Consider the following 129,325-nt stretch of genomic DNA (forward strand, 5'->3'; position numbering starts at 1 on the left):
CGGATGGTTGTTTGCGAAGTGAGTTGGTGCGTCGGCAGAGAAATAATCACCTAACTGGGCTCGAACCCACGACCCTGAGATTAAGAGTCTCATGCTCTACCGACTGAGCTAGCCAGGTACCCCTAATATTGTTTTTGACTTTTTCGAATATCGTACATCCCCGTTTCTTCTGCAAATATGGTGATCAGTGAGTGTTGTTGATGGATCCTGTGGTGCAATCTGTTAGCGTGTTGTACTATACAGCAGATACAGCAATTATATGACAAGGTTATGAGTTCAAGTCCCACCAGGAGCAAGTATTCTTCTTGAAGCCTCTGCCTGTCTATTTCTTGTCCAGAAATGAGCATTTACTCAATCCATTTAGGAGTACAATTCATCTGTAATAGGGATGTCATTGAGATGACAGGTCAGTGCAGGCAAGATAGAATTCAAATTCTTAGCCTTCTGTATCACCAGCTATGCAGGTGGCAAGCCTCCTCAAAATTCCAAGCGGATGGTTTTTGCGAAGTGAGTTGGTGCTTCGGCAGAGAAAATAATCACCTAACGTGGGGCTCGAACCCACGACCCTGAGATTAAGAGTCTCATGCTCTACCGACTGAGCTAGCCAGGTACCTCAATAGTTTTTTTGACTTTTTTCGAATATCGTACATCCAAGTTTCTGCAAAATATGGTGATCAGTGAGTGTTGTTGATGGATCCTGTGGTGCAATCTGTTCGCGTGTTGTACTTATACAGCAGAATACAGCAATTAGATGACAAGTTATGAGTTCAAGCCCCACCAGGAGCAAGTATTCTTCTTGAAGCCTCTGCCTGTCTATTTCTTGTCAAGAAAGGAGCATTTACTCAATCCATTTAGAGTACAATTCATCTGTAATAGGGATGTCATTGAGATGACAGGTCAGAGTGCAGGCAAGATAGAATTCAAATTCTTAGCCTTCTGTATCACCAGCTATGCAGGGTGGCAAGCCTGCTCGAAATTCCAAGCGGATGGTTGTTTGCGAAGTGAGTTGGTGCTTCGGCAGAGAAAATAATCACCTAACGTGGGGCTCGAACCCACGACCCTGAGATTAAGAGTCTCATGCTCTACCGACTGAGCTAACCAGCCAGTACCTATATTATTTTGACTTTTTCGAATATCGTACATCCAGTTTCTGCAAATATGGTGATCAGTGAGTGTTGTTGATGGATCCTGTGGTGCAATCTGTTAGCGTGTTGTACTTATACAGCAGAATACAGCAATTAGATGACAAGGTTATGAGTTCAAGCCCACCAGGAGCAAGTATTCTTCTTGAAGCCTCTGCCTGTCTATTTCTTGTCAAGAAAAGGAGCATTTACTCAATCCATTTAGGAGTACAATTCATCTGTAATAGGGATGTCATTGAGATGACAGGTCAGAGTGCAGGCAGAGATAGAATTCAAATCTTAGCCTTCTGTATCACCAGCTATGCAGGGTGGCAAGCCTCCTCGAAATTCCAAGCGGATGGTTTTTTGCGAAGTGAGTTGGTGCTTCGGCAGAGAAAATATCACCTAACGTGGGGCTCGAACCCACGACCCTGAGATTAAGAGTCTCATGCTCTACCGACTGAGCTAGCCAGGTACCTCAATATTTTTTGACTTTTCGAATATCGTACATCCCAGTTTCTGCAAAATATGGTGATCAGTGAGTGTTGTTGATGGATCCTGTGGTGCAATCTGTTAGCGTGTTGTACTTATACAGCAGAATACAGCAATTAGATGACAAGGTTATGAGTTCAAGCCCCACCAGGAGCAAGTATTCTTCTTGAAGCCTCTGCCTGTCTATTTCTTGTCAAAAAGGAGCATTTACTCAATCCATTTAGGAGTACAATTCATCTGTAATAGGGATGTCATTGAGATGACAGGTCAGAGTGCAGGCAGAGATAGAATTCAAATTCTTAGCCTTCTGTATCACCAGCTATGCAGGGTGGCAAGCCTCCTCGAAAATTCCAAGCGGATGGTTGTTTGCGAAGTGAGTTGTGGTTTCTTCGGCAGAGAAAATAATCACCTAACGTGGGCTCGAACCCACGACCCTGAGATTAAGACTCATGCTCTACCGACTGAGCTAGCCAGGTACCTCAATAGTATTTTTGACTTTTTCGAATATCGTACATCCCAGTTTCTGCAAAATATGGTGATCAGTGAGTGTTGTTGATGGATCCTGTGGTGCAATCTGTTAGCGTGTTGTACTTATACAGCAGAATACAGCAATTAGATGACAAGGTTATGAGTTCAAGCCCCACCAGGAGCAAGTATTCTTCTTGAAGCCTCTGCCTGTCTATTTCTTGTCAAGAAAAGAGCATTTACTCAATCCATTTAGGAGTACAATTCATCTGTAATAGGGATGTCATTGAGATGACAGGTCAGAGTGCAGGCAGAGATAGAATTCAAATTCTTAGCCTTCTGTATCACCAGCTATGCAGGGTGGCAAGCCTCTCAAAATCCAAGCGGATGGTTGTTTGCGAAGTGAGTTGGTGCTTCGGCAGAGAAAATAATCACCTAACGTGGGGCTCGAACCCACGACCCTGAGATTAAGAGTCTCATGCTCTACCGACTGAGCTAGCCAGGTACCTCAATATATTTTTGACCTTTTCGAATATCGTACATCCAGTTTCTGATAAATATGGTGATCAGTGAGTGTTGTTGATGGATCCTGTGGTGCAATCTGTTAGCGTTGTACTTATACAGCAGAATACAGCAATTAGATGACAAGGTTATGAGTTCAAGCCCCACCAGGAGCAAGTATTCTTCTTGAAGCCTCTGCCTGTCTATTTCTTGTCAAAAAGGAGCATTTACTCAATCCATTTAGGAGTAAATTAATCTGTAATAGGGATGTCATTGAGATGACCCCCCAGAGAGAGAAAATTAGATGACAGTCAGAGTGCAGGCAGAGATAGATTCAAATTCCTTAGCCTTCTGTATCAACCAGAAAGGGCTCGCAACGTTGAGATTTTTGATTTGGGATGTCGATATCGTACATCCGTTTCTTTCCTTCTTTCAAAATATGGTGATCAGTGAGTGTTGTTGATGGATCCTGTGGTGCAATCTGTTAGCGTGTTGTACTTATACAGCAGAATACAGCAATTAGATGACAAGGTTATGAGTTCAAGCCCCACCAGGAGCAAGTATTCTTCTTGAAGCCTCTGCCTGTCTATTTCTTGTCAAGAAAAGGAGCATTTACTCAATCCATTTAGGAGTACAATTCATCTGTAATAGGGATGTCATTGAGATGACAGTGCAGCAGCAGAGTGCAGGCAGAGATAGAATTTCAAATTCTTAGCCTTCTGTATCACCAGCTATGCAGGGTGGCAAGCCTCCTCAAAATTCCAAGCGGATGGTTGTTTGCGAAGTGAGTTTGTTCTCGGCAGAGAAAATAATCACCTAACGTGGGGCTCGAACCCACGACCCTGAGATTAAGAGTCTCATGCTCTACCGACTGAGCTAGCCAGTACCTCAATATTTTTTGAGACTTTTTCGAATATCGTACATCCCAGTTTCTTCTGCAAAATATGGTGATCAGTGAGTGTTGTTGATGGATCCTGTGGTGCAATCTGTTAGCGTGTTGTACTTATACAGCAGAATACAGCAATTAGATGACAAGGTTATGAGTTCAAGCCCCACCAGGAGCAAGTATTCTTCTTGAAGCCTCTGCCTGTCTATTTCTTGTCAAGAAAGGAGAATTTACTCAATCCATTTAGGAGTACAATTAATCTGTAATAGGGATGTCATTGAGATGACAGGTCAGAGTGCAGGCAGAGATAGAATTCAAATTCTTAGCCTTCTGTATCACCAGCTATGCAGGTGGCAAGCTCCTCAAATTCCAAGCGGATGGTTGTTTGCGAAGTGAGTTGGTGCTTCGGCAGAGAAAATAATCACCTAACGTGGGGCTCGAACCCACGACCCTGAGATTAAGAGTCTCATGCTCTACCGACTGAGCTAGCCAGGTACCTCATATTGTTTTGACTTGGTTCGAATATCGTACATCCCAGTTTCTTGCAAAATATGGTGATCAGTGAGTGTTGTTGATGGATCCTGTGGTGCAATCTGTTAGCGTGTTGTACTTATACGCAGAATCAGCAATTAGATGACAAGGTTATGAGTTCAAGCCCCACCAGGAGCAAGTATTCTTCTTGAAGCCTCTGCCTGTCTATTTCTTGTCAAGAAAGGAGCATTTCAACTTTGGCAACCATTTTGGATGTAATACAATTAATCCTTCTAATATGGAATGTCAATTCAGATGACAGTTCAGAGTGTGCAGGGCAGAGATAGAATTCCACATTCTTTCTTTAGCCTTCTGTAGCACTCAGAATGAGTGGCAGTGGTGATTTTTGACTTGTTCGAATATCGTACATCCCAGTTTCTGCAAAATATGTGATCAGTGAGTGTTGTTGAGGGATCCTGTGGTGGCAATCTGTTCGCAGTGTTGTACTATACAGCAGTAATACAGCATGTAGATGACAAGGTTATGAGTTCAAAGCCCCACCAGAGCCATTATTCTTCTTGAGCCTCTGCCTTGTCTATTTTCCTTTCTTGTCCAAAAAGAGCTTTACTCACTCCTTTAAGAGTACACTTAATCTGTAATAGGATTTATTGATTGACAGGTCAGATTTCAGGCCAGCAGATAGATTTAATTCTTAGCCTTCAGTATCACACCAGCTAGGCAGGTGTTTAAGCATATCAAAATTCCATCGGATGGTTGTTTGCAAGTGAGTTGTGCTTCTGCAGAGAAATAATTCCCCAACGTGGGGCTCGAACCCACGACCCTGAGGATTAAGAGTCTCAATGCTCTACCGACTGAGCTAGCCAGGTACCCAATATTATTTTTGAACTTTTTCGAATATCGTACATATCCAGTAGTTTCTGCAAAATATGGTGATCAGTGAGTGTTTGTTTTATGGATCCTGTGGTGCAATCCTGTTAGCGTGTTGTACTTATACAGCAGAATACAGCAATTAGATGACAAGGTTATGAGTTCAAGTCCCACCAGGAGCAAGTATTCTTCTTGAAGCCTCTGCCTGTCTATTTCTTGTCAGAAAAGAGCATTTACTCAATCCATTTAGGAGTACAATTAATTCTGTAATAGGGGATGTCATTGAGATGAAGGTCAGAGTGCAGGCAGAGATAGAATTCAAATTTTAGCCTTCTGTATCACCAGCTATGCAGGGTGGCAAGCCTCTCGAAATTCCAAGCGGATGGTTGTTTGCGAAGTGAGTTGGTGCGTCGGCAGAGAAAATAATCACCCTAAGTGGGGCTCGAACCCACGACCCTGAGATTAAGAGTCTCATGCTCTAAAGACTTGAGCTAGCAGGTACCTCATAGTGATTTTGACTTGGTTCGAATATCGTACATTCCCAGTTTTCTGCAAAATATGGTGATAAGTGAGTGTTGTTGATGGATGCTGTGGTGCATCTGTTAGCGTGTTGTACTTATAGAGCAGTATACAGCAATTAGATGACAAGGTTATGAGTTCAAGCCCCACCAGGAGCAAGTATTCTTCTTGAAGCCTCTGCCTGTCTATTTCTTGTCAAGAAAAGGAGCATTTACTCAATCCATTTAGGAGTACAATTCATCTGTAATAGGGATGTCATTGAGATGACAGGTCAGAGTGCAGGCAGAGATAGAATTCAAATTCTTAGCCTTCTGTATCACCAGCTATGCAGGGTGGCAAGCCTCCTCAAAATTCCAAGCGGATGGTTGTTTGCGAAGTGAGTTGGTGCTTCGGCAGAGAAAATAATCACCCTAACGTGGGGCTCGAACCCACGACCCTGAGATTAAGAGTCTCATGCTCTACCGACTGAGCTAGCCAGGTACCTCAATATATTTTTGACTTTTTCGAATATCGTACATCCCAGTTTCTGCAAAATATGGTGATCAGTGAGTGTTGTTGATGGATCCTGTGGTGCAATCTGTTAGCGTGTTGTACTTATACAGCAGAATACAGCAATTAGATGACAAGGTTATGAGTTCAAGCCCCACCAGGAGCAAGTATTCTTCTTGAAGCCTCTGCCTGTCTATTTCTTGTCCAGAAAAGGAGCATTTACTCAATCCATTTAGGAGTACAATTAATCTGTAATAGGGATGTCATTGAGATGACAGGTCAGAGTGCAGGCAGAGATAGAATTAAATTCTTAGCCTTCTGTATCACCAGCTATGCAGGGTGGCAAGCCTGCCTCGAAATTCCAAGCGGATGGTTGTTTGCGAAGTGAGTTGGTGCTTCGGCAGAGAAAATAATCACCTAACGTGGGGCTCGAACCCACGACCCTGAGATTAAGAGTCTCATGCTCTACCGACTGAGCTAGCCAGGTACCTCAATAGTGATTTTGACTTGGTTCGAATATCGTACATCCCAGTTTCTGCAAAATATGGTGATCAGTGAGTGTTGTTGATGGATCCTGTGGTGCAATCTGTTAGCGTGTTGTACTTATACAGCAGAATACAGCAATTAGATGACAAGGTTATGAGTTCAAGCCCCACCAGGAGCAAGTATTCTTCTTGAAGCCTCTGCCTGTCTATTTCTTGTCAAGAAAAGGAGCATTTACTCAATCCATTTAGGAGTACAATTCATCTGTAATAGGGATGTCATTGAGATGACAGGTCAGAGTGCAGGCAGAGATAGAATTCAAATTCTTAGCCTTCTGTATCACCAGCTATGCAGGGTGGCAAGCCTGCCTCGAAATTCCAAGCGGATGGTTGTTTGCGAAGTGAGTTGGTGCTTCGGCAGAGAAAATAATCACCTAACGTGGGGCTCGAACCCACGACCCTGAGATTAAGAGTCTCATGCTCTACCGACTGAGCTAGCCAGGTACCTCAATAGTGATTTTGACTTGGTTCGAATATCGTACATCCCAGTTTCTGCAAAATATGGTGATCAGTGAGTGTTGTTGATGGATCCTGTGGTGCAATCTGTTAGCGTGTTGTACTTATACAGCAGAATACAGCAATTAGATGACAAGGTTATGAGTTCAAGCCCCACCAGGAGCAAGTATTCTTCTTGAAGCCTCTGCCTGTCTATTTCTTGTCAAGAAAAGGAGCATTTACTCAATCCATTTAGGAGTACAATTAATCTGTAATAGGGATGTCATTGAGATGACAGGTCAGAGTGCAGGCAGAGATAGAATTCAAATTCTTAGCCTTCTGTATCACCAGCTATGCAGGGTGGCAAGCCTCCTCAAAATTCCAAGCGGATGGTTGTTTGCGAAGTGAGTTGGTGCTTCGGCAGAGAAAATAATCACCTAACGTGGGGCTCGAACCCACGACCCTGAGATTAAGAGTCTCATGCTCTACCGACTGAGCTAGCCAGGTACCTCAATAGTGATTTTGACTTGGTTCGAATATCGTACATCCCAGTTTCTGCAAAATATGGTGATCAGTGAGTGTTGTTGATGGATCCTGTGGTGCAATCTGTTAGCGTGTTGTACTTATACAGCAGAATACAGCAATTAGATGACAAGGTTATGAGTTCAAGCCCCACCAGGAGCAAGTATTCTTCTTGAAGCCTCTGCCTGTCTATTTCTTGTCAAGAAAAGGAGCATTTACTCAATCCATTTAGGAGTACAATTCATCTGTAATAGGGATGTCATTGAGATGACAGGTCAGAGTGCAGGCAGAGATAGAATTCAAATTCTTAGCCTTCTGTATCACCAGCTATGCAGGGTGGCAAGCCTCCTCAAAATTCCAAGCGGATGGTTGTTTGCGAAGTGAGTTGGTGCTTCGGCAGAGAAAATAATCACCTAACGTGGGGCTCGAACCCACGACCCTGAGATTAAGAGTCTCATGCTCTACCGACTGAGCTAGCCAGGTACCTCAATAGTGATTTTGACTTGGTTCGAATATCGTACATCCCAGTTTCTGCAAAATATGGTGATCAGTGAGTGTTGTTGATGGATCCTGTGGTGCAATCTGTTAGCGTGTTGTACTTATACAGCAGAATACAGCAATTAGATGACAAGGTTATGAGTTCAAGCCCCACCAGGAGCAAGTATTCTTCTTGAAGCCTCTGCCTGTCTATTTCTTGTCAAGAAAAGGAGCATTTACTCAATCCATTTAGGAGTACAATTAATCTGTAATAGGGATGTCATTGAGATGACAGGTCAGAGTGCAGGCAGAGATAGAATTCAAATTCTTAGCCTTCTGTATCACCAGCTATGCAGGGTGGCAAGCCTGCTCGAAATTCCAAGCGGATGGTTGTTTGCGAAGTGAGTTGGTGCTTCGGCAGAGAAAATAATCACCTAACGTGGGGCTCGAACCCACGACCCTGAGATTAAGAGTCTCATGCTCTACCGACTGAGCTAGCCAGGTACCTCAATAGTGATTTTGACTTGGTTCGAATATCGTACATCCCAGTTTCTGCAAAATATGGTGATCAGTGAGTGTTGTTGATGGATCCTGTGGTGCAATCTGTTAGCGTGTTGTACTTATACAGCAGAATACAGCAATTAGATGACAAGGTTATGAGTTCAAGCCCCACCAGGAGCAAGTATTCTTCTTGAAGCCTCTGCCTGTCTATTTCTTGTCAAGAAAAGGAGCATTTACTCAATCCATTTAGGAGTACAATTCATCTGTAATAGGGATGTCATTGAGATGACAGGTCAGAGTGCAGGCAGAGATAGAATTCAAATTCTTAGCCTTCTGTATCACCAGCTATGCAGGGTGGCAAGCCTCCTCAAAATTCCAAGCGGATGGTTGTTTGCGAAGTGAGTTGGTGCTTCGGCAGAGAAAATAATCACCTAACGTGGGGCTCGAACCCACGACCCTGAGATTAAGAGTCTCATGCTCTACCGACTGAGCTAGCCAGGTACCTCAATAGTGATTTTGACTTGGTTCGAATATCGTACATCCCAGTTTCTGCAAAATATGGTGATCAGTGAGTGTTGTTGATGGATCCTGTGGTGCAATCTGTTAGCGTGTTGTACTTATACAGCAGAATACAGCAATTAGATGACAAGGTTATGAGTTCAAGCCCCACCAGGAGCAAGTATTCTTCTTGAAGCCTCTGCCTGTCTATTTCTTGTCAAGAAAAGGAGCATTTACTCAATCCATTTAGGAGTACAATTCATCTGTAATAGGGATGTCATTGAGATGACAGGTCAGAGTGCAGGCAGAGATAGAATTCAAATTCTTAGCCTTCTGTATCACCAGCTATGCAGGGTGGCAAGCCTCCTCGAAATTCCAAGCGGATGGTTGTTTGCGAAGTGAGTTGGTGCTTCGGCAGAGAAAATAATCACCTAACGTGGGGCTCGAACCCACGACCCTGAGATTAAGAGTCTCATGCTCTACCGACTGAGCTAGCCAGGTACCTCAATAGTGATTTTGACTTGGTTCGAATATCGTACATCCCAGTTTCTGCAAAATATGGTGATCAGTGAGTGTTGTTGATGGATCCTGTGGTGCAATCTGTTAGCGTGTTGTACTTATACAGCAGAATACAGCAATTAGATGACAAGGTTATGAGTTCAAGCCCCACCAGGAGCAAGTATTCTTCTTGAAGCCTCTGCCTGTCTATTTCTTGTCAAGAAAAGGAGCATTTACTCAATCCATTTAGGAGTACAATTCATCTGTAATAGGGATGTCATTGAGATGACAGGTCAGAGTGCAGGCAGAGATAGAATTCAAATTCTTAGCCTTCTGTATCACCAGCTATGCAGGGTGGCAAGCCTGCCTCGAAATTCCAAGCGGATGGTTGTTTGCGAAGTGAGTTGGTGCTTCGGCAGAGAAAATAATCACCTAACGTGGGGCTCGAACCCACGACCCTGAGATTAAGAGTCTCATGCTCTACCGACTGAGCTAGCCAGGTACCTCAATAGTGATTTTGACTTGGTTCGAATATCGTACATCCCAGTTTCTGCAAAATATGGTGATCAGTGAGTGTTGTTGATGGATCCTGTGGTGCAATCTGTTAGCGTGTTGTACTTATACAGCAGAATACAGCAATTAGATGACAAGGTTATGAGTTCAAGCCCCACCAGGAGCAAGTATTCTTCTTGAAGCCTCTGCCTGTCTATTTCTTGTCAAGAAAAGGAGCATTTACTCAATCCATTTAGGAGTACAATTCATCTGTAATAGGGATGTCATTGAGATGACAGGTCAGAGTGCAGGCAGAGATAGAATTCAAATTCTTAGCCTTCTGTATCACCAGCTATGCAGGGTGGCAAGCCTCCTCAAAATTCCAAGCGGATGGTTGTTTGCGAAGTGAGTTGGTGCTTCGGCAGAGAAAATAATCACCTAACGTGGGGCTCGAACCCACGACCCTGAGATTAAGAGTCTCATGCTCTACCGACTGAGCTAGCCAGGTACCTCAATAGTGATTTTGACTTGGTTCGAATATCGTACATCCCAGTTTCTGCAAAATATGGTGATCAGTGAGTGTTGTTGATGGATCCTGTGGTGCAATCTGTTAGCGTGTTGTACTTATACAGCAGAATACAGCAATTAGATGACAAGGTTATGAGTTCAAGCCCCACCAGGAGCAAGTATTCTTCTTGAAGCCTCTGCCTGTCTATTTCTTGTCAAGAAAAGGAGCATTTACTCAATCCATTTAGGAGTACAATTCATCTGTAATAGGGATGTCATTGAGATGACAGGTCAGAGTGCAGGCAGAGATAGAATTCAAATTCTTAGCCTTCTGTATCACCAGCTATGCAGGGTGGCAAGCCTGCTCGAAATTCCAAGCGGATGGTTGTTTGCGAAGTGAGTTGGTGCTTCGGCAGAGAAAATAATCACCTAACGTGGGGCTCGAACCCACGACCCTGAGATTAAGAGTCTCATGCTCTACCGACTGAGCTAGCCAGGTACCTCAATATTATTTTTGACTTGTTTCGAATATCGTACATCCCAGTTTCTGCAAAATATGGTGATCAGTGAGTGTTGTTGATGGATCCTGTGGTGCAATCTGTTAGCGTGTTGTACTTATACAGCAGAATACAGCAATTAGATGACAAGGTTATGAGTTCAAGCCCCACCAGGAGCAAGTATTCTTCTTGAAGCCTCTGCCTGTCTATTTCTTGTCAAGAAAAGGAGCATTTACTCAATCCATTTAGGAGTACAATTCATCTGTAATAGGGATGTCATTGAGATGACAGGTCAGAGTGCAGGCAGAGATAGAATTCAAATTCTTAGCCTTCTGTATCACCAGCTATGCAGGGTGGCAAGCCTCCTCGAAATTCCAAGCGGATGGTTGTTTGCGAAGTGAGTTGGTGCTTCGGCAGAGAAAATAATCACCTAACGTGGGGCTCGAACCCACGACCCTGAGATTAAGAGTCTCATGCTCTACCGACTGAGCTAGCCAGGTACCTCAATAGTGATTTTGACTTGGTTCGAATATCGTACATCCCAGTTTCTGCAAAATATGGTGATCAGTGAGTGTTGTTGATGGATCCTGTGGTGCAATCTGTTAGCGTGTTGTACTTATACAGCAGAATACAGCAATTAGATGACAAGGTTATGAGTTCAAGCCCCACCAGGAGCAAGTATTCTTCTTGAAGCCTCTGCCTGTCTATTTCTTGTCAAGAAAAGGAGCATTTACTCAATCCATTTAGGAGTACAATTCATCTGTAATAGGGATGTCATTGAGATGACAGGTCAGAGTGCAGGCAGAGATAGAATTCAAATTCTTAGCCTTCTGTATCACCAGCTATGCAGGGTGGCAAGCCTCCTCAAAATTCCAAGCGGATGGTTGTTTGCGAAGTGAGTTGGTGCTTCGGCAGAGAAAATAATCACCTAACGTGGGGCTCGAACCCACGACCCTGAGATTAAGAGTCTCATGCTCTACCGACTGAGCTAGCCAGGTACCTCAATAGTGATTTTGACTTGGTTCGAATATCGTACATCCCAGTTTCTGCAAAATATGGTGATCAGTGAGTGTTGTTGATGGATCCTGTGGTGCAATCTGTTAGCGTGTTGTACTTATACAGCAGAATACAGCAATTAGATGACAAGGTTATGAGTTCAAGCCCCACCAGGAGCAAGTATTCTTCTTGAAGCCTCTGCCTGTCTATTTCTTGTCAAGAAAAGGAGCATTTACTCAATCCATTTAGGAGTACAATTCATCTGTAATAGGGATGTCATTGAGATGACAGGTCAGAGTGCAGGCAGAGATAGAATTCAAATTCTTAGCCTTCTGTATCACCAGCTATGCAGGGTGGCAAGGCCTGCTCGAAATTCCAATCGGATGGTTGTTTGCGAAGTGAGTTGGTGCTTCGGCAGAGAAAATAATCACCTAACGTGGGGCTCGAACCCACGACCCTGAGATTAAGAGTCTCATGCTCTACCGACTGAGCTAGCCAGGTACCTCAATAGTGATTTTGACTTGGTTCGAATATCGTACATCCCAGTTTCTGCAAAATATGGTGATCAGTGAGTGTTGTTGATGGATCCTGTGGTGCAATCTGTTAGCGTGTTGTACTTATACAGCAGAATACAGCAATTAGATGACAAGGTTATGAGTTCAAGCCCCACCAGGAGCAAGTATTCTTCTTGAAGCCTCTGCCTGTCTATTTCTTGTCAAGAAAAGGAGCATTTACTCAATCCATTTAGGAGTACAATTCATCTGTAATAGGGATGTCATTGAGATGACAGGTCAGAGTGCAGGCAGAGATAGAATTCAAATTCTTAGCCTTCTGTATCACCAGCTATGCAGGGTGGCAAGCCTCCTCAAAATTCCAAGCGGATGGTTGTTTGCGAAGTGAGTTGGTGCTTCGGCAGAGAAAATAATCACCTAACGTGGGGCTCGAACCCACGACCCTGAGATTAAGAGTCTCATGCTCTACCGACTGAGCTAGCCAGGTACCTCAATAGTGATTTTGACTTGGTTCGAATATCGTACATCCCAGTTTCTGCAAAATATGGTGATCAGTGAGTGTTGTTGATGGATCCTGTGGTGCAATCTGTTAGCGTGTTGTACTTATACAGCAGAATACAGCAATTAGATGACAAGGTTATGAGTTCAAGCCCCACCAGGAGCAAGTATTCTTCTTGAAGCCTCTGCCTGTCTATTTCTTGTCAAGAAAAGGAGCATTTACTCAATCCATTTAGGAGTACAATTCATCTGTAATAGGGATGTCATTGAGATGACAGGTCAGAGTGCAGGCAGAGATAGAATTCAAATTCTTAGCCTTCTGTATCACCAGCTATGCAGGGTGGCAAGCCTCCTCAAAATTCCAAGCGGATGGTTGTTTGCGAAGTGAGTTGGTGCTTCGGCAGAGAAAATAATCACCTAACGTGGGGCTCGAACCCACGACCCTGAGATTAAGAGTCTCATGCTCTACCGACTGAGCTAGCCAGGTACCTCAATAGTGATTTTGACTTGGTTCGAATATCGTACATCCCAGTTTCTGCAAAATATGGTGATCAGTGAGTGTTGTTGATGGATCCTGTGGTGCAATCTGTTAGCGTGTTGTACTTATACAGCAGAATACAGCAATTAGATGACAAGGTTATGAGTTCAAGCCCCACCAGGAGCAAGTATTCTTCTTGAAGCCTCTGCCTGTCTATTTCTTGTCAAGAAAAGGAGCATTTACTCAATCCATTTAGGAGTACAATTCATCTGTAATAGGGATGTCATTGAGATGACAGGTCAGAGTGCAGGCAGAGATAGAATTCAAATTCTTAGCCTTCTGTATCACCAGCTATGCAGGGTGGCAAGCCTCCTCAAAATTCCAAGCGGATGGTTGTTTGCGAAGTGAGTCTGTGCTTCGGCAGAGAAAATAATCACCTAACGTGGGGCTCGAACCCACGACCCTGAGATTAAGAGTCTCATGCTCTACCGACTGAGCTAGCCAGGTACCTCAATAGTGATTTTGACTTGGTTCGAATATCGTACATCCAGTTTCTGCAAAATATGGTGATCAGTGAGTGTTGTTGATGGATCCTGTGGTGCAATCTGTTAGCGTGTTGTACTTATACAGCAGAATACAGCAATTAGATGACAAGGTTATGAGTTCAAGCCCCACCAGGAGCAAGTATTCTTCTTGAAGCCTCTGCCTGTCTATTTCTTGTCAAGAAAAGGAGCATTTACTCAATCCATTTAGGAGTACAATTAATCTGTAATAGGGATGTCATTGAGATGACAGGTCAGAGTGCAGGCAGAGATAGAATTCAAATTCTTAGCCTTCTGTATCACCAGCTATGCAGGGTGGCAAGCCTCCTCGAAATTCCAAGCGGATGGTTGTTTGCGAAGTGAGTTGGTGCTTCGGCAGAGAAAATAATCACCTAACGTGGGGCTCGAACCCACGACCCTGAGATTAAGAGTCTCATGCTCTACCGACTGAGCTAGCCAGGTACCTCAATAGTGATTTTGACTTGGTTCGAATATCGTACATCCCAGTTTCTGCAAAATATGGTGATCAGTGAGTGTTGTTGATGGATCCTGTGGTGCAATCTGTTAGCGTGTTGTACTTATACAGCAGAATACAGCAATTAGATGACAAGGTTATGAGTTCAAGCCCCACCAGGAGCAAGTATTCTTCTTGAAGCCTCTGCCTGTCTATTTCTTGTCAAGAAAAGGAGCATTTACTCAATCCATTTAGGAGTACAATTCATCTGTAATAGGGATGTCATTGAGATGACAGGTCAGAGTGCAGGCAGAGATAGAATTCAAATTCTTAGCCTTCTGTATCACCAGCTATGCAGGGTGGCAAGCCTCCTCAAAATTCCAAGCGGATGGTTGTTTGCGAAGTGAGTTGGTGCTTCGGCAGAGAAAATAATCACCTAACGTGGGGCTCGAACCCACGACCCTGAGATTAAGAGTCTCATGCTCTACCGACTGAGCTAGCCAGGTACCTCAATAGTGATTTTGACTTGGTTCGAATATCGTACATCCCAGTTTCTGCAAAATATGGTGATCAGTGAGTGTTGTTGATGGATCCTGTGGTGCAATCTGTTAGCGTGTTGTACTTATACAGCAGAATACAGCAATTAGATGACAAGGTTATGAGTTCAAGCCCCACCAGGAGCAAGTATTCTTCTTGAAGCCTCTGCCTGTCTATTTCTTGTCAAGAAAAGGAGCATTTACTCAATCCATTTAGGAGTACAATTCATCTGTAATAGGGATGTCATTGAGATGACAGGTCAGAGTGCAGGCAGAGATAGAATTCAAATTCTTAGCCTTCTGTATCACCAGCTATGCAGGGTGGCAAGCCTGCCTCGAAATTCCAAGCGGATGGTTGTTTGCGAAGTGAGTTGGTGCTTCGGCAGAGAAAATAATCACCTAACGTGGGGCTCGAACCCACGACCCTGAGATTAAGAGTCTCATGCTCTACCGACTGAGCTAGCCAGGTACCTCAATAGTGATTTTGACTTGGTTCGAATATCGTACATCCCAGTTTCTGCAAAATATGGTGATCAGTGAGTGTTGTTGATGGATCCTGTGGTGCAATCTGTTAGCGTGTTGTACTTATACAGCAGAATACAGCAATTAGATGACAAGGTTATGAGTTCAAGCCCCACCAGGAGCAAGTATTCTTCTTGAAGCCTCTGCCTGTCTATTTCTTGTCAAGAAAAGGAGCATTTACTCAATCCATTTAGGAGTACAATTCATCTGTAATAGGGATGTCATTGAGATGACAGGTCAGAGTGCAGGCAGAGATAGAATTCAAATTCTTAGCCTTCTGTATCACCAGCTATGCAGGGTGGCAAGCCTCCTCAAATTCCAAGCGGATGGTTGTTTGCGAAGTGAGTTGGTGCTTCGGCAGAGAAAATAATCACCTAACGTGGGGCTCGAACCCACGACCCTGAGATTAAGAGTCTCATGCTCTACCGACTGAGCTAGCCAGGTACCTCAATAGTGATTTTGACTTGTTTCGAATATCGTACATCCCAGTTTCTGCAAAATATGGTGATCAGTGAGTGTTGTTGATGGATCCTGTGGTGCAATCTGTTAGCGTGTTGTACTTATACAGCAGAATACAGCAATTAGATGACAAGGTTATGAGTTCAAGCCCCACCAGGAGCAAGTATTCTTCTTGAAGCCTCTGCCTGTCTATTTCTTGTCAAGAAAAGGAGCATTTACTCAATCCATTTAGGAGTACAATTCATCTGTAATAGGGATGTCATTGAGATGACAGGTCAGAGTGCAGGCAGAGATAGAATTCAAATTCTTAGCCTTCTGTATCACCAGCTATGCAGGGTGGCAAGCCTCCTCAAAATTCCAAGCGGATGGTTGTTTGCGAAGTGAGTTGGTGCTTCGGCAGAGAAAATAATCACCTAACGTGGGGCTCGAACCCACGACCCTGAGATTAAGAGTCTCATGCTCTACCGACTGAGCTAGCCAGGTACCTCAATATATTTTTGACTTTTTCGAATATCGTACATCCCAGTTTCTGCAAAATATGGTGATCAGTGAGTGTTGTTGATGGATCCTGTGGTGCAATCTGTTAGCGTGTTGTACTTATACAGCAGAATACAGCAATTAGATGACAAGGTTATGAGTTCAAGTCCCACCAGGAGCAAGTATTCTTCTTGAAGCCTCTGCCTGTCTATTTCTTGTCAAGAAAAGGAGCATTTACTCAATCCATTTAGGAGTACAATTCATCTGTAATAGGGATGTCATTGAGATGACAGGTCAGAGTGCAGGCAGAGATAGAATTCAAATTCTTAGCCTTCTGTATCACCAGCTATGCAGGGTGGCAAGCCTCCTCAAAATTCCAAGCGGATGGTTGTTTGCGAAGTGAGTTGGTGCTTCGGCAGAGAAAATAATCACCTAACGTGGGGCTCGAACCCACGACCCTGAGATTAAGAGTCTCATGCTCTACCGACTGAGCTAGCCAGGTACCTCAATATTATTTTTGACTTTTTCGAATATCGTACATCCAGTTTCTGCAAAATATGGTGATCAGTGAGTGTTGTTGATGGATCCTGTGGTGCAATCTGTTAGCGTGTTGTACTTATACAGCAGAATACAGCAATTAGATGACAAGGTTATGAGTTCAAGCCCCACCAGGAGCAAGTATTCTTCTTGAAGCCTCTGCCTGTCTATTTCTTGTCAAGAAAAGGAGCATTTACTCAATCCATTTAGGAGTACAATTCATCTGTAATAGGGATGTCATTGAGATGACAGGTCAGAGTGCAGGCAGAGATAGAATTCAAATTCTTAGCCTTCTGTATCACCAGCTATGCAGGGTGGCAAGCCTCCTCAAAATTCCAAGCGGATGGTTGTTTGCGAAGTGAGTTGGTGCTTCGGCAGAGAAAATAATCACCTAACGTGGGGCTCGAACCCACGACCCTGAGATTAAGAGTCTCATGCTCTACCGACTGAGCTAGCCAGGTACCTCAATATTATTTTTGACTTTTTCGAATATCGTACATCCAAGTTTCTGCAAAATATGGTGATCAGTGAGTGTTGTTGATGGATCCTGTGGTGCAATCTGTTAGCGTGTTGTACTTATACAGCAGAATACAGCAATTAGATGACAAGGTTATGAGTTCAAGCCCCACCAGGAGCAAGTATTCTTCTTGAAGCCTCTGCCTGTCTATTTCTTGTCAAGAAAAGGAGCATTTACTCAATCCATTTAGGAGTACAATTCATCTGTAATAGGGATGTCATTGAGATGACAGGTCAGAGTGCAGGCAGAGATAGAATTCAAATTCTTAGCCTTCTGTATCACCAGCTATGCAGGGTGGCAAGCCTGCTCGAAATTCCAAGCGGATGGTTGTTTGCGAAGTGAGTTGGTGCTTCGGCAGAGAAAATAATCACCTAACGTGGGGCTCGAACCCACGACCCTGAGATTAAGAGTCTCATGCTCTACCGACTGAGCTAGCCAGGTACCTCAATATTATTTTTGACTTTTTCGAATATCGTACATCCAGTTTCTGCAAAATATGGTGATCAGTGAGTGTTGTTGATGGATCCTGTGGTGCAATCTGTTAGCGTGTTGTACTTATACAGCAGAATACAGCAATTAGATGACAAGGTTATGAGTTCAAGCCCCACCAGGAGCAAGTATTCTTCTTGAAGCCTCTGCCTGTCTATTTCTTGTCAAGAAAAGGAGAATTTACTCAATCCATTTAGGAGTACAATTCATCTGTAATAGGGATGTCATTGAGATGACAGGTCAGAGTGCAGGCAGAGATAGAATTCAAATTCTTAGCCTTCTGTATCACCAGCTATGCAGGGTGGCAAGCCTCCTCAAAATTCCAAGCGGATGGTTGTTTGCGAAGTGAGTTGGTGCTTCGGCAGAGAAAATAATCACCTAACGTGGGGCTCGAACCCACGACCCTGAGATTAAGAGTCTCATGCTCTACCGACTGAGCTAGCCAGGTACCTCTATATTATTTTGACTTTTTCGAAAATAGTACATTCCAGTTTCTGATAAATATGGTGATCAGTGAGTGTTGTTGATGGATCCTGTGGTGCAATCTGTTAGCGTGTTGTACTTATACAGCAGAATACAGCAATTAGATGACAAGGTTATGAGTTCAAGCCCCACCAGGAGCAAGTATTCTTCTTGAAGCCTCTGCCTGTCTATTTCTTGTCAAGAAAAGGAGCATTTACTCAATCCATTTAGGAGTACAATTCATCTGTAATAGGGATGTCATTGAGATGACAGGTCAGAGTGCAGGCAGAGATAGAATTCAAATTCTTAGCCTTCTGTATCACCAGCTATGCAGGGTGGCAAGACTCCTCAAAATTCCAAGCGGATGGTTGTTTGCGAAGTGAGTTGGTGTTTCGGCAGAGAAAATAATCACCTAACGTGGGGCTCGAACCCACGACCCTGAGATTAAGAGTCTCATGCTCTACCGACTGAGCTAGCCAGGTACCTCTATATTATTTTGACTTTTTCGAAATAGTACATTCCAGTTTCTGATAAATATGGTGATCAGTGAGTGTTGTTGATGGATCCTGTGGTGCAATCTGTTAGCGTGTTGTACTTATACAGCAGAATACAGCAATTAGATGACAAGGTTATGAGTTCAAGCCCCACCAGGAGCAAGTATTCTTCTTGAAGCCTCTGCCTGTCTATTTCTTGTCAAGAAAAGGAGCATTTACTCAATCCATTTAGGAGTACAATTAATCTGTAATAGGGATGTCATTGAGATGACAGGTCAGAGTGCAGGCAGAGATAGAATTCAAATTCTTAGCCTTCTGTATCACCAGCTATGCAGGGTGGCAAGACTCCTCAAAATTCCAAGCGGATGGTTGTTTGCGAAGTGAGTTGGTGTTTCGGCAGAGAAAATAATCACCTAACGTGGGGCTCGAACCCACGACCCTGAGATTAAGAGTCTCATGCTCTACCGACTGAGCTAGCCAGGTACCTCTATATTATTTTTGACTTTTTCGAAAATAGTACATTCCAGTTTCTGATAAATATGGTGATCAGTGAGTGTTGTTGATGGATCCTGTGGTGCAATCTGTTAGCGTGTTGTACTTATACAGCAGAATACAGCAATTAGATGACAAGGTTATGAGTTCAAGCCCCACCAGGAGCAAGTATTCTTCTTGAAGCCTCTGCCTGTCTATTTCTTGTCAAGAAAAGGAGCATTTACTCAATCCATTTAGGAGTACAATTCATCTGTAATAGGGATGTCATTGAGATGACAGGTCAGAGTGCAGGCAGAGATAGAATTCAAATTCTTAGCCTTCTGTATCACCAGCTATGCAGGGTGGCAAGCCTGCTCGAAATTCCAAGCGGATGGTTGTTTGCGAAGTGAGTTGGTGTTTCGGCAGAGAAAATAATCACCTAACGTGGGGCTCGAACCCACGACCCTGAGATTAAGAGTCTCATGCTCTACCGACTGAGCTAGCCAGGTACCTCTATATTATTTTGACTTTTTCGAAAATAGTACATTCCAGTTTCTGATAAATATGGTGATCAGTGAGTGTTGTTGATGGATCCTGTGGTGCAATCTGTTAGCGTGTTGTACTTATACAGCAGAATACAGCAATTAGATGACAAGGTTATGAGTTCAAGCCCCACCAGGAGCAAGTATTCTTCTTGAAGCCTCTGCCTGTCTATTTCTTGTCAAGAAAAGGAGCATTTACTCAATCCATTTAGGAGTACAATTCATCTGTAATAGGGATGTCATTGAGATGACAGGTCAGAGTGCAGGCAGAGATAGAATTCAAATTCTTAGCCTTCTGTATCACCAGCTATGCAGGGTGGCAAGACTCCTCAAAATTCCAAGCAGATGGTTGTTTGCGAAGTGAGTTGGTGTTTCGGCAGAGAAAATAATCACCTAACGTGGGGCTCGAACCCACGACCCTGAGATTAAGAGTCTCATGCTCTACCGACTGAGCTAGCCAGGTACCTCTATATTATTTTTGACTTTTTCGAAAATAGTACATTCCAGTTTCTGATAAATATGGTGATCAGTGAGTGTTGTTGATGGATCTGTGGTGCAATCTGTTAGCGTGTTGTACTTATACAGCAGAATACAGCAATTAGATGACAAGGTTATGAGTTCAAGCCCCACCAGGAGCAAGTATTCTTCTTGAAGCCTCTGCCTGTCTATTTCTTGTCAAGAAAAGGAGCATTTACTCAATCCATTTAGGAGTACAATTCATCTGTAATAGGGATGTCATTGAGATGACAGGTCAGAGTGCAGGCAGAGATAGAATTCAAATTCTTAGCCTTCTGTATCACCAGCTATGCAGGGTGGCAAGACTCCTCAAAATTCCAAGCGATGGTTGTTTGCGAAGTGAGTTGGTGTTTCGGCAGAGAAAATAATCACCTAACGTGGGGCTCGAACCCACGACCCTGAGATTAAGAGTCTCATGCTCTACCGACTGAGCTAGCCAGGTACCTCTATATTATTTTTGACTTTTTCGAAAATAGTACATTCCAGTTTCTGATAAATATGGTGATCAGTGAGTGTTGTTGATGGATCCTGTGGTGCAATCTGTTAGCGTGTTGTACTTATACAGCAGAATACAGCAATTAGATGACAAGGTTATGAGTTCAAGCCCCACCAGGAGCAAGTATTCTTCTTGAAGCCTCTGCCTGTCTATTTCTTGTCAAGAAAAGGAGCATTTACTCAATCCATTTAGGAGTACAATTCATCTGTAATAGGGATGTCATTGAGATGACAGGTCAGAGTGCAGGCAGAGATAGAATTCAAATTCTTAGCCTTCTGTATCACCAGCTATGCAGGGTGGCAAGACTCCTCAAAATTCCAAGCGATGGTTGTTTGCGAAGTGAGTTGGTGTTTCGGCAGAGAAAATAATCACCTAACGTGGGGCTCGAACCCACGACCCTGAGATTAAGAGTCTCATGCTCTACCGACTGAGCTAGCCAGGTACCTCTATATTATTTTGACTTTTTCGAAAATAGTACATTCCAGTTTCTGATAAATATGGTGATCAGTGAGTGTTGTTGATGGATGCTGTGGTGCAATCTGTTAGCGTGTTGTACTTATACAGCAGAATACAGCAATTAGATGACAAGGTTATGAGTTCAAGCCCCACCAGGAGCAAGTATTCTTCTTGAAGCCTCTGCCTGTCTATTTCTTGTCAAGAAAAGGAGCATTTACTCAATCCATTTAGGAGTACAATTCATCTGTAATAGGGATGTCATTGAGATGACAGGTCAGAGTGCAGGCAGAGATAGAATTCAAATTCTTAGCCTTCTGTATCACCAGCTATGCAGGGTGGCAAGACTCCTCAAAATTCCAAGCGATGGTTGTTTGCGAAGTGAGTTGGTGTTTCGGCAGAGAAAATAATCACCTAACGTGGGGCTCGAACCCACGACCCTGAGATTAAGAGTCTCATGCTCTACCGACTGAGCTAGCCAGGTACCTCTATATTATTTTGACTTTTTCGAAAATAGTACATTCCAGTTTCTGATAAATATGGTGATCAGTGAGTGTTGTTGATGGATGCTGTGGTGCAATCTGTTAGCGTGTTGTACTTATACAGCAGAATACAGCAATTAGATGACAAGGTTATGAGTTCAAGCCCCACCAGGAGCAAGTATTCTTCTTGAAGCCTCTGCCTGTCTATTTCTTGTCAAGAAAAGGAGCATTTACTCAATCCATTTAGGAGTACAATTCATCTGTAATAGGGATGTCATTGAGATGACAGGTCAGAGTGCAGGCAGAGATAGAATTCAAATTCTTAGCCTTCTGTATCACCAGCTATGCAGGGTGGCAAGACTCCTCAAAATTCCAAGCGATGGTTGTTTGCGAAGTGAGTTGGTGTTTCGGCAGAGAAAATAATCACCTAACGTGGGGCTCGAACCCACGACCCTGAGATTAAGAGTCTCATGCTCTACCGACTGAGCTAGCCAGGTACCTCTATATTATTTTTGACTTTTTCGAAAATAGTACATTCCAGTTTCTGATAAATATGGTGATCAGTGAGTGTTGTTGATGGATCCTGTGGTGCAATCTGTTAGCGTGTTGTACTTATACAGCAGAATACAGCAATTAGATGACAAGGTTATGAGTTCAAGCCCCACCAGGAGCAAGTATTCTTCTTGAAGCCTCTGCCTGTCTATTTCTTGTCAAGAAAAGGAGCATTTACTCAATCCATTTAGGAGTACAATTCATCTGTAATAGGGATGTCATTGAGATGACAGGTCAGAGTGCAGGCAGAGATAGAATTCAAATTCTTAGCCTTCTGTATCACCAGCTATGCAGGGTGGCAAGACTCCTCAAAATTCCAAGCAGATGGTTGTTTGCGAAGTGAGTTGGTGTTTCGGCAGAGAAAATAATCACCTAACGTGGGGCTCGAACCCACGACCCTGAGATTAAGAGTCTCATGCTCTACCGACTGAGCTAGCCAGGTACCTCTATATTATTTTGACTTTTTCGAAAATAGTACATTCCAGTTTCTGATAAATATGGTGATCAGTGAGTGTTGTTGATGGATGCTGTGGTGCAATCTGTTAGCGTGTTGTACTTATACAGCAGAATACAGCAATTAGATGACAAGGTTATGAGTTCAAGCCCCACCAGGAGCAAGTATTCTTCTTGAAGCCTCTGCCTGTCTATTTCTTGTCAAGAAAAGGAGCATTTACTCAATCCATTTAGGAGTACAATTCATCTGTAATAGGGATGTCATTGAGATGACAGGTCAGAGTGCAGGCAGAGATAGAATTCAAATTCTTAGCCTTCTGTATCACCAGCTATGCAGGGTGGCAAGACTCCTCAAAATTCCAAGCGGATGGTTGTTTGCGAAGTGAGTTGGTGTTTCGGCAGAGAAAATAATCACCTAACGTGGGGCTCGAACCCACGACCCTGAGATTAAGAGTCTCATGCTCTACCGACTGAGCTAGCCAGGTACCTCTATATTATTTTTGACTTTTTCGAAAATAGTACATTCCAGTTTCTGATAAATATGGTGATCAGTGAGTGTTGTTGATGGATCCTGTGGTGCAATCTGTTAGCGTGTTGTACTTATACAGCAGAATACAGCAATTAGATGACAAGGTTATGAGTTCAAGCCCCACCAGGAGCAAGTATTCTTCTTGAAGCCTCTGCCTGTCTATTTCTTGTCAAGAAAAGGAGCATTTACTCAATCCATTTAGGAGTACAATTCATCTGTAATAGGGATGTCATTGAGATGACAGGTCAGAGTGCAGGCAGAGATAGAATTCAAATTCTTAGCCTTCTGTATCACCAGCTATGCAGGGTGGCAAGACTCCTCAAAATTCCAAGCGATGGTTGTTTGCGAAGTGAGTTGGTGTTTCGGCAGAGAAAATAATCACCTAACGTGGGGCTCGAACCCACGACCCTGAGATTAAGAGTCTCATGCTCTACCGACTGAGCTAGCCAGGTACCTCTATATTATTTTTGACTTTTTCGAAAATAGTACATTCCAGTTTCTGATAAATATGGTGATCAGTGAGTGTTGTTGATGGATGCTGTGGTGCAATCTGTTAGCGTGTTGTACTTATACAGCAGAATACAGCAATTAGATGACAAGGTTATGAGTTCAAGCCCCACCAGGAGCAAGTATTCTTCTTGAAGCCTCTGCCTGTCTATTTCTTGTCAAGAAAAGGAGCATTTACTCAATCCATTTAGGAGTACAATTCATCTGTAATAGGGATGTCATTGAGATGACAGGTCAGAGTGCAGGCAGAGATAGAATTCAAATTCTTAGCCTTCTGTATCACCAGCTATGCAGGGTGGCAAGCCTGCTCGAAATTCCAAGCGGATGGTTGTTTGCGAAGTGAGTTGGTGTTTCGGCAGAGAAAATAATCACCTAACGTGGGGCTCGAACCCACGACCCTGAGATTAAGAGTCTCATGCTCTACCGACTGAGCTAGCCAGGTATCTCTATATTATTTTTGACTTTTTCGAAAATAGTACATTCCAGTTTCTGATAAATATGGTGATCAGTGAGTGTTGTTGATGGATCCTGTGGTGCAATCTGTTAGCGTGTTGTACTTATACAGCAGAATACAGCAATTAGATGACAAGGTTATGAGTTCAAGCCCCACCAGGAGCAAGTATTCTTCTTGAAGCCTCTGCCTGTCTATTTCTTGTCAAGAAAAGGAGCATTTACTCAATCCATTTAGGAGTACAATTCATCTGTAATAGGGATGTCATTGAGATGACAGGTCAGAGTGCAGGCAGAGATAGAATTCAAATTCTTAGCCTTCTGTATCACCAGCTATGCAGGGTGGCAAGACTCCTCAAAATTCCAAGCCGATGGTTGTTTGCGAAGTGAGTTGGTGTTTCGGCAGAGAAAATAATCACCTAACGTGGGGCTCGAACACACAACCCTGAGATTAAGAGTCTCATGCTCTACCGACTGAGCTAGCAAGGTACCTCTATATTATTTTTGACTTTTTCGAAAATAGTACATTCCAGTTTCTGATAAATATGGTGATCAGTGAGTGTTGTTGATGGATCATGTGGTGCAATCTGTTAGCGTGTTGTACTTATACAGCAGAATACAGCAATTAGATGACAAGGTTATGAGTTCAAGCCCCACCAGGAGCAAGTATTCTTCTTGAAGCCTCTGCCTGTCTATTTCTTGTCAAGAAAAGGAGCATTTACTCAATCCATTTAGGAGTACAATTCATCTGTAATGGGGATGTCATTGAGATGACAGGTCAGAGTGCAGGCAGAGATAGAATTCAAATTCTTAGCCTTCTGTATCACCAGCTATGCAGGGTGGCAAGCCTGCTCGAAATTCCAAGCGGATGGTTGTTTGCGAAGTGAGTTGGTGTTTCGGCAGAGAAAATAATCACCTAACGTGGGGCTCGAACCCACGACCCTGAGATTAAGAGTCTCATGCTCTACCGACTGAGCTAGCCAGGTACCTCTATATTATTATTGACCTTTTCGAAAATAGTACATTCCAGTTTCTGATAAATATGGTGATCAGTGAGTGTTGTTGATGGATGCTGTGGTGCAATCTGTTAGCGTGTTGTACTTATACAGCAGTATACAGCAATTAGATGACAAGGTTATGAGTTCAAGCCCCACCAGGAGCAAGTATTCTTCTTGAAGCCTCTGCCTGTCTATTTCTTGTCAAGAAAAGGAGCATTTACTCAATCCATTTAGGAGTACAATTCATCTGTAATAGGGATGTCATTGAGATGACAGGTCAGAGTGCAGGCAGAGATAGAATTCAAATTATTAGCCTTCTGTATCACCAGCTATGCAGGGTGGCAAGACTCCTCAAAATTCCAAGCAGATGGTTGTTTGCGAAGTGAGTTGGTGTTTCGGCAGAGAAAATAATCACCTAACGTGGGGCTCGAACCCACGACCCTGAGATTAAGAGTCTCATGCTCTACCGACTGAGCTAGCCAGGTATCTCTATATTATTTTTGACTTTTTCGAAAATAGTACATTCCAGTTTCTGATAAATATGGTGATCAGTGAGTGTTGTTGATGGATCCTGTGGTGCAATCTGTTAGCGTGTTGTACTTATACAGCAGAATACAGCAATTAGATGACAAGGTTATGAGTTCAAGCCCCACCAGGAGCAAGTATTCTTCTTGAAGTCTCTGCCTGTCTATTTCTTGTCAAGAAAAGGAGAATTTACTCAATCCATTTAGGAGTACAATTAATCTGTAATAGGGATGTCATTGAGATGACAGGTCAGAGTGCAGGCAGAGATAGAATTCAAATTCTTAGCCTTCTGTATCACCAGCTATGCAGGGTGGCAAGACTCCTCAAAATTCCAAGCCGATGGTTGTTTGCGAAGTGAGTTGGTGTTTCGGCAGAGAAAATAATCACCTAACGTGGGGCTCGAACACACAACCCTGAGATTAAGAGTCTCATGCTCTACCGACTGAGCTAGCAAGGTACCTCTATATTATTTTTGACTTTTTCGAAAATAGTACATTCCAGTTTCTGATAAATATGGTGATCAGTGAGTGTTGTTGATGGATCATGTGGTGCAATCTGTTAGCGTGTTGTACTTATACAGCAGAATACAGCAATTAGATGACAAGGTTATGAGTTCAAGCCCCACCAGGAGCAAGTATTCTTCTTGAAGCCTCTGCCTGTCTATTTCTTGTCAAGAAAAGGAGCATTTACTCAATCCATTTAGGAGTACAATTCATCTGTAATAGGGATGTCATTGAGATGACAGGTCAGAGTGCAGGCAGAGATAGAATTCAAATTCTTAGCCTTCTGTATCACCAGCTATGCAGGGTGGCAAGACTCCTCAAAATTCCAAGCGGATGGTTGTTTGCGAAGTGAGTTGGTGTTTCGGCAGAGAAAATAATCACCTAACGTGGGGCTCGAACCCACGACCCTGAGATTAAGAGTCTCATGCTCTACCGACTGAGCTAGCCAGGTACCTCTATATTATTTTGACTTTTTCGAAAATAGTACATTCCAGTTTCTGATAAATATGGTGATCAGTGAGTGTTGTTGATGGATGCTGTGGTGCAATCTGTTAGCGTGTTGTACTTATACAGCAGAATACAGCAATTAGATGACAAGGTTATGAGTTCAAGCCCCACCAGGAGCAAGTATTCTTCTTGAAGCCTCTGCCTGTCTATTTCTTGTCAAGAAAAGGAGCATTTACTCAATCCATTTAGGAGTACAATTCATCTGTAATAGGGATGTCATTGAGATGACAGGTCAGAGTGCAGGCAGAGATAGAATTCAAATTCTTAGCCTTCTGTATCACCAGCTATGCAGGGTGGCAAGACTCCTCAAAATTCCAAGCAGATGGTTGTTTGCGAAGTGAGTTGGTGTTTCGGCAGAGAAAATAATCACCTAACGTGGGGCTCGAACCCACGACCCTGAGATTAAGAGTCTCATGCTCTACCGACTGAGCTAGCCAGGTATCCTCTATATTATTTTTGACTTTTTCGAAAATAGTACATTCCAGTTTCTGATAAATATGGTGATCAGTGAGTGTTGTTGATGGATCCTGTGGTGCAATCTGTTAGCGTGTTGTACTTATACAGCAGAATACAGCAATTAGATGACAAGGTTATGAGTTCAAGCCCCACCAGGAGCAAGTATTCTTCTTGAAGCCTCTGCCTGTCTATTTCTTGTCAAGAAAAGGAGCATTTACTCAATCCATTTAGGAGTACAATTCATCTGTAATAGGGATGTCATTGAGATGACAGGTCAGAGTGCAGGCAGAGATAGAATTCAAATTCTTAGCCTTCTGTATCACCAGCTATGCAGGGTGGCAAGACTCCTCAAAATTCCAAGCAGATGGTTGTTTGCGAAGTGAGTTGGTGTTTCGGCAGAGAAAATAATCACCTAACGTGGGGCTCGAACCCACGACCCTGAGATTAAGAGTCTCATGCTCTACCGACTGAGCTAGCCAGGTACCTCTATATTATTTTTGACTTTTTCGAAAATAGTACATTCCAGTTTCTGATAAATATGGTGATCAGTGAGTGTTGTTGATGGATCATGTGGTGCAATCTGTTAGCGTGTTGTACTTATACAGCAGAATACAGCAATTAGATGACAAGGTTATGAGTTCAAGCCCCACCAGGAGCAAGTATTCTTCTTGAAGCCTCTGCCTGTCTATTTCTTGTCAAGAAAAGGAGCATTTACTCAATCCATTTAGGAGTACAATTCATCTGTAATAGGGATGTCATTGAGATGACAGGTCAGAGTGCAGGCAGAGATAGAATTCAAATTCTTAGCCTTCTGTATCACCAGCTATGCAGGGTGGCAAGCCTGCTCGAAATTCCAAGCGGATGGTTGTTTGCGAAGTGAGTTGGTGTTTCGGCAGAGAAAATAATCACCTAACGTGGGGCTCGAACCCACGACCCTGAGATTAAGAGTCTCATGCTCTACCGACTGAGCTAGCCAGGTACCTCTATATTATTTTGACTTTTTCGAAAATAGTACATTCCAGTTTCTGATAAATATGGTGATCAGTGAGTGTTGTTGATGGATGCTGTGGTGCAATCTGTTAGCGTGTTGTACTTATACAGCAGAATACAGCAATTAGATGACAAGGTTATGAGTTCAAGCCCCACCAGGAGCAAGTATTCTTCTTGAAGCCTCTGCCTGTCTATTTCTTGTCAAGAAAAGGAGCATTTACTCAATCCATTTAGGAGTACAATTCATCTGTAATAGGGATGTCATTGAGATGACAGGTCAGAGTGCAGGCAGAGATAGAATTCAAATTCTTAGCCTTCTGTATCACCAGCTATGCAGGGTGGCAAGACTCCTCAAAATTCCAAGCAGATGGTTGTTTGCGAAGTGAGTTGGTGTTTCGGCAGAGAAAATAATCACCTAACGTGGGGCTCGAACCCACGACCCTGAGATTAAGAGTCTCATGCTCTACCGACTGAGCTAGCCAGGTACCTCTATATTATTTTTGACTTTTTCGAAAATAGTACATTCCAGTTTCTGATAAATATGGTGATCAGTGAGTGTTGTTGATGGATCATGTGGTGCAATCTGTTAGCGTGTTGTACTTATACAGCAGAATACAGCAATTAGATGACAAGGTTATGAGTTCAAGCCCCACCAGGAGCAAGTATTCTTCTTGAAGCCTCTGCCTGTCTATTTCTTGTCAAGAAAAGGAGCATTTACTCAATCCATTTAGGAGTACAATTCATCTGTAATAGGGATGTCATTGAGATGACAGGTCAGAGTGCAGGCAGAGATAGAATTCAAATTCTTAGCCTTCTGTATCACCAGCTATGCAGGGTGGCAAGACTCCTCAAAATTCCAAGCAGATGGTTGTTTGCGAAGTGAGTTGGTGTTTCGGCAGAGAAAATAATCACCTAACGTGGGGCTCGAACCCACGACCCTGAGATTAAGAGTCTCATGCTCTACCGACTGAGCTAGCCAGGTACCTCTATATTATTATTGACTTTTTCGAAAATAGTACATTCCAGTTTCTGATAAATATGGTGATCAGTGAGTGTTGTTGATGGATGCTGTGGTGCAATCTGTTAGCGTGTTGTACTTATACAGCAGTATACAGCAATTAGATGACAAGGTTATGAGTTCAAGCCCCACCAGGAGCAAGTATTCTTCTTGAAGCCTCTGCCTGTCTATTTCTTGTCAAGAAAAGGAGCATTTACTCAATCCATTTAGGAGTACAATTCATCTGTAATAGGGATGTCATTGAGATGACAGGTCAGAGTGCAGGCAGAGATAGAATTCAAATTATTAGCCTTCTGTATCACCAGCTATGCAGGGTGGCAAGACTCCTCAAAATTCCAAGCAGATGGTTGTTTGCGAAGTGAGTTGGTGTTTCGGCAGAGAAAATAATCACCTAACGTGGGGCTCGAACCCACGACCCTGAGATTAAGAGTCTCATGCTCTACCGACTGAGCTAGCCAGGTATCTCTATATTATTTTTGACTTTTTCGAAAATAGTACATTCCAGTTTCTGATAAATATGGTGATCAGTGAGTGTTGTTGATGGATCCTGTGGTGCAATCTGTTAGCGTGTTGTACTTATACAGCAGAATACAGCAATTAGATGACAAGGTTATGAGTTCAAGCCCCACCAGGAGCAAGTATTCTTCTTGAAGTCTCTGCCTGTCTATTTCTTGTCAAGAAAAGGAGAATTTACTCAAAACATTTAGGAGTACAATTAATCTGTAATAGGGATGTCATTGAGATGACAGGTCAGAGTGCAGGCAGAGATAGAATTCAAATTCTTAGCCTTCTGTATCACCAGCTATGCAGGGTGGCAAGACTCCTCAAAATTCCAAGCCGATGGTTGTTTGCGAAGTGAGTTGGTGTTTCGGCAGAGAAAATAATCACCTAACGTGGGGCTCGAACACACAACCCTGAGATTAAGAGTCTCATGCTCTACCGACTGAGCTAGCAAGGTACCTCTATATTATTTTTGACTTTTTCGAAAATAGTACATTCCAGTTTCTGATAAATATGGTGATCAGTGAGTGTTGTTGATGGATCATGTGGTGCAATCTGTTAGCGTGTTGTACTTATACAGCAGAATACAGCAATTAGATGACAAGGTTATGAGTTCAAGCCCCACCAGGAGCAAGTATTCTTCTTGAAGCCTCTGCCTGTCTATTTCTTGTCAAGAAAAGGAGCATTTACTCAATCCATTTAGGAGTACAATTCATCTGTAATGGGGATGTCATTGAGATGACAGGTCAGAGTGCAGGCAGAGATAGAATTCAAATTCTTAGCCTTCTGTATCACCAGCTATGCAGGGTGGCAAGCCTGCTCGAAATTCCAAGCGGATGGTTGTTTGCGAAGTGAGTTGGTGTTTCGGCAGAGAAAATAATCACCTAACGTGGGGCTCGAACCCACGACCCTGAGATTAAGAGTCTCATGCTCTACCGACTGAGCTAGCCAGGTACCTCTATATTATTATTGACTTTTTCGAAAATAGTACATTCCAGTTTCTGATAAATATGGTGATCAGTGAGTGTTGTTGATGGATGCTGTGGTGCAATCTGTTAGCGTGTTGTACTTATACAGCAGTATACAGCAATTAGATGACAAGGTTATGAGTTCAAGCCCCACCAGGAGCAAGTATTCTTCTTGAAGCCTCTGCCTGTCTATTTCTTGTCAAGAAAAGGAGCATTTACTCAATCCATTTAGGAGTACAATTCATCTGTAATAGGGATGTCATTGAGATGACAGGTCAGAGTGCAGGCAGAGATAGAATTCAAATTATTAGCCTTCTGTATCACCAGCTATGCAGGGTGGCAAGACTCCTCAAAATTCCAAGCAGATGGTTGTTTGCGAAGTGAGTTGGTGTTTCGGCAGAGAAAATAATCACCTAACGTGGGGCTCGAACCCACGACCCTGAGATTAAGAGTCTCATGCTCTACCGACTGAGCTAGCCAGGTATCTCTATATTATTTTTGACTTTTTCGAAAATAGTACATTCCAGTTTCTGATAAATATGGTGATCAGTGAGTGTTGTTGATGGATCCTGTGGTGCAATCTGTTAGCGTGTTGTACTTATACAGCAGAATACAGCAATTAGATGACAAGGTTATGAGTTCAAGCCCCACCAGGAGCAAGTATTCTTCTTGAAGTCTCTGCCTGTCTATTTCTTGTCAAGAAAAGGAGAATTTACTCAAACCATTTAGGAGTACAATTAATCTGTAATAGGGATGTCATTGAGATGACAGGTCAGAGTGCAGGCAGAGATAGAATTCAAATTCTTAGCCTTCTGTATCACCAGCTATGCAGGGTGGCAAGACTCCTCAAAATTCCAAGCCGATGGTTGTTTGCGAAGTGAGTTGGTGTTTCGGCAGAGAAAATAATCACCTAACGTGGGGCTCGAACACACGACCCTGAGATTAAGAGTCTCATGCTCTACCGACTGAGCTAGCCAGGTACCTCTATATTATTTTTGACTTTTTCGAAAATAGTACATTCCAGTTTCTGATAAATATGGTGATCAGTGAGTGTTGTTGATGGATCATGTGGTGCAATCTGTTAGCGTGTTGTACTTATACAGCAGAATACAGCAATTAGATGACAAGGTTATGAGTTCAAGCCCCACCAGGAGCAAGTATTCTTCTTGAAGCCTCTGCCTGTCTATTTCTTGTCAAGAAAAGGAGCATTTACTCAATCCATTTAGGAGTACAATTCATCTGTAATGGGGATGTCATTGAGATGACAGGTCAGAGTGCAGGCAGAGATAGAATTCAAATTCTTAGCCTTCTGTATCACCAGCTATGCAGGGTGGCAAGCCTGCTCGAAATTCCAAGCGGATGGTTGTTTGCGAAGTGAGTTGGTGTTTCGGCAGAGAAAATAATCACCTAACGTGGGGCTCGAACCCACGACCCTGAGATTAAGAGTCTCATGCTCTACCGACTGAGCTAGCCAGGTACCTCTATATTATTTTGACTTTTTCGAAAATAGTACATTCCAGTTTCTGATAAATATGGTGATCAGTGAGTGTTGTTGATGGATGCTGTGGTGCAATCTGTTAGCGTGTTGTACTTATACAGCAGAATACAGCAATTAGATGACAAGGTTATGAGTTCAAGCCCCACCAGGAGCAAGTATTCTTCTTGAAGCCTCTGCCTGTCTATTTCTTGTCAAGAAAAGGAGCATTTACTCAATCCATTTAGGAGTACAATTCATCTGTAATAGGGATGTCATTGAGATGACAGGTCAGAGTGCAGGCAGAGATAGAATTCAAATTCTTAGCCTTCTGTATCACCAGCTATGCAGGGTGGCAAGACTCCTCAAAATTCCAAGCGATGGTTGTTTGCGAAGTGAGTTGGTGTTTCGGCAGAGAAAATAATCACCTAACGTGGGGCTCGAACCCACGACCCTGAGATTAAGAGTCTCATGCTCTACCGACTGAGCTAGCCAGGTACCTCTATATTATTTTTGACTTTTTCGAAAATAGTACATTCCAGTTTCTGATAAATATGGTGATCAGTGAGTGTTGTTGATGGATCCTGTGGTGCAATCTGTTAGCGTGTTGTACTTATACAGCAGAATACAGCAATTAGATGACAAGGTTATGAGTTCAAGCCCCACCAGGAGCAAGTATTCTTCTTGAAGCCTCTGCCTGTCTATTTCTTGTCAAGAAAAGGAGCATTTACTCAATCCATTTAGGAGTACAATTCATCTGTAATAGGGATGTCATTGAGATGACAGGTCAGAGTGCAGGCAGAGATAGAATTCAAATTCTTAGCCTTCTGTATCACCAGCTATGCAGGGTGGCAAGACTCCTCAAAATTCCAAGCGATGGTTGTTTGCGAAGTGAGTTGGTGTTTCGGCAGAGAAAATAATCACCTAACGTGGGGCTCGAACCCACGACCCTGAGATTAAGAGTCTCATGCTCTACCGACTGAGCTAGCCAGGTACCTCTATATTATTTTTGACTTTTTCGAAAATAGTACATTCCAGTTTCTGATAAATATGGTGATCAGTGAGTGTTGTTGATGGATCCTGTGGTGCAATCTGTTAGCGTGTTGTACTTATACAGCAGAATACAGCAATTAGATGACAAGGTTATGAGTTCAAGCCCCACCAGGAGCAAGTATTCTTCTTGAAGCCTCTGCCTGTCTATTTCTTGTCAAGAAAAGGAGCATTTACTCAATCCATTTAGGAGTACAATTCATCTGTAATAGGGATGTCATTGAGATGACAGGTCAGAGTGCAGGCAGAGATAGAATTCAAATTCTTAGCCTTCTGTATCACCAGCTATGCAGGGTGGCAAGCCTGCCTCGAAATTCCAAGCGGATGGTTGTTTGCGAAGTGAGTTGGTGTTTCGGCAGAGAAAATAATCACCTAACGTGGGGCTCGAACCCACGACCCTGAGATTAAGAGTCTCATGCTCTACCGACTGAGCTAGCCAGGTACCTCTATATTATTTTTGACTTTTTCGAAAATAGTACATTCCAGTTTCTGATAAATATGGTGATCAGTGAGTGTTGTTGATGGATGCTGTGGTGCAATCTGTTAGCGTGTTGTACTTATACAGCAGAATACAGCAATTAGATGACAAGGTTATGAGTTCAAGCCCCACCAGGAGCAAGTATTCTTCTTGAAGCCTCTGCCTGTCTATTTCTTGTCAAGAAAAGGAGCATTTACTCAATCCATTTAGGAGTACAATTCATCTGTAATAGGGATGTCATTGAGATGACAGGTCAGAGTGCAGGCAGAGATAGAATTCAAATTCTTAGCCTTCTGTATCACCAGCTATGCAGGGTGGCAAGCCTCCTCGAAATTCCAAGCGGATGGTTGTTTGCGAAGTGAGTTGGTGTTTCGGCAGAGAAAATAATCACCTAACGTGGGGCTCGAACCCACGACCCTGAGATTAAGAGTCTCATGCTCTACCGACTGAGCTAGCCAGGTACCTCTATATTATTTTGACTTTTTCGAAAATAGTACATTCCAGTTTCTGATAAATATGGTGATCAGTGAGTGTTGTTGATGGATCCTGTGGTGCAATCTGTTAGCGTGTTGTACTTATACAGCAGAATACAGCAATTAGATGACAAGGTTATGAGTTCAAGCCCCACCAGGAGCAAGTATTCTTCTTGAAGCCTCTGCCTGTCTATTTCTTGTCAAGAAAAGGAGCATTTACTCAATCCATTTAGGAGTACAATTCATCTGTAATAGGGATGTCATTGAGATGACAGGTCAGAGTGCAGGCAGAGATAGAATTCAAATTCTTAGCCTTCTGTATCACCAGCTATGCAGGGTGGCAAGCCTCCTCAAAATTCCAAGCGGATGGTTGTTTGCGAAGTGAGTTGGTGTTTCGGCAGAGAAAATAATCACCTAACGTGGGGCTCGAACCCACGACCCTGAGATTAAGAGTCTCATGCTCTACCGACTGAGCTAGCCAGGTACCTCTATATTATTTTTGACTTTTTCGAAAATAGTACATTCCAGTTTCTGATAAATATGGTGATCAGTGAGTGTTGTTGATGGATCCTGTGGTGCAATCTGTTAGCGTGTTGTACTTATACAGCAGAATACAGCAATTAGATGACAAGGTTATGAGTTCAAGCCCCACCAGGAGCAAGTATTCTTCTTGAAGCCTCTGCCTGTCTATTTCTTGTCAAGAAAAGGAGCATTTACTCAATCCATTTAGGAGTACAATTCATCTGTAATAGGGATGTCATTGAGATGACAGGTCAGAGTGCAGGCAGAGATAGAATTCAAATTCTTAGCCTTCTGTATCACCAGCTATGCAGGGTGGCAAGCCTCCTCAAAATTCCAAGCGGATGGTTGTTTGCGAAGTGAGTTGGTGCTTCGGCAGAGAAAATAATCACCTAACGTGGGGCTCGAACCCACGACCCTGAGATTAAGAGTCTCATGCTCTACCGACTGAGCTAGCCAGGTACCTCTATATTATTTTTGACTTTTTCGAATATCGTACATTCCAGTTTCTGCATAAATATGGTGATCAGTGAGTGTTGTTGATGGATCTGTGGTGCAATCTGTTAGCGTGTTGTACTTATACAGCAGAATACAGCAATTAGATGACAAGGTTATGAGTTCAAGCCCCACCAGGAGCAAGTATTCTTCTTGAAGCCTCTGCCTGTCTATTTCTTGTCAAGAAAAGGAGCATTTACTCAATCCATTTAGGAGTACAATTCATCTGTAATAGGGATGTCATTGAGATGACAGGTCAGAGTGCAGGCAGAGATAGAATTCAAATTCTTAGCCTTCTGTATCACCAGCTATGCAGGGTGGCAAGCCTGCCTCGAAATTCCAAGCGGATGGTTGTTTGCGAAGTGAGTTGGTGTTTCGGCAGAGAAAATAATCACCTAACGTGGGGCTCGAACCCACGACCCTGAGATTAAGAGTCTCATGCTCTACCGACTGAGCTAGCCAGGTACCTCTATATTATTTTTGACTTTTTCGAAATAGTACATTCCAGTTTCTGATAAATATGGTGATCAGTGAGTGTTGTTGATGGATCCTGTGGTGCAATCTGTTAGCGTGTTGTACTTATACAGCAGAATACAGCAATTAGATGACAAGGTTATGAGTTCAAGCCCCACCAGGAGCAAGTATTCTTCTTGAAGCCTCTGCCTGTCTATTTCTTGTCAAGAAAAGGAGCATTTACTCAATCCATTTAGGAGTACAATTCATCTGTAATAGGGATGTCATTGAGATGACAGGTCAGAGTGCAGGCAGAGATAGAATTCAAATTCTTAGCCTTCTGTATCACCAGCTATGCAGGGTGGCAAGCCTCCTCAAAATTCCAAGCGGATGGTTGTTTGCGAAGTGAGTTGGTGTTTCGGCAGAGAAAATAATCACCTAACGTGGGGCTCGAACCCACGACCCTGAGATTAAGAGTCTCATGCTCTACCGACTGAGCTAGCCAGGTACCTGAATATATTTTTGACTTTTTCGAATATCGTACATCCAAGTTTCTGCAAAATATGGTGATCAGTGAGTGTTGTTGATGGATCATGTGGTGCAATCTGTTAGCGTGTTGTACTTATACAGCAGAATACAGCAATTAGATGACAAGGTTATGAGTTCAAGCCCCACCAGGAGCAAGTATTCTTCTTGAAGCCTCTGCCTGTCTATTTCTTGTCAAGAAAAGGAGCATTTACTCAATCCATTAGGAGTACAATTAATCTGTAATAGGGATGTCATTGAGATGACAGGTCAGAGTGCAGGCAGAGATAGAATTCAAATTCTTAGCCTTCTGTATCACCAGCTATGCAGGGTGGCAAGCCTCCTCAAAATTCCAAGCGGATGGTTGTTTGCGAAGTGAGTTGGTGCTTCGGCAGAGAAAATAATCACCTAACGTGGGGCTCGAACCCACGACCCTGAGATTAAGAGTCTCATGCTCTACCGACTGAGCTAGCCAGGTACCTCAATATTATTTTTGACTTTTTCGAATATCGTACATCCAAGTTTCTGCAAAATATGGTGATCAGTGAGTGTTGTTGATGGATCCTGTGGTGCAATCTGTTAGCGTGTTGTACTTATACAGCAGAATACAGCAATTAGATGACAAGGTTATGAGTTCAAGCCCCACCAGGAGCAAGTATTCTTCTTGAAGCCTCTGCCTGTCTATTTCTTGTCAAGAAAAGGAGCATTTACTCAATCCATTTAGGAGTACAATTCATCTGTAATAGGGGATGTCATTGAGATGACAGGTCAGAGTGCAGGCAGAGATAGAATTCAAATTCTTAGCCTTCTGTATCACCAGCTATGCAGGGTGGCAAGCCTGCTCGAAATTCCAAGCGGATGGTTGTTTGCGAAGTGAGTTGGTGCTTCGGCAGAGAAAATAATCACCTAACGTGGGGCTCGAACCCACGACCCTGAGATTAAGAGTCTCATGCTCTACCGACTGAGCTAGCCAGGTACCTCAATATTATTTTGACTTTTTCGAATATCGTACATCCAGTTTCTGCAAAATATGGTGATCAGTGAGTGTTGTTGATGGATCCTGTGGTGCAATCTGTTAGCGTGTTGTACTTATACAGCAGAATACAGCAATTAGATGACAAGGTTATGAGTTCAAGCCCCACCAGGAGCAAGTATTCTTCTTGAAGCCTCTGCCTGTCTATTTCTTGTCAAGAAAAGGAGAATTTACTCAATCCATTTAGGAGTACAATTAATCTGTAATAGGGATGTCATTGAGATGACAGGTCAGAGTGCAGGCAGAGATAGAATTCAAATTCTTAGCCTTCTGTATCACCAGCTATGCAGGGTGGCAAGCCTCCTCAAAATTCCAAGCGGATGGTTGTTTGCGAAGTGAGTTGGTGCTTCGGCAGAGAAAATAATCACCTAACGTGGGGCTCGAACCCACGACCCTGAGATTAAGAGTCTCATGCTCTACCGACTGAGCTAGCCAGGTACCTCAATATTATTTTTGACTTTTTCGAATATCGTACATCCCAGTTTCTGCAAAATATGGTGATCAGTGAGTGTTGTTGATGGATCCTGTGGTGCAATCTGTTAGCGTGTTGTACTTATACAGCAGAATACAGCAATTAGATGACAAGGTTATGAGTTCAAGCCCCACCAGGAGCAAGTATTCTTCTTGAAGCCTCTGCCTGTCTATTTCTTGTCAAGAAAAGGAGCATTTACTCAATCCATTTAGGAGTACAATTCATCTGTAATAGGGATGTCATTGAGATGACAGGTCAGAGTGCAGGCAGAGATAGAATTCAAATTCTTAGCCTTCTGTATCACCAGCTATGCAGGGTGGCAAGCCTGCTCGAAATTCCAAGCGGATGGTTGTTTGCGAAGTGAGTTGGTGCTTCGGCAGAGAAAATAATCACCTAACGTGGGGCTCGAACCCACGACCCTGAGATTAAGAGTCTCATGCTCTACCGACTGAGCTAGCCAGGTACCTCAATAGTGATTTTGACTTTTTCGAATATCGTACATCCAGTTTCTGCAAAATATGGTGATCAGTGAGTGTTGTTGATGGATCCTGTGGTGCAATCTGTTAGCGTGTTGTACTTATACAGCAGAATACAGCAATTAGATGACAAGGTTATGAGTTCAAGCCCCACCAGGAGCAAGTATTCTTCTTGAAGCCTCTGCCTGTCTATTTCTTGTCAAGAAAAGGAGCATTTACTCAATCCATTTAGGAGTACAATTCATCTGTAATAGGGATGTCATTGAGATGACAGGTCAGAGTGCAGGCAGAGATAGAATTCAAATTCTTAGCCTTCTGTATCACCAGCTATGCAGGGTGGCAAGCCTGCCTCGAAATTCCAAGCGGATGGTTGTTTGCGAAGTGAGTTGGTGCTTTCGGCAGAGAAAATAATCACCTAACGTGGGGCTCGAACCCACGACCCTGAGATTAAGAGTCTCATGCTCTACCGACTGAGCTAGCCAGGTACCTCAATATTATTTTTGACTTTTTCGAATATCGTACATCCAGTTTCTGCAAAATATGGTGATCAGTGAGTGTTGTTGATGGATCCTGTGGTGCAATCTGTTAGCGTGTTGTACTTATACAGCAGAATACAGCAATTAGATGACAAGGTTATGAGTTCAAGCCCCACCAGGAGCAAGTATTCTTCTTGAAGCCTCTGCCTGTCTATTTCTTGTCAAGAAAAGGAGCATTTACTCAATCCATTTAGGAGTACAATTAATCTGTAATAGGGATGTCATTGAGATGACAGGTCAGAGTGCAGGCAGAGATAGAATTCAAATTCTTAGCCTTCTGTATCACCAGCTATGCAGGGTGGCAAGCCTCCTCAAAATTCCAAGCGGATGGTTGTTTGCGAAGTGAGTTGGTGCTTCGGCAGAGAAAATAATCACCTAACGTGGGGCTCGAACCCACGACCCTGAGATTAAGAGTCTCATGCTCTACCGACTGAGCTAGCCAGGTACCTCAATATATTTTTGACTTTTTCGAATATCGTACATCCAAGTTTCTGCAAAATATGGTGATCAGTGAGTGTTGTTGATGGATCCTGTGGTGCAATCTGTTAGCGTGTTGTACTTATACAGCAGTATACAGCAATTAGATGACAAGGTTATGAGTTCAAGCCCCACCAGGAGCAAGTATTCTTCTTGAAGCCTCTGCCTGTCTATTTCTTGTCAAGAAAAGGAGCATTTACTCAATCCATTTAGGAGTACAATTCATCTGTAATAGGGATGTCATTGAGATGACAGGTCAGAGTGCAGGCAGAGATAGAATTCAAATTCTTAGCCTTCTGTATCACCAGCTATGCAGGGTGGCAAGCCTGCCTCGAAATTCCAAGCGGATGGTTGTTTGCGAAGTGAGTTGGTGCTTCGGCAGAGAAAATAATCACCTAACGTGGGGCTCGAACCCACGACCCTGAGATTAAGAGTCTCATGCTCTACCGACTGAGCTAGCCAGGTACCTCAATATTATTTTTGACTTTTTCGAATATCGTACATCCCAGTTTCTGCAAAATATGGTGATCAGTGAGTGTTGTTGATGGATCCTGTGGTGCAATCTGTTAGCGTGTTGTACTTATACAGCAGAATACAGCAATTAGATGACAAGGTTATGAGTTCAAGCCCCACCAGGAGCAAGTATTCTTCTTGAAGCCTCTGCCTGTCTATTTCTTGTCAAGAAAAGGAGCATTTACTCAATCCATTTAGGAGTACAATTCATCTGTAATAGGGATGTCATTGAGATGACAGGTCAGAGTGCAGGCAGAGATAGAATTCAAATTCTTAGCCTTCTGTATCACCAGCTATGCAGGGTGGCAAGCCTGCTCGAAATTCCAAGCGGATGGTTGTTTGCGAAGTGAGTTGGTGCTTCGGCAGAGAAAATAATCACCTAACGTGGGGCTCGAACCCACGACCCTGAGATTAAGAGTCTCATGCTCTACCGACTGAGCTAGCCAGGTACCTCAATATATTTTTGACTTTTTCGAATATCGTACATCCCAGTTTCTGCAAAATATGGTGATCAGTGAGTGTTGTTGATGGATCCTGTGGTGCAATCTGTTAGCGTGTTGTACTTATACAGCAGAATACAGCAATTAGATGACAAGGTTATGAGTTCAAGCCCCACCAGGAGCAAGTATTCTTCTTGAAGCCTCTGCCTGTCTATTTCTTGTCAAGAAAAGGAGAATTTACTCAATCCATTTAGGAGTACAATTAATCTGTAATAGGGATGTCATTGAGATGACAGGTCAGAGTGCAGGCAGAGATAGAATTCAAATTCTTAGCCTTCTGTATCACCAGCTATGCAGGGTGGCAAGCCTCCTCAAAATTCCAAGCGGATGGTTGTTTGCGAAGTGAGTTGGTGCTTCGGCAGAGAAAATAATCACCTAACGTGGGGCTCGAACCCACGACCCTGAGATTAAGAGTCTCATGCTCTACCGACTGAGCTAGCCAGGTACCTCAATATATTTTTGACTTTTTCGAATATCGTACATCCAGTTTCTGCAAAATATGGTGATCAGTGAGTGTTGTTGATGGATCCTGTGGTGCAATCTGTTAGCGTGTTGTACTTATACAGCAGTATACAGCAATTAGATGACAAGGTTATGAGTTCAAGCCCCACCAGGAGCAAGTATTCTTATTGAAGCCTCTGCCTGTCTATTTCTTGTCAAGAAAAGGAGAATTTACTCAATCCATTTAGGAGTACAATTAATCTGTAATAGGGATGTCATTGAGATGACAGGTCAGAGTGCAGGCAGAGATAGAATTCAAATTCTTAGCCTTCTGTATCACCAGCTATGCAGGGTGGCAAGCCTCCTCAAAATTCCAAGCGGATGGTTGTTTGCGAAGTGAGTTGGTGCTTCGGCAGAGAAAATAATCACCTAACGTGGGGCTCGAACCCACGACCCTGAGATTAAGAGTCTCATGCTCTACCGACTGAGCTAGCCAGGTACCTCAATATATTTTTGACTTTTTCGAATATCGTACATCCAAGTTTCTGCAAAATATGGTGATCAGTGAGTGTTGTTGATGGATCCTGTGGTGCAATCTGTTAGCGTGTTGTACTTATACAGCAGTATACAGCAATTAGATGACAAGGTTATGAGTTCAAGCCCCACCAGGAGCAAGTATTCTTATTGAAGCCTCTGCCTGTCTATTTCTTGTCAAGAAAAGGAGCATTTACTCAATCCATTTAGGAGTACAATTAATCTGTAATAGGGATGTCATTGAGATGACAGGTCAGAGTGCAGGCAGAGATAGAATTCAAATTCTTAGCCTTCTGTATCACCAGCTATGCAGGGTGGCAAGCCTCCTCAAAATTCCAAGCGGATGGTTGTTTGCGAAGTGAGTTGGTGCTTCGGCAGAGAAAATAATCACCTAACGTGGGGCTCGAACCCACGACCCTGAGATTAAGAGTCTCATGCTCTACCGACTGAGCTAGCCAGGTACCTGAATATCTTTTTGACTTTTTCGAATATCGTACATCCAAGTTTCTGCAAAATATGGTGATCAGTGAGTGTTGTTGATGGATCCTGTGGTGCAATCTGTTCGCGTGTTGTACTTATACAGCAGAATACAGCAATTAGATGACAAGGTTATGAGTTCAAGCCCCACCAGGAGCAAGTATTCTTATTGAAGCCTCTGCCTGTCTATTTCTTGTCAAGAAAAGGAGAATTTACTCAATCCATTTAGGAGTACAATTAATCTGTAATAGGGATGTCATTGAGATGACAGGTCAGAGTGCAGGCAGAGATAGAATTCAAATTCTTAGCCTTCTGTATCACCAGCTATGCAGGGTGGCAAGCCTCCTCGAAATTCCAAGCGGATGGTTGTTTGCGAAGTGAGTTGGTGCTTCGGCAGAGAAAATAATCACCTAACGTGGGGCTCGAACCCACGACCCTGAGATTAAGAGTCTCATGCTCTACCGACTGAGCTAGCCAGGTACCTGAATATCTTTTTGACTTTTTCGAATATCGTACATCCAAGTTTCTGCAAAATATGGTGATCAGTGAGTGTTGTTGATGGATCCTGTGGTGCAATCTGTTCGCGTGTTGTACTTATACAGCAGTAATACAGCAATTAGATGACAAGGTTATGAGTTCAAGCCCCACCAGGAGCAAGTATTCTTCTTGAAGCCTCTGCCTGTCTATTTCTTGTCAAGAAAAGGAGCATTTACTCAATCCATTTAGGAGTACAATTCATCTGTAATAGGGATGTCATTGAGATGACAGGTCAGAGTGCAGGCAGAGATAGAATTCAAATTCTTAGCCTTCTGTATCACCAGCTATGCAGGGTGGCAAGCCTGCCTCAAAATTCCAAGCGGATGGTTGTTTGCGAAGTGAGTTGGTGCTTCGGCAGAGAAAATAATCACCTAACGTGGGGCTCGAACCCACGACCCTGAGATTAAGAGTCTCATGCTCTACCGACTGAGCTAGCCAGGTACCTGAATATATTTTTGGACTTTTTCGAATATCGTACATCCAAGTTTCTGCAAAATATGGTGATCAGTGAGTGTTGTTGATGGATCCTGTGGTGCAATCTGTTCGCGTGTTGTACTTATACAGCAGTATACAGCAATTAGATGACAAGGTTATGAGTTCAAGCCCCACCAGGAGCAAGTATTCTTATTGAAGCCTCTGCCTGTCTATTTCTTGTCAAGAAAAGGAGAATTTACTCAATCCATTTAGGAGTACAATTAATCTGTAATATGGATGTCATTGAGATGACAGGTCAGAGTGCAGGCAGAGATAGAATTCAAATTCTTAGCCTTCTGTATCACCAGCTATGCAGGGTGGCAAGCCTCCTCGAAATTCCAAGCGAATGGTTGTTTGCGAAGTGAGTCTGTGTTTCGGCAGAGAAAATAATCACCTAACGTGGGGCTCGAACCCACGACCCTGAGATTAAGAGTCTCATGCTCTACCGACTGAGCTAGCCAGGTACCTGAATATATTTTTGGACTTTTTCGAATATCGTACATCCAAGTTTCTGCAAAATATGGTGATCAGTGAGTGTTGTTGATGGATCCTGTGGTGCAATCTGTTAGCGTGTTGTACTTATACAGCAGTATACAGCAATTAGATGACAAGGTTATGAGTTCAAGCCCCACCAGGAGCAAGTATTCTTATTGAAGCCTCTGCCTGTCTATTTCTTGTCAAGAAAAGGAGAATTTACTCAATCCATTTAGGAGTACAATTAATCTGTAATAGGGATGTCATTGAGATGACAGGTCAGAGTGCAGGCAGAGATAGAATTCAAATTCTTAGCCTTCTGTATCACCAGCTATGCAGGGTGGCAAGCCTCCTCAAAATTCCAAGCGGAATGGTTGTTTGCGAAGTGAGTTGGTGCTTCGGCAGAGAAAATAATCACCTAACGTGGGGCTCGAACCCACGACCCTGAGATTAAGAGTCTCATGCTCTACCGACTGAGCTAGCCAGGTACCTCAATATTTTTTTGACTTTTTCGAATATCGTACATCCCAGTTTCTGCAAAATATGGTGATCAGTGAGTGTTGTTGATGGATCCTGTGGTGCAATCTGTTAGCGTGTTGTACTTATACAGCAGTATACAGCAATTAGATGACAAGGTTATGAGTTCAAGCCCCACCAGGAGCAAGTATTCTTATTGAAGCCTCTGCCTGTCTATTTCTTGTCAAGAAAAGGAGAATTTACTCAATCCATTTAGGAGTACAATTCATCTGTAATAGGGATGTCATTGAGATGACAGGTCAGAGTGCAGGCAGAGATAGAATTCAAATTCTTAGCCTTCTGTATCACCAGCTATGCAGGGTGGCAAGCCTCCTCAAAATTCCAAGCGGATGGTTGTTTGCGAAGTGAGTTGGTGCTTCGGCAGAGAAAATAATCACCTAACGTGGGGCTCGAACCCACGACCCTGAGATTAAGAGTCTCATGCTCTACCGACTGAGCTAGCCAGGTACCTCAATATTGTTTTTGACTTTTTCGAATATCGTACATCCCAGTTTCTGCAAAATATGGTGATCAGTGAGTGTTGTTGATGGATCCTGTGGTGCAATCTGTTAGCGTGTTGTACTTATACAGCAGAATACAGCAATTAGATGACAAGGTTATGAGTTCAAGCCCCACCAGGAGCAAGTATTCTTCTTGAAGCCTCTGCCTGTCTATTTCTTGTCAAGAAAAGGAGCATTTACTCAATCCATTTAGGAGTACAATTCATCTGTAATAGGGATGTCATTGAGATGACAGGTCAGAGTGCAGGCAGAGATAGAATTCAAATTCTTAGCCTTCTGTATCACCAGCTATGCAGGGTGGCAAGCCTCCTCAAAATTCCAAGCGGATGGTTGTTTGCGAAGTGAGTTGGTGCTTCGGCAGAGAAAATAATCACCTAACGTGGGGCTCGAACCCACGACCCTGAGATTAAGAGTCTCATGCTCTACCGACTGAGCTAGCCAGGTACCTCAATATTGTTTTTGACTTTTTCGAATATCGTACATCCCAGTTTCTGCAAAATATGGTGATCAGTGAGTGTTGTTGATGGATCCTGTGGTGCAATCTGTTAGCGTGTTGTACTTATACAGCAGAATACAGCAATTAGATGACAAGGTTATGAGTTCAAGCCCCACCAGGAGCAAGTATTCTTCTTGAAGCCTCTGCCTGTCTATTTCTTGTCAAGAAAAGGAGCATTTACTCAATCCATTTAGGAGTACAATTCATCTGTAATAGGGATGTCATTGAGATGACAGGTCAGAGTGCAGGCAGAGATAGAATTCAAATTCTTAGCCTTCTGTATCACCAGCTATGCAGGGTGGCAAGCCTCCTCGAAATTCCAAGCGGATGGTTGTTTGCGAAGTGAGTTGGTGCTTCGGCAGAGAAAATAATCACCTAACGTGGGGCTCGAACCCACGACCCTGAGATTAAGAGTCTCATGCTCTACCGACTGAGCTAGCCAGGTACCTCAATATTTTTTTGACTTTTTCGAATATCGTACATCCCAGTTTCTGCAAAATATGGTGATCAGTGAGTGTTGTTGATGGATCCTGTGGTGCAATCTGTTCGCGTGTTGTACTTATACAGCAGAATACAGCAATTAGATGACAAGGTTATGAGTTCAAGCCCCACCAGGAGCAAGTATTCTTATTGAAGCCTCTGCCTGTCTATTTCTTGTCAAGAAAAGGAGAATTTACTCAATCCATTTAGGAGTACAATTAATCTGTAATAGGGATGTCATTGAGATGACAGGTCAGAGTGCAGGCAGAGATAGAATTCAAATTCTTAGCCTTCTGTATCACCAGCTATGCAGGGTGGCAAGCCTCCTCAAAATTCCAAGCGGATGGTTGTTTGCGAAGTGAGTTGGTGCTTCGGCAGAGAAAATAATCACCTAACGTGGGGCTCGAACCCACGACCCTGAGATTAAGAGTCTCATGCTCTACCGACTGAGCTAGCCAGGTACCTGAATATATTTTTTGACTTTTTCGAATATCGTACATCCAAGTTTCTGCAAAATATGGTGATCAGTGAGTGTTGTTGATGGATCCTGTGGTGCAATCTGTTCGCGTGTTGTACTTATACAGCAGAATACAGCAATTAGATGACAAGGTTATGAGTTCAAGCCCCACCAGGAGCAAGTATTCTTATTGAAGCCTCTGCCTGTCTATTTCTTGTCAAGAAAAGGAGAATTTACTCAATCCATTTAGGAGTACAATTAATCTGTAATAGGGATGTCATTGAGATGACAGGTCAGAGTGCAGGCAGAGATAGAATTCAAATTCTTAGCCTTCTGTATCACCAGCTATGCAGGGTGGCAAGCCTCCTCAAAATTCCAAGCGGAATGGTTGTTTGCGAAGTGAGTTGGTGCTTCGGCAGAGAAAATAATCACCTAACGTGGGGCTCGAACCCACGACCCTGAGATTAAGAGTCTCATGCTCTACCGACTGAGCTAGCCAGGTACCTGAATATCTTTTTTGACTTTTTCGAATATCGTACATCCAAGTTTCTGCAAAATATGGTGATCAGTGAGTGTTGTTGATGGATCCTGTGGTGCAATCTGTTCGCGTGTTGTACTTATACAGCAGAATACAGCAATTAGATGACAAGGTTATGAGTTCAAGCCCCACCAGGAGCAAGTATTCTTATTGAAGCCTCTGCCTGTCTATTTCTTGTCAAGAAAAGGAGAATTTACTCAATCCATTTAGGAGTACAATTAATCTGTAATAGGGATGTCATTGAGATGACAGGTCAGAGTGCAGGCAGAGATAGAATTCAAATTCTTAGCCTTCTGTATCACCAGCTATGCAGGGTGGCAAGCCTCCTCGAAATTCCAAGCGGATGGTTGTTTGCGAAGTGAGTTGGTGCTTCGGCAGAGAAAATAATCACCTAACGTGGGGCTCGAACCCACGACCCTGAGATTAAGAGTCTCATGCTCTACCGACTGAGCTAGCCAGGTACCTCAATATTTTTTTGACTTTTTCGAATATCGTACATCCCAGTTTCTGCAAAATATGGTGATCAGTGAGTGTTGTTGATGGATCCTGTGGTGCAATCTGTTAGCGTGTTGTACTTATACAGCAGAATACAGCAATTAGATGACAAGGTTATGAGTTCAAGCCCCACCAGGAGCAAGTATTCTTCTTGAAGCCTCTGCCTGTCTATTTCTTGTCAAGAAAAGGAGCATTTACTCAATCCATTTAGGAGTACAATTCATCTGTAATAGGGATGTCATTGAGATGACAGGTCAGAGTGCAGGCAGAGATAGAATTCAAATTCTTAGCCTTCTGTATCACCAGCTATGCAGGGTGGCAAGCCTCCTCAAAATTCCAAGCGGATGGATGTTTGCGAAGTGAGTTGGTGCTTCGGCAGAGAAAATAATCACCTAACGTGGGGCTCGAACCCACGACCCTGAGATTAAGAGTCTCATGCTCTACCGACTGAGCTAGCCAGGTACCTCAATAGTGATTTTGACTTGGTTCGAATATCGTACCTCCCAGTTACTGCAAAATATGGTGATCAGTGAGTGTTGTTGATGGATCCTGTGGTGCAATCTGTTAGCGTGTTGTACTTATACAGCAGAATACAGCAATTAGATGACAAGGTTATGAGTTCAAGCCCCACCAGGAGCAAGTATTCTTATTGAAGCCTCTGCCTGTCTATTTCTTGTCAAGAAAAGGAGCATTTACTCAATCCATTTAGGAGTACAATTAATCTGTAATATGGATGTCATTGAGATGACAGGTCAGAGTGCAGGCAGAGATAGAATTCAAATTCTTAGCCTTCTGTATCACCAGAAGGGTGGCAAGTGGTGATTTTGATTTGGTTCGAATATCGTACATCCCAGTTTCTGCAAAATATGGTGATCAGTGAGTGTTGTTGATGGATCCTGTGGTGCAATCTGTTCGCGTGTTGTACTTATACAGCAGTATACAGCAATTAGATGACAAGGTTATGAGTTCAAGCCCCACCAGGAGCAAGTATTCTTCTTGAAGCCTCTGCCTGTCTATTTCTTGTCAAGAAAAGGAGCATTTACTCAATCCATTTAGGAGTACAATTCATCTGTAATAGGGATGTCATTGAGATGACAGGTCAGAGTGCAGGCATGTCATTGAGATGACAGGTCAGAGTGCAGGCAGAGATAGAATTCAAATTCTTAGCCTTCTGTATCACCAGCTATGCAGGGTGGGAAGCCTCCTCAAAATTCCAAGCGGATGGTTGTTTGCGAAGTGAGTTGGTGCTTCAAATGAGAAAATGTTCACCTAACGTGGGGCTCGAACCCACGACCCTGAGATTAAGAGTCTCATGCTCTACCGACTGAGCTAGCCAGGTACCTCAATATTGTTTTAGACTTTTTCGAATATCGTACATCCCAGTTTCTGCAAAATATGGTGATCAGTGAGTGTTGTTGATGGATCCTGTGGTGCAATCTGTTAGCGTCTTGTACTTATACAGCAGAATACAGCAATTAGATGACAAGGTTATGAGTTCAAGCCCCACCAGGAGCAAGTATTCTTATTGAAGCCTCTGCCTGTCTATTTCTTGTCAAGAAAAGGAGAATTTACTCAATCCATTTAGGAGTAGAATTAATCTGTAATAGGGATGTCATTGAGATGACAGGTCAGAGTGCAGGCAGAGATAGAATTCAAATTCTTAGCCTTCTGTATCACCAGCTATGCAGGGTGGCAAGCCTCCTCAAAATTCAAAGCGGATGGATGTTTGCGAAGTGAGTTGGTGCTTCGGCAGAGAAAATAATCACCTAACGTGGGGCTCGAACCCACGACCCTGAGATTAAGAGTCTCATGCTCTACCGACTGAGCTAGCCAGGTACCTCAATATTGTTTTTGACTTTTTCGAATATCGTACATCCCAGTTTCTGCAAAATATGGTGATCAGTGAGTGTTGTTGATGGATCCTGTGGTGCAATCTGTTCGAGTGTTGTACTTATACAGCAGAATACAGCAATTAGATGACAAGGTTATGAGTTCAAGCCCCACCAGGAGCAAGTATTCTTCTTGAAGCCTCTGCCTGTCTATTTCTTGTCAAGAAAAGGAGCATTTACTCAATCCATTTAGGAGTAGAATTAATCTGTAATAGGGATGTCATTGAGATGACAGGTCAGAGTGCAGGCAGAGATAGAATTCAAATTCTTAGCCTTCTGTATCACCAGCTATGCAGGGTGGCAAGCCTCCTCAAAATTCAAAGCGGATGGATGTTTGCGAAGTGAGTTGGTGCTTCGGCAGAGAAAATAATCACCTAACGTGGGGCTCGAACCCACGACCCTGAGATTAAGAGTCTCATGCTCTACCGACTGAGCTAGCCAGGTACCTCAATATTGTTTTTGACTTTTTCGAATATCGTACATCCCAGTTTCTGCAAAATATGGTGATCAGTGAGTGTTGTTGATGGATCCTGTGGTGCAATCTGTTCGAGTGTTGTACTTATACAGCAGAATACAGCAATTAGATGACAAGGTTATGAGTTCAAGCCCCACCAGGAGCAAGTATTCTTCTTGAAGCCTCTGCCTGTCTATTTCTTGTCAAGAAAAGGAGCATTTACTCAATCCATTTAGGAGTACAATTCATCTGTAATAGGGATGTCATTGAGATGACAGGTCAGAGTGCAGGCAGAGATAGAATTCAAATTCTTAGCCTTCTGTATCACCAGCTATGCAGGGTGGGAAGCCTCCTCAAAATTCCAAGCGGATGGTTGTTTGCGAAGTGAGTTGGTGCTTCAAATGAGAAAATTTTCACCTAACGTGAGGCTCGAACCCACGACCCTGAGATTAAGAGTCTCATGCTCTACCGACTGAGCTAGCCAGGTACCTCAATATTGTTTTAGACTTTTTCGAATATCGTACATCCCAGTTTCTGCAAAATATGGTGATCAGTGAGTGTTGTTGATGGATCCTGTGGTGCAATCTGTTCGAGTGTTGTACTTATACAGCAGAATACAGCAATTAGATGACAAGGTTATGAGTTCAAGCCCCACCAGGAGCAAGTATTCTTCTTGAAGCCTCTGCCTGTCTATTTCTTGTCAAGAAAAGGAGCATTTACTCAATCCATTTAGGAGTACAATTCATCTGTAATTGGGATGTCATTGAGATGACAGGTCAGAGTGCAGGCAGAGATAGAATTCAAATTCTTAGCCTTCTGTATCACCAGCTATGCAGGGTGGGAAGCCTCCTCAAAATTCCAAGCGGATGGTTGTTTGCGAAGTGAGTTGGTGCTTCAAATGAGAAAATTTTCACCTAACGTGAGGCTCGAACCCACGACCCTGAGATTAAGAGTCTCATGCTCTACCGACTGAGCTAGCCAGGTACCTCAATATTGTTTTAGACTTTTTCGAATATCGTACATCCCAGTTTCTGCAAAATATGGTGATCAGTGAGTGTTGTTGATGGATCCTGTGGTGCAATCTGTTAGCGTCTTGTACTTATACAGCAGAATACAGCAATTAGATGACAAGGTTATGAGTTCAAGCCCCACCAGGAGCAAGTATTCTTATTGAAGCCTCTGCCTGTCCTATTTCTTGTCAAGAAAAGGAGAATTTACTCAATCCATTTAGGAGTAGCAATTAATCTGTAATAGGGATGTCATTGAGATGACAGGTCAGAGTGCAGGCAGAGATAGAATTCAAATTCTTAGCCTTCTGTATCACCAGCTATGCAGGGTGGCAAGCCTCCTCAAAATTCAAAGCGGATGGATGTTTGCGAAGTGAGTTGGTGCTTCGGCAGAGAAAATAATCACCTAACGTGGGGCTCGAACCCACGACCCTGAGATTAAGAGTCTCATGCTCTACCGACTGAGCTAGCCAGGTACCTCAATATTGTTTTTGACTTTTTCGAATATCGTACATCCCAGTTTCTGCAAAATATGGTGATCAGTGAGTGTTGTTGATGGATCCTGTGGTGCAATCTGTTCGAGTGTTGTACTTATACAGCAGAATACAGCAATTAGATGACAAGGTTATGAGTTCAAGCCCCACCAGGAGCAAGTATTCTTATTGAAGCCTCTGCCTGTCTATTTCTTGTCAAGAAAAGGAGCATTTACTCAATCCATTTAGGAGTACAATTAATCTGTAATAGGGATGTCATTGAGATGACAGGTCAGAGTGCAGGCAGAGATAGAATTCAAATTCTTAGCCTTCTGTATCACCAGCTATGCAGGGTGGCAAGCCTCCTCAAAATTCAAAGCGGATGGATGTTTGCGAAGTGAGTTGGTGCTTCGGCAGAGAAAATAATCACCTAACGTGGGGCTCGAACCCACGACCCTGAGATTAAGAGTCTCATGCTCTACCGACTGAGCTAGCCAGGTACCTCAATATTGTTTTTGACTTTTTCGAATATCGTACATCCCAGTTTCTGCAAAATATGGTGATCAGTGAGTGTTGTTGATGGATCCTGTGGTGCAATCTGTTCGAGTGTTGTACTTATACAGCAGAATACAGCAATTAGATGACAAGGTTATGAGTTCAAGCCCCACCAGGAGCAAGTATTCTTATTGAAGCCTCTGCCTGTCTATTTCTTGTCAAGAAAAGGAGCATTTACTCAATCCATTTAGGAGTACAATTCATCTGTAATAGGGATGTCATTGAGATGACAGGTCAGAGTGCAGGCAGAGATAGAATTCAAATTCTTAGCCTTCTGTATCACCAGCTATGCAGGGTGGGAAGCCTCCTCAAAATTCCAAGCGGATGGTTGTTTGCGAAGTGAGTTGGTGCTTCAAATGAGAAAATTTCACCTAACGTGGGGCTCGAACCCACGACCCTGAGATTAAGAGTCTCATGCTCTACCGACTGAGCTAGCCAGGTACCTCAATATTGTTTTAGACTTTTTCGAATATCGTACATCCCAGTTTCTGCAAAATATGGTGATCAGTGAGTGTTGTTGATGGATCCTGTGGTGCAATCTGTTCGAGTGTTGTACTTATACAGCAGAATACAGCAATTAGATGACAAGGTTATGAGTTCAAGCCCCACCAGGAGCAAGTATTCTTATTGAAGCCTCTGCCTGTCTATTTCTTGTCAAGAAAAGGAGCATTTACTCAATCCATTTAGGAGTACAATTAATCTGTAATAGGGATGTCATTGAGATGACAGGTCAGAGTGCAGGCAGAGATAGAATTCAAATTCTTAGCCTTCTGTATCACCAGCTATGCAGGGTGGCGAAGCCTCCTCAAAATTCAAAGCGGATGGATGTTTGCGAAGTGAGTTGGTGCTTCGGCAGAGAAAATACTCACCTAACGTGGGGCTCGAACCCACGACCCTGAGATTAAGAGTCTCATGCTCTACCGACTGAGCTAGCCAGGTACCTCAATATCTGTTTTGACTTTTTCGAATATCGTACATCCAAGTTTCTGCAAAATATGGTGATCAGTGAGTGTTGTTGATGGATTCTGTGGTGCAATCTGTTAGAGTGTTGTACTTATACAGCAGAATACAGCAATTAGATGACAAGGTTATGAGTTCAAGCCCCACCAGGAGCAAGTATTCTTATTGAAGCCTCTGCCTGTCTATTTCTTGTCAAGAAAGTAGCATTTACTCAATCCATTTAGGAGTACAATTCATCAGTAATAGGGATGTCATTGAGATGACAGGTCAGAGTGCAGGCAGAGATAGAATTCAAATTCTTAGCCTTCAGTAATCACCAGCTATGCAGGGTGGCAAGCCTGCCTCGAAATTCAAAGCGGATGGATGTTTGCGAAGTGAGTTGGTGCTTCGGCAGAGAAAATAATCACCTAACGTGGGGCTCGAACCCACGACCCTGAGATTAAGAGTCTCATGCTCTACAGACTGAGCTAGCCAGGAACCTCAATATTGTTTTTGACTTTTTCGAATATCGTACATCCCAGTTTCTGCAAAATATGGTTATCAGTGAGTGTTGTTGATGGATCCTGTGGTGCAATCTGTTAGCGTGTTGTACTTATACAGCAGAATACAGCGAATTAGATGACAAGGTTATGAGTTCAAGTCCCCACCAGGAGCAAGTATTCTTCTTGAAGCCTCTGCCTGTCTATTTCTTGTCCAGAAATGAGCATTTACTCAACTCCATTTAGGAGTTACAATTCATCGGTACTAGGGATGTCATTGAGATGACAGGTCAGAGTGCAGGCAGAGATAGAATTCAAATTCTTAGCCTTCTGTATCACCAGCTATGAAGGGTGCTCGAAATTCCAAGCGGATGGTTGTTTGCGTAGTGAGTTGGTGCTTCGGCAGAGAAAATAATCACCTAACGTGGGCTTGAACCTACAATCCTGAGATTTAAGAGTCTCATGCTCTACAGACTGAGCTAGCAAGGTACCTCAATAGTGATTTTGACTTGGTTCGAATATCGTACATCCCAGTTTCTGCAAAATATGGTGATCAGTGAGTGTTGTTGATGGATTCTGTGGTTGCAATTGTTAGCGTGTTGTACTTATACAGCAAGTATACAGCCAATTAGATGCCAAGGGTTATGAGTTCAAGTCCCACCAGGAGCAAGTATTCTTCTTGAAGCCTCTGCCTGTCTATTTCTTGTCCAGAAAATGAGCATTTAACTCAATCCATTTAGGAGTACAATTAATCTGTAATAGGGATTGTCGTTGAGATGACAGGTCAGAGTGCAGGCAGAGATAGAATTCAATTCTTAGCCTTCTGTATCACCAGCTATGCAGGGTGTAACCCTGCTCGAAATTCCAAGGGGATGGTTGTTTGCGAAGTGAGTTGGTGCTTCGGCAGAGAAAATATTCACCTAACCGTGGGGCTCGAACCCACAACCCCTGAGATTAAGAGTCTCATGCTCGACAGGTACCTGATTTGGTCTGAATATCGTACAGCTCGTTTCTGCAAAATATGATGATCAGGGTGATTTTTGTTAATGGATCCTGTGGTGCAATTGTAACCAATATGAAATGGCTAGTTAGCGGTGGTGTGCGCTAATAGCGTAACAATTGGTGACGTCACTTGCTCTGAGACCTTGAAGTAGTGGTTCCCCTTGCTCTGCAAGGGCCGAGGCTTTTAGGGAGCAATGGGTAACGATGCTTTGAGGGTGACTGTTGATGTGTGCAGAGGGTCCCTGATTCATACCCGGGTAGGGGTGAGGGGACGGATTAAATTTATACTGTTACATTGATGCTGTTGACCCGGATCACTGGTTGATAGAACCATCACCTACCCTCCAGTATTTATAGTTCTGGGACTGAGTACTGATAGAACCATCACCTACCCTACAGTATTTATAGTTCTGGGGACTGAGTACTGATAGAACCATCACCTACCCTACAGTATTTATAGTTCTGGGACTGAGTACTGATAGAACCATCACTACCCTACAGTATGTATAGTTCTGGGACTGAGTACTGATAGAACCATCACCTACCCTCCAGTATTTAAGTACTGGGACTGAGTACTGATAGAACCATCACCTACCCTCCAGTATTTATAGTTCTGGGACTGAGTACTGATAGAACCATCACCTACCCTACAGTATTTATAGTTCTGGGACTGAGTACTGATAGAACCATCACCTACCCTACAGTATTTATAGTACTGGGACTGAAGTACTGATAGAACCATCACCTACCTACAGTATTTATAGTTTGGACTGAGGACCTGAGTACTGATAGAACCATCACCTACCCTACAGTATTTATAGTACTGGGACTGAGTACTGATAGAACCATCACCTACCCTACAGTATTTATAGTTCTGGGACTGAGTACTGATAGAACCATCACCTACCCTCCAGTATTTATAGTACTGGGACTGAGTACTGATAGAACCATCACCTACCCTACAGTATTTATAGATCTGGGACTGAGTACTGATAGAACCATCACCTACCCTACAGTATGTATAGTTCTGGGACTGAGTAGTGATAGAACCAACTGGGTTCCTGACTGACTGACTGACTGAAACCATAGACTGACTGGGTTCCTGACTGACTGGCTGACTGACTGGGTTCCTGACTGACTGACTGAAACAATAGATTGACTGTCTGTCCTGATGTCACGTTATTATTAACATTATGATAATAACAGTATGATCAAAACAGTATGATCTCTGCTCCAATGGGAGTCTGGGTGGAGGATCCCCCCTGACCATCAGACCAATTAAATCTGATCTCCACCAGGTCTGACCCCTCCGCCCATGAATATTCAGGAGGCAGAATGCAAATGAAACCACCGCGGACACACATTCGTGCACAACACACACGCACGCACGCACACACACACACACACACAAAAAAAAGAGGTTGGGGGAGAACAAAGGAAGGAGGGACGTAGCCTCTCTCCTCCTCTCATCTCCACTCCTCTCCTTTCCTCTCCTTTCCTCTCCTCAGCCCCTTCCCTCCTGTCTTCCCTCTGCCTCCTCCCCCCTCTCCTCCTCTCTTCTCTTCTCCTTTCCTCTCCTCTCCTCTCTTCTCCTTTCCTCTCCTCTCCTCTCCTTTCCTCTCCTCAGCCCCTTCCCTCCTGTCTTCCTTCTGCCTCCTCCTCCCTCTCCTCTCCTTTCCTCTCCTTTCCTCTCCTCAGCCCCTTCCCTCCTGTCTTCCCTCTGCCTCCTCCTCCCTCTCCTCTCCTCCTCTCATCTCCTTTCCTCTCCTTTCCTCTCCTCAGCCCCTTCCCTCTTGTCTTCCCTCTGCCTCCTCCTCCCTTTCCTCTCCTTTCCTCTCCTCAGCCCTTCCCTCCTGTCTTCCCTCTGCCTCCTCCTCCCTCTCCTCTCCTCCTCTCCTCTCCTTTCCTCTACTCTCCTCTCCTCAGCCCCTTCCCTCCTGTCTTCCCTCTGCCTCCTCCCCACTCCTCCCCCTCCTCTACTCTCCTCTCCTTTCCTCACTTCTGAAGGAGAACCAACACGGATGGCATCAGATCTAACACCATCACACTGAGAGGACAGAGGTTGAGTCTGAAATGATACCCTATCTCCTTTCTAGAGCATTATGGCGCCCTTCCTTTATAGAGCACTGTGGGCCCTTCCTTTGTAGAGCACTGTGGGCCCTTCCTTTGTAGAGCACTGTGGGCCCTTCCTTTATAGAGCACTGTGGGCCCTTCCTTCATAGAGCACTGTGGGCCCTTCCTTCATAGAGCACTGTGGGCCCTTCCTTTATAGAGCACTGTGGGCCCTTCCTTCATAGAGCACTGTGGGCCCTTCCTTCATAGAGCACTGTGGGCCCTTCCTTTATAGAGCACTGTGGGCCCTTCCTTCATAGAGCACTGTGGGCCCTTCCTTTATAGAGCACTATGGGCCCTTCCTTTATAGAGCACTATGGGCCCTTCCTTTATAGAGCACTGTGGGCTCTTCCTTTATAGAGCACTGTGGGCCCTTCCTTTATAGAGCACTGTGGGCCCTTCCTTTATAGAGCACTGTGGACCCTTCCTTTATAGAGCACTGTGGCACCCTTCCTTTATAGAGCACTGTGGGCCCTTCCTTCATAGAGCACTGTGGGCCCTTCCTTCATAGAGCACTATGGCGCCCTTCCTTTATAGAGCACTGTGGCACCCTTCCTTTATAGAGCACTGTGGGCCCTTCCTTTCTAGAGCACTGTGGGCCCTTCCTTTATAGAGCACTATGGGCCCTTCCTTTCTAGAGCACTGTGGGCCCTTCCTTTCTAGAGCACTGTGGGCCCTTCCTTTCTAGAGCACTGTGGGCCCTTCCTTTCTAGTTCACCGTGGGCCCTTCCTTTGTAGAGCACTGTGGGCCCTTCCTTTGTAGAGCACTGTGGGCCCTTCCTTTCTAGAGCACTGTGGGTCCTTCCTTTCTAGAGCACTGTGGGCCCTTCCTTTCTAGAGCACTGTGGGCCCTTCCTTTCTAGAGCACTGTGGGCCCTTCCTTTCTAGAGCACTGTGGGCCCTTCCTTTCTAGAGCACTGTGGGCCCTTCCTTTCTAGTGGAAATTACTTTAGAAGCATAAAAAAAAACTCAAATACACTACAAGTTTGCATTTCCTGCTGTGCACCACAACACATCAGGAGGGCCATAATCTGTGAATAAAAACACTCAGAGCCTGTAAAGTACACCGAGTCTCCCATTTAAAAAACCCCAGAAAGGAGAGTAGAGAAGAGGATGTGTGCCGGTATGTGTGCCGGTATGAAGCATTTCAGTAAATAGTTGCGCTCTGGAAACAGCTTCTCCTCCTCAGGGCAGAGACCCCATCAATATTAGATGAAGCAAGGGAACACCCTACAGACAGGAGACTGGTGAAACTGGCCAGAGACCCCGTCGTCAGACAGGAGACTGGTGAAACTGTCCAGAGACCCCGTTGTCAGAAAGGAGACTGGTGAAACTGTCCAGAGACCCCGTCGTCAGACAGGAGACTGGTGAAACTGGCCAGAGACCCCGTCGTCAGACAGGAGACTGGTGAAACTGGCCAGAGAACCCGTCGTCAGAGGAACACCCTACAGACAGGAGACTGGTGAAACTGGCCAGAGACCCCGTCGTCAGACAGGAGACTGGTGAAACTGGCCAGAGACCCTGTCGTCAGACAGGAGACTGGTGAAACTGGCCAGAGACCCTGTCGTCAGACAGGAGACTGGTAAAACTGGCCAGAGACCCTGTCGTCAGACAGGAGACTGGTGAAACTGGCCAGAAACCTCATCGTCAGAGGAACACCCTACAGACAGGAGACTGGTGAAACTGGCCAGAGACCCCATCGTCAGAGGAACACCCTACAGACAGGAGACTGGTGAAACTGGCCAGAGACCCCGTCGTCAGACAGGAGACTGGTGAAACTGGCCAGAGACCCTGTCGTCAGACAGGAGACTGGTAAAACTGGCCAGAGACCCTGTCGTCAGACAGGAGACTGGTGAAACTGGCCAGAAACCTCATCGTCAGAGGAACACCCTACAGACAGGAGACTGGTGAAACTGGCCAGAGACCCCGTCGTCAGACAGGAGACTGGTGAAACTGGCCAGAGACCCCATCGTCAGACAGGAGACTGACAGGAGACTGGTGAAACTGGCCAGAGACCCCGTCGTCAGACAGGAGACTGGTGAAACTGGCCAGAGACCCCGTCGTCAGACATGAGACTGCTGAAACTGGCCAGAGACCCCGTCGTCAGACAGGAGACTGGTGAAACTGGCCAGAGACCCCATCATCAGACAGGAGACTGGTGAAACTGGCCAGAGACCCCGTCGTCAGACAGGAGACTGGTGAAACTGGCCAGAGACCCCGTCGTCAGAGGAACACCCTACAGACAGGAGACTGGTGAAACTGGCCAGAGTCCCCGTCGTCAGACAGGAGACTGGTAAAACTGGCCAGAGACCCCGTCGTCAGACAGGAGACTGGTGAAACTGGCCAGAGACCCCGTCGTCAGACAGGAGACTGGTGAAACTGACCAGAGACCCCGTCGTCAGACAGGAGACTGGTGAAACTGGCCAGAGACCCCATCGTCAGACAGGAGACTGGTGAAACTGGCCAGAGACCCCGTCGTCAGAGGAACACCCTACAGACAGGAGACTGGTGAAACTGGCCAGAGACCCCGTCGTCAGACAGGAGACTGGTGAAACTGGCCAGAGACCCCGTCGTCAGACAGGAGACTGGTGAAACTGGCCAGAGACCCCGTCGTCAGACAGGAGACTGGTGAAACTGGCCAGAGACCCCGTCGTCAGAGAGGAGACTTGTGAAACTGGCCAGAGACCCGTCGTCAGACAGGAGACTGGTGAAACTGGCCAGAGACCCCGTCGTCAGAGGAACACCCTACAGACAGGAGACTGGTGAAACTGGCCAGAGACCCCGTCGTCAGACAGGAGACTGGTGAAACTGGCCAGAGACCCCGTCGTCAGACAGGAGACTGGTGAAACTGGCCAGAGACCCCGTCGTCAGAGGAACACCCTACAGACAGGAGACTGGTGAAACTGGCCAGAGTCCCCGTCGTCAGACAGGAGACTGGTAAAACTGGCCAGAGACCCCGTCGTCAGAGGAACACCCTACAGACAGGAGACTGGTGAAACTGGCCAGAGTCCCCGTCGTCAGACAGGAGACTGGTAAAACTGGCCAGAGACCCCGTCGTCAGACAGGAGACTGGTGAAACTGGCCAGAGACCCCGTCGTCAGACAGGAGACTGGTGATGAACTGACCAGAGACCCCGTCGTCAGACAGGAGACTGGTGAAACTGGCCAGAGACCCCATCGTCAGACAGGAGACTGGTGAAACTGGCCAGAGACCCCGTCGTCAGAGGAACACCCTACAGACAGGGAGACTGGTGAAACTGGCCAGAGACCCCGTCGTCAGACAGGAGACTGGTGAAACTGGCCAGAGACCCCGTCGTCAGACAGGAGACTGGTGAAACTGGCCAGAGACCCCGTCGTCAGACAGGAGACTGGTGAAACTGGCCAGAGACCCCGTCGTCAGAGAGGAGACTTGTGAAACTGGCCAGAGACCCCGTCGTCAGACAGGAGACTGGTGAAACTGGCCAGAGACCCCGTCGTCAGAGGAACACCCTACAGACAGGGACTGGTGAAACTGGCCAGAGACCCCGTCGTCAGACAGGAGACTGGTGAAACTGGCCAGAGACCCCGTCGTCAGACAGGAGACTGGTGAAACTGGCCAGAGACCCCGTCGTCAGAGGAACACCCTACAGACAGGAGACTGGTGAAAACTGGCCAGAGTCCCGTCGTCAGACAGGAGACTGGTAAAACTGGCCAGAGACCCCGTGTCAGACAGGAGACTGGGTGAAATGGCCAGAGACCCCATCGTCAGACAGGAGACTGGTGAAACTGACAGAGACCCCGTCGTCAGACAGGAGACTGGTGAAACTGGCCAGAGACCCCCTCGTCAGGGAACACCCTACAGACGGAGACTGGGTGATGAAACTGGCCAGAGACCCCGTCGTCAGACAGGAGACTGGTGAAACTGGCCAGAGACCCCGTCGTCAGACAGGAGACTGGTGAAACTGGCCAGAGACCCCGTCGTCAGAAGGAGACTGGGTGAAACTGGCCAGAGACCCCGTCGTCAGAGAGGAGACTTGTGAAACTGGCAGAGGACCCGTCGTCAGACAGGAGACTGGTGAAACTGGCAGAGGGACCCGTCGTCAGAGGAACACCCTACAGACAGGAGACTGGTGAAACTGGCCAGAGACCCCGTCGTCAGACAGGAGACTGTGTGAAACTGGCCAGAGACCCCGTCGTCAGACAGGAGACTGGTGACACTGGCCAGAGACCCCGTCGTCAGACAGGAGCTGGGAGAACTGTGAACTGGCAGAGACCCCCGTCGTCAGACAGGAGTCTGGTGAAACTGGCCAGAGACTCCGTCGTCAGACAGGAGACTGGTGAAACTGGCCAGAGACCGTCGTCAGACAGGAGACTGGTGAAACTGACCAGAGACTCCGTCGTCAGAAAGGAGACTGTGATGAAAACTGGCCAGAGACCCCGTCGTCAGACGGAGACTGGTGTGAAACTGGCCAGAGACCCGTCGTCAGACAGGAGACTGGTGAAACTGGCCAGAGACCCGTCGTCAGAGGAAACCACCCAGACAGGAGACTGTTGAAACTGGCCAGAGACCCCGTCGTCAGAGGAAACACCCTACAGACAGGAGACTGTGAGAACTGGCCAGAGACCCGTCGTCAGACAGGAGACGGAGATGTACTGGCCGAGGACCCGTCGTCAGAGGAACACCCTACAGACAGGAGACTGTGAAACTGGCCAGAGACCCCGTCGTCAGGAAGGAGATGGTGTGAACCTGGCCAGAGAACCCTTGTCAGACAGGAGACTGGTGAACTGGCAGAGACCCGTCGTCAGACAGGAGACTGGTGAAACTGGCCAGAGACCCCGTCGTCAGACAGAGGCGGGAGAACTGAGTGAAATGGTGAACTGGCAGACCCCGTCGTCAGACAGGAGATGGTGAAACTGGCCAGAGACCCTGTCGTCAGAGGAACACCCTACAGACAGGAGACTGGTGAAACTGGCCAGAGAACCGTCGTCAGAGGAACTAACCCCACAGACAGGAGACTGGTGAAACTGGCCAGAGACCCCGTCGTCAGANAACCCACGACCTGAGATTAAGAGTCTCATGTCTAGACCGACTGAGCTAGCCAGTACCTGAATATCTTTTTGACTTTTTTCGAATATCGTACATCCAAGTTCTGCCAAAATATGGTGGATCAGTGAGTGTGTTGATGGATCCTGTGTGCAATCTGTTCAGCGTGTTGTACTTATACAGCAGAATACAGCAATTAGATGACAAGGTTATGAGTTCAAGCCCCACCAGGAGCAAGTATTCTTCTGAAGCCTCTGCCTGTCTATTTCTTGTCAAGAAAAGGAGCATTTACTCAATCCATTTAGGAGTACAATTCATCTGTAATAGGGATGTCATTGAGATGACAGGTCAGAGTGCAGGCAGAGATAGAATTCAAATTCTTAGCCTTCTGTATCACCAGCTATGCAGGGTGGCAAGCCTGCTCGAAATTCCAATCGGATGGTTGTTTGCGAAGTGAGTTGGTGCTTCGGCAGAGAAAATAATCACCTAACGTGGGAGCTCGAACCCACGACCCTGAGATTAAGAGTCTCATGCTCTACCGACTGAGCTAGCCAGGTACCTAATATCTTTTTTGACTTTTTCGAATATCGTACATTCAAGTTTCTGCAAAATATGGTGATCAGTGAGTGTTGTTGATGGATCCTGTGGTGCAATCTGTTCGCGTGTTGTACTTATACAGCAGAATACAGCAATTAGATGACAAGGTTATGAGTTCAAGCCCCACCAGGAGCAAGTATTCTTCTTGAAGCCTCTGCCTGTCTATTTCTTGTCAAGAAAATGAGCATTTACTCAATCCATTTAGGAGTACAATTCATCTGTAATAGGGATGTCATTGAGATGACAGGTCAGAGTGCAGGCAGAGATAGAATTCAAATTCTTAGCCTTCTGTATCACCAGCTATGCAGGGTGGCAAGCCTGCTCGAAATTCCAATCGGATGGTTGTTTGCGAAGTGAGTTGGTGCTTCGGCAGAGAAAATAATCACCTAACGTGGGGCTCCAACCCACGACCCTGAGATTAAGAGTCTCATGCTCTACCGACTGAGCTAGCCAGGTACCTGAATATCTTTTTTGACTTTTTTCGAATATCGTACATCCAAGTTTCTGCAAAATATGGTGATCAGTGAGTGTTGTTGATGGATCCTGTGGTGCAATCTGTTCGCGTGTTGTACTTATACAGCAGAATACAGCAATTAGATGACAAGGTTATGAGTTCAAGTCCCACCAGGAGCAAGTATTCTTCTTGAAGCCTCTGCCTGTCTATTTCTTGTCAAGAAAAGGAGAATTTACTCAATCCATTTAGGAGTACAATTAATCTGTAATAGGGATGTCATTGAGATGACAGGTCAGAGTGCAGGCAGAGATAGAATTCAAATTCTTAGCCTTCTGTATCACCAGCTATGCAGGGTGGCAAGCCTGCTCGAAATTCCAATCGGATGGTTGTTTGCGAAGTGAGTTGGTGCTTCGGCAGAGAAAATAATCACCTAACGTGGAGCTCGAACCCACGACCCTGAGATTAAGAGTCTCATGCTCTACCGACTGAGCTAGCCAGGTACCTGAATATCTTTTTTGACTTTTTCGAATATCGTACATTCAAGTTTCTGCAAAATATGGTGATCAGTGAGTGTTGTTGATGGATCCTGTGGTGCAATCTGTTCGCGTGTTGTACTTATACAGCAGAATACAGCAATTAGATGACAAGGTTATGAGTTCAAGCCCCAACAGGAGCAAGTATTCTTCTTGAAGCCTCTGCCTGTCTATTTCTTGTCAAGAAAAGGAGCATTTACTCAATCCATTTAGGAGTACAATTCATCTGTAATAGGGATGTCATTGAGATGACAGGTCAGAGTGCAGGCAGAGATAGAATTCAAATTCTTAGCTTTCTGTATGACCAGCTATGCAGGGTGGCAACCCTGCTCGAAATTCCAAGCGGATGGATGTTTGCGAAGTGAGTTGGTGCTCCGGCAGAGAAAATAATCACCTAACGTGGGGCTCGAACCCACGAACCTGAGATTGAGAGTCTCATGCTCTACCGACTGAGCTAGCCAGGTACCTCAATAGTGATTTTGACTTGGTTCGAATATCGTACCTCCCAGTTACTGCAAAATATGGTGATCAGTGAGTGTTGTTGATGGATCCTGTGGTGCAATCTGTTAGCGTGTTGTACTTATACAGCAGAATACAGCAATTAGATGACAAGGTTATGAGTTCAAGCCCCACCAGGAGCAAGTATTCTTATTGAAGCCTCTGCCTGTCTATTTCTTGTCAAGAAAAGGAGCATTTACTCAATCCATTTAGGAGTACAATTAATCTGTAATATGGATGTCATTGAGATGACAGGTCAGAGTGCAGGCAGAGATAGAATTCAAATTCTTAGCCTTCTGTATCACCAGAAGGGTGGCAAGTGGTGATTTTGATTTGGTTCGAATATCGTACATCCCAGTTTCTGCAAAATATGGTGATCAGTGAGTGTTGTTGATGGATCCTGTGGTGCAATCTGTTCGCGTGTTGTACTTATACAGCAGTATACAGCAATTAGATGACAAGGTTATGAGTTCAAGCCCCACCAGGAGCAAGTATTCTTCTTGAAGCCTCTGCCTGTCTATTTCTTGTCAAGAAAAGGAGCATTTACTCAATCCATTTAGGAGTACAATTCATCTGTAATAGGGATGTCATTGAGATGACAGGTCAGAGTGCAGGCATGTCATTGAGATGACAGGTCAGAGTGCAGGCAGAGATAGAATTCAAATTCTTAGCCTTCTGTATCACCAGCTATGCAGGGTGGGAAGCCTCCTCAAAATTCCAAGCGGATGGTTGTTTGCGAAGTGAGTTGGTGCTTCAAATGAGAAAATGTTCACCTAACGTGGGGCTCGAACCCACGACCCTGAGATTAAGAGTCTCATGCTCTACCGACTGAGCTAGCCAGGTACCTCAATATTGTTTTAGACTTTTTCGAATATCGTACATCCCAGTTTCTGCAAAATATGGTGATCAGTGAGTGTTGTTGATGGATCCTGTGGTGCAATCTGTTAGCGTCTTGTACTTATACAGCAGAATACAGCAATTAGATGACAAGGTTATGAGTTCAAGCCCCACCAGGAGCAAGTATTCTTATTGAAGCCTCTGCCTGTCTATTTCTTGTCAAGAAAAGGAGAATTTACTCAATCCATTTAGGAGTAGAATTAATCTGTAATAGGGATGTCATTGAGATGACAGGTCAGAGTGCAGGCAGAGATAGAATTCAAATTCTTAGCCTTCTGTATCACCAGCTATGCAGGGTGGCAAGCCTCCTCAAAATTCAAAGCGGATGGATGTTTGCGAAGTGAGTTGGTGCTTCGGCAGAGAAAATAATCACCTAACGTGGGGCTCGAACCCACGACCCTGAGATTAAGAGTCTCATGCTCTACCGACTGAGCTAGCCAGGTACCTCAATATTGTTTTTGACTTTTTCGAATATCGTACATCCCAGTTTCTGCAAAATATGGTGATCAGTGAGTGTTGTTGATGGATCCTGTGGTGCAATCTGTTCGAGTGTTGTACTTATACAGCAGAATACAGCAATTAGATGACAAGGTTATGAGTTCAAGCCCCACCAGGAGCAAGTATTCTTCTTGAAGCCTCTGCCTGTCTATTTCTTGTCAAGAAAAGGAGCATTTACTCAATCCATTTAGGAGTAGAATTAATCTGTAATAGGGATGTCATTGAGATGACAGGTCAGAGTGCAGGCAGAGATAGAATTCAAATTCTTAGCCTTCTGTATCACCAGCTATGCAGGGTGGCAAGCCTCCTCAAAATTCAAAGCGGATGGATGTTTGCGAAGTGAGTTGGTGCTTCGGCAGAGAAAATAATCACCTAACGTGGGGCTCGAACCCACGACCCTGAGATTAAGAGTCTCATGCTCTACCGACTGAGCTAGCCAGGTACCTCAATATTGTTTTTGACTTTTTCGAATATCGTACATCCCAGTTTCTGCAAAATATGGTGATCAGTGAGTGTTGTTGATGGATCCTGTGGTGCAATCTGTTCGAGTGTTGTACTTATACAGCAGAATACAGCAATTAGATGACAAGGTTATGAGTTCAAGCCCCACCAGGAGCAAGTATTCTTCTTGAAGCCTCTGCCTGTCTATTTCTTGTCAAGAAAAGGAGCATTTACTCAATCCATTTAGGAGTACAATTCATCTGTAATAGGGATGTCATTGAGATGACAGGTCAGAGTGCAGGCAGAGATAGAATTCAAATTCTTAGCCTTCTGTATCACCAGCTATGCAGGGTGGGAAGCCTCCTCAAAATTCCAAGCGGATGGTTGTTTGCGAAGTGAGTTGGTGCTTCAAATGAGAAAATTTTCACCTAACGTGAGGCTCGAACCCACGACCCTGAGATTAAGAGTCTCATGCTCTACCGACTGAGCTAGCCAGGTACCTCAATATTGTTTTAGACTTTTTCGAATATCGTACATCCCAGTTTCTGCAAAATATGGTGATCAGTGAGTGTTGTTGATGGATCCTGTGGTGCAATCTGTTCGAGTGTTGTACTTATACAGCAGAATACAGCAATTAGATGACAAGGTTATGAGTTCAAGCCCCACCAGGAGCAAGTATTCTTCTTGAAGCCTCTGCCTGTCTATTTCTTGTCAAGAAAAGGAGCATTTACTCAATCCATTTAGGAGTACAATTCATCTGTAATTGGGATGTCATTGAGATGACAGGTCAGAGTGCAGGCAGAGATAGAATTCAAATTCTTAGCCTTCTGTATCACCAGCTATGCAGGGTGGGAAGCCTCCTCAAAATTCCAAGCGGATGGTTGTTTGCGAAGTGAGTTGGTGCTTCAAATGAGAAAATTTTCACCTAACGTGAGGCTCGAACCCACGACCCTGAGATTAAGAGTATCATGCTCTACCGACTGAGCTAGCCAGGTACCTCAATATTATTTTAGACTTTTTCGAATATCGTACATCCCAGTTTCTGCAAAATATGGTGATCAGTGAGTGTTGTTGATGGATCCTGTGGTGCAATCTGTTAGCGTCTTGTACTTATACAGCAGAATACAGCAATTAGATGACAAGGTTATGAGTTCAAGCCCCACCAGGAGCAAGTATTCTTATTGAAGCCTCTGCCTGTCTATTTCTTGTCAAGAAAAGGAGAATTTACTCAATCCATTTAGGAGTAGAATTAATCTGTAATAGGGATGTCATTGAGATGACAGGTCAGAGTGCAGGCAGAGATAGAATTCAAATTCTTAGCCTTCTGTATCACCAGCTATGCAGGGTGGCAAGCCTCCTCAAAATTCAAAGCGGATGGATGTTTGCGAAGTGAGTTGGTGCTTCGGCAGAGAAAATAATCACCTAACGTGGGGCTCGAACCCACGACCCTGAGATTAAGAGTCTCATGCTCTACCGACTGAGCTAGCCAGGTACCTCAATATTGTTTTTGACTTTTTCGAATATCGTACATCCCAGTTTCTGCAAAATATGGTGATCAGTGAGTGTTGTTGATGGATCCTGTGGTGCAATCTGTTCGAGTGTTGTACTTATACAGCAGAATACAGCAATTAGATGACAAGGTTATGAGTTCAAGCCCCACCAGGAGCAAGTATTCTTATTGAAGCCTCTGCCTGTCTATTTCTTGTCAAGAAAAGGAGCATTTACTCAATCCATTTAGGAGTACAATTCATCAGTAATAGGGATGTCATTGAGATGACAGGTCAGAGTGCAGGCAGAGATAGAATTCAAATTCTTAGCCTTCTGTATCACCAGCTATGCAGGGTGGCAAGCCTCCTCAAAATTCAAAGCGGATGGATGTTTGCGAAGTGAGTTGGTGCTTCGGCAGAGAAAATAATCACTTAACGTGGGGCTCGAACCCACGACCCTGAGATTAAGAGTTTCATGCTCTACCGACTGAGCTAGCCAGGTACCTCAATATTTTTTTGACTTTTTCGAATATCGTACATCCCAGTTTCTGCAAAATATGGTGATCAGTGAGTGTTGTTGATGGATCCTGTGGTGCAATCTGTTCGAGTGTTGTACTTATACAGCAGAATACAGCAATTAGATGACAAGGTTATGAGTTCAAGCCCCACCAGGAGCAAGTATTCTTCTTGAAGCCTCTGCCTGTCTATTTCTTGTCAAGAAAAGGAGCATTTACTCAATCCATTTAGGAGTACAATTCATCTGTAATAGGGATGTCATTGAGATGACAGGTCAGAGTGCAGGCAGAGATAGAATTCAAATTCTTAGCCTTCTGTATCACCAGCTATGCAGGGTGGGAAGCCTCCTCAAAATTCCAAGCGGATGGTTGTTTGCGAAGTGAGTTGGTGCTTCAAATGAGAAAATTTTCACCTAACGTGGGGCTCGAACCCACGACCCTGAGATTAAGAGTCTCATGCTCTACCGACTGAGCTAGCCAGGTACCTCAATATTGTTTTAGACTTTTTCGAATATCGTACATCCCAGTTTCTGCAAAATATGGTGATCAGTGAGTGTTGTTGATGGATCCTGTGGTGCAATCTGTTAGCGTCTTGTACTTATACAGCAGAATACAGCAATTAGATTACAAGGTTATGAGTTCAAGCCCCACCAGGAGCAAGTATTCTTATTGAAGCCTCTGCCTGTCCATTTCTTGTCAAGAAAAGGAGAATTTACTCAATCCATTTAGGAGTACAATTAATCTGTAATAGGGATGTCATTGAGATGACAGGTCAGAGTGCAGGCAGAGATAGAATTCAAATTCTTAGCCTTCTGTATCACCAGCTATGCAGGGTGGGAAGCCTCCTCAAAATTCCAAGCGGATGGTTGTTTGCGAAGTGAGTTGGTGCTTCGGCAGAGAAAATAATCACTTAACGTGGGGCTCGAACCCACGACCCTGAGATTAAGAGTCTCATGCTCTACCGACTGAGCTAGCCAGGTACCTCAATATTGTTTTTGACTTTTTCGAATATCGTACATCCCAGTTTCTGCAAAATATGGTGATCAGTGAGTGTTGTTGATGGATCCTGTGGTGCAATCTGTTCGAGTGTTGTACTTATACAGCAGAATACAGCAATTAGATGACAAGGTTATGAGTTCAAGCCCCACCAGGAGCAAGTATTCTTCTTGAAGCCTCTGCCTGTCTATTTCTTGTCAAGAAAAGGAGCATTTACTCAATCCATTTAGGAGTACAATTCATCTGTAATAGGGATGTCATTGAGATGACAGGTCAGAGTGCAGGCAGAGATAGAATTCAAATTCTTAGCCTTCTGTATCACCAGCTATGCAGGGTGGCAAGCCTCCTCAAAATTCAAAGCGGATGGATGTTTGCGAAGTGAGTTGGTGCTTCGGCAGAGAAAATAATCACCTAACGTGGGGCTCAAACCCACGACCCTGAGATTAAGAGTCTCATGCTCTACCGACTGAGCTAGCCAGGTACCTCAATATTGTTTTTGACTTTTTCGAATATCGTACATCCCAGTTTCTGCAAAATATGGTGATCAGTGAGTGTTGTTGATGGATCCTGTGGTGCAATCTGTTCGAGTGTTGTACTTATACAGCAGAATACAGCAATTAGATGACAAGGTTATGAGTTCAAGCCCCACCAGGAGCAAGTATTCTTATTGAAGCCTCTGCCTGTCTATTTCTTGTCAAGAAAAGGAGCATTTACTCAATCCATTTAGGAGTAGAATTAATCTGTAATAGGGATGTCATTGAGATGACAGGTCAGAGTGCAGGCAGAGATAGAATTCAAATTCTTAGCCTTCTGTATCACCAGCTATGCAGGGTGGCAAGCCTCCTCAAAATTCAAAGCGGATGGATGTTTGCGAAGTGAGTTGGTGCTTCGGCAGAGAAAATAATCACCTAACGTGGGGCTCAAACCCACGACCCTGAGATTAAGAGTCTCATGCTCTACCGACTGAGCTAGCCAGGTACCTCAATATTGTTTTTGACTTTTTCGAATATCGTACATCCCAGTTTCTGCAAAATATGGTGATCAGTGAGTGTTGTTGATGGATCCTGTGGTGCAATCTGTTCGAGTGTTGTACTTATACAGCAGAATACAGCAATTAGATGACAAGGTTATGAGTTCAAGCCCCACCAGGAGCAAGTATTCTTATTGAAGCCTCTGCCTGTCTATTTCTTGTCAAGAAAAGGAGCATTTACTCAATCCATTTAGGAGTACAATTCATCAGTAATAGGGATGTCATTGAGATGACAGGTCAGAGTGCAGGTAGAGATATAATTCAAATTCTTAGCCTTCTGTATCACCAGCTATGCAGGGTGGCAAGCCTCCTCAAAATTCAAAGCGAATGGATGTTTGCGAAGTGAGTTGGTGCTTCGGCAGAGAAAATAATCACTTAACGTGGGGCTCGAACCCACGACCCTGAGATTAAGAGTCTCATGCTCTACCGACTGAGCTAGCCAGGTACCTCAATATTGTTTTTGACTTTTTCGAATATCGTACATCCCAGTTTCTGCAAAATATGGTGATCAGTGAGTGTTGTTGATGGATCCTGTGGTGCAATCTGTTCGAGTGTTGTACTTATACAGCAGAATACAGCAATTAGATGACAAGGTTATGAGTTCAAGCCCCACCAGGAGCAAGTATTCTTCTTGAAGCCTCTGCCTGTCTATTTCTTGTCAAGAAAAGGAGCATTTACTCAATCCATTTAGGAGTACAATTCATCTGTAATAGGGATGTCATTGAGATGACAGGTCAGAGTGCAGGCAGAGATAGAATTCAAATTCTTAGCCTTCTGTATCACCAGCTATGCAGGGTGGGAAGCCTCCTCAAAATTCCAAGCGGATGGTTGTTTGCGAAGTGAGTTGGTGCTTCAAATGAGAAAATTTTCACCTAACGTGAGGCTTGAACCCACGACCCTGAGATTAAGAGTCTCATGCTCTACCGACTGATCTAGCCAGGTACCTCAATATTGTTTTAGACTTTTTCGAATATCGTACATCCCAGTTTCTGCAAAATATGGTGATCAGTGAGTGTTGTTGATGGATCCTGTGGTGCAATCTGTTCGAGTGTTGTACTTATACAGCAGAATACAGCAATTAGATGACAAGGTTATGAGTTCAAGCCCCACCAGGAGCAAGTATTCTTCTTGAAGCCTCTGCCTGTCCATTTCTTGTCAAGAAAAGGAGAATTTACTCAATCCATTTAGGAGTACAATTAATCTGTAATAGGGATGTCATTGAGATGACAGGTCAGAGTGCAGGCAGAGATAGAATTCAAATTCTTAGCCTTCTGTATCACCAGCTATGCAGGGTGGCAAGCCTCCTCAAAATTCAAAGCGGATGGATGTTTGCGAAGTGAGTTGGTGCTTCGGCAGAGAAAATAATCACCTAACGTGGGGCTCGAAACCACAAACCTGAGATTAAGTCTCATGCTCTACCGACTGAGCTAGCCAGGTACCTCAATATTGTTTTAGACTTTTTCGAATATCGTACATCCCAGTTTCTGCAAAATATGGTGATCAGTGAGTGTTGTTGATGGATCCTGTGGTGCAATCTGTTAGCGTCTTGTACTTATACAGCAGAATACAGCAATTAGATGACAAGGTTATGAGTTCAAGCCCCACCAGGAGCAAGTATTCTTATTGAAGCCTCTGCCTGTCTATTTCTTGTCAAGAAAAGGAGAATTTACTCAATCCATTTAGGAGTAGAATTAATCTGTAATAGGGATGTCATTGAGATGACAGGTCAGAGTGCAGGCAGAGATAGAATTCAAATTCTTAGCCTTCTGTATCACCAGCTATGCAGGGTGGCAAGCCTCCTCAAAATTCAAAGCGGATGGATGTTTGCGAAGTGAGTTGGTGCTTCGGCAGAGAAAATAATCACCTAACGTGGGGCTCGAACCCACAACCCTGAGATTAAGAGTCTCATGCTCTACCGACTGAGCTAGCCAGGTACCTCAATATTGTTTTTGACTTTTTCGAATATCGTACATCCCAGTTTCTGCAAAATATGGTGATCAGTGAGTGTTGTTGATGGATTCTGTGGTGCAATCTGTTAGAGTGTTGTACTTATACAGCAGAATACAGCAATTAGATGACAAGGTTATGAGTTCAAGCCCCACCAGGAGCAAGTATTCTTATTGAAGCCTCTGCCTGTCTATTTCTTGTCAAGAAAAGGAGAATTTACTCATTCCATTTAGGAGTACAATTAATCTGTAATAGGGATGTCATTGAGGTGACAGGTCAGAGTGCAGGCAGAGATAGAATTCAAATTCTTAGCCTTCTGTATCACCAGCTATGCAGGGTGGCGAGCCTCCTCAAAATTCAAAGCGGATGGATGTTTGGGAAGTGAGTTGGTGCTTCGGCAGAGAAAATACTCACCTAACGTGGGGCTCGAACCCACGACCCTGAGATTAAGAGTCTCATGCTCTACCAACTGAGCTAGCCAGGTACCTGAATATCTTTGTTGACTTTTTCGAATATCGTACATCCAAGTTTCTGCAAAATATGGTGATCAGTGAGTGTTGTTGATGGATTCTGTGGTGCAATCTGTTAGAGTGTTGTACTTATACAGCAGAATACAGCAATTAGATGACAAGGTTATGAGTTCAAGCCCCACCAGGAGCAAGTATTCTTATTGAAGCCTCTGCCTGTCTATTTCTTGTCAAGAAAAGTAGCATTTACTCAATCCATTTAGGAGTACAATTCATCAGTAATAGGGATGTCATTGAGATGACAGGTCAGAGTGCAGGCAGAGATAGAATTCAAATTCTTAGCCTTCAGAATCACCAGCTATGCAGGGTGGCAACCCTGCTCGAAATTCAAAGCGGATGGATGTTTGCGAAGTGAGTTGGTGCTTCGGCAGAGAAAATAATCACCTAACGTGGGGCTCGAACCCACGACCCTGAGATTAAGAGTCTCATGCTCTACAGACTGAGCTAGCCAGGAACCTCAATATTGTTTTTGACTTTTTCGAATATCGTACATCCCAGTTTCTGCAAAATATGGTTATCAGTGAGTGTTGTTGATGGATCCTGTGGTGCAATCTGTTAGCGTGTTGTACTTATACAGCAGAATACAGCGAATTAGATGACAAGGTTATGAGTTCAAGTCCCACCAGGAGCAAGTATTCTTCTTGAAGCCTCTGCCTGTCTATTTCTTGTCCAGAAAATGAGCATTTACTCAATCCATTTAGGAGTACAATTCATCGGTAATAGGGATGTCATTGAGATGACAGGTCAGAGTGCAGGCAGAGATAGAATTCAAATTCTTAGCCTTCTGTATCACCAGCTATGAAGGGTGCTCGAAATTCCAAGCGGATGGTTGTTTGCGTAGTGAGTTGGTGCTTCGGCAGAGAAAATAATCACCTAACGTGGGGCTTGAACCTACAATCCTGAGATTAAGAGTCTCATGCTCTACAGACTGAGCTAGCAAGGTACCTCAATAGTGATTTTGACTTGGTTCGAATATCGTACATCCCAGTTTCTGCAAAATATGGTGATCAGTGAGTGTTGTTGATGGATTCTGTGGTGCAATCTGTTAGCGTGTTGTACTTATACAGCAGTATACAGCAATTAGATGACAAGGTTATGAGTTCAAGTCCCACCAGGAGCAAGTATTCTTCTTGAAGCCTCTGCCTGTCTATTTCTTGTCCAGAAAATGAGCATTTACTCAATCCATTTAGGAGTACAATTAATCTGTAATAGGGATGTCGTTGAGATGACAGGTCAGAGTGCAGGCAGAGATAGAATTCAAATTCTTAGCCTTCTGTATCACCAGCTATGCAGGGTGGTAACCCTGCTCGAAATTCCAAGCGGATGGTTGTTTGCGAAGTGAGTTGGTGCTTCGGCAGAGAAAATATTCACCTAACGTGGGGCTCGAACCCACAACCCTGAGATTAAGAGTCTCATGCTCGACAGGTACCTGATTTGGTCTGAATATCGTACAGCTCCGTTTCTGCAAAATATGATGATCAGGGTGATTGTTTGTTAATGGATCCTGTGGTGCAATTGTAACCAATATGAAATGGCTAGTTAGCGGTGGTGTGCGCTAATAGCGTAACAATTGGTGACGTCACTTGCTCTGAGACCTTGAAGTAGTGGTTCCCCTTGCTCTGCAAGGGCCGAGGCTTTTAGGGAGCAATGGGTAACGATGCTTTGAGGGTGACTGTTGATGTGTGCAGAGGGTCCCTGATTCATACCCGGGTAGGGGTGAGGGGACGGATTAAATTTATACTGTTACATTGATGCTGTTGACCCGGATCACTGGTTGATAGAACCATCACCTACCCTCCAGTATTTATAGTTCTGGGACTGAGTACTGATAGAACCATCACCTACCCTACAGTATTTATAGTTCTGGGACTGAGTACTGATAGAACCATCACCTACCCTACAGTATTTATAGTTCTGGGACTGAGTACTGATAGAACCATCACCTACCCTACAGTATGTATAGTTCTGGGACTGAGTACTGATAGAACCATCACCTACCCTCCAGTATTTATAGTACTGGGACTGAGTACTGATAGAACCATCACCTACCCTCCAGTATTTATAGTTCTGGGACTGAGTACTGATAGAACCATCACCTACCCTACAGTATTTATAGTTCTGGGACTGAGTACTGATAGAACCATCACCTACCCTACAGTATTTATAGTACTGGGACTGAGTACTGATAGAACCATCACCTACCCTACAGTATTTATAGTTCTGGGACTGAGTACTGATAGAACCATCACCTACCCTACAGTATTTATAGTACTGGGACTGAGTACTGATAGAACCATCACCTACCCTACAGTATTTATAGTTCTGGGACTGAGTACTGATAGAACCATCACCTACCCTCCAGTATTTATAGTACTGGGACTGAGTACTGATAGAACCATCACCTACCCTACAGTATTTATAGATCTGGGACTGAGTACTGATAGAACCATCACCTACCCTACAGTATGTATAGTTCTGGGACTGAGTAGTGATAGAACCAACTGGGTTCCTGACTGACTGACTGACTGAAACCATAGACTGACTGGGTTCCTGACTGACTGGCTGACTGACTGGGTTCCTGACTGACTGACTGAAACAATAGATTGACTGTCTGTCCTGATGTCACGTTATTATTAACATTATGATAATAACAGTATGATCAAAACAGTATGATCTCTGCTCCAATGGGAGTCTGGGTGGAGGATCCCCCCTGACCATCAGACCAATTAAATCTGATCTCCACCAGGTCTGACCCCTCCGCCCATGAATATTCAGGAGGCAGAATGCAAATGAAACCACCGCGGACACACATTCGTGCACAACACACACGCACGCACGCACACACACACACACACACAAAAAAAGAGGTTGGGGGAGAACAAAGGAAGGAGGGACGTAGCCTCTCTCCTCCTCTCATCTCCACTCCTCTCCTTTCCTCTCCTTTCCTCTCCTCAGCCCCTTCCCTCCTGTCTTCCCTCTGCCTCCTCCCCCCTCTCCTCCTCTCTTCTCTTCTCCTTTCCTCTCCTCTCCTCTCTTCTCCTTTCCTCTCCTCTCCTCTCCTTTCCTCTCCTCAGCCCCTTCCCTCCTGTCTTCCTTCTGCCTCCTCCTCCCTCTCCTCTCCTTTCCTCTCCTTTCCTCTCCTCAGCCCCTTCCCTCCTGTCTTCCCTCTGCCTCCTCCTCCCTCTCCTCTCCTCCTCTCATCTCCTTTCCTCTCCTTTCCTCTCCTCAGCCCCTTCCCTCTTGTCTTCCCTCTGCCTCCTCCTCCCTTTCCTCTCCTTTCCTCTCCTCAGCCCCTTCCCTCCTGTCTTCCCTCTGCCTCCTCCTCCCTCTCCTCTCCTCCTCTCCTCTCCTTTCCTCTACTCTCCTCTCCTCAGCCCCTTCCCTCCTGTCTTCCCTCTGCCTCCTCCCCACTCCTCCCCCTCCTCTACTCTCCTCTCCTTTCCTCACTTCTGAAGGAGAACCAACACGGATGGCATCAGATCTAACACCATCACACTGAGAGGACAGAGGTTGAGTCTGAAATGATACCCTATCTCCTTTCTAGAGCATTATGGCGCCCTTCCTTTATAGAGCACTGTGGGCCCTTCCTTTGTAGAGCACTGTGGGCCCTTCCTTTGTAGAGCACTGTGGGCCCTTCCTTTATAGAGCACTGTGGGCCCTTCCTTCATAGAGCACTGTGGGCCCTTCCTTCATAGAGCACTGTGGGCCCTTCCTTTATAGAGCACTGTGGGCCCTTCCTTCATAGAGCACTGTGGGCCCTTCCTTCATAGAGCACTGTGGGCCCTTCCTTTATAGAGCACTGTGGGCCCTTCCTTCATAGAGCACTGTGGGCCCTTCCTTTATAGAGCACTATGGGCCCTTCCTTTATAGAGCACTATGGGCCCTTCCTTTATAGAGCACTGTGGGCTCTTCCTTTATAGAGCACTGTGGGCCCTTCCTTTATAGAGCACTGTGGGCCCTTCCTTTATAGAGCACTGTGGACCCTTCCTTTATAGAGCACTGTGGCACCCTTCCTTTATAGAGCACTGTGGGCCCTTCCTTCATAGAGCACTGTGGGCCCTTCCTTCATAGAGCACTATGGCGCCCTTCCTTTATAGAGCACTGTGGCACCCTTCCTTTATAGAGCACTGTGGGCCCTTCCTTTCTAGAGCACTGTGGGCCCTTCCTTTATAGAGCACTATGGGCCCTTCCTTTCTAGAGCACTGTGGGCCCTTCCTTTCTAGAGCACTGTGGGCCCTTCCTTTCTAGAGCACTGTGGGCCCTTCCTTTCTAGTTCACCGTGGGCCCTTCCTTTGTAGAGCACTGTGGGCCCTTCCTTTGTAGAGCACTGTGGGCCCTTCCTTTCTAGAGCACTGTGGGTCCTTCCTTTCTAGAGCACTGTGGGCCCTTCCTTTCTAGAGCACTGTGGGCCCTTCCTTTCTAGAGCACTGTGGGCCCTTCCTTTCTAGAGCACTGTGGGCCCTTCCTTTCTAGAGCACTGTGGGCCCTTCCTTTCTAGTGGAAATTACTTTAGAAGCATAAAAAAAAACTCAAATACACTACAAGTTTGCATTTCCTGCTGTGCACCACAACACATCAGGAGGGCCATAATCTGTGAATAAAAACACTCAGAGCCTGTAAAGTACACCGAGTCTCCCATTTAAAAAACCCCAGAAAGGAGAGTAGAGAAGAGGATGTGTGCCGGTATGTGTGCCGGTATGAAGCATTTCAGTAAATAGTTGCGCTCTGGAAACAGCTTCTCCTCCTCAGGGGCAGAGACCCCATCAATATTAGATGAAGCAAGGGAACACCCTACAGACAGGAGACTGGTGAAACTGGCCAGAGACCCCGTCGTCAGACAGGAGACTGGTGAAACTGTCCAGAGACCCCGTTGTCAGAAAGGAGACTGGTGAAACTGTCCAGAGACCCCGTCGTCAGACAGGAGACTGGTGAAACTGGCCAGAGACCCCGTCGTCAGACAGGAGACTGGTGAAACTGGCCAGAGAACCCGTCGTCAGAGGAACACCCTACAGACAGGAGACTGGTGAAACTGGCCAGAGACCCCGTCGTCAGACAGGAGACTGGTGAAACTGGCCAGAGACCCTGTCGTCAGACAGGAGACTGGTGAAACTGGCCAGAGACCCTGTCGTCAGACAGGAGACTGGTAAAACTGGCCAGAGACCCTGTCGTCAGACAGGAGACTGGTGAAACTGGCCAGAAACCTCATCGTCAGAGGAACACCCTACAGACAGGAGACTGGTGAAACTGGCCAGAGACCCCATCGTCAGAGGAACACCCTACAGACAGGAGACTGGTGAAACTGGCCAGAGACCCCGTCGTCAGACAGGAGACTGGTGAAACTGGCCAGAGACCCTGTCGTCAGACAGGAGACTGGTAAAACTGGCCAGAGACCCTGTCGTCAGACAGGAGACTGGTGAAACTGGCCAGAAACCTCATCGTCAGAGGAACACCCTACAGACAGGAGACTGGTGAAACTGGCCAGAGACCCCGTCGTCAGACAGGAGACTGGTGAAACTGGCCAGAGACCCCATCGTCAGACAGGAGACTGACAGGAGACTGGTGAAACTGGCCAGAGACCCCGTCGTCAGACAGGAGACTGGTGAAACTGGCCAGAGACCCCGTCGTCAGACATGAGACTGCTGAAACTGGCCAGAGACCCCGTCGTCAGACAGGAGACTGGTGAAACTGGCCAGAGACCCCATCATCAGACAGGAGACTGGTGAAACTGGCCAGAGACCCCGTCGTCAGACAGGAGACTGGTGAAACTGGCCAGAGACCCCGTCGTCAGAGGAACACCCTACAGACAGGAGACTGGTGAAACTGGCCAGAGTCCCCGTCGTCAGACAGGAGACTGGTAAAACTGGCCAGAGACCCCGTCGTCAGACAGGAGACTGGTGAAACTGGCCAGAGACCCCGTCGTCAGACAGGAGACTGGTGAAACTGACCAGAGACCCCGTCGTCAGACAGGAGACTGGTGAAACTGGCCAGAGACCCCATCGTCAGACAGGAGACTGGTGAAACTGGCCAGAGACCCCGTCGTCAGAGGAACACCCTACAGACAGGAGACTGGTGAAACTGGCCAGAGACCCCGTCGTCAGACAGGAGACTGGTGAAACTGGCCAGAGACCCCGTCGTCAGACAGGAGACTGGTGAAACTGGCCAGAGACCCCGTCGTCAGACAGGAGACTGGTGAAACTGGCCAGAGACCCCGTCGTCAGAGAGGAGACTTGTGAAACTGGCCAGAGACCCCGTCGTCAGACAGGAGACTGGTGAAACTGGCCAGAGACCCCGTCGTCAGAGGAACACCCTACAGACAGGAGACTGGTGAAACTGGCCAGAGACCCCGTCGTCAGACAGGAGACTGGTGAAACTGGCCAGAGACCCCGTCGTCAGACAGGAGACTGGTGAAACTGGCCAGAGACCCCGTCGTCAGAGGAACACCCTACAGACAGGAGACTGGTGAAACTGGCCAGAGTCCCCGTCGTCAGACAGGAGACTGGTAAAACTGGCCAGAGACCCCGTCGTCAGAGGAACACCCTACAGACAGGAGACTGGTGAAACTGGCCAGAGTCCCCGTCGTCAGACAGGAGACTGGTAAAACTGGCCAGAGACCCCGTCGTCAGACAGGAGACTGGTGAAACTGGCCAGAGACCCCGTCGTCAGACAGGAGACTGGTGAAACTGACCAGAGACCCCGTCGTCAGACAGGAGACTGGTGAAACTGGCCAGAGACCCCATCGTCAGACAGGAGACTGGTGAAACTGGCCAGAGACCCCGTCGTCAGAGGAACACCCTACAGACAGGAGACTGGTGAAACTGGCCAGAGACCCCGTCGTCAGACAGGAGACTGGTGAAACTGGCCAGAGACCCCGTCGTCAGACAGGAGACTGGTGAAACTGGCCAGAGACCCCGTCGTCAGACAGGAGACTGGTGAAACTGGCCAGAGACCCCGTCGTCAGAGAGGAGACTTGTGAAACTGGCCAGAGACCCCGTCGTCAGACAGGAGACTGGTGAAACTGGCCAGAGACCCCGTCGTCAGAGGAACACCCTACAGACAGGAGACTGGTGAAACTGGCCAGAGACCCCGTCGTCAGACAGGAGACTGGTGAAACTGGCCAGAGACCCCGTCGTCAGACAGGAGACTGGTGAAACTGGCCAGAGACCCCGTCGTCAGAGGAACACCCTACAGACAGGAGACTGGTGAAACTGGCCAGAGTCCCCGTCGTCAGACAGGAGACTGGTAAAACTGGCCAGAGACCCCGTCGTCAGACAGGAGACTGGTGAAACTGGCCAGAGACCCCATCGTCAGACAGGAGACTGGTGAAACTGACCAGAGACCCCGTCGTCAGACAGGAGACTGGTGAAACTGGCCAGAGACCCCATCGTCAGAGGAACACCCTACAGACAGGAGACTGGTGAAACTGGCCAGAGACCCCGTCGTCAGACAGGAGACTGGTGAAACTGGCCAGAGACCCCGTCGTCAGACAGGAGACTGGTGAAACTGGCCAGAGACCCCGTCGTCAGACAGGAGACTGGTGAAACTGGCCAGAGACCCCGTCGTCAGAGAGGAGACTTGTGAAACTGGCCAGAGACCCCGTCGTCAGACAGGAGACTGGTGAAACTGGCCAGAGACCCGTCGTCAGAGGAACACCCTACAGACAGGAGACTGGTGAAACTGGCCAGAGACCCCGTCGTCAGACAGGAGACTGGTGAAACTGGCCAGAGACCCCGTCGTCAGACAGGAGACTGGTGACACTGGCCAGAGACCCCGTCGTCAGACAGGAGACTGGTGAAACTGGCCAGAGACCCCGTCGTCAGACAGGAGTCTGGTGAAACTGGCCAGAGACTCCGTCGTCAGACAGGAGACTGGTGAAACTGGCCAGAGACCCCGTCGTCAGACAGGAGACTGGTGAAACTGACCAGAGACTCCGTCGTCAGACAGGAGACTGGTGAAACTGGCCAGAGACCCCGTCGTCAGACAGGAGACTGGTGAAACTGGCCAGAGACCCCGTCGTCAGACAGGAGACTGGTGAAACTGGCCAGAGACCCCGTCGTCAGAGGAACACCCTACAGACAGGAGACTGTTGAAACTGGCCAGAGACCCCGTCGTCAGAGGAACACCCTACAGACAGGAGACTGTGAGAACTGGCCAGAGACCCCATCGTCAGACAGGAGACTGGAGATACTGGCCAGAGACCCCGTCGTCAGAGGAACACCCTACAGACAGGAGACTGTGAAACTGGCCAGAGACCCCGTCGTCAGACAGGAGACTGGTGAAACTGGCCAGAGACCCCATTGTCAGACAGGAGACTGGTGAAACTGGCCAGAGACCCCGTCGTCAGACAGGAGACTGGTGAAACTGGCCAGAGACCCCGTCGTCAGACAGGAGACTGGTGAAACTGGCCAGAGACCCCGTCGTCAGACAGGAGACTGGTGAAACTGGCCAGAGACCCTGTCGTCAGAGGAACACCCTACAGACAGGAGACTGGTGAAACTGGCCAGAGACCCCGTCGTCAGAGGAACACCCTACAGACAGGAGACTGGTGAAACTGGCCAGAGACCCCGTCGTCAGACAGGAGACTGGTGAACCTGGCCAGAGACCCCGTCGTCAGACAGGAGACTGGTGAAACTGGCCAGAGACCCCTTCGTCAGAGGAACACCCTACAGACAGGAGACTGGTGAAACTGGCCAGAGACCCCGTCGTCAGACAGGAGACTGGTGAAACTGGCCAGAGACCCCGTCGTCAGAGGAACACCCTACAGACATTAGACTGGTGAAACTGGCCAGAGACCCTGTCGTCAGACAGGAGACTGGTAAAACTGGCCAGAGACCCCGTCGTCAGACAGGAGACTGGTGAAACTGGCCAGAGACCCCGTCGTCAGAGGAACACACTACAGACAGGAGACTGGTGAAACTGGCCAGAGACCCCATCGTCAGACAGGAGACTGACAGGAGACTGGTGAAACTGGCCAGACCCCGTCGTCAGACAGGAGTCTGGTGAAACTGGCCAGAGACCCCGTCGTCAGACAGGAGACTGCTGAAACTGGCCAGAGGCCCCGTCGTCAGACAGGAGACTGGTGAAACTGGCCAGAGACCCTGTCGTCAGAGGAACACCCTACAGACAGGAGACTGGTGAAACTGGCCAGAGACCCCATCGTCAGAAAGGAGACTGGTGAAACTGGCCAGTGACCCCGTCGTCAGAAAGGAGACTGGTGAAACTGGCCAGAGACCCCGTCGTCAGACAGGAGACTGGTGAAACTGGCCAGAGACCCCGTCGTCAGAGGAACACCCTACAGACAGGAGACTGGTGAAACTGGCCAGAGTCCCCGTCGTCAGACAGGAGACTGGTGAAACTGGCCAGAGACCCCGTCGTCAGACAGGAGACTGGTGAAACTGGCCAGAGACCCCGTCGTCAGACAGGAGACTGGTGAAACTGGCCAGAGACCCCATCGTCAGACAGGAGACTGGTGAAACTGACCAGAGACCCCGTCGTCAGACAGGAGACTGGTGAAACTGGCCAGAGACCCCGTCGTCAGACAGGAGACTGGTGAAACTGGCCAGAGACCCCGTCGTCAGAGGAACACCCTACAGACAGGAGACTGGTGAAACTGGCCAGAGACCCCGTCGTCAGACAGGAGACTGGTGAAACTGGCCAGAGACCCCGTCGTCAGACAGGAGACTGGTGAAACTGGCCAGAGACCCCGTCGTCAGACAGGAGACTGGTGAAACTGGCCAGAGACCCCGTCGTCAGAGGAACACCCTACAGACAGGAGACTGGTGAAACTGGCCAGAGACCCCGTCGTCAGAGGAACACCCTACAGACAGGAGACTGGTGAAACTGGCCAGAGACCCCGTCGTCAGACAGGAGGCTGGTGAAACTGGCCAGAGACCCTGTCGTCAGACAGGAGACTGGTGAAACTGGCCAGAGACCCCGTTGTCAGACAGGAGTCTGGTGAAACTGGCCAGAGACTCCGTCGTCAGACAGGAGACTGGTGAAACTGGCCAGAGACCCCGTCGTCAGACAGGAGACTGGTGAAACTGACCAGAGACTCCGTCGTCAGACAGGAGACTGGTGAAACTGGCCAGAGACCCCGTCGTCAGACAGGAGACTGGTGAAACTGGCCAGAGACCCCGTCGTCAGACAGGAGACTGGTGAAACTGGCCAGAGACCCCGTCGCCAGAGGAACACCCTACAGACAGGAGACTGGTGAAACTGGCCAGAGACCCCGTCGTCAGAGGAACACCCTACAGACAGGAGACTGTTGAAACTGGCCAGAGACCCCGTCATCAGAGGAACACCCTACAGACAGGAGACTGTGAGAACTGGCCAGAGACCCCATCGTCAGACAGGAGACTGTGAGACTGGCCAGAGACCCCGTCGTCAGACAGGAGACTGGTGAAACTGGCCAGAGACCCCATCGTCAGACAGGAGACTGGTGAAACTGGCCAGAGACCCCGTCGTCAGACAGGAGACTGGTGAAACTGGCCAGAGACCCCGTCGTCAGACAGGAGACTGGTGAAACTGGCCAGAGACCCCGTCGTCAGACAGGAGACTGGTGAAACTGGCCAGAGACCCCGTCGTCAGAGGAACACCCTACAGACAGGAGACTGGTGAAACTGGCCAGAGACCCCATCGTCAGAGGAACACCCTACAGACAGGAGACTGGTGAAACTGGCCAGAGACCCCATCGTCAGACAGGAGACTGGTGAAACTGGCCAGAGACCCCGTCGTCAGACAGGAGACTGCTGAAACTGGCCAGAGACCCCGTCGTCAGAGGAACACCCTACAGACAGGAGACTGGTGAAACTTGCCAGAGACCCTGTCGTCAGACAGGAGACTGGTAAAACTGGCCAGAGACCCTGTCGTCAGACAGGAGACTGGTGAAACTGGCCAGAAACCTCATCGTCAGAGGAACACCCTACAGACAGGAGACTGGTGAAACTGGCCAGAGACCCCATCGTCAGAGGAACACCCTACAGACAGGAGACTGGTGAAACTGGCCAGAGACCCCGTCGTCAGACAGGAGACTGGTGAAACTGGCCAGAGACCCCATCGTCAGACAGGAGACTGACAGGAGACTGGTGAAACTGGCCAGAGACCCCGTCGTCAGACAGGAGACTGGTGAAACTGGCCAGAGACCCCGTCGTCAGACAGGAGACTGCTGAAACTGGCCAGAGACCCCGTCGTCAGACAAGAGACTGGTGAAACTGGCCAGAGACCCTGTCGTCAGAGGAACACCCTACAGACAGGAGACTGGTGAAACTGGCCAGAGACCCCATCGTCAGAAAGGAGACTGGTGAAACTGGCCAGTGACCCCGTCGTCAGAAAGGAGACTGGTGAAACTGGCCAGAGACCCCGTCGTCAGACAGGAGACTGGTGAAACTGGCCAGAGACCCCGTCGTCAGAGGAACACCCTACAGACAGGAGACTGGTGAAACTGGCCAGAGTCCCCGTCGTCAGACAGGAGACTGGTGAAACTGGCCAGAGACCCCGTCGTCAGACAGGAGACTGGTGAAACTGGCCAGAGACCCCGTCATCAGAGGAACACCCTACAGACAGGAGACTGGTGAAACTGGCCAGAGACCCCGTCGTCAGAGGAACACCCTACAGACAGGAGACTGGTGCAACTGGCCAGAGACCCCGTCGTCAGACAGGAGACTGGTGAAACTGGCCAGAGACCCCGTCGTCAGACAGGAGACTGGTGAAACTGGCCAGAGACCCCGTTGTCAGACAGGAGTCTGGTGAAACTGGCCAGAGACTCCGTCGTCAGACAGGAGACTGGTGAAACTGGCCAGAGACCCCGTCGTCAGACAGGAGACTGGTGAAACTGACCAGAGACTCCGTCGTCAGACAGGAGACTGGTGAAACTGGCCAGAGACCCCGTCGTCAGACAGGAGACTGGTGAAACTGGCCAGAGACCCCGTCGTCAGACAGGAGACTGGTGAAACTGGCCAGAGACCCCGTCGCCAGAGGAACACCCTACAGACAGGAGACTGGTGAAACTGGCCAGAGACCCCGTCGTCAGAGGAACACCCTACAGACAGGAGACTGTTGAAACTGGCCAGAGACCCCGTCGTCAGAGGAACACCCTACAGACAGGAGACTGTGAGAACTGGCCAGAGACCCCATCGTCAGACAGGAGACTGTGAAACTGGCCAGAGACCCCGTCGTCAGACAGGAGACTGGTGAAACTGGCCAGAGACCCCATCGTCAGACAGGAGACTGGTGAAACTGGCCAGAGACCCCGTCGTCAGACAGGAGACTGGTGAAACTGGCCAGAGACCCCGTCGTCAGACAGGAGACTGGTGAAACTGGCCAGAGACCCCGTCGTCAGACAGGAGACTGGTGAAACTGGCCAGAGACCCCGTCGTCAGAGGAACACCCTACAGACAGGAGACTGGTGAAACTGGCCAGAGACCCCATCGTCAGAGGAACACCCTACAGACAGGAGACTGGTGAAACTGGCCAGAGACCCCATCGTCAGACAGGAGACTGGTGAAACTGGCCAGAGACCCCGTCGTCAGAGGAACACCCTACAGACAGGAGACTGTGAAACTGGCCAGAGACCCCGTCGTCAGACAGGAGACTGGTGAAACTGGCCAGAGACCCCATCGTCAGACAGGAGACTGGTGAAACTGGCCAGAGACCCCATCGTCAGACAGGAGACTGGTGAAACTGGCCAGAGACCCCGTCGTCAGACAGGAGACTGGTGAAACTGGCCAGAGACCCCGTCGTCAGACAGGAGACTGGTGAAACTGGCCAGAGACCCCGTCGTCAGAGGAACACCCTACAGACAGGAGACTGGTGAAACTGGCCAGAGACCCCATCGTCAGACAGGAGACTGGTGAAACTGGCCAGAGAACCCGTCGTCAGAGGAACTCCCTACAGACAGGAGACTGTGAAACTGGCCAGAGACCCCGTCGTCAGACAGGAGACTGGTGAACTGGCCAGAGACCCCGTCGTCAGACAGGAGACTGGTGAAACTGGCCAGAGACCCCGTAGTCAGACAGGAGACTGGTGAAACTGGCCAGAGACTCCGTCGTCAGACAGGAGACTGGTGAAACTGGCCAGAGACCCTGTCGTCAGACAGGAGACTGGTGAAACTGACCAGAGACTCCGTCGTCAGACAGGAGACTGGTAAAACTGGCCAGAGACCCCGTCGTCAGACAGGAGACTGGTGAAACTGGCCAGAGACCCCGTCGTCAGACAGGAGACTGGTGAAACTGGCCAGAGAACCCGTCGTCAGAGCAACACCCTACAGACAGGAGACTGGTGAAACTGGCCAGAGACCCCGTCGCCAGAGGAACACCCTACAGACAGGAGACTGGTGAAACTGGCCAGAGACCCCGTCGTCAGAGGAACACCCTACAGACAGGAGACTGTTGAAACTGGCCAGAGACCCCGTCGTCAGAGGAACACCCTACAGACAGGAGACTGTGAAACTGGCCAGAGACCCCATCGTCAGACAGGAGACTGGTGAAACTGGCCAGAGACCCCGTCGTCAGAGGAACACCCTACAGACAGGAGACTGTGAAACTGGCCAGAGACCCCGTCGTCAGACAGGAGACTGGTGAAACTGGCCAGAGACCCCATCGTCAGACAGGAGACTGGTGAAACTGGCCAGAGACCCCGTCGTCAGACAGGAGACTGGTGAAACTGGCCAGAGACCCCGTCGTCAGACAGGAGACTGGTGAAACTGGCCAGAGACCCCGTCGTCAGACAGGAGACTGGTGAAACTGGCCAGAGACCCCGTCGTCAGACAGGAGACTGGTGAAACTGGCCAGAGACCCCGTCGTCAGAGGAACACCCTACAGACAGGAGACTGGTGAAACTGGCCAGAGACCCCGTCGTCAGAGGAACACCCTACAGACAGGAGACTGGTGAAACTTGCCAGAGACCCTGTCGTCAGACAGGAGACTGGTAAAACTGGCCAGAGACCCTGTCGTCAGACAGGAGACTGGTGAAACTGGCCAGAAACCTCATCGTCAGAGGAACACCCTACAGACAGGAGACTGGTGAAACTGGCCAGAGACCCCATCGTCAGAGGAACACCCTACAGACAGGAGACTGGTGAAACTGGCCAGAGACCCCGTCGTCAGACAGGAGACTGGTGAAACTGGCCAGAGACCCCATCGTCAGACAGGAGACTGACAGGAGACTGGTGAAACTGGCCAGAGACCCCGTCGTCAGACAGGAGACTGGTGAAACTGGCCAGAGACCCCCGTCGTCAGACAGGAGACTGCTGAAACTGGCCAGAGACCCCGTCGTCAGACAAGAGACTGGTGAAACTGGCCAGAGACCCTGTCGTCAGAGGAACACCCTACAGACAGGAGACTGGTGAAACTGGCCAGAGACCCCATCGTCAGAAAGGAGACTGGTGAAACTGGCCAGTGACCCCGTCGTCAGAAAGGAGACTGGTGAAACTGGCCAGAGACCCCGTCGTCAGACAGGAGACTGGTGAAACTGGCCAGAGACCCCGTCGTCAGACAGGAGACTGGTGAAACTGGCCAGAGACCCCGTCGTCAGACAGGAGACTGGTGAAACTGGCCAGAGACCCCGTCGTCAGAGGAACACCCTACAGACAGGAGACTGGTGAAACTGGCCAGAGACCCCGTCGTCAGAGGAACACCCTACAGACAGGAGACTGGTGAAACTTGCCAGAGACCCTGTCGTCAGACAGGAGACTGGTAAAACTGGCCAGAGACCCTGTCGTCAGACAGGAGACTGGTGAAACTGGCCAGAAACCTCATCGTCAGAGGAACACCCTACAGACAGGAGACTGGTGAAACTGGCCAGAGACCCCATCGTCAGAGGAACACCCTACAGACAGGAGACTGGTGAAACTGGCCAGAGACCCCGTCGTCAGACAGGAGACTGGTGAAACTGGCCAGAGACCCCATCGTCAGACAGGAGACTGACAGGAGACTGGTGAAACTGGCCAGAGACCCCGTCGTCAGACAGGAGACTGGTGAAACTGGCCAGAGACCCCGTCGTCAGACAGGAGACTGCTGAAACTGGCCAGAGACCCCGTCGTCAGACAAGAGACTGGTGAAACTGGCCAGAGACCCTGTCGTCAGAGGAACACCCTACAGACAGGAGACTGGTGAAACTGGCCAGAGACCCCATCGTCAGAAAGGAGACTGGTGAAACTGGCCAGTGACCCCGTCGTCAGAAAGGAGACTGGTGAAACTGGCCAGAGACCCCGTCGTCAGACAGGAGACTGGTGAAACTGGCCAGAGACCCCGTCGTCAGAGGAACACCCTACAGACAGGAGACTGGTGAAACTGGCCAGAGTCCCCGTCGTCAGACAGGAGACTGGTGAAACTGGCCAGAGACCCCGTCGTCAGACAGGAGACTGGTGAAACTGGCCAGAGACCCCGTCGTCAGAGGAACACCCTACAGACAGGAGACTGGTGAAACTGGCCAGAGACCCCGTCGTCAGAGGAACACCCTACAGACAGGAGACTGGTGCAACTGGCCAGAGACCCCGTCGTCAGACAGGAGACTGGTGAAACTGGCCAGAGACCCCGTCGTCAGACAGGAGACTGGTGAAACTGGCCAGAGACCCCGTTGTCAGACAGGAGTCTGGTGAAACTGGCCAGAGACCCCGTCGTCAGACAGGAGACTGGTGAAACTGGCCAGAGACCCCGTTGTCAGACAGGAGACTGGTGAAACTGACCAGAGACTCCGTCGTCAGACAGGAGACTGGTGAAACTGGCCAGAGACCCCGTCGTCAGACAGGAGACTGGTGAAACTGGCCAGAGACCCCGTCGTCAGACAGGAGACTGGTGAAACTGGCCAGAGACCCCGTCGCAAGAGGAACACCCTACAGACAGGAGACTGGTGAAACTGGCCAGAGACCCCGTCGTCAGAGGAACACCCTACAGACAGGAGACTGTTGAAACTGGCCAGAGACCCCGTCGTCAGAGGAACACCCTACAGACAGGAGACTGTGAGAACTGGCCAGAGACCCCATCGTCAGACAGGAGACTGTGAAACTGGCCAGAGACCCCGTCGTCAGACAGGAGACTGGTGAAACTGGCCAGAGACCCCATCGTCAGACAGGAGACTGGTGAAACTGGCCAGAGACCCCGTCGTCAGACAGGAGACTGGTGAAACTGGCCAGAGACCCCGTCGTCAGACAGGAGACTGGTGAAACTGGCCAGAGACCCCGTCGTCAGACAGGAGACTGGTGAAACTGGCCAGAGACCCCGTCGTCAGAGGAACACCCTACAGACAGGAGACTGGTGAAACTGGCCAGAGACCCCATCGTCAGAGGAACACCCTACAGACAGGAGACTGGTGAAACTGGCCAGAGACCCCATCGTCAGACAGGAGACTGGTGAAACTGGCCAGAGACCCCGTCGTCAGAGGAACACCCTACAGACAGGAGACTGTGAAACTGGCCAGAGACCCCGTCGTCAGACAGGAGACTGGTGAAACTGGCCAGAGACCCCATCGTCAGACAGGAGACTGGTGAAACTGGCCAGAGACCCCATCGTCAGACAGGAGACTGGTGAAACTGGCCAGAGACCCCGTCGTCAGACAGGAGACTGGTGAAACTGGCCAGAGACCCCGTCGTCAGACAGAAGACTGGTGAAACTGGCCAGAGACCCCCGTCGTCAGAGGAACACCCTACAGACAGGAGACTGGTGAAACTGGCCAGAGACCCCATCGTCAGACAGGAGACTGGTGAAACTGGCCAGAGACCCCGTCGTCAGAGGAACACCCTACAGACAGGAGACTGTGAAACTGGCCAGAGACCCCGTCGTCAGACAGGAGACTGGTGAAACTGGCCAGAGACCCCGTCGTCAGACAGGAGACTGGTGAAACTGGCCAGAGACCCCGTAGTCAGACAGGAGACTGGTGAAACTGGCCAGAGACTCCGTCGTCAGACAGGAGACTGGTGAAACTGGCCAGAGACCCTGTCGTCAGACAGGAGACTGGTGAAACTGACCAGAGACTCCGTCGTCAGACAGGAGACTGGTAAAACTGGCCAGAGACCCCGTCGTCAGACAGGAGACTGGTGAAACTGGCCAGAGACCCCGTCGTCAGACAGGAGACTGGTGAAACTGGCCAGAGACCCCATCGTCAGACAGGAGACTGGTGAAACTGGCCAGAGACCCCGTCGTCAGACAGGAGACTGGTGAAACTGGCCAGAGACCCCGTCGTCAGACAGGAGACTGGTGAAACTGGCCAGAGACCCCGTCGTCAGACAGGAGACTGGTGAAACTGGCCAGAGACCCCGTCGTCAGAGGAACACCCTACAGACAGGAGACTGGTGAAACTGGCCAGAGACCCCATCGTCAGAGGAACACCCTACAGACAGGAGACTGGTGAAACTGGCCAGAGACCCCATCGTCAGAGGAACACCCTACAGACAGGAGACTGTGAGAACTGGCCAGAGACCCCATCGTCAGACAGGAGACTGTGAAACTGGCCAGAGACCCCGTCGTCAGACAGGAGACTGGTGAAACTGGCCAGAGACCCCATCGTCAGACAGGAGACTGGTGAAACTGGCCAGAGACCCCGTCGTCAGACAGGAGACTGGTGAAACTGGCCAGAGACCCCGTCGTCAGACAGGAGACTGGTGAAACTGGCCAGAGACCCCGTCGTCAGACAGGAGACTGGTGAAACTGGCCAGAGACCCCGTCGTCAGAGGAACACCCTACAGACAGGAGACTGGTGAAACTGGCCAGAGACCCCATCGTCAGAGGAACACCCTACAGACAGGAGACTGGTGAAACTGGCCAGAGACCCCATCGTCAGACAGGAGACTGGTGAAACTGGCCAGAGACCCCGTCGTCAGAGGAACACCCTACAGACAGGAGACTGTGAAACTGGCCAGAGACCCCGTCGTCAGACAGGAGACTGGTGAAACTGGCCAGAGACCCCATCGTCAGACAGGAGACTGGTGAAACTGGCCAGAGACCCCATCGTCAGACAGGAGACTGGTGAAACTGGCCAGAGACCCCGTCGTCAGACAGGAGACTGGTGAAACTGGCCAGAGACCCCGTCGTCAGACAGAAGACTGGTGAAACTGGCCAGAGACCCCGTCGTCAGAGGAACACCCTACAGACAGGAGACTGGTGAAACTGGCCAGAGACCCCATCGTCAGACAGGAGACTGGTGAAACTGGCCAGAGACCCCGTCGTCAGAGGAACACCCTACAGACAGGAGACTGTGAAACTGGCCAGAGACCCCGTCGTCAGACAGGAGACTGGTGAAACTGGCCAGAGACCCCGTCGTCAGACAGGAGACTGGTGAAACTGGCCAGAGACCCCGTAGTCAGACAGGAGACTGGTGAAACTGGCCAGAGACTCCGTCGTCAGACAGGAGACTGGTGAAACTGGCCAGAGACCCTGTCGTCAGACAGGAGACTGGTGAAACTGACCAGAGACTCCGTCGTCAGACAGGAGACTGGTAAAACTGGCCAGAGACCCCGTCGTCAGACAGGAGACTGGTGAAACTGGCCAGAGACCCCGTCGTCAGACAGGAGACTGGTGAAACTGGCCAGAGAACCCGTCGTCAGAGCAACACCCTACAGACAGGAGACTGGTGAAACTGGCCAGAGACCCCGTCGCCAGAGGAACACCCTACAGACAGGAGACTGGTGAAACTGGCCAGAGACCCCGTCGTCAGAGGAACACCCTACAGACAGGAGACTGTTGAAACTGGCCAGAGACCCCGTCGTCAGAGGAACACCCTACAGACAGGAGACTGTGAAACTGGCCAGAGACCCCATCGTCAGACAGGAGACTGGTGAAACTGGCCAGAGACCCCGTCGTCAGAGGAACACCCTACAGACAGGAGACTGTGAAACTGGCCAGAGACCCCGTCGTCAGACAGGAGACTGGTGAAACTGGCCAGAGACCCCATCGTCAGACAGGAGACTGGTGAAACTGGCCAGAGACCCCGTCGTCAGACAGGAGACTGGTGAAACTGGCCAGAGACCCCGTCGTCAGACAGGAGACTGGTGAAACTGGCCAGAGACCCCGTCGTCAGACAGGAGACTGGTGAAACTGGCCAGAGACCCCGTCGTCAGACAGGAGACTGGTGAAACTGGCCAGAGACCCCGTCGTCAGAGGAACACCCTACAGACAGGAGACTGGTGAAACTGGCCAGAGACCCCGTCGTCAGAGGAACACCCTACAGACAGGAGACTGGTGAAACTTGCCAGAGACCCTGTCGTCAGACAGGAGACTGGTAAAACTGGCCAGAGACCCTGTCGTCAGACAGGAGACTGGTGAAACTGGCCAGAAACCTCATCGTCAGAGGAACACCCTACAGACAGGAGACTGGTGAAACTGGCCAGAGACCCCATCGTCAGAGGAACACCCTACAGACAGGAGACTGGTGAAACTGGCCAGAGACCCCGTCGTCAGACAGGAGACTGGTGAAACTGGCCAGAGACCCCATCGTCAGACAGGAGACTGACAGGAGACTGGTGAAACTGGCCAGAGACCCCGTCGTCAGACAGGAGACTGGTGAAACTGGCCAGAGACCCCGTCGTCAGACAGGAGACTGCTGAAACTGGCCAGAGACACCGTCGTCAGACAGGAGACTGGTGAAACTGGCCAGAGACCCTGTCGTCAGAGGAACACCCTACAGACAGGAGACTGGTGAAACTGGCCAGAGACCCCATCGTCAGAAAGGAGACTGGTGAAACTGGCCAGTGACCCCGTCGTCAGAAAGGAGACTGGTGAAACTGGCCAGAGACCCCGTCGTCAGACAGGAGACTGGTGAAACTGGCCAGAGACCCCGTCGTCAGAGGAACACCCTACAGACAGGAGACTGGTGAAACTGGCCAGAGACCCCGTCGTCAGACAGGAGACTGGTGAAACTGGCCAGAGACCCCGTCGTCAGACAGGAGACTGGTGAAACTGGCCAGAGACCCCGTCGTCAGAGGAACACCCTACAGACAGGAGACTGGTGAAACTGGCCAGAGACCCCGTCGCCAGAGGAACACCCTACAGACAGGAGACTGGTGAAACTGGCCAGAGACCCCGTCGTCAGAGGAACACCCTACAGACAGGAGACTGTTGAAACTGGCCAGAGACCCCGTCGTCAGAGGAACACCCTACAGACAGGAGACTGTGAGAACTGGCCAGAGACCCCATCGTCAGACAGGAGACTGTGAAACTGGCCAGAGACCCCGTCGTCAGACAGGAGACTGGTGAAACTGGCCAGAGACCCCATCGTCAGACAGGAGACTGGTGAAACTGGCCAGAGACCCCGTCGTCAGACAGGAGACTGGTGAAACTGGCCAGAGACCCCGTCGTCAGACAGGAGACTGGTGAAACTGGCCAGAGACCCCGTCGTCAGACAGGAGACTGGTGAAACTGGCCAGAGACCCCGTCGTCAGAGAAACACCCTACAGACAGGAGACTGGTGAAACTGGCCAGAGACCCCATCGTCAGACAGGAGACTGGTGAAACTGGCCAGAGACCCCGTCGTCAGAGGAACACCCTACAGACAGGCGACTGTGAAACTGGCCAGAGACCCCGTCGTCAGACAGGAGACTGGTGAAACTGGCCAGAGACCCCATCGTCAGACAGGAGACTGGTGAAACTGGCCAGAGACCCCATCGTCAGACAGGAGACTGGTGAAACTGGCCAGAGACCCCGTCGTCAGAGGAACACCCTACAGACAGGAGACTGGTGAAACTGGCCAGAGACCCCATCGTCAGAGGAACACCCTACAGACAGGAGACTGGTGAAACTGGCCAGAGACCCCATCGTCAGACAGGAGACTGGTGAAACTGGCCAGAGACCCCGTCGTCAGAGGAACACCCTACAGACAGGAGACTGTGAAACTGGCCAGAGACCCCGTCGTCAGACAGGAGACTGGTGAAACTGGCCAGAGACCCCATCGTCAGACAAGAGACCGGTTGAAACTGGCCAGAGACCCCATCGTCAGACAGGAGACTGGTGAAACTGGCCAGAGACCCCGTCGTCAGACAGGAGACTGGTGAAACTGGCCAGAGACCCCGTCGTCAGACAGGAGACTGGTGAAACTGGCCAGAGACCCCGTCGTCAGAGGAACACCCTACAGACAGGAGACTGGTGAAACTGGCCAGAGACCCCATCGTCAGACAGGAGACTGGTGAAACTGGCCAGAGACCCCGTCGTCAGAGGAACACCCTACAGACAGGAGACTGTGAAACTGGCCAGAGACCCCGTCGTCAGACAGGAGACTGGTGAAACTGGCCAGAGACCCCGTCGTCAGACAGGAGACTGGTGAAACTGGCCAGAGACCCCGTAGTCAGACAGGAGACTGGTGAAACTGGCCAGAGACTCCGTCGTCAGACAGGAGACTGGTGAAACTGGCCAGAGACCCTGTCGTCAGACAGGAGACTGGTGAAACTGACCAGAGACTCCGTCGTCAGACAGGAGACTGGTAAAACTGGCCAGAGACCCCGTCGTCAGACAGGAGACTGGTGAAACTGGCCAGAGACCCCGTCGTCAGACAGGAGACTGGTGAAACTGGCCAGAGACCCCGTCGTCAGAGCAACACCCTACAGACAGGAGACTGGTGAAACTGGCCAGAGACCCCGTCGTCAGAGGAACACCCTACAGACAGGAGACTGGTGAAACTGGCCAGAGACCCCGTCGTCAGAGGAACACCCTACAGACAGGAGACTGGTGAAACTTGCCAGAGACCCTGTCGTCAGACAGGAGACTGGTAAAACTGGCCAGAGACCCTGTCGTCAGACAGGAGACTGGTGAAACTGGCCAGAAACCTCATCGTCAGAGGAACACCCTACAGACAGGAGACTGGTGAAACTGGCCAGAGACCCCATCGTCAGACAGGAGACTGACAGGAGACTGGTGAAACTGGCCAGAGACCCCGTCGTCAGACAGGAGACTGGTGAAACTGGCCAGAGACCCCGTCGTCAGACAGGAGACTGCTGAAACTGGCCAGAGACCCCGTCGTCAGACAGGAGACTGGTGAAACTGGCCAGAGACCCTGTCGTCAGAGGAACACCCTACAGACAGGAGACTGGTGAAACTGGCCAGAGACCCCATCGTCAGAAAGGAGACTGGTGAAACTGGCCAGTGACCCCGTCGTCAGAAAGGAGACTGGTGAAACTGGCCAGAGACCCCGTCGTCAGACAGGAGACTGGTGAAACTGGCCAGAGACCCCGTCGTCAGAGGAACACCCTACAGACAGGAGACTGGTGAAACTGGCCAGAGACCCCGTCGTCAGACAGGAGACTGGTGAAACTGGCCAGAGACCCCGTCGTCAGACAGGAGACTGGTGAAACTGGCCAGAGACCCCGTCGTCAGAGGAACACCCTACAGACAGGAGACTGGTGAAACTGGCCAGAGACCCCGTCGCCAGAGGAACACCCTACAGACAGGAGACTGGTGAAACTGGCCAGAGACCCCGTCGTCAGAGGAACACCCTACAGACAGGAGACTGTTGAAACTGGCCAGAGACCCCGTCGTCAGAGGAACACCCTACAGACAGGAGACTGTGAGAACTGGCCAGAGACCCCATCGTCAGACAGGAGACTGTGAAACTGGCCAGAGACCCCGTCGTCAGACAGGAGACTGGTGAAACTGGCCAGAGACCCCATCGTCAGACAGGAGACTGGTGAAACTGGCCAGAGACCCCGTCGTCAGACAGGAGACTGGTGAAACTGGCCAGAGACCCCGTCGTCAGACAGGAGACTGGTGAAACTGGCCAGAGACCCCGTCGTCAGACAGGAGACTGGTGAAACTGGCCAGAGACCCCGTCGTCAGAGGAACACCCTACAGACAGGAGACTGGTGAAACTGGCCAGAGACCCCATCGTCAGACAGGAGACTGGTGAAACTGGCCAGAGACCCCGTCGTCAGAGGAACACCCTACAGACAGGAGACTGTGAAACTGGCCAGAGACCCCGTCGTCAGACAGGAGACTGGTGAAACTGGCCAGAGACCCCATCGTCAGACAGGAGACTGGTGAAACTGGCCAGAGACCCCATCGTCAGACAGGAGACTGGTGAAACTGGCCAGAGACCCCGTCGTCAGAGGAACACCCTACAGACAGGAGACTGGTGAAACTGGCCAGAGACCCCATCGTCAGAGGAACACCCTACAGACAGGAGACTGGTGAAACTGGCCAGAGACCCCATCGTCAGACAGGAGACTGGTGAAACTGGCCAGAGACCCCGTCGTCAGAGGAACACCCTACAGACAGGAGACTGTGAAACTGGCCAGAGACCCCGTCGTCAGACAGGAGACTGGTGAAACTGGCCAGAGACCCCATCGTCAGACAAGAGACCGGTTGAAACTGGCCAGAGACCCCATCGTCAGACAGGAGACTGGTGAAACTGGCCAGAGACCCCGTCGTCAGACAGGAGACTGGTGAAACTGGCCAGAGACCCCGTCGTCAGACAGGAGACTGGTGAAAACTGGCCAGAGACCCCGTCGTCAGAGGAACACCCTACAGACAGGAGACTGGTGAAACTGGCCAGAGACCCCATCGTCAGACAGGAGACTGGTGAAACTGGCCAGAGACCCCGTCGTCAGAGGAACACCCTACAGACAGGAGACTGTGAAACTGGCCAGAGACCCCGTCGTCAGACAGGAGACTGGTGAAACTGGCCAGAGACCCCGTCGTCAGACAGGAGACTGGTGAAACTGGCCAGAGACCCCGTAGTCAGACAGGAGACTGGTGAAACTGGCCAGAGACTCCGTCGTCAGACAGGAGACTGGTGAAACTGGCCAGAGACCCTGTCGTCAGACAGGAGACTGGTGAAACTGACCAGAGACTCCGTCGTCAGACAGGAGACTGGTAAAACTGGCCAGAGACCCCGTCGTCAGACAGGAGACTGGTGAAACTGGCCAGAGACCCCGTCGTCAGACAGGAGACTGGTGAAACTGGCCAGAGACCCCGTCGTCAGAGCAACACCCTACAGACAGGAGACTGGTGAAACTGGCCAGAGACCCCGTCGCCAGAGGAACACCCTACAGACAGGAGACTGGTGAAACTGGCCAGAGACCCCGTCGTCAGAGGAACACCCTACAGACAGGAGACTGTTGAAACTGGCCAGAGACCCCGTCGTCAGAGGAACACCCTACAGACAGGAGACTGTGAAACTGGCCAGAGACCCCATCGTCAGACAGGAGACTGGGTGAAACTGGCCAGAGACCCCGTCGTCAGAGGAACACCCTACAGACAGGAGACTGTGAAACTGGCCAGAGACCCCGTCGTCAGACAGGAGACTGGTGAAACTGGCCAGAGACCCCATCGTCAGACAGGAGACTGGTGAAACTGGCCAGAGACCCCGTCGTCAGACAGGAGACTGGTGAAACTGGCCAGAGACCCCGTCGTCAGACAGGAGACTGGTGAAACTGGCCAGAGACCCCGTCGTCAGACAGGAGACTGGTGAAACTGGCCAGAGACCCCGTCGTCAGACAGGAGACTGGTGAAACTGGCCAGAGACCCCGTCGTCAGAGGAACACCCTACAGACAGGAGACTGGTGAAACTGGCCAGAGACCCCGTCGTCAGAGGAACACCCTACAGACAGGAGACTGGTGAAACTTGCCAGAGACCCTGTCGTCAGACAGGAGACTGGTAAAACTGGCCAGAGACCCTGTCGTCAGACAGGAGACTGGTGAAACTGGCCAGAAACCTCATCGTCAGAGGAACACCCTACAGACAGGAGACTGGTGAAACTGGCCAGAGACCCCGTCGTCAGACAGGAGACTGGTGAAACTGGCCAGAGACCCCGTCGTCAGACAGGAGACTGGTGAAACTGGCCAGAGACCCCGTCGTCAGAGGAACACCCTACAGACAGGAGACTGGTGAAACTGGCCAGAGACCCCATCGTCAGAGGAACACCCTACAGACAGGAGACTGGTGAAACTGGCCAGAGACCCCATCGTCAGACAGGAGACTGGTGAAACTGGCCAGAGACCCCGTCGTCAGAGGAACACCCTACAGACAGGAGACTGGTGAAACTGGCCAGAGACCCCATCGTCAGACAGGAGACTGGTGAAACTGGCCAGAGACCCCGTCGTCAGACAGGAGACTGGTGAAACTGGCCAGAGACCCCGTCGTCAGAGGAACTCCCTACAGACAGGAGACTGGTGAAACTGGCCAGAGACCCCATCGTCAGACAGGAGACTGGTGAAACTGGCCAGAGACCCCGTCGTCAGAGGAACACCCTACAGACAGGAGACTGTGAAACTGGCCAGAGACCCCGTCGTCAGACAGGAGACTGGTGAAACTGGCCAGAGACCCCGTCGTCAGACAGGAGACTGGTGAAACTGGCCAGAGACCCCGTAGTCAGACAGGAGACTGGTGAAACTGGCCAGAGACTCCGTCGTCAGACAGGAGACTGGTGAAACTGGCCAGAGACCCTGTCGTCAGACAGGAGACTGGTGAAACTGACCAGAGACTCCGTCGTCAGACAGGAGACTGGTAAAACTGGCCAGAGACCCCGTCGTCAGACAGGAGACTGGTGAAACTGGCCAGAGACCCCGTAGTCAGACAGGAGACTGGTGAAACTGGCCAGAGACCCCGTCGTCAGAGCAACACCCTACAGACAGGAGACTGGTGAAACTGGCCAGAGACCCCGTCGCCAGAGGAACACCCTACAGACAGGAGACTGGTGAAACTGGCCAGAGACCCCGTCGTCAGAGGAACACCCTACAGACAGGAGACTGTTGAAACTGGCCAGAGACCCCGTCGTCAGAGGAACACCCTACAGACAGGAGACTGTGAAACTGGCCAGAGACCCCCATCGTCAGACAGGAGACTGGTGAAACTGGCCAGAGACCCCGTCGTCAGAGGAACACCCTACAGACAGGAGACTGTGAAACTGGCCAGAGACCCCGTCGTCAGACAGGAGACTGGTGAAACTGGCCAGAGACCCCATCGTCAGACAGGAGACTGGTGAAAACTGGCCAGAGACCCCGTCGTCAGACAGGAGACTGGTGAAACTGGCCAGAGACCCCGTCGTCAGACAGGAGACTGGTGAAACTGGCCAGAGACCCCGTCGTCAGAGGAACACCCTACAGACAGGAGACTGGTGAAACTGGCCAGAGACCCCGTCGTCAGAGGAACACCCTACAGACAGGAGACTGGTGAAACTTGCCAGAGACCCTGTCGTCAGACAGGAGACTGGTAAAACTGGCCAGAGACCCTGTCGTCAGACAGGAGACTGGTGAAACTGGCCAGAAACCTCATCGTCAGAGGAACACCCTACAGACAGGAGACTGGTGAAACTGGCCAGAGACCCCGTCGTCAGACAGGAGACTGGTGAAACTGGCCAGAGACCCCGTCGTCAGACAGGAGACTGGTGAAACTGGCCAGAGACCCCGTCGTCAGAGGAACACCCTACAGACAGGAGACTGGTGAAACTGGCCAGAGACCCCATCGTCAGAGGAACACCCTACAGACAGGAGACTGGTGAAACTGGCCAGAGACCCCATCGTCAGACAGGAGACTGGTGAAACTGGCCAGAGACCCCGTCGTCAGAGGAACACCCTACAGACAGGAGACTGTGAAACTGGCCAGAGACCCCGTCGTCAGACAGGAGACTGGTGAAACTGGCCAGAGACCCCGTCGTCAGACAGGAGACTGGTGAAACTGGCCAGAGACCCCATCGTCAGACAGGAGACTGGTGAAACTGGCCAGAGACCCCGTCGTCAGACAGGAGACTGGTGAAACTGGCCAGAGACCCCGTCGTCAGACAGGAGACTGGTGAAACTGGCCAGAGACCCCGTCGTCAGAGGAACACCCTACAGACAGGAGACTGGTGAAACTGGCCAGAGGCCCCATCGTCAGACAGGAGACTGGTGAAACTGGCCAGAGACCCCGTCGTCAGAGGAACACCCTACAGACAGGAGACTGTGAAACTGGCCAGAGACCCCGTCGTCAGACAGGAGACTGGTGAAACTGGCCAGAGACACCGTCGTCAGACAGGAGACTGGTGAAACTGGCCAGAGACCCCGTAGTCAGACAGGAGACTGGTGAAACTGGCCAGAGACTCCGTCGTCAGACAGGAGACTGGTGAAACTGGCCAGAGACCCTGTCGTCAGACAGGAGACTGGTGAAACTGACCAGAGACCCCGTCGTCAGACAGGAGACTGGTGAAACTGGCCAGAGACCCCGTCGTCAGACAGGAGACTGGTGAAACTGGCCAGAGACCCCGTCGTCAGAGCAACACCCTACAGACAGGAGACTGGTGAAACTGGCCAGAGACCCCGTCGCCAGAGGAACACCCTACAGACAGGAGACTGGTGAAACTGGCAAGAGACCCCGTCGTCAGAGGAACACCCTACAGACAGGAGACTGTTGAAACTGGCCAGAGACCCCGTCGTCAGAGGAACACCCTACAGACAGGAGACTGGTGAAACTGGCCAGAGAACCCATCGTCAGACAGGAGACTGGTGAAACTGGCCAGAGACCCCGTCGTCAGAGGAACACCCTACAGACAGGAGACTGTGAAACTGGCCAGAGACCCCGTCGTCAGACAGGAGACTGGTGAAACTGGCCAGAGACCCCGTCGTCAGACAGGAGACTGGTGAAACTGGCCAGAGACCCCGTAGTCAGACAGGAGACTGGTGAAACTGGCCAGAGACTCCGTCGTCAGACAGGAGACTGGTGAAACTGGCCAGAGACCCTGTCGTCAGACAGGAGACTGGTGAAACTGACCAGAGACTCCGTCGTCAGACAGGAGACTGGTAAAACTGGCCAGAGACCCCGTCGTCAGACAGGAGACTGGTGAAACTGGCCAGAGACCCCGTCGTCAGACAGGAGACTGGTGAAACTGGCCAGAGACCCCGTCGTCAGAGCAACACCCTACAGACAGGAGACTGGTGAAACTGGCCAGAGACCCCGTCGCCAGAGGAACACCCTACAGACAGGAGACTGGTGAAACTGGCCAGAGACCCCGTCGTCAGAGGGACACCCTACAGACAGGAGACTGTTGAAACTGGCCAGAGACCCCGTCGTCAGAGGAACACCCTACAGACAGGAGACTGTGAAACTGGCCAGAGACCCCATCGTCAGACAGGAGACTGGTGAAACTGGCCAGAGACCCCGTCGTCAGAGGAACACCCTACAGACAGGAGACTGTGAAACTGGCCAGAGACCCCGTCGTCAGACAGGAGACTGGTGAAACTGGCCAGAGACCCCATCGTCAGACAGGAGACTGGTGAAACTGGCCAGAGACCCCGTCGTCAGACAGGAGACTGGTGAAACTGGCCAGAGACCCCGTCGTCAGACAGGAGACTGGTGAAACTGGCCAGAGACCCCGTCGTCAGACAGGAGACTGGTGAAACTGGCCAGAGACCCCGTCGTCAGACAGGAGACTGGTGAAACTGGCCAGAGACCCCGTCGTCAGAGGAACACCCTACAGACAGGAGACTTGTGAAACTGGCCAGAGACCCCGTCGTCAGAGGAACACCCTACAGACAGGAGACTGGTGAAACTTGCCAGAGACCCTGTCGTCAGACAGGAGACTGGTGAAACTGGCCAGAGACCCCGTCGTCAGACAGGAGACTGGTGAAACTGGCCAGAGACCCCGTCGTCAGAGGAACACCCTACAGACAGGAGACTGGTGAAACTGGCCAGAGGCCCCATCGTCAGACAGGAGACTGGTGAAACTGGCCAGAGACCCCGTCGTCAGAGGAACACCCTACAGACAGGAGACTGTGAAACTGGCCAGAGACCCCGTCGTCAGACAGGAGACTGGTGAAACTGGCCAGAGACACCGTCGTCAGACAGGAGACTGGTGAAACTGGCCAGAGACCCCGTAGTCAGACAGGAGACTGGTGAAACTGGCCAGAGACTCCGTCGTCAGACAGGAGACTGGTGAAACTGGCCAGAGACCCTGTCGTCAGACAGGAGACTGGTGAAACTGACCAGAGACCCCGTCGTCAGACAGGAGACTGGTGAAACTGGCCAGAGACCCCGTCGTCAGACAGGAGACTGGTGAAACTGGCCAGAGACCCCGTCGTCAGAGCAACACCCTACAGACAGGAGACTGGTGAAACTGGCCAGAGACCCCGTCGCCAGAGGAACACCCTACAGACAGGAGACTGGTGAAACTGGCCAGAGACCCCGTCGTCAGAGGAACACCCTACAGACAGGAGACTGTTGAAACTGGCCAGAGACCCCGTCGTCAGAGGAACACCCTACAGACAGGAGACTGGTGAAACTGGCCAGAGACCCCATCGTCAGACAGGAGACTGGTGAAACTGGCCAGAGACCCCGTCGTCAGAGGAACACCCTACAGACAGGAGACTGTGAAACTGGCCAGAGACCCCGTCGTCAGACAGGAGACTGGTGAAACTGGCCAGAGACCCCGTCGTCAGACAGGAGACTGGTGAAACTGGCCAGAGACCCCGTAGTCAGACAGGAGACTGGTGAAACTGGCCAGAGACTCCGTCGTCAGACAGGAGACTGGTGAAACTGGCCAGAGACCCTGTCGTCAGACAGGAGACTGGTGAAACTGACCAGAGACTCCGTCGTCAGACAGGAGACTGGTAAAACTGGCCAGAGACCCCGTCGTCAGACAGGAGACTGGTGAAACTGGCCAGAGACCCCGTCGTCAGACAGGAGACTGGTGAAACTGGCCAGAGACCCCGTCGTCAGAGCAACACCCTACAGACAGGAGACTGGTGAAACTGGCCAGAGACCCCGTCGCCAGAGGAACACCCTACAGACAGGAGACTGGTGAAACTGGCCAGAGACCCCGTCGTCAGAGGGACACCCTACAGACAGGAGACTGTTGAAACTGGCCAGAGACCCCGTCGTCAGAGGAACACCCTACAGACAGGAGACTGTGAAACTGGCCAGAGACCCCATCGTCAGACAGGAGACTGGTGAAACTGGCCAGAGACCCCGTCGTCAGAGGAACACCCTACAGACAGGAGACTGTGAAACTGGCCAGAGACCCCGTCGTCAGACAGGAGACTGGTGAAACTGGCCAGAGACCCCATCGTCAGACAGGAGACTGGTGAAACTGGCCAGAGACCCCGTCGTCAGACAGGAGACTGGTGAAACTTGCCAGAGACCCCGTCGTCAGACAGGAGACTGGTGAAACTGGCCAGAGACCCCGTCGTCAGAGGAACACCCTACAGACAGGAGACTTGTGAAACTGGCCAGAGACCCCGTCGTCAGAGGAACACCCTACAGACAGGAGACTGGTGAAACTTGCCAGAGACCCTGTCGTCAGACAGGAGACTGGTAAAACTGGCCAGAGACCCTGTCGTCAGACAGGAGACTGGTGAAACTGGCCAGAAACCTCATCGTCAGAGGAACACCCTACAGACAGGAGACTGGTGAAACTGGCCAGAGACCCCGTCGTCAGACAGGAGACTGGTGAAACTTGCCAGAGACCCCGTCGTCAGACAGGAGACTGGTGAAACTGGCCAGAGACCCCGTCGTCAGAGGAACACCCTACAGACAGGAGACTGGTGAAACTGGCCAGAGACCCCATCGTCAGAGGAACACCCTACAGACAGGAGACTGGTGAAACTGGCCAGAGACCCCATCGTCAGACAGGAGACTGGTGAAACTGGCCAGAGACCCCGTCGTCAGAGGAACACCCTACAGACAGGAGACTGGTGAAACTGGCCAGAGACCCCATCGTCAGACAGGAGACTGGTGAAACTGGCCAGAGACCCCGTCGTCAGACAGGAGACTGGTGAAACTGGCCAGAGACCCCGTCGTCAGAGGAACTCCCTACAGACAGGAGACTGGTGAAACTGGCCAGAGACCCCATCGTCAGACAGGAGACTGGTGAAACTGGCCAGAGACCCCGTCGTCAGAGGAACACCCTACAGACAGGAGACTGTGAAACTGGCCAGAGACCCCGTCGTCAGACAGGAGACTGGTGAAACTGGCCAGAGACCCCGTCGTCAGACAGGAGACTGGTGAAACTGGCCAGAGACCCCGTAGTCAGACAGGAGACTGGTGAAACTGGCCAGAGACTCCGTCGTCAGACAGGAGACTGGTGAAACTGGCCAGAAACCCTGTCGTCAGACAGGAGACTGGTGAAACTGACCAGAGACTCCGTCGTCAGACAGGAGACTGGTAAAACTGGCCAGAGACCCCGTCGTCAGACAGGAGACTGGTGAAACTGGCCAGAGACCCCGTCGTCAGACAGGAGACTGGTGAAACTGGCCAGAGACCCCGTCGTCAGAGCAACACCCTACAGACAGGAGACTGGTGAAACTGGCCAGAGACCCCGTCGCCAGAGGAACACCCTACAGACAGGAGACTGGTGAAACTGGCCAGAGACCCCGTCGTCAGAGGAACACCCTACAGACAGGAGACTGTTGAAACTGGCCAGAGACCCCGTCGTCAGAGGAACACCCTACAGACAGGAGACTGTGAAACTGGCCAGAGACCCCATCGTCAGACAGGAGACTGGTGAAACTGGCCAGAGACCCCGTCGTCAGAGGAACACCCTACAGACAGGAGACTGTGAAACTGGCCAGAGACCCCGTCGTCAGACAGGAGACTGGTGAAACTGGCCAGAGACCCCATCGTCAGACAGGAGACTGGTGAAACTGGCCAGAGACCCCGTCGTCAGACAGGAGACTGGTGAAACTGGCCAGAGACCCCGTCGTCAGACAGGAGACTGGTGAAACTGGCCAGAGACCCCGTCGTCAGAGGAACACCCTACAGACAGGAGACTGGTGAAACTGGCCAGAGACCCCGTCGTCAGAGGAACACCCTACAGACAGGAGACTGGTGAAACTTGCCAGAGACCCTGTCGTCAGACAGGAGACTGGTAAAACTGGCCAGAGACCCTGTCGTCAGACAGGAGACTGGTGAAACTGGCCAGAAACCTCATCGTCAGAGGAACACCCTACAGACAGGAGACTGGTGAAACTGGCCAGAGACCCCGTCGTCAGACAGGAGACTGGTGAAACTGGCCAGAGACCCCGTCGTCAGACAGGAGACTGGTGAAACTGGCCAGAGACCCCGTCGTCAGAGGAACACCCTACAGACAGGAGACTGGTGAAACTGGCCAGAGACCCCATCGTCAGAGGAACACCCTACAGACAGGAGACTGTGAAACTGGCCAGAGACCCCGTCGTCAGACAGGAGACTGGTGAAACTGGCCAGAGACCCCGTCGTCAGACAGGAGACTGGTGAAACTGGCCAGAGACCCCATCGTCAGACAGGAGACTGGTGAAACTGGCCAGAGACCCCGTCGTCAGACAGGAGACTGGTGAAACTGGCCAGAGACCCCGTCGTCAGACAGGAGACTGGTGAAACTGGCCAGAGACCCCGTCGTCAGAGGAACACCCTACAGACAGGAGACTGGTGAAACTGGCCAGAGGCCCCATCGTCAGACAGGAGACTGGTGAAACTGGCCAGAGACCCCGTCGTCAGAGGAACACCCTACAGACAGGAGACTGTGAAACTGGCCAGAGACCCCGTCGTCAGACAGGAGACTGGTGAAACTGGCCAGAGACACCGTCGTCAGACAGGAGACTGGTGAAACTGGCCAGAGACCCCGTAGTCAGACAGGAGACTGGTGAAACTGGCCAGAGACTCCGTCGTCAGACAGGAGACTGGTGAAACTGGCCAGAGACCCTGTCGTCAGACAGGAGACTGGTGAAACTGACCAGAGACCCCGTCGTCAGACAGGAGACTGGTGAAACTGGCCAGAGACCCCGTCGTCAGACAGGAGACTGGTGAAACTGGCCAGAGACCCCGTCGTCAGAGCAACACCCTACAGACAGGAGACTGGTGAAACTGGCCAGAGACCCCGTCGCCAGAGGAACACCCTACAGACAGGAGACTGGTGAAACTGGCCAGAGACCCCGTCGTCAGAGGAACACCCTACAGACAGGAGACTGTTGAAACTGGCCAGAGACCCCGTCGTCAGAGGAACACCCTACAGACAGGAGACTGTGAAACTGGCCAGAGACCCCATCGTCAGACAGGAGACTGGTGAAACTGGCCAGAGACCCCGTCGTCAGAGGAACACCCTACAGACAGGAGACTGTGAAACTGGCCAGAGACCCCGTCGTCAGACAGGAGACTGGTGAAACTGGCCAGAGACCCCATCGTCAGACAGGAGACTGGTGAAACTGGCCAGAGACCCCGTCGTCAGACAGGAGACTGGTGAAACTGGCCAGAGACCCCGTCGTCAGACAGGAGACTGGTGAAACTGGCCAGAGACCCCGTCGTCAGACAGGAGACTGGTGAAACTGGCCAGAGACCCCGTCGTCAGACAGGAGACTGGTGAAACTGGCCAGAGACCCCGTCGTCAGAGGAACACCCTACAGACAGGAGACTGGTGAAACTGGCCAGAGACCCCGTCGTCAGAGGAACACCCTACAGACAGGAGACTGGTGAAACTTGCCAGAGACCCTGTCGTCAGACAGGAGACTGGTAAAACTGGCCAGAGACCCTGTCGTCAGACAGGAGACTGGTGAAACTGGCCAGAAACCTCATCGTCAGAGGAACACCCTACAGACAGGAGACTGGTGAAACTGGCCAGAGACCCCATCGTCAGAGGAACACCCTACAGACAGGAGACTGGTGAAACTGGCCAGAGACCCCGTCGTCAGACAGGAGACTGGTGAAACTGGCCAGAGACCCCATCGTCAGACAGGAGACTGACAGGAGACTGGTGAAACTGGCCAGAGACCCCGTCGTCAGACAGGAGACTGGTGAAACTGGCCAGAGACCCCGTCGTCAGACAGGAGACTGCTGAAACTGGCCAGAGACCCCGTCGTCAGACAGGAGACTGGTGAAACTGGCCAGAGACCCTGTCGTCAGAGGAACACCCTACAGACAGGAGACTGGTGAAACTGGCCAGAGACCCCATCGTCAGAAAGGAGACTGGTGAAACTGGCCAGTGACCCCGTCATCAGAAAGGAGACTGGTGAAACTGGCCAGAGACCCCGTCGTCAGACAGGAGACTGGTGAAACTGGCCAGAGACCCGTCGTCAGAGGAACACCCTACAGACAGGAGACTGGTGAAACTGGCCAGAGACCCCGTCGTCAGACAGGAGACTGGTGAAACTGGCCAGAGACCCCGTCGTCAGACAGGAGACTGGTGAAACTGGCCAGAGACCCCGTCGTCAGAGGAACACCCTACAGACAGGAGACTGGTGAAACTGGCCAGAGACCCCGTCGTCAGAGGAACACCCTACAGACAGGAGACTGGTGAAACTGGCCAGAGACCCCGTCGTCAGACAGGAGACTGGTGAAACTGGCCAGAGACCCCGTCGTCAGACAGGAGACTGCTGAAACTGGCCAGAGACCCCGTCGTCAGAGGAACACCCTACAGACAGGAGACTGGTGAAACTTGCCAGAGACCCTGTCGTCAGACAGGAGACTGGTAAAACTGGCCAGAGACCCTGTCGTCAGACAGGAGACTGGTGAAACTGGCCAGAAACCTCATCGTCAGAGGAACACCCTACAGACAGGAGACTGGTGAAACTGGCCAGAGACCCCGTCGTCAGACAGGAGACTGGTGAAACTGGCCAGAGACCCCATCGTCAGACAGGAGACTGACAGGAGACTGGTGAAACTGGCCAGAGACCCCGTCGTCAGACAGGAGACTGGTGAAACTGGCCAGAGACCCCGTCGTCAGACAGGAGACTGCTGAAACTGGCCAGAGACCCCGTCGTCAGACAGGAGACTGGTGAAACTGGCCAGAGACCCTGTCGTCAGAGGAACACCCTACAGACAGGAGACTGGTGAAACTGGCCAGAGACCCCGTCGTCAGACAGGAGACTGGTGAAACTGGCCAGAGACCCCATCGTCAGACAGGAGACTGACAGGAGACTGGTGAAACTGGCCAGAGACCCCGTCGTCAGACAGGAGACTGGTGAAACTGGCCAGAGACCCCGTCGTCAGACAGGAGACTGCTGAAACTGGCCAGAGACCCCGTCGTCAGACAGGAGACTGGTGAAACTGGCCAGAGACCCTGTCGTCAGAGGAACACCCTACAGACAGGAGACTGGTGAAACTGGCCAGAGACCCCATCGTCAGAAAGGAGACTGGTGAAACTGGCCAGTGACCCCGTCGTCAGAAAGGAGACTGGTGAAACTGGCCAGAGACCCCGTCGTCAGACAGGAGACTGGTGAAACTGGCCAGACACCCCGTCGTCAGAGGAACACCCTACAGACAGGAGACTGGTGAAACTGGCCAGAGTCCCCGTCGTCAGACAGGAGACTGGTGAAACTGGCCAGAGACCCCGTCGTCAGACAGGAGACTGGTGAAACTGGCCAGAGACACCGTCGTCAGACAGGAGACTGGTGAAACTGGCCAGAGACCCCATCGTCAGACAGGAGACTGGTGAAACTGACCAGAGACCCCGTCGTCAGACAGGAGACTGGTGAAACTGGCCAGAGACCCCGTCGTCAGACAGGAGACTGGTGAAACTGGCCAGAGACCCCATCGTCAGACAGGAGACTGGTGAAACTGGCCAGAGACCCCCGTCGTCAGAGGAACACCCTACAGACAGGAGACTGGTGAAACTGGCCAGAGACCCCGTCGTCAGACAGGAGACTGCTGAAACTGGCCAGAGACCCCGTCGTCAGACAGGAGACTGGTGAAACTGGCCAGAGACCCCGTCGTCAGACAGGAGACTGGTGAAACTGGCCAGAGACCCCGTCGTCAGAGGAACACCCTACAGACAGGAGACTGGTTAAACTGGCCAGAGACCCCGTCGTCAGAGGAACACCCTACAGACAGGAGACTGGTGAAACTGGCCAGAGACCCGGTCGTCAGACAGGAGACTGGTGAAACTGGCCAGAGACCCTGTCGTCAGAGGAACACCCTACAGACAGGAGACTGGTGAAACTGGCCAGAGACCCCATCGTCAGAAAGGAGACTGGTGAAACTGGCCAGTGACCCCGTCGTCAGAAAGGAGACTGGTGAAACTGGCCAGAGACCCCGTCGTCAGACAGGAGACTGGTGAAACTGGCCAGAGACCCCGTCGTCAGAGGAACACCCTACAGACAGGAGACTGGTGAAACTGGCCAGAGTCCCCGTCGTCAGACAGGAGACTGGTGAAACTGGCCAGAGACCCCGTCGTCAGACAGGAGACTGGTGAAACTGGCCAGAGACCCCGTAGTCAGACAGGAGACTGGTGAAACTGGCCAGAGACTCCGTCGTCAGACAGGAGACTGGTGAAACTGGCCAGAGACCCTGTCGTCAGACAGGAGACTGGTGAAACTGACCAGAGACCCCGTCGTCAGACAGGAGACTGGTGAAACTGGCCAGAGACCCCGTCGTCAGACAGGAGACTGGTGAAACTGGCCAGAGACCCCGTCGTCAGAGCAACACCCTACAGACAGGAGACTGGTGAAACTGGCCAGAGACCCCATCGTCAGAAAGGAGACTGGTGAAACTGGCCAGTGACCCCGTCGTCAGAAAGGAGACTGGTGAAACTGGCCAGAGACCCCGTCGTCAGACAGGAGACTGGTGAAACTGGCCAGACACCCCGTCGTCAGAGGAACACCCTACAGACAGGAGACTGGTGAAACTGGCCAGAGTCCCCGTCGTCAGACAGGAGACTGGTGAAACTGGCCAGAGACCCCGTCGTCAGACAGGAGACTGGTGAAACTGGCCAGAGACACCGTCGTCAGACAGGAGACTGGTGAAACTGGCCAGAGACCCCATCGTCAGACAGGAGACTGGTGAAACTGACCAGAGACCCCGTCGTCAGACAGGAGACTGGTGAAACTGGCCAGAGACCCCGTCGTCAGACAGGAGACTGGTGAAACTGGCCAGAGACCCCATCGTCAGACAGGAGACTGGTGAAACTGGCCAGAGACCCCGTCGTCAGAGGAACACCCTACAGACAGGAGACTGGTGAAACTGGCCAGAGACCCCGTCGTCAGACAGGAGACTGCTGAAACTGGCCAGAGACCCCGTCGTCAGACAGGAGACTGGTGAAACTGGCCAGAGACCCCGTCGTCAGACAGGAGACTGGTGAAACTGGCCAGAGACCCCGTCGTCAGAGGAACACCCTACAGACAGGAGACTGGTTAAACTGGCCAGAGACCCCGTCGTCAGAGGAACACCCTACAGACAGGAGACTGGTGAAACTGGCCAGAGACCCGGTCGTCAGACAGGAGACTGGTGAAACTGGCCAGAGACCCTGTCGTCAGAGGAACACCCTACAGACAGGAGACTGGTGAAACTGGCCAGAGACCCCATCGTCAGAAAGGAGACTGGTGAAACTGGCCAGTGACCCCGTCGTCAGAAAGGAGACTGGTGAAACTGGCCAGAGACCCCGTCGTCAGACAGGAGACTGGTGAAACTGGCCAGAGACCCCGTCGTCAGAGGAACACCCTACAGACAGGAGACTGGTGAAACTGGCCAGAGTCCCCGTCGTCAGACAGGAGACTGGTGAAACTGGCCAGAGACCCCGTCGTCAGACAGGAGACTGGTGAAACTGGCCAGAGACACCGTCGTCAGACAGGAGACTGGTGAAACTGGCCAGAGACCCCATCGTCAGACAGGAGACTGGTGAAACTGACCAGAGACCCCGTCGTCAGACAGGAGACTGGTGAAACTGGCCAGAGACCCCGTCGTCAGACAGGAGACTGGTGAAACTGGCCAGAGACCCCATCGTCAGACAGGAGACTGGTGAAACTGGCCAGAGACCCCGTCGTCAGAGGAACACCCTACAGACAGGAGACTGGTGAAACTGGCCAGAGACCCCGTCGTCAGACAGGAGACTGCTGAAACTGGCCAGAGACCCCGTCGTCAGACAGGAGACTGGTGAAACTGGCCAGAGACCCCGTCGTCAGACAGGAGACTGGTGAAACTGGCCAGAGACCCCGTCGTCAGAGGAACACCCTACAGACAGGAGACTGGTTAAACTGGCCAGAGACCCCGTCGTCAGAGGAACACCCTACAGACAGGAGACTGGTGAAACTGGCCAGAGACCCCGTCGTCAGACAGGAGACTGGTGAAACTGGCCAGAGACCCCGTCGTCAGACAGGAGACTGGTGAAACTGGCCAGAGACTCCGTCGTCAGACAGGAGACTGGTGAAACTGGCCAGAGACCCCGTCGTCAGACAGGAGACTGGTGAAACTGACCAGAGACTCCGTCGTCAGACATGAGACTGGTGAAACTGGCCAGAGACCCCGTCGTCAGACAGGAGACTGGTGAAACTGGCCAGAGACCCCGTCGTCAGACAGGAGACTGGTGAAACTGGCCAGAGACCCCGTCGTCAGAGGAACACCCTACAGACAGGAGACTGGTGAAACTGGCCAGAGACCCCGTCGTCAGAGGAGCACCCTACAGACAGGAGACTGTTGAAACTGGCCAGAGACCCCGTCGTCAGAGGAACACCCTACAGACAGGAGACTGTGAGAACTGGCCAGAGACCCCATCGTCAGACAGGAGCATGGTGAAACTGGCCAGAGACCCCGTCGTCAGACAGGAGACTGGTGAAACTGGCCAGAGACCCCCGTCGTCAGAGGAACACCCTACAGACAGGAGACTGGTTAAACTGGCCAGAGACCCCGTCGTCAGAGGAACACCCTACAGACAGGAGACTGGTGAAACTGGCCAGAGACCCCGTCGTCAGACAGGAGACTGGTGAAACTGGCCAGAGACCCCGTCGTCAGACAGGAGACTGGTGAAACTGGCCAGAGACTCCGTCGTCAGACAGGAGACTGGTGAAACTGGCCAGAGACCCCGTCGTCAGACAGGAGACTGGTGAAACTGACCAGAGACTCCGTCGTCAGACATGAGACTGGTGAAACTGGCCAGAGACCCCGTCGTCAGACAGGAGACTGGTGAAACTGGCCAGAGACCCCGTCGTCAGACAGGAGACTGGTGAAACTGGCCAGAGACCCCGTCGTCAGAGGAACACCCTACAGACAGGAGACTGGTGAAACTGGCCAGAGACCCCGTCGCCAGAGGAACACCCTTCAGACAGGAGACTGGTGAAACTGGCCAGAGACCCCGTCGTCAGAGGAGCACCCTACAGACAGGAGACTGTTGAAACTGGCCAGAGACCCCGTCGTCAGAGGAACACCCTACAGACAGGAGACTGTGAGAACTGGCCAGAGACCCCATCGTCAGACAGGAGCATGGTGAAACTGGCCAGAGACCCCGTCGTCAGAGGAACACCCTACAGACAGGAGACTGTGAAACTGGCCAGAGACCCCGTCGTCAGACAGGAGACTGGTGAAACTGGCCAGAGACCCCATCGTCAGACAGGAGACTGGTGAAACTGGCCAGAGACCCCGTCGTCAGACAGGAGACTGGTGAAACTGGCCAGAGACCCCGTCGTCAGACAGGAGACTGGTGAAACTGGCCAGAGACCCCGTCGTCAGACAGGAGACTGGTGAAACTGGCCAGAGACCCCGTCGTCAGACAGGAGACTGGTGAAACTGGCCAGAGACCCCGTCGTCAGAGGAACACCCTACAGACAGGAGACTGGTGAAATTGGCCAGAGACCCCGTCGTCAGAGGAACACCCTACAGACAGGAGACTGGTGAAACTGGCCAGAGACCCCATCGTCAGACAGGAGACTGGTGAAACTGGCCAGAGACCCCGTCGTCAGAGGAACACCCTACAGACAGGAGACTGTGAAACTGGCCAGAGACCCCGTCATCAGACAGGAGACTGGTGAAACTGGCCAGAGACCCCATCGTCAGACAGGAGACTGGTGAAACTGGCCAGAGACCCCGTCGTCAGACAGGAGACTGGTGAAACTGGCCAGAGACCCCGTCGTCAGACAGGAGACTGGTGAAACTGGCCAGAGACCCCATCGTCAGACAGGAGACTGGTGAAACTGGCCAGAGACCCCGTCGTCAGACAGGAGACTGGTGAAACTGGCCAGATACCCCGTCGTCAGACAGGAGACTGGTGAAACTGGCCAGAGACCCCGTCGTCAGAGGAACACCCTACAGACAGGAGACTGGTGAAACTGGCCAGAGACCCCGTCGTCAGAGGAACACCCTACAGACAGGAGACTGGTGAAACTGGCCAGAGACCCCATCGTCAGACAGGAGACTGGTGAAACTGGCCAGAGACCCCGTCGTCAGAGGAACACCCTACAGACAGGAGACTGTGAAACTGGCCAGAGACCCCGTCGTCAGACAGGAGACTGGTGAAACTGGCCAGAGACCCCATCGTCAGACAGGAGACTGGTGAAACTGGCCAGAGACCCCGTCGTCAGACAGGAGACTGTTGAAACTGGCCAGAGACCCCGTCGTCAGACAGGAGACTGGTGAAACTGGCCAGAGACCCCATCGTCAGACAGGAGACTGGTGAAACTGGCCAGAGACCCCGTCGTCAGACAGGAGACTGACAGGAAAATAGTAACAGATCCCATTGCATAAAGAATACAATCGGTTGTTATTATATTATTAAACTATATTAAACTAAGCTGTTTTTTTTCCAAATACAATTGTAATTCGTAATTCTTTCATATTATATTATATTCATTATTGTATGTCTATACTAAATATAATATATTTTAATCATAATTTGTTTAACAATGAATCAAGTAAAGAAATCCTGCATCCACAGCACTAAATTGGGGATTTTATACAAGAAGGGAACAAGATGGATTGGATATCTTTATCAAATGAGTTATAAAGTGCTGTCTTCATAGATAGTGACATTAGATGGTGGAGCGGTGCCAAGCCAGCGGGGTGCAGGGGGTCTTCTTGTAAATATAAAACATCTTTGGTCTTCATGTCTTCTTGCCAGTACAGACTTGGGGGGGGGGGCTTGTATCCTGGCAACGCGCCATTGTCTCCACATGGTGCAGGGAGAGGCCGGCCCTCAGAGGAGAGACAATCTACTGTAGCCAAGGTGGATGGAGTGAAACGGTGTGACAGACACACACTAATGTTAGGAACACTCTGTTTCCTTCCTGCTCCTCTCTGGCATGATGCATCTCCATCTCTGGTCACTCCTGGGTTCCTCCATATTGTCTGATGACATGTACAGTACATGGGCTGATAGCAGAGGCAGACTACGGTACATGGGGTGATATCAGAGACAGACTACAGTACATGGGCTGATAGCAGAGGCAGACTATGGTACATGCGCTGATAGCAGAGGCAGACTACGGTACATGGGCTGATAGCAGAGGCAGACTACAGTACATGGGCTGATAGCAGAGGCAGACTACGGTACATGCGCTGATAGCAGAGGCAGACTACGGTACATGGGCTGATAGCAGAGGCAGACTACGGTACATGGGCTGATATCAGAGGCAGACTACGGTACATGGGCTGATAGCAGAGGCAGAGTACAGTACATGGGTTGATAGCAGAGGCAGACTATAGTGATGGTCAGATAGCAGAGGCAGACTACAGTGATGGTCAGATGTCTGAGGCAGACGACAGTGATGGTCAGATAACAGAGACAGACTACAGTGATGGTCAGATATCAAAGGCAGACTACAATGATGGTCAGATATCAACGGCAGACTACAGTGATGGTCAGATATCAGAGGCAGACGACAGTGATGGTCAGATATCAGAGGCAGACTACAGTGATGGCCTGATATCAGAGGCAGACTACAGTGATGGTCAGATATCAGAGGAAGACTATAGTGATGGTCAGATAACAGAGACAGACTACAGTGATGGTCAGATATCAATGGCAGACTCCAGTGATGGTCTGATATCAGAGGCAGACTCCAGTGATGGTCTGATATCAGAGGCAGACTACAGTGATGGTCAGATATCAGGGTCAGAATATCAGATTATAGTGATGGTCAGATGTCAGAGGCAGACTACGGTGATGGTTATATATCAGAGGCAGACAACAGTGATGGTCAGATATCAGAGACAGACTACAGTGATGGTTATATATATCAGAGGCAGACTACAGTACATGGGCTGATAGCAGAGGCAGACTACCATACATGGGCTGATAGCAGAGGCAGACTACAGTACATGGGCTGATAGCAGAGGCAGACTACAGTACATGGGCTGATAGCAGAGGCAGACTACAGTACATGGACTGATAGCAGAGGCAGACTACGGTACATGGGCTGATAGCAGAGGCAGACTACGGTACATGGGCTGATAGCAGAGGCAGACTACAGTGATGGGCTGATAGCAGAGGCAGACTACAGTACATGGGCTGATAGCAGAGGCAGACTACGGTACATGGGCTGATATCAGAGACAGACTACGGTACATGGGCTGATAGCAGAGGCAGACTACAGTACATGGGCTGATATCAGAGGCAGACTACAGTGATGGTCAGATATCAGAGGCAGACTACGGTACATGGGCTGATAGCAGAGACAGACTACGGTACATGGGCTGATATCAGAGACAGACTACAGTACATGGGCTGATAGCAGAGGCAGACTACAGTACATGGGCTGATAGCAGAGACAGACTACAGTACATGGGCTGATAGCAGAAGCAGACTACAGTACATGGGCTGATAGCAGAGGCAGACTACGGTACATGGGCTGATATCAGAGGCAGACTACAGTACATGGGCTGATAGCAGAGGCAGACTACAGTACATGGGCTGATAGCAGAGACAGACTACAGTACATGGGCTGATAGCAGAAGCAGACTACAGTACATGGGCTGATAGCAGAGGCAGACTACAGTGGTGGGCTGATAGCAGAAGCAGACTACAGTACATGGGCTGATAGCAGAGGCAGACTACAGTACATGGGCTGATAGCAGAGGCAGACTACGGTACATGGGCTGATAGCAGAGGCAGACTACAGTACATGGGCTGATAGCAGAGGCAGACTACAGTGATGGGCTGATATCAGAGGCAGACTACGGTGATGGTCAGATATCAGGGGCAGACTACAGTGATGGTCAGATATCAGGGGCAGGCTACAGTGATGTTCAGATATCAGAGGCAGACTACAGTGATGGTCATATGTCTGAGGCAGACTACAGTGATGGTCAGATATCAGAGGCAGACTACAGTGATGGTCAGATTTCTGAGGCAGACTACAGTGATGGTCAGATATCAGAGGCAGACTATAGTGATGGTCAGATATCAGGGGCAGGCTACAGTGATGTTCAGATATCAGAGGCAGACTACAGTGATGGTCAGATTTCTGAGGCAGACTACAGTGACATTCAGATATCAGAGGCAGACTACAGTGATGGTCATATGTCTGAGTCAGACTACAGTGATGGTCAGATATCAGAGGCATACTACAGTGATGGTCAGATTTCTGAGGCAGACTACAGTGATGGTCAGATATCAGGGGCAGACTACAGTGATGGTCAGATATCAGGTGCAGGCTACAGTGATGTTCAGATATCAGAGGCAGACTACAGTGATGGTCATATGTCTGAGGCAGACTACAGTGATGGTCAGATATCAGAGGCAGACTACAGTGATGGTCAGATTTCTGAGGCAGACTACAGTGATGGTCAGATATCAGAGGCAGACTATAGTGATGGTCAGATATCAGAGGCAGACTACAGTGATGGTCAGATGTCTGAGGCAGACTACAGTGATGGTCAGATATCAGAGGCAGACTAAGGTGATGGTCAGATATCAGAGGCAGACTACAGTGATGGTCAGATATCAGAGGCAGACTACGGTGATGGTCAGATATCAGAGGCAGACTACAGTGATGGTCAGATATCAGAGGCAGACTATAGTGATGGTCAGATATCAAAGGCAGACTGCGGTTTGATGGTCATATGTATGGTGATGGCTGTATATCAGAGGCAGACTACAGACTCAATAAGTCTGAAGAGACATGGTCCAGGAACCTCAGTACTAGTAAAGTGCCCTGCTCAAGGGCAACCAGCCGGTTGCTGGTATCGCCTATGCATATGCATATCCTAGCTTCTGAGCCTGAGTAACAGTTAGTTTACTTTGGGCTTTTCATCCGGAGGTGAAAATACTGCCCCCTACCCAAGAGGTTAAAGAACTGCTCTCGTGATGCCCCAAATCCTAATAAGTTCATTGCTACATGATTAACTTATATTGGATAACACTTTCTATGCCTCTTCCCTCTAACCACTAGGCTACCTGCATCCCCCTCTAACCACTAGGCTACCTGCCTCCCCCTCTAACCACTAGACTACCTGCCTCCCCCCTCTAACCACTAGACTACCTGCCTCCCCCCTCTAACCACTAGGCTACCTGCCTCCCCCCTCTAACCACTAGGCTACCTGCCTCCCCCTCTAACCACTAGGCTACCTGCCTCCCCCCTCTAACCACTAGGCTACCTGCCTCCCCCCTCTAACCACTAGGCTACCTGCCTCGCCCCTCTATCCACTAGGCTACCTTACCCCCCTCTAACCACTAGACTACCTACCCCCCTTGTAGCCAAATTAAACATAGTTGGTTGATTGGATAAATAACAGTCTTCAGGTGAATGTTAAACGTCAGTATGACTCAGGGGTTCGGTCCCATCCTGCTGTTGGACCTGGACCAGTCTGCTGTGAGAAATCAGAGACCGTTTGTCCGGCCCTGACCTTAGAGAGACGTTTTATTTCTCTATTTGGTTAGGTCAGGGTGTGATTTGGGGTGGGCATTCTATGTTGTCTATTTCTTTGTTTTTGGCCGAGTATGGTTCCCAATCAGAGGCAGTTGTCTATCGTTGTCTCTGATTGGGAATCATACTTAGGCAGCCCTTTTTCCCACTTTCTGTTGTGGGATCTTGTTTTTGTTAGTTGCTGGTTTAGCGCTACAATACTTTACGTGTCGTTTATCTTTCTTGTATTTTTTTGGAGTTCATTTAAATAATTTTCTAAATTTACGCCTACCACGCTGCACCTTGGTCTCGTTCCGACGACAGCCGTAACGTCGTTAAACACCGACATTCTGTCTGTGGTTCAGGTAATATGAACTGAACTGTGCAGCTGCTCAAACTAACTCATTAGATGTCATTATTTTGCATCCATATGAATAATCACCTCACAGGCAGGAGATTCCTACATTCATTCAATAATGAGGCAGGAAACTCTTCACATGATCACATCTCTGCTAAAAGCAAACGATACCCATTTTTCAGCTCATTTGCAAAAAAACGAACACAAAAAAAAGCATTTTGTACCACTTTGAGATCAGCAGTGTCCTGAGTCCTAAGTGTGTCGTAATTTCAGTGATTAAATACTTGACAAAAGGCTCCCAGAAAGCCCCTGTACCCAACTAGCAATGTCCACCTTGGACAAATAGGAAATATTGTTTGTGCTACAGAGAGATTGTGGAGATGGATCTAGCTAATGGAATAACATGTGTTTGTTGGCCTCTGGTTGTAAGTGCTGCTGCTTGCAGGCTGACTGACTGGGTGGCTGACTGACTTGCTGGCTGCCTGGCTGGCTGGCTAACTGGCTGGCTGACTGACTTGCTGGCTGGTTGGCATGCTAGTTATTGGAGCTGTGGATATGAAAGCCTCTCTCTGCCTCACAGCCTCTTGGGTCAGGCTAATTAAAATGTGAATGGCTTCTCAGTCAGATGCAGATGATTTTAATGGGGGAGAGTTGGAGCTGGGGGAGGAGGGGAGAGGGGGAAGGGAGTTGGAGCTGGGCTGGGGGAGAGGGGGGAGGAGGAGAGAGGGGGAGGGAGATGGAGCTGGATTGGGGGAGAGGGGGAGGGCGATGGTGCTGGACTGGGAGATTTTGTATGAGAGAGGGGGTAGGAGATATGGGGTCTGAGAGAGGGGGTAGGAGATATGGGGTCTGGGAGAGGGGGTAGGAGATATGGGGTCTGGGAGAGGGGTAGGAGATATGGGGTCTGGGAGAGGGGGAGGAGATATGGGGTCTGGGAGAGGGGGAGGAGATATGGGGTCTGAGAGAGGGGGGATGAGATATGGGGTCTGAGAGAGGGGGGATGAGATATGGGGTCTGAGAGAGGGGGGAGGAGATATGGGGTCTGAGAGAGGGGGGAGGAGAGAGGGGGAGGAGATATGGGGTCTGAGAGAGGGGGTAGGAGATATGGGGTCTGAGAGAGAGGGGAGGAGAGCACAGGAGGCTGGTGACACCTTCATTGGGGAGGACGGGCTCGTGGTAATGGAGTGGAATCAGTGGAATGGTATCAAACACATCCAAACACGTGGTTTCCATGGTTTCTAGGTGTTTGATGACATTCCATTTGGCAGTGGGGAGTGGGGAGGGGAGATGGAGGGGGGCTGGGAGAGATGGGGGAGGAGGAGTGAGTGGGGAGGAGGGGAGGGGTGGGGAGATGGAGGGGGGCTGGGAGAGAGTGGGGATGAGGAGTGAGTGGGGAGGAGGGGAGGGGTGGGGAGATGGAGGGGGGCTGGGGGAGAGTGGGGATGAGGGGAAGGGGTGATGGAGGGGGGCTGGGGGAGAGTGGGGATGAGGGGAGGAGAGGGGGAGGGGAGATGGAGCAGGGGGCTGGGGAAGAGTGGGGATGAGGGGAAGGGGAGATGGAGGGGGCTGGGGGAGAGTGGGGATGAGGGGGAGGGGTGATGGAGGGGGGCTGGGGGAGAGTGGGGATGAGGGGGAGGGGTGATGGAGGGGGGCTGGGGGAGAGTGAGGATGAGGGGAAGAGAGGGGGAGGGGAGATGGAGCAGGGGGCTGGGGAAGAGTGGGGATGAGGGGAAGGGGAGATGGAGGGGGGCTGGGGGAGAGTGGGGATGAGGGGGAGGGGTGATGGAGGGGGGCTGGGGGAGAGTGGGGATGAGGGGGAGGGGTGATGGAGGGAGGCTGGGGCAGAGTGAGGATGAGGGGAAGAGAGGGGGAGGGGAGATGGAGCAGGGAGCTGGGGGAGAGTGCGGATGAGGGGGAGGGGAGATGGAGGGGGGCTGGGGGAGAGTGGGGATGAGGGGAGGAGAGGGGGAGAGGGGCTGGGGGAGAGTGGGGATGAGGGGAGGAGAGGGGAGGGGGGCTGGGGGAGAGTGGGGATGAGGGGAGGAGAGGGGGAGGGGAGATGGAGGGGGGCTGGGGGAGAGTGGGGATGAGGGGAGGAGAGCAGGAGGGGTGATGGAGGGGGGCTGGGGGAGAGTGAGGATGAGGGGAGGAGAGGGGGAGGGGGGGGGAGATGGAGGGGGGCTGGGGGAGAGTGGGGATGAGGGGAGGAGAGGGGGAGGGGGGAGGGGGATGGAGCAGGGGGAATCAAGTGAGACAAGAGAGGAGGATGGGGAAGAGATGGAAGCACACAAAATGTATTTAGCATTTTTTGAAGAAAGTAAAGTGTGTGTGTATATCACATTTTATTCAACCAGGAAAATAAGAACAAATTATTACACTGATGTCCTGGCAAGAGGCCTCCTGTGGGGACGGTGGCAGGATAACAGACCAAACGGATAACACAGAGGCCTCCTGTGGGGACGGTGGCAGAGATAACAGACCAAACGGATAACACAGACAGAAGACTGGCAACAGCACAAATACACCATTAAACAGACAGGGGATCTGTGTGTGTGTGTGTGTGGGGGGGGGGGGGGTGCATGTAGACGTGGGTGGTGTGTGTGTGTGTGTGTATGTAGACGTGTGTGTGTGTGTGTGTGTGTGTGTGTGTGTGTGTGTGTGTGTGTGTGTGTGTGTGTGTGTGTGTGTGTGTGTGTGCATGTAGACGTGGGTGGTGTGTGTGTGTGTGTGTGTGTGTGTGCCATGCTCTTCTGGGTCTGGATGAGAAGCTTATCTTCACTCAAAGCTCTTCAGTCTGACAAGCACAGCATTTAGACTCTTCAGCCTGACAAGGACAGTCTTTAGACTCTTCAGCCTGACAAGGACAGCATTTAGACTCTTCAGCCTGACAAGGACAGCATTTAGACTCTTCAGCCTGACAAGGACAGCATTTAGACTCTTCAGCCTGACAAGGACAGCATTTAGACTCTTCAGCCTGACAAGGACAGCCTTTAGTTGTCAGAATATTTTGTTTATTTTTTTCATGTAGAAAATCAGTGGTTATGTTCAGAGGTTTGGATGGCTTGGATGAATTGTAACGTCTGAATGCCTGAAGTCTGACCGCGTCTGAGATGACCCAGTTCAACGAGTGGAAATAGAAAAGACGTTGTAGATATTTACTCGACTATCATCCTTTCTGTTGATATTTACACTGCTATCATCCTTTCTGTTGATATTTACACTGCTATCATCCATTTATGTTGATATTTACACTACTATCATCCATTATGTTGATATTTACACTACTATCATCCTTTCTGTTGATATTTACACTACTATCATCCTATTTTGATGTTGAAATGGACAATAAATACATCTTGCCAGTGTCATGACACTGGCCCTTTTCAGTGAATGGGCTAGCAGAGATGTGAACAACCACCCCCCTCTCCTGTTAGGAGGGGAGGGGGGGCGTTTTACAACTTATCGCAAACTTCATAAATCCCATAAAGAGACTCTCCCTGGCCATGCAGTATGGAGAGAAAGAGAGAGAGAGAGAGAGTTTCACAGAGGAACAAAGGAACTCCAGCCAAATTCTACTACATCCCAGAATTTGAGAATAGAACAATGCTCATATTTTGGAGAATGTGTAACCGGTCGGTGGAGAAGCCAGCTACAACATTGTCCGTTTTGTTTTATGTTTGTGACCTCATGAAAGACAATCCAACCCCATTACTCTAACTCTGTTTATACAGGTTCCTCAGTTATGAGGCTTGCATCTAATTACTGTATAAAATGAATGAGTAAAGATGAATGAGTAAAGATGAAACTATTTGCGAAATGATGTAATGTGATGTTAACCTTTTAAAATGAGGGAATTAGCCTTCATTGTAAAGGTTAACTGTCAGTAGCCACGCCCAAGTGAATAGGCATTGGTTGGAAATCATGAACCAACCCCTTTTCTACATTTCTAAAATAGCCCCCATGACCCAAAGGCACTTAAGTTCCAAATAACGGGAGGACTTGTCCTCATGTTTAAAATGCTAATTCTAATTTCAACCCTACAGGCCAGGAAACGTGAGAGCTTGCACTACACGTGAAATGGTATGAACTCTGAACTAACTGATCACTTAAGAAGAAGTGAGTCCTAGATGACGGCCTAACAGACTGCAGCTGGAAAGGTAGCAAATCTAGTAAGAGAACACTGATCGACGTGGACGAATCTCCAGAGTGAGATGAACCTCTCAGACCAGATAACCAACAATTTACCCACGTTCAGATGAGACTGACGTGAGGTAAAGAATAATTCATTAACAGAAGACTAATTGATCAGATATTCAAACATTTGAAGAGTTATATTTGGAAAATTATAACTTTGTAATCTGAATATTTTCCGTGGTGCCCCAACTTCCTAGGTAATTAATTTAATTTAATCACGTAATAATAATAATTACAGATAATTGATTTGATACAATAACAGTATTCACCTTTAATGATACCAAAGACACAACACCAGACTCTGGAATTTCACAGATAGTTGATTTCAGTGACTTTAGAAAGGATTGTATTACAGCCTGAATTTAAAACATCTCACCCATCTACACAAAATACCACATAATGAATAGTGACATTTTTTAAAAACATTTTTGTAAAATTATTGAAAATGTCTTAGAAATATCTAATTTAAATAAGTATTCACACCCCTGAGTCAATGCGGCAGCGTAGCCTAGTGGTTAGAGCGTTGGACTAGTAACCGGAAGGTTGCGAGTTCAAACCCCTGAGCTGACAAGGTACAAATCTGTCGTTCTGCCCCTGAACAGGCAGTTAACCCACTGTTCCCAGGCCGTCATTGAAAATAAGAATGTGTTCTTAACTGACTTGCCTGGTTAAATAAAGGTAAAAAAAAAAAAAAAATGCAGCGACTACAGCAACGAGTCTTTATGGGTACAGTACCAGTCAACATTTTGGAAACACCTACTCATTCATGGGGTTTTCTTGATTTTACTTTGACTATTTTCTACATTGTTGAATGATAGTGAAGAATTCAAAACTATGAAATAACACAAATGGAATCACGTAGTAACCAAAAAAGTGTTACACAAATCAAAATAGATTTGATATTTTATATTCTTCAAAGAAGAATCTTCTTCTTCACCCTTTGCCTTGATGACTGCTTTGCATTCTCTCAACCATCTTCATGAGGAATGCTTTTCCAACGGTCTTGAAGGAGTTACCACATATGCTGAGCACTTGTTGGCTGCTTTTCCTTCACTCTGCGGTCCAACTCATCCTAAACCATTTAAATTGGGTTGAGGTCTGGTGATTGTGGGGGCCAGGTCATCTGATGCAGCACTCCATCACTCTCTTTCTTGGTCAAATAGCCCTTACACAGCCTGGAGGTTTGTTTTGGGTCATTGTCCTGTTGAAAAACAAATCCCACTAAGCACAAACCAGATGGGATGGCGTATCGCTGCAGAATGCTGTGGTAACCATGCTGGTTAAGTGTGCCTTGAATTCTAAATAAATCGCAGACAATGTCAACAGCAAAACACCCCCACACCATCACACCTCCTCCTCCATGCTTCACGGTGGGAACCACACATGCGGAGAACATCCATTCACCTACTCTGCATCTCACAAAGACATGGTGGTTGGAACCAAAAATCTCAAATTTGGACTCATCAGACCAAAGGACAGATTTCCACCAGTCTAATGTACATTGGTTGTGTTTCTTGGCCCAAGCAAGTCTCTTCTTCTTATTGGTGATCTTTAGTAGTGGTTTCTTTGCAGCAATTCGACCGTGATTCGACCATGAAGGCCTGATTCACACAGTCTCATCTGAACAGTTGATGTTGAGATGTGTCTGTTACTTGAACTCTGTGAATCATTTATTTGGGCTGCAATCTGAGGTGCAGTTAACTCTAATGAACTTATCCTCTGTAAGTAGAGGTAACTCTGGGTTTTTCTTTCCTGTGGAAGGTCCTCATGAGAGCCAGTTTCATCATAGCGCTTGATGGTTTTTGCGACTGCACTTTTAAGAAACTTTTAAAGTTCTTGACATTTTCCAGATTGATTGACCTTCATGTCTTAAAGTCATTCTGGACTGTCGTTTCTCTTTGCTCATTTGAGCTGTTCTTGCCATAATATGGCTAGCTTCTATATATCACCCCTACCTTGTCACAACACAACTGATTGGCTCAAACGCATTTAGAAGGAAAGAAATTCCACAAATGTACCTTTAACAAGTGTCATGGTTGTCCTGTGAGGAGCACAATGGGTCAGATCAGCTTGACAATAGCTGATAATAACCAGACCCTCTCCCCCCTGCAAAGGGGGGAGGAGGTCACTGGGCCGGTATTGACACCTCCACCCCCGGTCGTAAATTAAGCAGTAAATTAAGAGTACTCTCCCTCTACCCTCCAGTGTTGGCTAAAGGACTTTCCCTTTGTCTCCAGAGACTTTTGTCCCCCAAAAACTCAAACGTCCAAAAAAGTGGATAATGGAACAACAATTCTAACATAAAGAACGTGAATGGTCAGTGGGGAGATATGGAAAACTAATGTCATATGGTTGATTGTTTTGTGATGCCATTAACCCTTGTGGTCAGACCCGCACAGTTTAAAAACACTCAAGACATTCAAAGAATCAAGTAAAAAAGCCCAAACTTTATTTGGTCTCGTCAGACTTTTCAGGAAGAAGAAATACAAAAACGTTTAAGGACCAGAACCTTCCAGAACGAAGGGAACCTTCTGCTCCAGACTACATGACAAGCCATCGAAGAGACACGGACAACTAAGAAGAAGGACACTTTGTTGGTTACTACATTATTCAATATTTATCATGTTCTTGATGATAGGGGGCAGACACCAGAGAGGATTGTGTTTATCATGTTCTTGATGATGGGGGGGGCTGGGTGAAGATCATGGGGGAGGTGGTGGGCAAGGGTCATCTCCCAGGCATCCAGCAGCATCACATCCAGACCCCTGAACATGGCCTTGAGCACCCTGTCCAGCTGGGTCAAGATCCAGTCACTGTTGATGAAGTTGTCCTTCCTTTGGTCCAGGTTGGCAGAGCGCACAACTACTACGGTCCCCGGAGCTCGGTTCAGAAGGCGAACCACCGCCCTTCGAATACGTCGTAGTCGGCGAATGTAGGCCTGCAGAGGGAAAAAGCTGAAATGGGTCGAAACGCTGATGACGACAACAGTGTCTGAACCACCGGCCAGGCCATCCAGCTCATTAGCTACATAGTGCAGCTGACTGACACTGAGAGGGGGCCAGAATATGGGGGGGCCGTGGCAGCGGTACTTCAACAGGATGTTGTTGGGTATGTTCACTGACATGAATGGCCCCGCTCTCACATGACTTCTAATGTTGAACTTCTTCAGCTCTGTGTGTGTGTGAGAGAGAGAGAGAGAGAGAGAGAGAGAGAGAGAGAGAGAGAGAGAGAGAGAGAGAGAGAGAGAGAGAGAGAGAGATGAATGTTGAGAGAAAGAGATCATTTTTACACACCTGAGACACAGTCGAGTGTAAGATGTAATAGGTTTGGCAAACAACACTCACCTGGCACAAAGCTGGTGAGGTAGTCATAGTACTGTCTAACGGTGGAGTCTCCGTACATGTACACCTGCTTGCCCTTCAGACACTGAATAATGGCAGCGGGGTCGTCCAACTGGCGTATTACGACACCATCCAGCGCCCGCCATGACCCTTGGTAGTAATACCCAGAAGGAGGGGTCCTGGAGGGGAGGGGAGGGGTCCTGATAGGTGCTGCCGCTACACTGCTGCTTTCCTCATCTGGTTTGTCTGAAATGCGGAAGTTGCCGTGATGCACAAAGCACTTTACAGATACAATCAAAAATGTTCTTCACTTCCCACCTTTCTCCTTTGGCAGCACAGTGACGCTGTCAGACCCTGTTGCATGAATATGCACGTTGATGTTGATGCCACAAAAAAAAATGAAAAAAAGAAAGAAAAGAAGAAGAAGAAAAAGAAGAAAAAAGACTGTAGCAAGCAATACCATTCACCTGAACCACTGTATAATCTGGGGTATAAATACTGCATAGCAGCAAGATGAAACAGACAGTGCACTTTGGACTCGATTCAATCACCCAAGTTCATCACTATAGCTGTGAAATTAAAAGGTAATTTCCCATTGAGCCGACATATGGCCGTGAATGCAGTCTTCGCTACCGCGGTAACATTGCCTTTCAATGTCAAATCGTGCTACAACGCTGAACTTCAGCCTTACGGATTGAATCGAGTCCTCATTCACACACATATTATGTTTTACCTCCTACTAACCTCTGGAAGAGCAGCGCTTCTTTGCTGGTCAGATGTTGTAGATATGTCTGGGAGCCTGCCTTGAAGTGGTTGATCCGTGTGTCACAAGCCAGCTGCTTGGGCTTGTAGCAGAACCAAGGTTCCCCCGTACGGGGGTCTGTGTAATCGCACAGTGGCTGCTGGTTGTTCGGCAGACACAGGTTACACTCGGTGGTCTCAGACAATAATCCAGAACGGAACAGGCTCTTGGAAGGCACCCAGTTTAGCCGTTCCTCTTGTAAGCGTCGTAGAAGAGAAACTGCCTCGCTAGGATGGACCAGTGTCACCTCCACCCATACAGACCCTTCCCAGAGTAACGGAAAAATAGCAGAGTAGGTCCCATTCAAGTAGTCTAGTACCTGTCCTGCAACACCCGCACCCAACTCTGGGGAGTGCAGCCGGGCAAGCAGGAAGTCCCCGCCACGGCTCTTGGGACGCCCCTGGAAATCGTTCATAAGGACCAGAGCCTCTAGCTGGTCCCCGACGTGCCTCTCTCTCCCTCCCCCTGCTGGAAGGATTGCAAACAGACTGTGTGCAGGGTCACTGGTCTGGTCCAGGGGTGTCGTCACGGGCAGAGGCTCTGGCCCGGCGATGGACTCCAGGAGGGAACAATCTTCCAGAGCCTCCTCGGTAGAGGGCTCCTGGACCAGGTGGCTACAGAAGAAGCTCAGCTTGCGATCGAGGCAAGGAGGAGAGCCCTCTGAGTGGATGTGGCTTAAGTCCAATGTACTGTTGAGCTTCCACTATGGAGGAGATTAGAGGTCACTAAAGGGAAGAGGTGTGTAGGCTGATGCAGGTAGATAGTGATAGAAGCAAGGTCCTCACCTCCAGAATGTTGATGTTACGGAACAGGAAGAAGAGGCCTGACAGAGCCAGCAGGAGGAAGATGCAGACATATTTCGACTGACAATCCCACATGGCGCCTGTCTAGGGTTCCAAAGTGAGGGTATTTTAATGGAATCTTTATTAATTCGGAAGGTATTCAGACCACTTCCCTTTCTCCACATTTTCTTATTGTTACAGCCTTATTCTAAAATGCATGAAATATAATGTTTTCCTCATCAATCTACACACAATGCCCCATAATGACATCACAATACCCCATAATGACAAAACGAAAACAGGTTTTTAGAAAAAACAGAAATAACTTATTTACATAAGTATTCAGACCCTTTTGCTATAAGACTCAACATTTTTGCTCAGGTGCGTCCTGTTTCCATTGATCATCCTTGAGATGTTTCGACAACTTGATTGGAGTCCACCTGCGGTAAATTCAGTTGATTGGACATGATTTGGAAAGGCACACACCTGTCTATATAAGGTCACACAGTTGACAGTGCATGTCAGAGCAAAAACCAAGCCATGAGGTCTAAGGAATTGTCTGTAGAGCTCCAAGACAGGATTGTGCCAAGGCACAGATCTGGGGAAGGGTACCAAAACAATTCTGCAGCATTGAAGGTCCCCAAGAACACAGTGGCCTCCATCATTCTTAAATGGAAGATGTTTGGAACCACCAAGACTCTTCCTAGAGCTGGCCACCCGGCAAAACTTAGCAATCGGGGGAGAAGGGCTTTGGTCAGGGAGGTGACCAAGAGCCCCATGGTTACTCTGACAGAGCTCCAGAGTTCCTCTGTGGAGATGGGAGAACATTCCAGAAGGACAACCATCTCTGCAGCACTCCACCAATCAGGCCAATATGGTAGAGTGGTAGAGACAAAACAACGCAGGAGTGGTATCAGAACAAGTCTCTGAATGTCCTTGAGTGGCCCATCCAGAGCCTGGACTTGAACCTGATCGAACATCTCTGGAGAGACCTGAAAATAGCTGTGCAGCAACGCTCCCCATCCAACCTGATAGAGCTGGAGAGGATCTGCAGAGAAGAATGGGAGAAACTCCCCAAATACAGGTGTGCCAAGCTTATAGTGTCATACCAAAGAAGACTCAAGGCTGTAATCGCTGCCAAAGGTGCTTAAAAAAATACTGAGTAAAGAGTCTGATGTAAATGTGATATTTCAGTTTTTTATTTTTACATTTGCAAAAACATCTAAACCTGTAACATAACAAAATGTGGAAAATGTGAAGAATGAATGCTTGATCTGAATGGATCCGAAATACTTAAATGGCTGTCTTACAATGATCAACATGTATGGCACTTACACAAATGACTGATGATCAGCTGAGAGAAATTGATTATAAAAAGATTATGTTTTGTCATACTTCAGTGCGGCTTTTGACATTATCGACCATAGTCTGTTGACTATGAAAAACACATGTTTAATGGCTTTACATAAATAATATGGTAATATATAAATAATATTTAATGTGGATAAAGAGTTACCTGTCTAACAACAGAGGGTGTTCTTTAATGGAAGCCTCTCACACAAAATCCAGGTAGAATCAGGAATTCCCCAGGGCAGCTGTTTAGTTCCCTTACTTTTTAAATTTTTTACTAACGACATGCCACTGGCATTGAGTAAAGCCAGTGTGTCTATGTATGCGGATGACTCAACACTATACATTTCAGCTACTACAGCGACTGAAATGACTGCAAAACCTAACAAAGAGCTGCAGTTAGTGTCAGAATGGGTGGCAAGGATTAAGTTAGCCCTAAATATTTTCTAAAACTAAAAGCATTGTATTTGGGACAAAACATTCACTAAACCATAAACCTCAACTAAATCTTGGAATAAATCATGTGAAAATGTAACAAGTTTAGGTGACTAAACTGCTTGGAGTAACCCTGTAAACTGTCATGGTCAAAACATGTTGATACAACAGCAGAAGTCTATACATTAAAAAAGTGTTGCTCTGCAGTCTTAACAGCACTATCAACAAGGCAGGTCCTACAGGCTCTAGTTTTGTCGCACCTGGACTACTGTTCAGTAGTGTGGTCAGGTGCCACAAAGAGAGACCTCGGAAAATGTAATAAATACAACATACAAATGCAACATTGTATAAAATATTCAGGGCCCTCAGTTTCCCCTCTCAGTGAGCTCAGGGATAGACAGCTGCTATTTGTGATTAGAAGTAATCAGATAGGCCTGTTTTATGACGTTTATGGCGTTTCCACTGGATCAGACCAGTTTCCCTTTCACACTGAGTGGTTGTGGAAAGATCTGGAACGATGATCAGGGTGTAATCGCTGCCTAAAGTGCTTCAACAAATACTGAGTAAAGGGTCTGAATACTGATGTAAATGTCATATTTCAGTCTTACATTTTTATACATTTGCTAAAATGTCTATAAAAAAAACAGTTTTTGCTTTGTCATTATGGGGTATTGTGATGTTATTATGGGGTATTGTGTGCAGATTTGGTAACAGTTTACCACTTAATTTGTGACAAACGCTCCTAACCTTGAAGAGGTTTGCCACACGTGGTGGAGAATGCAGGCATGGACTAACCATACCTCTGGTTAGGTAGAAGAAAAAGACAAATGTTCAGTTAGCACTCCAAAGGGGAGTAAGGTTTTTTTTGTGGCTTTGTTTGGTTAGGACAGTTTCTCAGGAAAATGAGTGGAGCCATACAGGCCCTGTTACAAGCGGCGGCCGCCCAACAAGAGGCAACTAGAGCTCAACAAATAGCTCATCAGGATGCAATGCGAATGTATCAGGACACGTTACAGGTCCAGCACCGCACCAACCAGCTGCTCAGAGAAGAGCAAGAGAGAAACACCCGGGAGTTAAGAGAAGGCCTAAAGGGGCTAGCGGACCAAATTGGGGCTCAATTAACAGCTGTAAATACCCAGAGGCGGGCCAATAATTTCCTTCAAAAAATGACAGCACAGGATGATGTGGAAGCATATCTTACCACCTTCGAAAGGACGGCAGAGAGAGAGAAGTGGCCGAAAGAAGAATGGGCAGGGCTTCTGGCACCATACCTGGCAGGGGACGCTCAAAAAGCGTATTTCGACCTGGAGTTGAAAGATGCACAGGATACGATAAACTAAAGGGAGAGGTCCTGACTAGACTGGGAGTGACCGATACCGTGAGGGCACACCGCTTCCACCAGTGGTCCTACCGACCGGGACAACCCCCACGAACGCAGATGTTCGACTTGATTCACCAGAGACCCGGTCATCCGCCGAGATCGTCGAGACCATCGTACTCAACCAGTTTCAGCGAGGTCTACCCCAAGAAGTGAGACGATGGGTTGGCCAGAACGAGGTACTTTCCGCTGACCATCTCATGGGCCTGGTTGAACGGTATTGTACGGCAGGAACAGCTGAGCAGGCACAGGAGGAAAGATTCCCGTTCCCCAGGCCTGGGCGAACCAGCGGACAGGGTAAGGCTGTCCCAACATATGGAGGGGGAAGAGAGCAGCGTGGGGCCATGAGGAAATAATCAGAATCAGGCCGAGACACTAAGGGGAAAAACGGAAACCGGGACTGGGTGTCGAGGGGGTCTCCCCCTAAACCCCTATTATCTGTTACAATTGTAATCAACCGGGACATATTGCAGCCTACTGCCCTATTAAAGAAGAGCCAATGCAATGTAACCTTGGTGAAAATGAAGATGATATACGGTATGCATGTCCTGTTGTAAACACTGTACTTGAAAGATCAAGAAACAAACATATGTGCAGAGTGAAGGTTCAAGGGAAAGAGGTTGAAGCACTGCTGGATTCCGGCAGTATGCCAACCCTGGTCCTTGCAAGCCTAGTGCCGAATCATAAACTGGATACAAGACAGGATATCAGTGTTACATGCATTCATGGGGATACCCGTCTGTACCCCACGGCCTTAGTGAGCATACAAACAGAGGACGGTCTGCTGGATTATGAGGTCGGCGTGGTCCCAAAGATGCCATATGATGTAATATTGGGTAGAGACTTTCCTAACTTTGCAAAGTTAGGCCACAAGAATGGCATATTTGAGAAGCCAACAACCCTGACCAAGCAGGAAGAAGCATGGGACCTTCAACCAAAGCCAAGAAAAGAGGTCTCCCAGGGGACAACATCACAGGTGCTAGTAGGGGAGGAGGAGGATGAAGTGGCAAACCTCGCTGATAACGAACAGCCCAGTACTAGTGGGGCTGGGGTCGATCTGAATTCAGAGGACGACGATCTAGAACCAGCAGACCTGGCAGGGTCCTTGACTAATTTCGGGACGGCCCGAAACCAGGATCCAACCCTGCAGCAAGCCAGAGCAGATGTGCAGGTCGTAGATGGTACTCCCATAAAGGTTGGGATGATGCCTAATAGTTTTCCCCACTTCATCATGAAAAAGGGTTTGGTGTACAGAGTCTCAAAAATAGGGGTTGATGTGGTGGAACAGTTGTTGGTTCCCACCCGGTACCGGAGGAC

The 129,325-nt window shown here is 48.5% G+C and overlaps 1 protein-coding gene and 121 non-coding genes across 125 annotated transcripts in view; all 122 read right to left on the reverse strand.

The window, feature by feature from the left end:
* Positions 1-47: 47 nt before the first annotated feature.
* Positions 48-118, reverse strand: trnak-cuu (transfer RNA lysine (anticodon CUU)). Its single transcript has one exon. It is a non-coding gene; the product is annotated as a tRNA-Lys (tRNA).
* Positions 119-537: 419 nt separating this feature from the next.
* Positions 538-610, reverse strand: trnak-cuu (transfer RNA lysine (anticodon CUU)). The gene has a single exon. It is a non-coding gene; the product is annotated as a tRNA-Lys (tRNA).
* A 421-nt stretch (positions 611-1,031) lies between these two features.
* trnak-cuu (transfer RNA lysine (anticodon CUU)) lies at positions 1,032-1,104 on the reverse strand. The gene has a single exon. It is a non-coding gene; the product is annotated as a tRNA-Lys (tRNA).
* Positions 1,105-1,523: 419 nt separating this feature from the next.
* Positions 1,524-1,596, reverse strand: trnak-cuu (transfer RNA lysine (anticodon CUU)). Its single transcript has one exon. It is a non-coding gene; the product is annotated as a tRNA-Lys (tRNA).
* A 914-nt stretch (positions 1,597-2,510) lies between these two features.
* trnak-cuu (transfer RNA lysine (anticodon CUU)) lies at positions 2,511-2,583 on the reverse strand. The gene has a single exon. It is a non-coding gene; the product is annotated as a tRNA-Lys (tRNA).
* Positions 2,584-3,392: 809 nt separating this feature from the next.
* On the reverse strand, positions 3,393-3,465 carry trnak-cuu (transfer RNA lysine (anticodon CUU)). The gene has a single exon. It is a non-coding gene; the product is annotated as a tRNA-Lys (tRNA).
* A 422-nt stretch (positions 3,466-3,887) lies between these two features.
* trnak-cuu (transfer RNA lysine (anticodon CUU)) lies at positions 3,888-3,960 on the reverse strand. Its single transcript has one exon. It is a non-coding gene; the product is annotated as a tRNA-Lys (tRNA).
* A 1,790-nt stretch (positions 3,961-5,750) lies between these two features.
* trnak-cuu (transfer RNA lysine (anticodon CUU)) lies at positions 5,751-5,823 on the reverse strand. The gene has a single exon. It is a non-coding gene; the product is annotated as a tRNA-Lys (tRNA).
* A 423-nt stretch (positions 5,824-6,246) lies between these two features.
* Positions 6,247-6,319, reverse strand: trnak-cuu (transfer RNA lysine (anticodon CUU)). Its single transcript has one exon. It is a non-coding gene; the product is annotated as a tRNA-Lys (tRNA).
* A 426-nt stretch (positions 6,320-6,745) lies between these two features.
* Positions 6,746-6,818, reverse strand: trnak-cuu (transfer RNA lysine (anticodon CUU)). The gene has a single exon. It is a non-coding gene; the product is annotated as a tRNA-Lys (tRNA).
* A 425-nt stretch (positions 6,819-7,243) lies between these two features.
* trnak-cuu (transfer RNA lysine (anticodon CUU)) lies at positions 7,244-7,316 on the reverse strand. The gene has a single exon. It is a non-coding gene; the product is annotated as a tRNA-Lys (tRNA).
* Positions 7,317-7,741: 425 nt separating this feature from the next.
* On the reverse strand, positions 7,742-7,814 carry trnak-cuu (transfer RNA lysine (anticodon CUU)). Its single transcript has one exon. It is a non-coding gene; the product is annotated as a tRNA-Lys (tRNA).
* A 425-nt stretch (positions 7,815-8,239) lies between these two features.
* On the reverse strand, positions 8,240-8,312 carry trnak-cuu (transfer RNA lysine (anticodon CUU)). The gene has a single exon. It is a non-coding gene; the product is annotated as a tRNA-Lys (tRNA).
* A 425-nt stretch (positions 8,313-8,737) lies between these two features.
* trnak-cuu (transfer RNA lysine (anticodon CUU)) lies at positions 8,738-8,810 on the reverse strand. The gene has a single exon. It is a non-coding gene; the product is annotated as a tRNA-Lys (tRNA).
* A 425-nt stretch (positions 8,811-9,235) lies between these two features.
* On the reverse strand, positions 9,236-9,308 carry trnak-cuu (transfer RNA lysine (anticodon CUU)). Its single transcript has one exon. It is a non-coding gene; the product is annotated as a tRNA-Lys (tRNA).
* A 426-nt stretch (positions 9,309-9,734) lies between these two features.
* Positions 9,735-9,807, reverse strand: trnak-cuu (transfer RNA lysine (anticodon CUU)). Its single transcript has one exon. It is a non-coding gene; the product is annotated as a tRNA-Lys (tRNA).
* A 425-nt stretch (positions 9,808-10,232) lies between these two features.
* trnak-cuu (transfer RNA lysine (anticodon CUU)) lies at positions 10,233-10,305 on the reverse strand. The gene has a single exon. It is a non-coding gene; the product is annotated as a tRNA-Lys (tRNA).
* A 425-nt stretch (positions 10,306-10,730) lies between these two features.
* Positions 10,731-10,803, reverse strand: trnak-cuu (transfer RNA lysine (anticodon CUU)). Its single transcript has one exon. It is a non-coding gene; the product is annotated as a tRNA-Lys (tRNA).
* A 425-nt stretch (positions 10,804-11,228) lies between these two features.
* On the reverse strand, positions 11,229-11,301 carry trnak-cuu (transfer RNA lysine (anticodon CUU)). Its single transcript has one exon. It is a non-coding gene; the product is annotated as a tRNA-Lys (tRNA).
* Positions 11,302-11,726: 425 nt separating this feature from the next.
* On the reverse strand, positions 11,727-11,799 carry trnak-cuu (transfer RNA lysine (anticodon CUU)). The gene has a single exon. It is a non-coding gene; the product is annotated as a tRNA-Lys (tRNA).
* Positions 11,800-12,225: 426 nt separating this feature from the next.
* trnak-cuu (transfer RNA lysine (anticodon CUU)) lies at positions 12,226-12,298 on the reverse strand. Its single transcript has one exon. It is a non-coding gene; the product is annotated as a tRNA-Lys (tRNA).
* Positions 12,299-12,723: 425 nt separating this feature from the next.
* Positions 12,724-12,796, reverse strand: trnak-cuu (transfer RNA lysine (anticodon CUU)). Its single transcript has one exon. It is a non-coding gene; the product is annotated as a tRNA-Lys (tRNA).
* Positions 12,797-13,221: 425 nt separating this feature from the next.
* trnak-cuu (transfer RNA lysine (anticodon CUU)) lies at positions 13,222-13,294 on the reverse strand. Its single transcript has one exon. It is a non-coding gene; the product is annotated as a tRNA-Lys (tRNA).
* A 425-nt stretch (positions 13,295-13,719) lies between these two features.
* Positions 13,720-13,792, reverse strand: trnak-cuu (transfer RNA lysine (anticodon CUU)). Its single transcript has one exon. It is a non-coding gene; the product is annotated as a tRNA-Lys (tRNA).
* A 424-nt stretch (positions 13,793-14,216) lies between these two features.
* trnak-cuu (transfer RNA lysine (anticodon CUU)) lies at positions 14,217-14,289 on the reverse strand. Its single transcript has one exon. It is a non-coding gene; the product is annotated as a tRNA-Lys (tRNA).
* Positions 14,290-14,714: 425 nt separating this feature from the next.
* Positions 14,715-14,787, reverse strand: trnak-cuu (transfer RNA lysine (anticodon CUU)). The gene has a single exon. It is a non-coding gene; the product is annotated as a tRNA-Lys (tRNA).
* A 426-nt stretch (positions 14,788-15,213) lies between these two features.
* Positions 15,214-15,286, reverse strand: trnak-cuu (transfer RNA lysine (anticodon CUU)). The gene has a single exon. It is a non-coding gene; the product is annotated as a tRNA-Lys (tRNA).
* Positions 15,287-15,710: 424 nt separating this feature from the next.
* trnak-cuu (transfer RNA lysine (anticodon CUU)) lies at positions 15,711-15,783 on the reverse strand. Its single transcript has one exon. It is a non-coding gene; the product is annotated as a tRNA-Lys (tRNA).
* Positions 15,784-16,208: 425 nt separating this feature from the next.
* On the reverse strand, positions 16,209-16,281 carry trnak-cuu (transfer RNA lysine (anticodon CUU)). Its single transcript has one exon. It is a non-coding gene; the product is annotated as a tRNA-Lys (tRNA).
* A 423-nt stretch (positions 16,282-16,704) lies between these two features.
* On the reverse strand, positions 16,705-16,777 carry trnak-cuu (transfer RNA lysine (anticodon CUU)). Its single transcript has one exon. It is a non-coding gene; the product is annotated as a tRNA-Lys (tRNA).
* Positions 16,778-17,200: 423 nt separating this feature from the next.
* Positions 17,201-17,273, reverse strand: trnak-cuu (transfer RNA lysine (anticodon CUU)). The gene has a single exon. It is a non-coding gene; the product is annotated as a tRNA-Lys (tRNA).
* A 424-nt stretch (positions 17,274-17,697) lies between these two features.
* On the reverse strand, positions 17,698-17,770 carry trnak-cuu (transfer RNA lysine (anticodon CUU)). Its single transcript has one exon. It is a non-coding gene; the product is annotated as a tRNA-Lys (tRNA).
* Positions 17,771-18,193: 423 nt separating this feature from the next.
* Positions 18,194-18,266, reverse strand: trnak-cuu (transfer RNA lysine (anticodon CUU)). The gene has a single exon. It is a non-coding gene; the product is annotated as a tRNA-Lys (tRNA).
* A 423-nt stretch (positions 18,267-18,689) lies between these two features.
* On the reverse strand, positions 18,690-18,762 carry trnak-cuu (transfer RNA lysine (anticodon CUU)). Its single transcript has one exon. It is a non-coding gene; the product is annotated as a tRNA-Lys (tRNA).
* A 422-nt stretch (positions 18,763-19,184) lies between these two features.
* Positions 19,185-19,257, reverse strand: trnak-cuu (transfer RNA lysine (anticodon CUU)). Its single transcript has one exon. It is a non-coding gene; the product is annotated as a tRNA-Lys (tRNA).
* Positions 19,258-19,681: 424 nt separating this feature from the next.
* trnak-cuu (transfer RNA lysine (anticodon CUU)) lies at positions 19,682-19,754 on the reverse strand. The gene has a single exon. It is a non-coding gene; the product is annotated as a tRNA-Lys (tRNA).
* A 423-nt stretch (positions 19,755-20,177) lies between these two features.
* trnak-cuu (transfer RNA lysine (anticodon CUU)) lies at positions 20,178-20,250 on the reverse strand. Its single transcript has one exon. It is a non-coding gene; the product is annotated as a tRNA-Lys (tRNA).
* Positions 20,251-20,672: 422 nt separating this feature from the next.
* On the reverse strand, positions 20,673-20,745 carry trnak-cuu (transfer RNA lysine (anticodon CUU)). Its single transcript has one exon. It is a non-coding gene; the product is annotated as a tRNA-Lys (tRNA).
* Positions 20,746-21,168: 423 nt separating this feature from the next.
* On the reverse strand, positions 21,169-21,241 carry trnak-cuu (transfer RNA lysine (anticodon CUU)). The gene has a single exon. It is a non-coding gene; the product is annotated as a tRNA-Lys (tRNA).
* Positions 21,242-21,663: 422 nt separating this feature from the next.
* Positions 21,664-21,736, reverse strand: trnak-cuu (transfer RNA lysine (anticodon CUU)). Its single transcript has one exon. It is a non-coding gene; the product is annotated as a tRNA-Lys (tRNA).
* A 422-nt stretch (positions 21,737-22,158) lies between these two features.
* trnak-cuu (transfer RNA lysine (anticodon CUU)) lies at positions 22,159-22,231 on the reverse strand. The gene has a single exon. It is a non-coding gene; the product is annotated as a tRNA-Lys (tRNA).
* Positions 22,232-22,655: 424 nt separating this feature from the next.
* trnak-cuu (transfer RNA lysine (anticodon CUU)) lies at positions 22,656-22,728 on the reverse strand. Its single transcript has one exon. It is a non-coding gene; the product is annotated as a tRNA-Lys (tRNA).
* Positions 22,729-23,151: 423 nt separating this feature from the next.
* Positions 23,152-23,224, reverse strand: trnak-cuu (transfer RNA lysine (anticodon CUU)). The gene has a single exon. It is a non-coding gene; the product is annotated as a tRNA-Lys (tRNA).
* Positions 23,225-23,647: 423 nt separating this feature from the next.
* Positions 23,648-23,720, reverse strand: trnak-cuu (transfer RNA lysine (anticodon CUU)). Its single transcript has one exon. It is a non-coding gene; the product is annotated as a tRNA-Lys (tRNA).
* A 424-nt stretch (positions 23,721-24,144) lies between these two features.
* trnak-cuu (transfer RNA lysine (anticodon CUU)) lies at positions 24,145-24,217 on the reverse strand. Its single transcript has one exon. It is a non-coding gene; the product is annotated as a tRNA-Lys (tRNA).
* Positions 24,218-24,641: 424 nt separating this feature from the next.
* trnak-cuu (transfer RNA lysine (anticodon CUU)) lies at positions 24,642-24,714 on the reverse strand. The gene has a single exon. It is a non-coding gene; the product is annotated as a tRNA-Lys (tRNA).
* A 424-nt stretch (positions 24,715-25,138) lies between these two features.
* Positions 25,139-25,211, reverse strand: trnak-cuu (transfer RNA lysine (anticodon CUU)). The gene has a single exon. It is a non-coding gene; the product is annotated as a tRNA-Lys (tRNA).
* Positions 25,212-25,635: 424 nt separating this feature from the next.
* On the reverse strand, positions 25,636-25,708 carry trnak-cuu (transfer RNA lysine (anticodon CUU)). Its single transcript has one exon. It is a non-coding gene; the product is annotated as a tRNA-Lys (tRNA).
* Positions 25,709-26,132: 424 nt separating this feature from the next.
* trnak-cuu (transfer RNA lysine (anticodon CUU)) lies at positions 26,133-26,205 on the reverse strand. Its single transcript has one exon. It is a non-coding gene; the product is annotated as a tRNA-Lys (tRNA).
* Positions 26,206-26,629: 424 nt separating this feature from the next.
* On the reverse strand, positions 26,630-26,702 carry trnak-cuu (transfer RNA lysine (anticodon CUU)). Its single transcript has one exon. It is a non-coding gene; the product is annotated as a tRNA-Lys (tRNA).
* Positions 26,703-27,125: 423 nt separating this feature from the next.
* Positions 27,126-27,198, reverse strand: trnak-cuu (transfer RNA lysine (anticodon CUU)). Its single transcript has one exon. It is a non-coding gene; the product is annotated as a tRNA-Lys (tRNA).
* Positions 27,199-27,623: 425 nt separating this feature from the next.
* Positions 27,624-27,696, reverse strand: trnak-cuu (transfer RNA lysine (anticodon CUU)). Its single transcript has one exon. It is a non-coding gene; the product is annotated as a tRNA-Lys (tRNA).
* Positions 27,697-28,120: 424 nt separating this feature from the next.
* Positions 28,121-28,193, reverse strand: trnak-cuu (transfer RNA lysine (anticodon CUU)). The gene has a single exon. It is a non-coding gene; the product is annotated as a tRNA-Lys (tRNA).
* A 423-nt stretch (positions 28,194-28,616) lies between these two features.
* On the reverse strand, positions 28,617-28,689 carry trnak-cuu (transfer RNA lysine (anticodon CUU)). Its single transcript has one exon. It is a non-coding gene; the product is annotated as a tRNA-Lys (tRNA).
* A 424-nt stretch (positions 28,690-29,113) lies between these two features.
* On the reverse strand, positions 29,114-29,186 carry trnak-cuu (transfer RNA lysine (anticodon CUU)). The gene has a single exon. It is a non-coding gene; the product is annotated as a tRNA-Lys (tRNA).
* A 424-nt stretch (positions 29,187-29,610) lies between these two features.
* Positions 29,611-29,683, reverse strand: trnak-cuu (transfer RNA lysine (anticodon CUU)). The gene has a single exon. It is a non-coding gene; the product is annotated as a tRNA-Lys (tRNA).
* Positions 29,684-30,107: 424 nt separating this feature from the next.
* On the reverse strand, positions 30,108-30,180 carry trnak-cuu (transfer RNA lysine (anticodon CUU)). Its single transcript has one exon. It is a non-coding gene; the product is annotated as a tRNA-Lys (tRNA).
* A 424-nt stretch (positions 30,181-30,604) lies between these two features.
* On the reverse strand, positions 30,605-30,677 carry trnak-cuu (transfer RNA lysine (anticodon CUU)). Its single transcript has one exon. It is a non-coding gene; the product is annotated as a tRNA-Lys (tRNA).
* A 424-nt stretch (positions 30,678-31,101) lies between these two features.
* trnak-cuu (transfer RNA lysine (anticodon CUU)) lies at positions 31,102-31,174 on the reverse strand. Its single transcript has one exon. It is a non-coding gene; the product is annotated as a tRNA-Lys (tRNA).
* A 424-nt stretch (positions 31,175-31,598) lies between these two features.
* Positions 31,599-31,671, reverse strand: trnak-cuu (transfer RNA lysine (anticodon CUU)). The gene has a single exon. It is a non-coding gene; the product is annotated as a tRNA-Lys (tRNA).
* A 424-nt stretch (positions 31,672-32,095) lies between these two features.
* Positions 32,096-32,168, reverse strand: trnak-cuu (transfer RNA lysine (anticodon CUU)). Its single transcript has one exon. It is a non-coding gene; the product is annotated as a tRNA-Lys (tRNA).
* Positions 32,169-32,590: 422 nt separating this feature from the next.
* On the reverse strand, positions 32,591-32,663 carry trnak-cuu (transfer RNA lysine (anticodon CUU)). Its single transcript has one exon. It is a non-coding gene; the product is annotated as a tRNA-Lys (tRNA).
* Positions 32,664-33,086: 423 nt separating this feature from the next.
* Positions 33,087-33,159, reverse strand: trnak-cuu (transfer RNA lysine (anticodon CUU)). Its single transcript has one exon. It is a non-coding gene; the product is annotated as a tRNA-Lys (tRNA).
* Positions 33,160-33,584: 425 nt separating this feature from the next.
* Positions 33,585-33,657, reverse strand: trnak-cuu (transfer RNA lysine (anticodon CUU)). The gene has a single exon. It is a non-coding gene; the product is annotated as a tRNA-Lys (tRNA).
* Positions 33,658-34,081: 424 nt separating this feature from the next.
* Positions 34,082-34,154, reverse strand: trnak-cuu (transfer RNA lysine (anticodon CUU)). Its single transcript has one exon. It is a non-coding gene; the product is annotated as a tRNA-Lys (tRNA).
* Positions 34,155-34,577: 423 nt separating this feature from the next.
* Positions 34,578-34,650, reverse strand: trnak-cuu (transfer RNA lysine (anticodon CUU)). Its single transcript has one exon. It is a non-coding gene; the product is annotated as a tRNA-Lys (tRNA).
* A 424-nt stretch (positions 34,651-35,074) lies between these two features.
* Positions 35,075-35,147, reverse strand: trnak-cuu (transfer RNA lysine (anticodon CUU)). Its single transcript has one exon. It is a non-coding gene; the product is annotated as a tRNA-Lys (tRNA).
* A 425-nt stretch (positions 35,148-35,572) lies between these two features.
* trnak-cuu (transfer RNA lysine (anticodon CUU)) lies at positions 35,573-35,645 on the reverse strand. Its single transcript has one exon. It is a non-coding gene; the product is annotated as a tRNA-Lys (tRNA).
* Positions 35,646-36,068: 423 nt separating this feature from the next.
* trnak-cuu (transfer RNA lysine (anticodon CUU)) lies at positions 36,069-36,141 on the reverse strand. Its single transcript has one exon. It is a non-coding gene; the product is annotated as a tRNA-Lys (tRNA).
* A 422-nt stretch (positions 36,142-36,563) lies between these two features.
* On the reverse strand, positions 36,564-36,636 carry trnak-cuu (transfer RNA lysine (anticodon CUU)). The gene has a single exon. It is a non-coding gene; the product is annotated as a tRNA-Lys (tRNA).
* A 425-nt stretch (positions 36,637-37,061) lies between these two features.
* Positions 37,062-37,134, reverse strand: trnak-cuu (transfer RNA lysine (anticodon CUU)). Its single transcript has one exon. It is a non-coding gene; the product is annotated as a tRNA-Lys (tRNA).
* A 422-nt stretch (positions 37,135-37,556) lies between these two features.
* trnak-cuu (transfer RNA lysine (anticodon CUU)) lies at positions 37,557-37,629 on the reverse strand. Its single transcript has one exon. It is a non-coding gene; the product is annotated as a tRNA-Lys (tRNA).
* A 424-nt stretch (positions 37,630-38,053) lies between these two features.
* Positions 38,054-38,126, reverse strand: trnak-cuu (transfer RNA lysine (anticodon CUU)). Its single transcript has one exon. It is a non-coding gene; the product is annotated as a tRNA-Lys (tRNA).
* Positions 38,127-38,551: 425 nt separating this feature from the next.
* Positions 38,552-38,624, reverse strand: trnak-cuu (transfer RNA lysine (anticodon CUU)). Its single transcript has one exon. It is a non-coding gene; the product is annotated as a tRNA-Lys (tRNA).
* A 423-nt stretch (positions 38,625-39,047) lies between these two features.
* trnak-cuu (transfer RNA lysine (anticodon CUU)) lies at positions 39,048-39,120 on the reverse strand. Its single transcript has one exon. It is a non-coding gene; the product is annotated as a tRNA-Lys (tRNA).
* Positions 39,121-39,544: 424 nt separating this feature from the next.
* Positions 39,545-39,617, reverse strand: trnak-cuu (transfer RNA lysine (anticodon CUU)). The gene has a single exon. It is a non-coding gene; the product is annotated as a tRNA-Lys (tRNA).
* A 424-nt stretch (positions 39,618-40,041) lies between these two features.
* On the reverse strand, positions 40,042-40,114 carry trnak-cuu (transfer RNA lysine (anticodon CUU)). Its single transcript has one exon. It is a non-coding gene; the product is annotated as a tRNA-Lys (tRNA).
* A 423-nt stretch (positions 40,115-40,537) lies between these two features.
* On the reverse strand, positions 40,538-40,610 carry trnak-cuu (transfer RNA lysine (anticodon CUU)). Its single transcript has one exon. It is a non-coding gene; the product is annotated as a tRNA-Lys (tRNA).
* Positions 40,611-41,032: 422 nt separating this feature from the next.
* On the reverse strand, positions 41,033-41,105 carry trnak-cuu (transfer RNA lysine (anticodon CUU)). Its single transcript has one exon. It is a non-coding gene; the product is annotated as a tRNA-Lys (tRNA).
* A 423-nt stretch (positions 41,106-41,528) lies between these two features.
* trnak-cuu (transfer RNA lysine (anticodon CUU)) lies at positions 41,529-41,601 on the reverse strand. The gene has a single exon. It is a non-coding gene; the product is annotated as a tRNA-Lys (tRNA).
* Positions 41,602-42,024: 423 nt separating this feature from the next.
* trnak-cuu (transfer RNA lysine (anticodon CUU)) lies at positions 42,025-42,097 on the reverse strand. Its single transcript has one exon. It is a non-coding gene; the product is annotated as a tRNA-Lys (tRNA).
* A 425-nt stretch (positions 42,098-42,522) lies between these two features.
* trnak-cuu (transfer RNA lysine (anticodon CUU)) lies at positions 42,523-42,595 on the reverse strand. Its single transcript has one exon. It is a non-coding gene; the product is annotated as a tRNA-Lys (tRNA).
* A 424-nt stretch (positions 42,596-43,019) lies between these two features.
* On the reverse strand, positions 43,020-43,092 carry trnak-cuu (transfer RNA lysine (anticodon CUU)). The gene has a single exon. It is a non-coding gene; the product is annotated as a tRNA-Lys (tRNA).
* Positions 43,093-43,517: 425 nt separating this feature from the next.
* Positions 43,518-43,590, reverse strand: trnak-cuu (transfer RNA lysine (anticodon CUU)). Its single transcript has one exon. It is a non-coding gene; the product is annotated as a tRNA-Lys (tRNA).
* Positions 43,591-44,013: 423 nt separating this feature from the next.
* On the reverse strand, positions 44,014-44,086 carry trnak-cuu (transfer RNA lysine (anticodon CUU)). The gene has a single exon. It is a non-coding gene; the product is annotated as a tRNA-Lys (tRNA).
* A 424-nt stretch (positions 44,087-44,510) lies between these two features.
* trnak-cuu (transfer RNA lysine (anticodon CUU)) lies at positions 44,511-44,583 on the reverse strand. The gene has a single exon. It is a non-coding gene; the product is annotated as a tRNA-Lys (tRNA).
* Positions 44,584-45,007: 424 nt separating this feature from the next.
* trnak-cuu (transfer RNA lysine (anticodon CUU)) lies at positions 45,008-45,080 on the reverse strand. The gene has a single exon. It is a non-coding gene; the product is annotated as a tRNA-Lys (tRNA).
* Positions 45,081-45,503: 423 nt separating this feature from the next.
* On the reverse strand, positions 45,504-45,576 carry trnak-cuu (transfer RNA lysine (anticodon CUU)). Its single transcript has one exon. It is a non-coding gene; the product is annotated as a tRNA-Lys (tRNA).
* A 425-nt stretch (positions 45,577-46,001) lies between these two features.
* Positions 46,002-46,074, reverse strand: trnak-cuu (transfer RNA lysine (anticodon CUU)). Its single transcript has one exon. It is a non-coding gene; the product is annotated as a tRNA-Lys (tRNA).
* A 424-nt stretch (positions 46,075-46,498) lies between these two features.
* trnak-cuu (transfer RNA lysine (anticodon CUU)) lies at positions 46,499-46,571 on the reverse strand. The gene has a single exon. It is a non-coding gene; the product is annotated as a tRNA-Lys (tRNA).
* Positions 46,572-46,994: 423 nt separating this feature from the next.
* On the reverse strand, positions 46,995-47,067 carry trnak-cuu (transfer RNA lysine (anticodon CUU)). Its single transcript has one exon. It is a non-coding gene; the product is annotated as a tRNA-Lys (tRNA).
* An 804-nt stretch (positions 47,068-47,871) lies between these two features.
* trnak-cuu (transfer RNA lysine (anticodon CUU)) lies at positions 47,872-47,944 on the reverse strand. The gene has a single exon. It is a non-coding gene; the product is annotated as a tRNA-Lys (tRNA).
* A 424-nt stretch (positions 47,945-48,368) lies between these two features.
* Positions 48,369-48,441, reverse strand: trnak-cuu (transfer RNA lysine (anticodon CUU)). Its single transcript has one exon. It is a non-coding gene; the product is annotated as a tRNA-Lys (tRNA).
* Positions 48,442-48,865: 424 nt separating this feature from the next.
* On the reverse strand, positions 48,866-48,938 carry trnak-cuu (transfer RNA lysine (anticodon CUU)). The gene has a single exon. It is a non-coding gene; the product is annotated as a tRNA-Lys (tRNA).
* A 424-nt stretch (positions 48,939-49,362) lies between these two features.
* On the reverse strand, positions 49,363-49,435 carry trnak-cuu (transfer RNA lysine (anticodon CUU)). Its single transcript has one exon. It is a non-coding gene; the product is annotated as a tRNA-Lys (tRNA).
* A 424-nt stretch (positions 49,436-49,859) lies between these two features.
* Positions 49,860-49,932, reverse strand: trnak-cuu (transfer RNA lysine (anticodon CUU)). Its single transcript has one exon. It is a non-coding gene; the product is annotated as a tRNA-Lys (tRNA).
* A 426-nt stretch (positions 49,933-50,358) lies between these two features.
* Positions 50,359-50,431, reverse strand: trnak-cuu (transfer RNA lysine (anticodon CUU)). The gene has a single exon. It is a non-coding gene; the product is annotated as a tRNA-Lys (tRNA).
* A 424-nt stretch (positions 50,432-50,855) lies between these two features.
* trnak-cuu (transfer RNA lysine (anticodon CUU)) lies at positions 50,856-50,928 on the reverse strand. The gene has a single exon. It is a non-coding gene; the product is annotated as a tRNA-Lys (tRNA).
* A 423-nt stretch (positions 50,929-51,351) lies between these two features.
* trnak-cuu (transfer RNA lysine (anticodon CUU)) lies at positions 51,352-51,424 on the reverse strand. The gene has a single exon. It is a non-coding gene; the product is annotated as a tRNA-Lys (tRNA).
* Positions 51,425-51,849: 425 nt separating this feature from the next.
* Positions 51,850-51,922, reverse strand: trnak-cuu (transfer RNA lysine (anticodon CUU)). Its single transcript has one exon. It is a non-coding gene; the product is annotated as a tRNA-Lys (tRNA).
* Positions 51,923-52,347: 425 nt separating this feature from the next.
* trnak-cuu (transfer RNA lysine (anticodon CUU)) lies at positions 52,348-52,420 on the reverse strand. The gene has a single exon. It is a non-coding gene; the product is annotated as a tRNA-Lys (tRNA).
* Positions 52,421-61,041: 8,621 nt separating this feature from the next.
* On the reverse strand, positions 61,042-61,115 carry trnak-cuu (transfer RNA lysine (anticodon CUU)). The gene has a single exon. It is a non-coding gene; the product is annotated as a tRNA-Lys (tRNA).
* A 423-nt stretch (positions 61,116-61,538) lies between these two features.
* Positions 61,539-61,611, reverse strand: trnak-cuu (transfer RNA lysine (anticodon CUU)). The gene has a single exon. It is a non-coding gene; the product is annotated as a tRNA-Lys (tRNA).
* Positions 61,612-62,036: 425 nt separating this feature from the next.
* trnak-cuu (transfer RNA lysine (anticodon CUU)) lies at positions 62,037-62,109 on the reverse strand. The gene has a single exon. It is a non-coding gene; the product is annotated as a tRNA-Lys (tRNA).
* Positions 62,110-62,533: 424 nt separating this feature from the next.
* Positions 62,534-62,606, reverse strand: trnae-cuc (transfer RNA glutamic acid (anticodon CUC)). Its single transcript has one exon. It is a non-coding gene; the product is annotated as a tRNA-Glu (tRNA).
* Positions 62,607-63,410: 804 nt separating this feature from the next.
* On the reverse strand, positions 63,411-63,483 carry trnak-cuu (transfer RNA lysine (anticodon CUU)). Its single transcript has one exon. It is a non-coding gene; the product is annotated as a tRNA-Lys (tRNA).
* A 424-nt stretch (positions 63,484-63,907) lies between these two features.
* On the reverse strand, positions 63,908-63,980 carry trnak-cuu (transfer RNA lysine (anticodon CUU)). The gene has a single exon. It is a non-coding gene; the product is annotated as a tRNA-Lys (tRNA).
* A 424-nt stretch (positions 63,981-64,404) lies between these two features.
* Positions 64,405-64,477, reverse strand: trnak-cuu (transfer RNA lysine (anticodon CUU)). Its single transcript has one exon. It is a non-coding gene; the product is annotated as a tRNA-Lys (tRNA).
* A 424-nt stretch (positions 64,478-64,901) lies between these two features.
* trnak-cuu (transfer RNA lysine (anticodon CUU)) lies at positions 64,902-64,974 on the reverse strand. The gene has a single exon. It is a non-coding gene; the product is annotated as a tRNA-Lys (tRNA).
* Positions 64,975-65,398: 424 nt separating this feature from the next.
* On the reverse strand, positions 65,399-65,471 carry trnak-cuu (transfer RNA lysine (anticodon CUU)). Its single transcript has one exon. It is a non-coding gene; the product is annotated as a tRNA-Lys (tRNA).
* A 424-nt stretch (positions 65,472-65,895) lies between these two features.
* On the reverse strand, positions 65,896-65,968 carry trnak-cuu (transfer RNA lysine (anticodon CUU)). Its single transcript has one exon. It is a non-coding gene; the product is annotated as a tRNA-Lys (tRNA).
* Positions 65,969-66,392: 424 nt separating this feature from the next.
* trnak-cuu (transfer RNA lysine (anticodon CUU)) lies at positions 66,393-66,465 on the reverse strand. The gene has a single exon. It is a non-coding gene; the product is annotated as a tRNA-Lys (tRNA).
* Positions 66,466-66,888: 423 nt separating this feature from the next.
* trnak-cuu (transfer RNA lysine (anticodon CUU)) lies at positions 66,889-66,961 on the reverse strand. Its single transcript has one exon. It is a non-coding gene; the product is annotated as a tRNA-Lys (tRNA).
* A 424-nt stretch (positions 66,962-67,385) lies between these two features.
* Positions 67,386-67,458, reverse strand: trnak-cuu (transfer RNA lysine (anticodon CUU)). Its single transcript has one exon. It is a non-coding gene; the product is annotated as a tRNA-Lys (tRNA).
* Positions 67,459-67,882: 424 nt separating this feature from the next.
* Positions 67,883-67,955, reverse strand: trnak-cuu (transfer RNA lysine (anticodon CUU)). The gene has a single exon. It is a non-coding gene; the product is annotated as a tRNA-Lys (tRNA).
* Positions 67,956-68,379: 424 nt separating this feature from the next.
* Positions 68,380-68,452, reverse strand: trnak-cuu (transfer RNA lysine (anticodon CUU)). The gene has a single exon. It is a non-coding gene; the product is annotated as a tRNA-Lys (tRNA).
* A 424-nt stretch (positions 68,453-68,876) lies between these two features.
* On the reverse strand, positions 68,877-68,949 carry trnak-cuu (transfer RNA lysine (anticodon CUU)). Its single transcript has one exon. It is a non-coding gene; the product is annotated as a tRNA-Lys (tRNA).
* Positions 68,950-69,373: 424 nt separating this feature from the next.
* trnak-cuu (transfer RNA lysine (anticodon CUU)) lies at positions 69,374-69,446 on the reverse strand. Its single transcript has one exon. It is a non-coding gene; the product is annotated as a tRNA-Lys (tRNA).
* Positions 69,447-70,365: 919 nt separating this feature from the next.
* trnak-cuu (transfer RNA lysine (anticodon CUU)) lies at positions 70,366-70,438 on the reverse strand. Its single transcript has one exon. It is a non-coding gene; the product is annotated as a tRNA-Lys (tRNA).
* Positions 70,439-70,862: 424 nt separating this feature from the next.
* On the reverse strand, positions 70,863-70,935 carry trnak-cuu (transfer RNA lysine (anticodon CUU)). Its single transcript has one exon. It is a non-coding gene; the product is annotated as a tRNA-Lys (tRNA).
* Positions 70,936-71,359: 424 nt separating this feature from the next.
* On the reverse strand, positions 71,360-71,432 carry trnak-cuu (transfer RNA lysine (anticodon CUU)). The gene has a single exon. It is a non-coding gene; the product is annotated as a tRNA-Lys (tRNA).
* A 50,934-nt stretch (positions 71,433-122,366) lies between these two features.
* LOC116360859 (NXPE family member 3) overlaps positions 122,367-129,325 on the reverse strand; it is a 10,217-nt gene continuing 3,258 nt past the window's right edge. For 2 of the 4 annotated variants that reach the window (XM_031815831.1, XM_031815830.1), the window contains exons 2-6: positions 124,849-124,950; positions 124,006-124,766; positions 123,580-123,650; positions 123,265-123,507; positions 122,367-123,091 (exon numbers count right to left, since the gene is read on the reverse strand). In XM_031815831.1, coding sequence (XP_031671691.1) covers positions 122,541-123,091; positions 123,265-123,507; positions 123,580-123,650; positions 124,006-124,766; positions 124,849-124,941 — 1,719 coding nt within the window. In that variant the 5' untranslated portion in view covers positions 124,942-124,950 and the 3' untranslated portion in view covers positions 122,367-122,540. The remainder of the gene's footprint in view (positions 123,092-123,264; positions 123,508-123,579; positions 123,651-124,005; positions 124,767-124,848; positions 124,951-129,325) is intronic. The other 2 variants (XM_031815833.1, XM_031815832.1) reach the window with 2 other exon arrangements.

This window comes from Oncorhynchus kisutch, unplaced genomic scaffold (assembly GCF_002021735.2).
Source record: "Oncorhynchus kisutch isolate 150728-3 unplaced genomic scaffold, Okis_V2 scaffold647, whole genome shotgun sequence".
NCBI classification, from domain to species: Eukaryota; Metazoa; Chordata; class Actinopteri; order Salmoniformes; family Salmonidae; genus Oncorhynchus; species Oncorhynchus kisutch.